This window comes from Gigantopelta aegis, chromosome 4, assembly GCF_016097555.1.
Source record: "Gigantopelta aegis isolate Gae_Host chromosome 4, Gae_host_genome, whole genome shotgun sequence".
Taxonomy (NCBI): Eukaryota; Metazoa; Mollusca; class Gastropoda; order Neomphalida; family Peltospiridae; genus Gigantopelta; species Gigantopelta aegis.
In genome coordinates, this window is record NC_054702.1 from 56,997,852 (window position 1) to 57,108,249 (window position 110,398).

At 35.4% G+C, this 110,398-nt stretch overlaps 4 protein-coding genes across 5 annotated transcripts in view; 3 read left to right on the plus strand and 1 right to left on the minus strand.

Annotated features, from left to right (window-relative positions):
* Positions 1 to 11,706: 11,706 nt before the first annotated feature.
* On the minus strand, positions 11,707 to 20,975 carry LOC121370803 (osteopetrosis-associated transmembrane protein 1-like). 2 transcript variants are annotated; one of them, XM_041496277.1, is made up of 6 exons: positions 20,356 to 20,975; positions 18,051 to 18,162; positions 17,566 to 17,690; positions 16,277 to 16,411; positions 12,853 to 13,018; positions 11,707 to 12,300 (listed from the first exon to the last, which is right to left on the minus strand). In XM_041496277.1, exons 1-6 carry the CDS (start codon positions 20,659 to 20,661, stop codon positions 12,209 to 12,211), a joined length of 936 nt encoding a protein of 311 aa, XP_041352211.1. In that variant the 5' UTR covers positions 20,662 to 20,975; the 3' UTR covers positions 11,707 to 12,208. The 2 variants fall into 2 exon arrangements, with proteins under 2 accessions (XP_041352211.1, XP_041352212.1); XM_041496278.1 differs by having other exon boundaries at positions 12,849 to 13,018.
* Positions 20,976 to 21,003: 28 nt separating this feature from the next.
* On the plus strand, positions 21,004 to 35,037 carry LOC121370801 (28S ribosomal protein S31, mitochondrial-like). The gene is made up of 8 exons (XM_041496276.1): positions 21,004 to 21,128; positions 26,653 to 26,766; positions 28,170 to 28,355; positions 29,758 to 29,816; positions 30,380 to 30,440; positions 31,375 to 31,445; positions 32,555 to 32,716; positions 34,592 to 35,037. Exons 1-8 carry the CDS (start codon positions 21,079 to 21,081, stop codon positions 34,855 to 34,857), a joined length of 969 nt encoding a protein of 322 aa, XP_041352210.1. The 5' UTR covers positions 21,004 to 21,078; the 3' UTR covers positions 34,858 to 35,037.
* A 5,815-nt stretch (positions 35,038 to 40,852) lies between these two features.
* On the plus strand, positions 40,853 to 101,517 carry LOC121370804 (tyrosine-protein phosphatase 10D-like). Its single transcript, XM_041496279.1, has 31 exons — positions 40,853 to 40,924; positions 42,275 to 42,323; positions 43,725 to 43,835; positions 45,385 to 45,510; positions 49,292 to 49,438; positions 51,213 to 51,359; positions 52,574 to 52,699; positions 53,856 to 54,131; positions 55,313 to 55,588; positions 56,447 to 56,616; positions 57,537 to 57,723; positions 60,230 to 60,412; positions 62,068 to 62,199; positions 63,916 to 64,064; positions 65,893 to 66,015; positions 66,405 to 66,474; positions 67,066 to 67,224; positions 67,965 to 68,087; positions 69,650 to 69,755; positions 71,363 to 71,433; positions 73,900 to 73,996; positions 86,275 to 86,352; positions 86,800 to 86,881; positions 88,635 to 88,725; positions 90,446 to 90,522; positions 90,914 to 91,048; positions 91,520 to 91,651; positions 92,570 to 92,724; positions 93,948 to 94,092; positions 94,871 to 95,078; positions 97,064 to 101,517. The coding sequence occupies exons 1-31, from the start codon at positions 40,868 to 40,870 to the stop codon at positions 97,156 to 97,158; spliced, it is 4,083 nt and encodes a 1,360-aa protein (XP_041352213.1). The 5' UTR covers positions 40,853 to 40,867; the 3' UTR covers positions 97,159 to 101,517.
* Positions 101,518 to 108,813: 7,296 nt separating this feature from the next.
* The window catches only part of LOC121370805 (mucin-2-like), a 9,950-nt gene continuing 8,365 nt past the window's right edge, over positions 108,814 to 110,398 (plus strand). The window contains exon 1 of the mRNA XM_041496281.1: positions 108,814 to 109,106. Within this exon, the coding sequence (XP_041352215.1) occupies positions 109,080 to 109,106 (27 nt within the window). The 5' untranslated portion in view covers positions 108,814 to 109,079. The remainder of the gene's footprint in view (positions 109,107 to 110,398) is intronic.

The following is a 110,398-nucleotide window of genomic DNA, read 5'->3' on the forward strand; positions in this document are numbered from 1 at the left end:
ACCTGTCTACATGTAGTTTTTTTTTTTTTTTTTAGTTTTTTTTTTTTATCCCAGTGCCGCCTTTCCTTTCTCTCCTTTCAATTCCATCTCATTTCTTCCCGATCTGGCAACTCCTATCTTTCAACTTCTTTCGCTGTCCATTTCCACATCCCAGTCTTTGTCTCTTGTGGCTATCTGTGCCACACACCTGTTCCCCATCAGCTTTTAGCTGTGGGCTTAGTCTGACCACTTCGGGGAGTGTTCAGTAGTTACTTCTGGCATTGTTAAGAGGCACTTGTAACCACCTACTACCGGCGGTCATTAGTTAGTGCCGTGGGTCAGACCAGCTTTATTAGCGGCAGAGGACGAGGATGCCAGGTGGGTGCAGGGGAGATTGCACCCGTGGAGGAAGTTGAGACAGGTAGGCGATGGCATGGACAGCTCAGAAGACCATGTCGGAGGAAATTGACAGAAAGGGTCGAAACAGATTGAAATCGTGGGAGAAATTGGAAATTTTTTATATTAAGATAATGAGAATGATAGGCAGAGGGTGATAGATGAGAAAGATGAATGAATGTGTGAGCCAGCTTTGACGGGATTTGAACCACTGTCGTCAGCTTGATTGTCCAGCAGCTTATCCACTAGACCACGGAGCTCACTGGTTCACAATTTTTTAGTGATATGTGTACATCTTGTTAAAGATGGATTCTATTTCCTCTGAAGTACATTATTTCACGCATTCATATTCAAACATTAAAAAAAAATATTTGCAATGTGTCCAACACATGTATACTTAATGATTGAGCTTTAACACAAGAAACTATTTCTCAGTTTCAAACTAAAAGTTGAAAATCACTGGATTAAGAATGTCATATATTCAGAATTTCTATATTAAGAAACCACATGTTTACTTAATTGTCCAATTGATTTTATGCCACCCTAAAAATAAAATCAACTCCAAAAAGAAAAAGATTAGATTTCTATAATAATAAAATGACAAAACAATGAATATACATGACACGGACATAACATTTGTTTACTTGTTACAAAATAAATGACAGCTTTAACATCCTGTCCAATGGATATAGATCATGTTTTGAAGTGAAGTCTATTGTCGTATTGTTGAGTTGTATTAATATCAATACACCTTAACTGTTGACCACACAATCTGGAAATTGACATTACTATACATACTGCATTTTGGAAATGAACTCTTCAAATGAAAACAAACAAAAATTGATCACAAAATATTAAACTTCAAATAATTACACAATTATGCTCAAAAGAGGAAGAAACATTGTTGTACATAATATATGTATATGTTACTATACATGTTTCATCCAGTGGAATGTTAGACTAAGTATAACAAAAATGTAATCACACTTATTACAAAATTTATCAAAATACAAGTCTGCCATCTCGCATACATTATAAATGGTTTTAAACATTTAGCCATTACAAACACTAAAAACCTTTTGGTCATTTCAAATACTAACAACTGACACATAGTATCTTATTGGCCATTACATAGAGAATAACTACCGGGTAGTTAATGATGTCGGATATCTGGTTTATCTTGTGATGGTAAGAATTGGAAATTCTGCTAGGCTCTGCCGATCGGAATTTCTCATTTGGCCTAAACAGGGTAAAGCAGATATCCGACGTCATTAACTAATTATTATCTTTATCCTGCTATAAAAATTAAGGCTATTATTTCTGTTATTGGAGCCACATTGTACGATGACCTTGAGGTGAAATGAACGATTTTGTAATGTAGTTATGCATTGACGTTACCTGCTAGTAGGATATGACTTTGCTTTATCCATCATCATATTCTGTCAATAGAAATGGTGGTTGCAGGATACAAATACTTATTAAAAACTGACACAGTTGTCAAGAACCACAATAAATGAATCATATCACAGACAAATGATATTTACTGCTTGCTTTAGTGCCCAGAGAAATCAAACATTTATCAAAATATCAAGAATGGTGTCCTGGACTCACTTCTTTCCAGGATGTACCCTACGACAGAGGTTGTTTAATTATAATTATAGAAGTGGGTGCAGTGATTTTAATTGGAACGTCTTCACTGGGCTTGTATATGCACATGTACTGTGTTAAAGTGGGTACTGGAACATGAACCTAGCACCTAACATAGCCTTAAAATTGATGCTCAACCCCAGTGATGTAGTGGTTAAGACAGGTAGTTACAGGTATTTTCATCCTCGGACCAGCTACTAACCAGAGCAAGTTTTAATGACTCATTGGGGAGGTGTAAAGCCACTACTAATAACTAAACACTAGGCATTAACCCACTTTCCTGGATAGATGCCCCAAATGGCTGAGCTGTATGCCCAGGACAAAACAAAAAATTAAATTTAACCTGCATTCACTTACATGTATATATACACAAGCGTAGGAAGGTGCCAAAACCCCTGTGTGTGTGTGTGTGGGGGGGGGGGGGGGGGGGGGGGGGGGGGGGGGGGGTGTCACACACACACACAATTAATACATGCATAAATATATTTTAAAAAACCATCACTGCTGCTACAAAATGGGGTGGGGAGCACATGACCATCCACCCACCGCTTCCTAAACCAGTGATATATCGTCGTGTGAGAGCCAGGACATAAGTGCATCAAAATTCATTTTTAAAAGGCCAACATGATGAAGAAAAACTGTTTTTCTTGATCAGTAGTTAAGATGTCAAATTTGTTTTAATGACAATGAAAGATGAAAATATTTACAATTTCTTTGTATATTTGCAGTATTTATAGCATATTAGGTGTTTTAGTCATTTGTTTAAATAGTTGTAGTTACAATTATTCATGATTAAATTAAATGCATCATTTATGACCAACAGTATATCAAGTAAATTTAAATATTTATTCTGAAATAACCATCATTTCTAAAATATTTCAGTTAACATTTTGACAAAATTAATTACTCTTATCATTACTGTATGATTTTCTTAATCCTAACCCTAAACTTAACCCATTTTCTTTCTGAGGGAGGACCCCCTATATCTGTTGACTGTAGTTGCATTCAATTCCATAGAGCCATACCCAAAAATTTCTATCTGGCAGAAACACTGTGGTGGTAGTGCTCCATGTTCGTTGTTTGATGATGGTTCATCCGAATCAGACGACTTGTCCATGCAAAACCTCTTTTTCTAGGCAAGTATTCGTTCCTGATGAGTCATCAGAAAAGCTGATGTCATGTTGTGTGCAGTGTTCTTTGCACCATGGGAGTCCTTTTGCAGATAGTTCCTGGTTCTGCTGCTTCAGGATGTACTTCACTAGTTTCAAGAATACCTGGTTTATCAGCTAGTGCAACAGACAAACCAGAATAGTTAAGCAAACTGAAACTGGTATCCTTTAATGAAAAAACTATGTTGAGCAGCTTATTGGTTTGGGATACACCGGGTTCAAGTGAAGCTCATTCAAAGGATGTAGGGTTTACATTTCCAATGAGAGTGTGTACTGAATATTAAATCCAGAAGTAGTGAACACTATACCATGTCCACCTGTTGAGTATGCAGAATTCTCTCCAGGTTATATTGAGTGAACAGTAACCCCTACAGCTTCTGCTGTGCGTTGGGTTTACTCTCCAGGTTCTGTTGTGTGTTTAGTGCACACTCCTGGTTTTGTTGTGTATTTGGTGATCTCGATCTCCAGGTTATATTGTGTGTTCAGTGATCTCTCCAGGTTCCGTTGTGTGTCCGGTGATCTCTCCAAGTTCTATTGCGTGTTCAGTGATCTCTCCAGGTTCTGTTGTGTGTCCAGTGATCTCTCCAGGTTCTATTGTGTGTCCAGTGATCTCTCCAGGTTCTGTTGTGAGTTCAGTGATCTCTCCAGGTTATGATGTGTGTCCAGTGATCTCTCCAGGTTCTGTTGTGTGTCTAGTGGTCTCTCCAGGTTCTATTGTGTGTTCAGTGATCTCTCCAGGTTATGTGTGTTCAGTGATCTCTCCAGGTTCTGTTGCGAGTCCAGTGATCTCTCCAGGTTATGATGCGTGTTCAGTGATCTCTCCAGGTCCTGTTGCGAGTCCAGTGATCTTTCCAGGTTCCATTGTGTGTTCAGTGATCTCTCCAGGTTATGATGTGTGTTCAGTGATCTCTCCAGGTTCTGTTACGAGTCCAGTGATCTTTCCAGATTCTGTTGTGTGTTCAGTGATCTCTCCAGGTTCTATTGTGTTCAGTAATCTCTTCAGGTTCTACTGTTTTCAGAGATCTCTCCAGGTTATGTATGATGTGTGTTCAGTGATATCTCCAGACTATGTTATGTGCAGTGTTCTCTCCGTGTTTTGTCGAGTGTTAAGTGATCAATCATCCGGTTTCTGTTGTGTGTGCTAAATTATTTTCTGCGTCTGTTGGGAGTGATACGTCATGTTCAAGTTCTCTTGTGTGTGGTACGTCATGATCATGGTATGTTGTATGTGTGTTCTGTCATGTTCTTCTTCAGGTTCTGTTGTGTGTACTATGTCACCTTCAGGTTCTGTTGTGTGTGCCATGTCATGTTCAGGTTTTATTGTGAGTGCTATGTCATGTTCAGGTTCTGTCACAAGTGACTGGATAAAGGTCATGATATATGCTGTCCTGTCTGTGGGGAAGTGCATATAAAAGATACCTTTCTGCATTAGGAAAAATGTAGCAGGTTTCCTCTGACGACTAGGAGTCATAATTACCAAATGTTTGACTTCCAATAGGCGATGATTAATTAATCAATGTGCCCTAGTGGTGTTGTTAAGAAAGACAAACAAATAAACTGTCGCAAGTGTGATGTCACGTTCATTTTCTATGGTGATTATTTTCTCATGTTCAGCTTAAAGCTATGTTATTTTCAGGTCTTGTTGTCATTGATGTGCCAAGTTCTGTCTACGTCATGTTTAGCTTCTGTTGTGCGTGCTATGTTGTGCTAATGTTTTGATGTGTGTGTTGTGTCATGTTCATGTTCAACATTCTGTTGCTTATCTTAGCTTAATAACTGGTTTACGTGTCCATAGTCCATATACCACTAGGGTTTCGAACACGCCTATCCAGAGTCTGACTCAGGACAGGGATATTCTGTTGCAAATATTTGTTAACTGTAAAGTTAATCAAAGTTCATAGAACTGTTTATGTTGAGGCCACATTAACTTTATTCGCCTTTTAACCTTACGTCCGATTACACACACTGTCTTTTGTTACTGGTCTTTCTCCTGGATAACTTACAATGACGTTTGTATATGTGCAATATTGTTAATCCACACTGCCTACATTAGGGCAATCCTGTAGGTCTTCAAAGGCAGCTGAAAGGTGGAACTTGATAACCGTAACATGTAATTAAATACATGTACATCCAAAATCAGTGTCATTATGCTTGGCATTTGCACTTTGGTCGTATATGCCACATACAATATTATTATGAATTAAACTTGTATCTACAGATACAAATTACATGTTTAAAATAGATATTTGTTTTTCACTAAAACATGTTTATTATTACAATTATGGTGCACATAAAATAGCAAACCATACAAACATTAATGTTACTGGGTGTATACTACCAAATCAAATCCCATAGACGACAATAGTAACATGTGGCTAAAACTCCTACCTGCAACGTATCAACCAACATAAACGCCACGGATATCAATACTACCATCCCTCACACTTAAAGTGAATCAGAAAAAAATGGGGGTCAAGCTGCTCGTTTCTGAGATAACGGGTAGCGTCTATGACTACCCTAGTTCCGCACAAAATTCGAGTATTTTTTTATACAGGTACCCCATACATGTTTCAAGCACAAGGCTACTTGACACATTGGTGCTAGATGAAATAAAATTGCATCTTTTTTTAACCCAGATAAAACTATTATTTTTTACAACCAACACACTCACATTTATAACCAATCACAGGACTTGTGGTGTTCACTTCTCTATCAAAAGTTCGATGCACCTCGAACTTTGACCCAGCCGGAAGTTATTTGGTCTAGTACTACCTACTGCAATTCCTATTTATATATAGGCCTACAGACACCATTCTTGTCTGTTGCCAAACGGTTCGTTGCATGCAGTACCAAATGTTTTTCATAAATAGACCGGGCTCTCACAAAGACAAAAGTCATATTGTTTTTAGGATTCAAGCACATACAAATATTAACATAATGTATGCTCTATTGTACTTTGCATTTGTAATTTCTATCACAGACCGATAACACAGAATACATACATGTATGTGTCGTATTTGGCACATACGACCTATGTCAGACATAATTATATAACGAACTGTATTTAAAAAGGGTGTGTTTACCACACACGACCAGTCATGTTCACATAATGGACAGCAAGCAAATCGGAGGAAAGTCTATGTGTTTTGTGACAATATGTAATCGGGGATGGGGATTCTGAATATGCAAAAAAGACATTTTAGGTCATATCTGCCACTTACGACCTTTTAGCTCTCACACGACGATATAATGGCATAAACCATAAGAATTTATAGTTTTTGTCATGTTGATTTTATAATCCCGGTTATACCACAGTAATCTGTAACCTTTGTTTTTTTCATTTGTGATTAACTGGCAAATATTTTAATCCAGTTGATATGTAAGTAAACTGAGCCAAATGAATCGTGAAGAAGTTATTGACAAAAATTTAATAAAAATAATACTGAGCAGAACATATCTTCATAACTACATGTATATTATGTAAAGATCTGCATGAATATAATTTTAAAAGAAAGACAGTGATCTGCAAAGTCAGATAATTTGGCCTTTCAAATTCACAATGCATAAAAGGAATATTTAATAATTAGATACATACTTGTAAGTCAGGGGTGGGGAAAAGCCTCTTTTTTTTCCCGGTCTGGGACCGATTCTCGATCTCCGAGACCGAAATAAAAAAAATTAAACGCGCGTTTGCCGGTCCGGTCCCACTTTTGTCATTCTTGTCGGTTCGAAGCACCTGTCCATGTCTATTTTTTGAACAAATTCCTATCGGTCAAGTGGACCGGCCAGCCCAGACATCGGTATCTCGTGCATGATTTAAAATAATAAATAAATAGTGGTCAATATGGCTGGTGTTTCAGACGTTTGTGATTTTAAAGTCTGCCTAAGTATATCGCCAGTCACTGAAGTCGGACCTACAGTAGTGTCAATCGACTGCCACTAGGCTAGACATTTGTTAAAGTCGCTGAGCCGGTCAAGAGATTACACAGACATTAACGATAGCACCATTCTTGGTTTAGAGAGCCATCAAGGTATTACACTCCAATTAAAACAAAGGACCCAGAATTTGCAACTGGTTACAATCAACACCTGTCAACACCTATGTACCGTAACAATGTACGGAGCTATGTCGGGTCGAGTGTCCTAGTCTGAAGCAAGAGGCTTTTGTGCAATACAAACTGCTTAAAATAGCATAAAATATAATGAAATAATCTATAAATGTATTTAATGCTGACTATTCAATGTAGTGTATCCAATAATTATAAAGTATTTTAAAATTAACAAAAGGTTTCCACCATTTTTTTTAACAAGTGGGAGCAAGCAGAACAGCTACATGTACTGTTATCTCAAGAGCCAGTAGAGGTCAAATTTCATCCAATCAGTGATGACGTTATTACTCTCTTTGTCTAAACATGTGCTAGCTCAGGCTGTCAAATGCTTTGAACAACGGTGCCATCTTTTATTAATTTTTAGGATACAGTACTGAATACTCGTACTTTTTATACATATATGGGAATTAAAATTCATAACTTTTATTCCTTTTTTATATTATTTATTCTATTATGTAAAATATATACAATTTGTGGGGGTTTTCACTGATCATCATCATATGTGATTAATTTTTAAAATTTTAAAATGTTTTCATGTTTATCGTTTCGCGTTCATGATTCAAGATAAAACTATACAAATATCACTATGATTTAAAAAAAAAAACTATTTGGCAAATATCGTTTTTCAAATGTTCTTTTTTTTTTAATTCCTTTCTCCCCCGCCGCCCCCCCGCCCCCGCAGTAACGACATCAAGTGGGACCGATTGACAATTTTATTTTCCCCCACCCCTGCTGTAAGTCCATTGTTTAATCAGTGACTAATATACATAACTGATGATCTAAGGTTGACAAGAGTCACTTTTCGCACGTTTGTTTTGGCTTCGTACACAATAAATATAACATATCCAACGGTAAATTTTTTACATGACGAGTCGCTTTTCGCACGTTTGTTTTGGCTTCGTACACAATAAATATAACATATCCAACGGTAAATTTTTTACATGATGTATTTGACAAAAGGTACTTTTTATTTCTTTCATCTTTTAAAACTTAAACTTAATATTTTATCAAGAATTATGAAAAATAAAAATATACCAACCTGTAAACAGTGTTGTCTGCTCGTTATAGAATTCTGACAGGGCTCAAAGTTAGTAGACCAGTTTTTATTTTAATGTGGCAAAGCATTGAAATAATATAGCTAATTTTGAATTAGAATGATGTCAGAATTCCAATGATGTTACTTTGCATCTTCTTACAATAACCATAAACGGTACATAGCATTTCCATTTTAAAAACACTGGGAAAATTACATTTGCCCATACTAAGCATACATGTATTTATTAAATGTGTACATTATTCTCTCCAAACTTCATGGAACCCAAAGTCCAGACTTAAAAAGTTTTATGAGCACAGCCCCTTCTAGTTCTTTCACTACACGAGCTGTAATATGCCTTCGAATTTATAGCATGGGAAATCCTATGTTTTCTGTGCGACAGTTCAGCATTTGTAGTCTGTTTGCGTCAAAAGAGAACTAATGAATTGGTATAATGAATAAAGTTAAAATTTATACAAAAACATGTTATAAGTTTTAAACTTATACCAACCTGCATATTTTTTGGAAAAAATCTCAGTATAAATAAATTTTTAAATTCCAAATACCATCAAATTACATAGAATAAATCTTTTTTTTTTTACATATACAAATATGAAGGCAACTGTCAAGGTAAAGTACATTTCTGTCTTTGCATTATCAGTTACTAATAACAATGCAGTTAAAACTGCATACCTAGGCAGTTTCAGCAATTTTTGTGTTCACCCCTGTATTAAAATTAGCTTTAATCTATACAATTTGATGGCAATTTGTTAAGGAACTCTTTTTTTTTTATTCACATGCAAATTTTTTTGTAAAAAAGGTTACGAGATTCAGTACGGGTTTAGAACTTGGTATGTTTTATAGGAATTTGAGCATTATTGCTTATATAGTTTTATGCCAATTCATTGGTTCTTTGACACAAATGGACTATACCACAGTCTTTAATATCAGAATTAGAATTTCACCACGGCACCGAAGGCAATAGCCGTAGGTGCCCTCCATACTTGCCGTTATGCCCCTAAAATCTTACAGAGTTCATGGCAAGAAAAATGCTACGCTGCCTTACCTGGTTTGCCACTGTACCCTTTGGAATAAAAAAAAAAGTAACACCCAGCATTTTATTGTTTAAAAATGACAGAAAATATAACATGAAAAATCACATCTAGCAAAGTCGGGTTGCTTGTTGACACATGAAGTGACAGGTCAGTTATACCAAGATGTAAAACCAAACCAATATATCTTTTCGACTTGTCAAGATGATTGGGACGTTGTGGTTACGAACAAGCTTCATTCTGTCAAGCCAGTCCTGAGAGTGGCAGTCCTTGTACAGGTGGTGCAGGAAGGATGAAGTAGTCTTGTGCCGTACCCGCATATTTGACACATTCATTTATTTTAACCCTCTAGTGCCCAAGTACTCAAAATAAATACCAAAAATTCTCATATTCATTCATCTTACAGGTGTTAGTGTACATTGAACACTTCCATGTTGATTTTTGATTTTTCATAAATTTGTATATATACTTTTAATAATGCAGCATATCTGCTACACTGAGCATTTATGTCATGTTACCTTGTAAAATACATTATGGCATATATATGTATCAAAAATAAACATTAGATTCCAAGACCATAAGGTGAAAAAATTTTTGTCTCAAAAACTTGATAGAAAGTAAGTTGCCTTGAATTCATATCCCTCTTTTAAAGGAAAAGTTTGCCTTCGTACCCCTTCAACTTGCCTTGGTGCTCTAATGTTTCTTATTAAACCAAAGGCAACACTTGCCGTGTGCCCCCCCCAAAATTTGAAATTCGAGAACTGGCTAAAATAGGAAACAACTAAATGGGTCTACAAAGAACAATTGATCCTACGACACAGTACAAATGAGGCAAGTGCACTGAGCTACACCATGCTTCCAGATAAATTAATGCAAACTCCCTCAGTCACAGCAAAAGAAATACATTTTGTTGAAAACCTCCAAAAGCATGTGCCATCAACAAACAAAAACTGATAATAAAGGCTTGGTCACAAGTATCTGTAAACTACATGAATTGGCAATAAATTATTACTAATACATTGTAGTAATAATTTTTTATTTTTGTTTAAACCCAATCAATTCTGTTATATGCATATTACCAGTACATGTATACTGCATACTTCACTAAATGATTAAAGAAAAGAGCCCCTAGCTTGAGCTGTATCTACTAATATTGTAAAACATTGCAACTAATAACATTTTAAAGACAGTGTACAAAACAGACCTGAGTGAAAGCAAGATGTATAAAATAATATCCAAACTTTAATAATAATAAAAAAGGCCAGTTATTAACACTAATTATTTATATATATTAAATTTCATATTCTCCTTATTGAATGCAAATAGCAATATATTATATAATATATAATTATAGTATTGCTACTTGGTTCTTGAAATTTAGGCAAGCTGTTAAGTGGTCCTTAAAGATTAGTGATGTCACAAGTGTGCCATATAGACAATACTAAACAAGGTCCTGTGTAAGACCATTTATATTACGAATGTGTTTTCAATCATACATTACGAGCAAAAGTGAGTGATGTACGATTTAAAACACACAAGTTGGAATATAAATGGTCTCACATGGTAACAAGTATATTATTTTATTTATTACATCATTCATCAATGAAAAACAATAGCACATAATGACTTCCAAATTACTAAAAAAAAGATATCAAAATGCACAGACTGGGGAATCAATGAAACTGCATTCCTATAGCTACACATGTATGCCACATATCTATCAATGAAGCTTACACAAACAATATTATAAACATATTCATTGCTAAACAAAATGATTAAAATATATATTTTGTCAAATTATGCTGCTAACATTAATTATAAAAAAAATTGACAGCAAGTATTTCCCCCCCCCCCCCCCCCCCGATATAAAAATATGAATCGAAAGAACAATGGGCACACTTTTTGCAGGAAGATCTACGCAGAGTTGTACTGTGTGACACAGTCGATTGCTTGATCAGAGGTCATGACCTCTCAAAAGACGTATTCCACAATGTGAAGAGATGATAAATATCACATGGGTACCGTATCTCTTCTACAGTGGTGTAATAAAACAAGATTAGTGGTATCACAAAGACTTAGTGTGCCACAACAATATTATTAGTGCACATACCATACAGATGACATGGGGCAGGATGTAGCTCAGTGGTAAAGCACATGCCTGATGCACAGTCGGTCAAGGATCAATCCCCATCGGTGGGCCCATTGGGCTATTTCTCGTTCCAGCCAGTACACCAAGACTGGTATATCAATGGCCATGGTGTGTGCTATCCTGTCTGGGATGGTGCATAATAAAGATCCCTTGCTATTAATGGAAAAATGTAGTGGGTTTCCTCTAAGATAATGTCAGAATTAAAAAATATTTGACATCCAATAGCCGATGATTAATAAATCAATGTGCTCTAGTGGTGGTGTTAAACAAAACAAACTTTAAACTTTTACAGATGACATCTAATAATACAATCTGTTCATTCAGAGAGAATGCTTCACAGGTGACTGATAAAATATTATTTATGTTACAAATTGTTTCAAAACTACCTGCTAGTGTACGTACTTGCAGACTTGTCTGAATCTGGATAATGTTTATTCATATTAGCATTACAACCAAATGGTAACATAGAGCTTCGTATGAATCACTGTCCATTTTTACATGGATTACAACTAATGCGAGCAGCAATAAACCTGATACGTAATTAGCACAATTTAAACAATTTTTTTAATTTTATATCTACTGACAAGAGGTAGTTTGGCTCGAACATTTCTTTAAAATAATGAGAAGTTGCAGATCATACAAATAATACATTTAATGATAGGATCTAACTATCATCAACTGCTAGTATTAGAACTTCTGGAATCTATGCTGCAGGAATTGGCTGTACTTCCATACAGTGATTCGGCAGGTCGATGCATTCTTTTTTCTAAAACAAAAATAACAAACATGTATTTATGATGGTATTAAACTAGAACTCAAAATTATATAGAGTTAGTTAAGCAGTGAAATTTCTGAGCAATAATTTTTTTTATTGGAAATCAACATATGCTTTATTTCATAGATGACAAGTGTTGTAAAATGTGTACTCCCTCTCCAAATGCAAACCTTTGTAATATAGTAACAGTAATTTCAACCCACCCACCACCAAACAATAAAATGGAACTCCTTTACTCATCCACCCAAAACATAAAAATCCTGTTTATTTGATAATATACTATTCAACTTTCGCTAGGGATATTTGAAAAAGAATGTGTCAATTAAAGCAACAGCATATATTTTGTTCAATGGATGACATGTCTAATTGTAGTTGTGCATTACTATGGTGATGTTTGGAACATCCAAAACTGCATAATCTCATTGATCATGATGCACTACTCAACTTTTCCTTGGGATATACCAAATATATGTCATGATAAACAATTTATGCATATCTTAAATTGCATTGTTCAAATAAGAATTTTGACACAACCAAACTTACGTTGAACAATTTGTTTCGGGTATCTGTTACCATACACTCGATGACAAACATAGAAAACTATTGGCAGTAGGCATATGACAATGGCAACTCCCAACACGGGCCCATCATCTCCTTTCCGGTGAGTGCAATTGTATCGATCACTCCATATTAATCGTGTGTAGTTCATCTGAAATAGAATACACAGCTGATAAACAATGTTACCAAACATCTAAATTAATAAGAAAGCAAAAAACGGCATAGTGTAAAAAAAATAGTGGTACGGCTCAAGATTTCCAGACTCTCCTTTCACATTCACCTGTGAAGGACATTTTCAGTTACAACATAAAACCCCATTTCATTTCATTAAAAAAAAACAGTCGTACAACTACTAATCAATGTTACATGTCTATCCACAAATTATTTATTTATGTATTTATTTATTTACTTATTTATTTATCTTATTTATTATTTTATTTTATTTTATTTTCACTATCATTTATATCAGATACATGTATACAACTTCACTTGAAATAACATTTGATATTTATGAAGTTTTAAAACATATATGAGCCATCACACGCAAAAACCTACAACTTAGCATGGCGCCAGAAACCGAGTAAACGCGGCTCAAAGTTTGACGTCACATGTAAACGCGGAAGTAAAAGTTGACATGCTGTTTGCGTTGTTTGTTTTGAAGAATTTAGAAGATGACATCTTCTTCTTTACACGAAGATCAGTTTGAAGTAAACATATATCTGTATGTACAATAGTGTTTGGTTACTATTTTGTATTTTGTACCTGAGAACATTGGTCGAGATCGTTAGCGATACTATCAGTACTTTGATACACATTTACAAGCATAGGGAGAAGTCCTATATATCAATATGGTATGCAAGTATGACACGCTTTTATAACCTACATGATTATACATAACATAAGTTCAGCAACTTTTTCAGAGTGGTAGACCCATGCAACCCGATACGATCCTAATTTGATATTTGGTCTAACTTATGAATATTGTATATAACTTCAGGCCCGTAGCCAGCATGATTAGCGGGGGGGGGGGGGGGGGGGGGGGGGGGGGGTTTAGGAGGTCGAAATTTCATGCAAATGCGAGCGCCAAAGGCTCGGAGCCATAGATGGGGGAGTCCCCAGATTCACACACACAACACACACACATACATACATATATATATATTCATATAACCCCTTGTCAAACAATGAGATGACACCGGTTACACTCGAGAATAATACACAAACTTTTGTTGCGAAATATACATTAACAAGTTGCATTAAATTGTGGTATGCATGCAAAATGGCCTGGTCACAGAGCCACGACAAGAAACCGTTTGTTTTCAGTAGTACCAATGTATTTATAATAAATGATACATGGCATACTTCTCACATCCCACAAACAGGATAGCATACACGACATCCTTTGATGGATCATTAATTGGGATGGGAAATAATCAAACGGGCCCACTGAGGAGGATCGAATCTGCAGCAAATGGAACCTCAGACAGACGTTCTTGCTACGTTATCCTGGTCATTTGGGGACAAGGACTTTTATATGTAAAATCCGATTGTTTTAAAATTTGAGCAGAACTCTCAATCCTGCGTGGGGGACCCCCCCCCCCGGCTACGGGCCTGACATGGTACTTAATATGTTTGCTTCAAACATTCAAACGAAGTACCTTATGACTGCACATAATAAACCCTCATGAGTTTATAATAAAGAGACCATCCTGAGTTTGTCGCTATATTATCAAGCTGTCGGCTAGTCTAATCTGTTATAAATAACAGATTAAATAATCTTGTTTCGAATTTAAATAGCTGTATATGCAATACAATTACATTTCTGACCATTCTAAGGTCGGTAGCAACTGAGAAGTTGGAGGACGGACTATAGCCCCACTTTTATAAACCCCTGTTTAAAATATGCAAGCCTTGAAATAAGCGGCCGGTCACTTGTCAGTAACAATGTCGATTGCGCCAGTCACCATGTCCGAAGCTCGCGTTGTAGTAAAAGCTGCTGTTTTGGAGTTGAATACACTTAATGCACTGATTAAATTTTTTTTTATTATGAATGAAAAAAAAAAAATGTGTACCAGTGAGATTTGAACCGGTTCGCGGAGCACTCGACAGTCCAACACGAAGTTCATCTACAGTCCGCATATCTATTTAGTAAGATTTTTCATAGTCTCGATTTTGCGGGAACTTACATTGTAAAAAGTGATGTCACGCATATTAGTAATTGACTTTTCGTACTTAGCGTATACTTCCTGTGGCGTTTTCGTTTAAAGTTTGCAATTCAAATTGCCTCGTGGTTAACAATTAAAGGATGTTGAACAAAATAACTTCAGTCTTTGCTGTAAAAGAACAGACAGGTACCGATAATGACAAATCAACTGTCCCTGTTCCCAGTATCCGCGGCGGGTATCCCGCAGAGTAGTATCTTAAAATCTAGCACTGAATAAAAAAGTAAAAAGGAGGATTTAGTTAATACAAATGCCTCTTTGTGGCTACAGTTTGAAGAAAACACCAAAGGCAAGGTTACACTTATGACGTGATCTCTCTGTAAAACATTTAAAAAAGAAATGCAGTATAATCACGATTTTTCGGATGCATGGATCAAAGGGTCCACAAATCTGCGTGTGTCAAATGCTAAAGATCACTCGGCAACCAAAAATATAGAATATTACCACAAACAAGACGCTGATGACATTGAAGAAAATGGATGAGTCTGAGTCAGATCATCATGAATGATTATTTTAGAAATCATTGATTTCAATTTATACCTTGCATATACATGCATACAGGACCATCAAACCTCACATGTAGGACAAACGGACGGACAACACCATACCATAACACGACCCATAGATGGGCGTATAAAAAGACTACATGTATTAGGTTTGTTGATTGATAATTTATAATGAATCGCTCTTGGCCTAAGCCTTATTACTGTGAAAGATCAGACTGAATACAATAATTCCTATGACAGTTGTTACAACATTAATGGAAAAAACCTTAATTGTATGTAAGCACCACATTGTCAGCTTCAGAATGTTGGTCCAGACAATCCACATCAAAAGCACACCCAAAACCACAGCTGACTGTATAAAGTGCAATGTCAGGATAGCAATAGTCTGTGATTTAATGTTTGCTTCAGGACTTACAGTGACTTGGAATTCTTACACATATAAGTCTTGACCTGGAGTTCATTAAGTGACTTAAATTGACAATTTACAACTGGTAAATAAGTCTACTAATTAGTAGTAGTAATGGATTTATTTTGAAACAGAAGCAATAATGCTACACATACCTGGCTTGGTCTAACCTGGTACACAGGAGCCTGAAGATGGTTACTTTTGTACACAAGATGTTGTTTAATGGATAAAATAAAAAGTATGACAATAAATAGCCTATTATGGCAGTTACATACCATATCCACTACATCCATACAGGCATGATTCATTGTTGCATCCTGGATAGATTCAAAGTGTTTGTTCAGAGATCGATAGTCTACTCGACATTTCGTACACACTGTAACATTGGTGGGTCCATTCTCATCTGGATTCTAATGGTAAAAATTATACAGAATATATATTTTTTTAATTATTAATAAGTATACATGAATGTGTGCATTAAATATACATGGTAATGTAATGTACAGTGTCTAATTATGCAAATGATTTATGATGAAATTTTATTTGCCAAGTTGCCAACAATTTTTGCAATAGTTATATCTGCATTTTTTTCTTTCTTTCTGCATTTAATTCTACAAATTCATATTTGTTGTAAACTTATGTTTTCATGTCTTGAAACAATGGAAAGTATATTTTTGGCAACTATGATCCAAGTTTGTAAACAATTTTATAAATGAGTCAAGCATGAACATGCATTTGTTTACAATTTTTTTTTTCTGTTGTAGTTAAATAAGCAATAAAAATAATCATTGTTTTGTTCAGTATAGAATTAAACCAAAGGAAAAAAAAATATTTGAAAATGTTTTCTTCCTTTGGTTGATCAAATTAATTCAACTTAAAACACCAGTTTTTACATAATGTGAGGTCCACTGACATATATTCAAAGGCTATTAAAATCTGATCCCTTCAGCACTAGTACATGTATTATATAACATATAAATCCAGGCCTGTAGGAACGACTTTGTGAGTGGGGGGCACTGACAGATATTGGACTGATGAAGAATTATTTTTAAAAAAGGATCACAAGTGTGTGTGTGTGTGGGGGGGGGGGGGGGGAGCACCCTTCCTACTGACCTGAAATCTCATTTACATACAACAGTGTTGTTACATTACGTTATACCATGTCATATTTATTACATGTATATTTACGGGCATGCAGGATCTAGCTCAGTCGGTAAATTGAAGGATAGAATTTCCTCCGTGAACCCATTCTCTAATTGGGATTTTTCCCTGTCCAACCAGTACCCAGCACCTGGTATATCAAAGGTCATGGTATGTGCAGTCCTGTCTATGGGAAAATGCAGAAGAAAAAAATTCCTTGTTCCTAATAGAAAAATGTAGCGGGTTTTCAGTGTGTGTCACAATTACTAAATGTAAACTGAACATCCAAATTAATGTGCTGTTGTGGGTCGTTAGACAAAACTTGCATCTATATATTAAAATCATTTCCATTATGAATTGCTTTGCCCACTGTTTCTTTCTGTCCTCATTTGTTTATACACATTTTAAATCATGGTAGTTTTACCTCTATGGTGTCATTCATGCACTTTCCAAGTGTATGAAACAGTTGCTGGAATTCCTCTGTGCTGTTACTCACAGTAACATTGACTGTTCCATTATTAGGATCCTCTGTGACAGATGAAAAACAGTCTGGAAAAAAAAAAAGTATTGATAAAATTACTGTACCATAATATATTTAAAAAATCCCTGTCATGGACAAAACACACTCTGGCGAAGTCGGATGTTGTACCCATGACTGACCTGCTTGAACAGTTCTCTGATGGAAGCATGCCAAAAATTACCCACACCCACACCCACACAATATACTTTATTCATAAAATCAAAGAGTGCATTGTTACAAGGGTCATTCCATGTCACTTTCTCAGACCACAGAACTGAAAATTGTAAGAATGATAATTTCATTTGCATGTCACTCGCAAAATTCTAGTTTTTGAAACGTATTACCTACAGACACATTTTTGAGTACCGTACACCATAAATCTTAATTACTTTTACAGTCTGCCATTTTCCACATTGACTGCATGTTATTGTTGAGCAGTCGAATCACTTGTACTCTGTCAGCTCCAAGCAGGCGTTTGAAGCAAGGGTTGGATTCATCATTCTAAAAGTAAATATTGCATACATTAGTGATATAAAATCACCTCTTTAATATGACTGCAATTGAGAAATACATCCAACTTTTATAAAAAGTACAATAAAATCTAAGTGGCCATTCAAATATTACGTAACACTTAGGGGGATGGGGGTATAAGTCCAAGCATTATGTGGCATTACAAGGGGTGGGGGGTGTACTGAACAGTGTTACGTAACCCAATTTTGTTTTCTCTTAAATGTGTCATGCCATGACAACAATATATAATGTATGTTTTTAGAGGTAAATGTAAACCCAAAACAATTATAAATCAAGCTGAAATGCTTTAATACATCAGACATTTTAATATTGTATTTACATGTTTCTCGGGATTCAGGTGAAAGCAGAGGTGTGCCATCTTACAGCAATACGTCACTTTAATGACGTCATCATAGTATACATGGGTATAAATAAACATTGCCATGTTGTTTTGTTTGTGTGTTAGGGGGGTATCTCCGAGCGTTACGTAATATTTGGTGTATGGTCTAGCGTTACGGGGCTTTACAAGGGTGTGGGTGGGTGTCTAATTTTGACCAAAATAGTGTTATGTAATATTTGAATGGCCCCTAAGAACATTTGAACAATTAAAATCCTAAAACACATAAAACAATTAGTTAGTTAAAAATAGTTCAAACTTCAGTCAAAGGAAAAATGTTCATGCAGGTGTGTGTGCTGGAATTTTAGCAGGGGGTCTAGACTGTGGTGAGCAAAGTCCATAGGGTGTCGAGACATGCTCAGTAGGAATATGTATTGAAAACTTTTTTTTAATTTGCTTGGGGGGGGGGGGGGGGGGGGGGGGGGGGGGGGGTTCGTCCCTCTGCACACGCACATGTCATGACACCATTACTGATTATAGATTTATTTAGGTTTTGCAATGCGTAACTGCACATCAAAAGGTAAGTGGTTACATGTATATATATATATATATACTTAATTAACCCCCTCTCCAAAAAACAATCAATTTTTTTTTTTCCTCATAAAGCATCTTTTTTTACTGTATCATGTACATTGTATGTATGCCAGCTTATTTTAACAATATCAGTAATATATAATCAGGGAACATTTCATTTAGTATCGCCTTGCGATTTGCTACGCTAGTTTTAGAGATCGCTACACAATTCTACAACATTAAACAGTAGTTGCTAATAAATTTTCAATTGACTAGAAGTATCGCTAATAAAGATTTTGAAAACAAAATGTTCCCTGATATTACAGTTATAGTAACTTACACATAATGCCATGCCTGTGCCATCAAAGTAGAGCATAAAAAGAAAACAAAATTCTGGGTCGAAAGTGGAGGGGAATGCAGCCTTTCCCCTTCTCTATGGGTTTCTATACATGTTTGGAAGAACATTGTTTAATATTAGTTATATAATAATAAAGTTTATATATATATCTGGCATTGTCCTGACATGAAACTGTGTTTTTGGTGCATCTGATCATCTCAACAAAATTGAGTTACAATTAACTTCGATAAAACTTCACACATGATTCTGGGACCTCTAAAATGTTTGGAATAATTTTTTAGAAACATGCATAATAATTGTTCATGCAAATTAGATTACAGCACCTTTAAAAAAAAAAGAAGAGAAAATAGGCAGGTAATTTGGTTAATTTATGTTGCATTCATTATATATATATGCAATCACAGGCATCGAAATAAGTCGAGAACGGTCGTTCGGGTTACCGGGAGGTTACCACATGTAAGAAAAGTTGAGAACCGTGTTTTGTTCTCGACAAAAATTTCAACGTAGTTTTGTTTCCGAATGTAAACCAGGTAATTATTATTTCAGACTTCAGCGTTTCATTTTTTCGTAAGGAACTGCACTGATGTTTGCGCGCAGCGTTTTGTTTTCTTGTACAAAATTGCACCGATGTTTGTGCACATTTGTGCAACTGCAAAGCAATTTCGGCAATCCGCTATTTCATTTACTTCCAGATTTCGTTTCTCGTACCGAAGTTCACACGCACTGATACAATTAAAAGTAGTAGTAACAGGAATTAAATTCTAACTTTCATATAGTTGTGGTAACCTATAGGTTACCAGGCTATATTTTGTGGTAACCTGTAAATGGGTTACCAGACACAATGCTTATTTTGATGCCTGGATACACATGTATATGGATTCAGATGTTTCTGATAATACTGTGATGTAATTCATACCATATCCTCAAATACTGTTATGGCTTTCTTGAATGGCTTTACACATGTTTCACAAAGTCGAAATGGACGAGCATTTTCCACTAAACACTTGGTAAAAACTGATGTATGTTCTGCATATGACTTAAGAAAGGCTGCACATGGCTTAGTAATTGTTGAATTGGGATACCAACTGTCGTTTCCCTTAAAACCATATGCAGTCATAAAATCGTGGTCTAAATCTTCAAGAAAATAGGTATAGGTATCAAACTGCTGAGAAGTCACTTGGCACACGGAACACAACACATAAAAAGAGTTAATCCAAGACATTTTCACACAGTTACTGATAAGTTATCACAAGCAACTGATATTATCATAAAACAAAAATCCAGGAAATATTTGAAATTTGGTCTTCCACCTGATATCAAATATGAAACCTTCCTCGTCACATGGTTTGTAACAAGTCGAGTGAAGTTGTTTTTGACATAATTATTTTGAGGTTCTACAACTGTCCTAAAAAACACAAGTACATAATTTGTACAGAACATGTATACGGTTGTGAATTAAGATACCCTGACGTATAGTTGGCGACTACCATACCATACAAAGTGCTACAAAACTAAACGGAAAACGTCAACACAAAATTTCCGGAAGTAAAATGAAAGTAGGAAAGTCACGTGTAGTCTTGTTTTCAAATTACTTTGTGTGATCGAGACTATATGAGATGCTTTTGATCTTGTTGTCAAAATGAGTTTAAAATGTGTTTGTTTTCTTCGAATGATTTCAAAATATGCGAGGTATGGAAGTCTTAAGGGGCGTTAATTTGTCACCATATTTGCTTTACTAAAATGTTTGTCAGATATTTTGTATTCAAGTGCAAATGCAGTTATCTGCTTTAGTATGTAGCCATTTGTAGGCTGACGTTACGTCATCTGAACGGGAACCACAGGGGAGTAGTGCTCATTACGGGTTATAGCGAAAACGGAACCGTGCCAAAACGGCCCCAGGCGAAAACGGAACCAAATTGGACAAAACGGAACCTGTGTTGGCTAAAACGGTACCAAAATCTGTGGACAAAACGGAACCTGTGTTGGCTAAAACGGCACCAAAATCGATGGCTAAAACGGCACCGAAATCAAAACCTATTTATCTCGCATTCCCAATGAGAAAACAATATCCGCTATTGGAAAACTATCCACCCGGTACCCCCTTCCACTAACCCTAACCCTAACCTTAACTCCAACCCTAACCCCAACCCTAGCCCTAACCCCAGCCCTAACCCCAGCCCTAACCCAAACCCTAACCGTAACCCTAACCCTAACCCTCAACCCTAACTAAAAATAATAATGGAGGGGACCGGGCGGATATTATACTAGTGCTGCAACGATAAACCGGTGTACCGGTATACCGCGATAATTGATCAGCTCGATACGAACCGCGGTACAGTTTTGCGTATCGCGATTTTTATACGCTATTTTTTGTCCTTATCTTATTTGTCTTGAAATAGGCAAACAAACAAACAAACAAAAAACACATCATTTTATTAATTGGTGATGACAGGAAATGTAACAATCACGTCAAGAGTAGTCGGCTTACTTGTTGGCATACGAAGTGATAGGTCGGTTATACTTGGTTCTAACTTCTAAACAAAACGTGTTAAAAGTCCAATGATAATAACCAGTTAACGATAATTACAAATAAATGTTTTGTTACTTACACATTATCATTCATTGTTCATTTACGTTGGAATATGACTACGGCTATCATCTTCAAAGAAATAAACCAACAAATGAGAATCACACTTCGCTGTTTTTCACTGAACTCGGAATACTTCGGTCGATCGTTCAAAATACCTCGGCTCTGTTTCGGTCGATCTGCTGAAATATTGCGACTCAATACGTACATTTCCGTGTCAAGCGAGCAGCAACGGAAAAGTCCGATAGTAAGGATTTCCGAATGTGACAATTTATAAATAGTTTGACACCGTCACACCAGTGTTCTAGTAGACTAGTATTGTGTTAAAAAATAAAAATATGACCTAAAACATTTAGCCTGACAACTGAAACTAATAAAGATCATTAAAACGTTAATGCCTTCTGTTTTCATTAAAAAAAAAAAAACCCATAAATATTAAATTTAAATAATATCAACTGTATTGCAATACATATTGCAATACAGTTTCTTATATCGCAATATATCGCAATACGGTTTTGACCGTATCGTTGCACCCCTATATTATACCGTGTTGTTATTTTTGGGCTACATAGTAAGGGCCTCCATTAGTGATGTCAAGCATCATCTTAGGCTTAGCACGTGCTCAAGCTAAAAATAACAGTTGTACTGAAGGCACTAATTTACTCTATTACCTTTTTAAACACAGCAACAACTAACAGATCTCATGAAGGAAGTCAGACGTAATAAAGTAAAATGATGTTTATTTATTTACAAAACAAGCAATCGATTGTTGTGTACTTAACCAAGCAAGCCCTGCAAGGCTGTGCAGTGAACATCGTGAGCTTTGATGTTTTGTCTGCGACACTCCGGCTAGACGGAATCGGTGATGGGGATTAACAATTAGCAATACAGGTGTAATTTTAATAACTTAAATGCTTGATAATCAACAGTCTACAGTAATAACAACTCAAAAGATTTGGTAAGTGTTAATTCCTATCGTAGCACAATCCACGGTTTCACATGTTGAATAATACGATTTTGACCGGCTTTATTCGGCAATAAACCTAAGTCATGATTTTTCATTTTTCTCTCTCTCTCTCTCTATTATGTGTGGTTCCGTTTTAGCCAATACAGTGAGGTGCCGTTATAGCCACAATCAGTTCCGTTTTGGTAGTGGTTCCGTTTTAGCCTGATCCCCTCATTATGGCAGTTTAGCAAGTCTATCGGCATGTATACACTATATAAATTATGAAATTATGTAGTGTTCATATAACTTATTGTAATACTTTTTAAAAGCTTGCGGAAAAGACTTTCCTTTGGCACTGTCACTAACCCTAACCCTAACTATTTATGGTAAGTATTAAAATTTTATAATGTTCTTTATACATGACAGTGTCAAAGGAAAGTCCTACCAGCTTGCAATTTTGTGTTTATTCGTGTGCATTTTATTTTAAAAAGCTCCTGCTTTTTGACAACATCTGCTTGTTAACACACCTGTTTACTGTTTTCTCTTGACTAGATGTTGACAGGTCGGGGGGGAGGTAGGGCCTCCGTCAGTCCAAAATATTGGACTCGAATACTCGAAAATCAAACTCGACCCGGACCCGAGTACTTGACACTTACACTAGATGATAATGAGACTAAGGAATAAAGTAAAATAGCATTATGCATCTTAGTAAGTTAATTCCAGTGCTGAACGTGGATGGCAAATCATGCCATTGTATTAAATTCCATAGTCTCATAGCCATGCAATGTAACCGGCTGCAAGCATATGGCAAAATGATGTAATAAATATTATTAAATGAGAAGGCTGTTCCTTACACAGTGCTTGAACCTAAATTGGATATAGCCACGTTAATGTTATCCTATCCTATCCTACATCCTGCACAGGTACTCGAGTCCTTTGAACGGACTAGAGTCTTGCTAGACTCTGCCCGTGCTCGAGTACTCGTGGAGACCCTGGGGGGGGGTGGGTGGGAGGGGGAGGGTCGAACTGACTCTGTGGCAAACAGGTTTAGGGGCATAACAAGCATTTGTTCCCATCACAGGTAAATGTAGCAATCTTTATTGAAGTCTGAGTACTCTGCAGTTCGAGGGCTAGACGGACATTTGGACAGTTGTGATTGCTCTCTAGCTCAGCCAAAGATAACTCTGTATCAAAAACACAGAATTGCTGCTTACCACCGAGTAGGCAAAGATTCCTGCTCTAAGAACAAATATAACTATGTTTAACACTAAATACCATAACATGGATAATTTTTTAGTTCACACTCCTTTTCAATAATGTAGGTGCTGTCAAATTTTTGTTATCAGCGAACTTGAAAATGATTCATTTAATGGTATAACATGGATAATTTTTTTAGTTCACACTCCTTTTCAATAATGTAGGTGCTGTCAAATATTTGTTATCAGCGAACTTAAAAATTATTCTTTTAATGGTATTTAATGTCAGACATACCTGGTTATTGTTGTATGTATATTAGAGCGGGAATCATTGCCTACATGCCAAATAGCAATTTCGTGTTTCGCTATATAGATAATAGTTATCTCTTGCTGAAAGTGATCATAACCGTCCAAATGTCCATCAAGCTCTCAAACGGCAGAGTACTTGGGCTGTCTTTATGGCAGTTCATGCCATGGTAGCTTGAAATGTTTTTTTGCTGAGAAAATAAGGATTTTCTGGGATAAAGTTTTTTCCTGCGGGAGACTTGATAAAAAAACCAGGAATCTCATGCAGAACCCAAGAGGGTCTGCTCCCCCCCCCCCCCCCAAAAAAAAAAACCCATACCAAAAACAAATGTCGTTTCGCTCCCAGTATTAGTAATACAGATTTTAATGAGTTGAAATGAGAGATTGACTACCACATCTGTGGCATGACAGGTGTTATTAAAGTCGAAAGTTATTTGATGTATAGTGCTATAACCAAACTGCTGTAAAGAAACTCAAAGGAATTAATAAGTAATTTCATTAACTTCTGACTTTGCCTCTGAATAAAATATAAAATAGCAATTAAAATGAATTTAAGTCTGTGTTTTGTAGAAAGTTATTTCAATGTATTTTATATCAGTTATGTACAACTACTGAAGAAATACTTCAATGGATTAGCAACAAAGTGTGGATCCACTAGTCTTCCTGTTCAGTATCTATAATGTAATACTATAGTCCATCCCATCCTCCTACAAAAATGTTTTTTGTATAAATAATTTCAGTTTGGTTTGACGTAAGAAGAAAAGGAAAAGGTTTTTTTTTTTAACTATTTTTGTTCGCAATTTAGAAAACAGTCGGCTCAGAAATAAATAACTTGTAGTAAATTCCATACTATGAAAAAAGGTATTCCCTGTAGGGACCGACCTCGGTGGCGTCGTGGCAGGCCATCGGTCTACAGGCTGGTAGGTACTGGGTTCGGATCCCAGTCGAGGCATGGAATTTTTAATCCAGATACCGACTCCAAACCATGAGTGAGTGCTCCGCAAGGCTCAATGGGTAGCTCAGCAAATAACTGGTTCAACAAAGGCCATGGTTTGTGCTAATTCGCATAGTATGTAAAAAGTAGGCCTATGTGGCGACAGCGGGTTTCCCCTGTAGTCCTTAAAAAGACGCCATATAACCGAAATTAAAATGTGTTGAGTGAACTAAATAGCAATTCTTTCTTTCCCTGTAGGGAGGACTATAGATAGAAATTCTGTTGTTAAAGAAATGATAGCAATGACCATATGCCTGTAGGAACGATTCTGAAGCAGGGAACACAATCTTTAGTGTTAGAGCACAAGCTAGATTTTTACCTTTATTTATACAGAATAGAAAAAAAAAACCCAAACTCCCATACCTATGTCTCCTATCCCCCACCCAGGGCGGTATGTAGTCCAGTGGTACAGCGCTCGCTCCATGCACAGTTGGTGTGGGATCGATCTCCATCGGTGGGCCCATTGGGCTATTTCTTGTTCCAGCCAGTGCACCACGACTGGTATATCAAAGGCTGTGGTATGTTCTACCCTGTCTGTGGGATGGTGCATATAAAAGATCCCTTGCTGTTAACCGAGGGTAGGCTCATGAAGTGGCAACAGCAGGTTTCCTCCCTCAATATCTGTGTGGTCCTTAACCATATGTCTGACGCCATATATCCGTAAATAAAATGTGTTGAGTGCATTGTTAAATAAAACATTTCTATTCTATTCCTATCCCCCACCCAGTCTATACGAGCCTGATGACTGGCTGCATTTTACTTTATAAACATATAAATGAGACATTTGTTTTGAAAATATTACATAACGCTTGACAAACACCCCTCCATTCCCCATAATGTTTCTTAATATATCTCAATGATACCTGCTATCCCCGAAGACCGTCACATAATTGTTGAATGGCCCCCATTCCTGGTCCAGACTTTTGGACCAGTTTAATAGTTCTGTTGATCCTAGAGTTTTCACTTTTCATATGGCCTAGTGTATACATTCTTATATTATTACTACGGACTCTGTAATGCCCAAGCCATAGGTCTTAGATTCTCCTCACTATAATGATCAATGATCTATCTCAGATCATAAAAATACATTTCTTTTTATTGTAATTTTTACAATATTTCATGACAAACATTTTAAAATAATTATTATTACAATAAATGTTTGTATAGTTTATTTTTATTTTCAGATTACATGGAGGATCATTACCTAGCAACCCACATGCAATTGTGCGTCAGATAGCATCATCTCCAAATGTCTGGAAGTCTGAGGCATCAAAGAAGGATAAATCAGCAACTCCAAGGTAAGTCTTCATAACTTGTATTCTTTTAGGTCATGCAATTTTAAATACGGTGCAGTTTTTCAATGACTATCTTAAAATATTTTTCATCATCTAATAACAAATACCATGCAGTGCCTTAAACATTATATATACCCTGCTTGGATGTTTTACATGTTGATGTATGTGTGCAATAGGCAGGACTTGAACTTAATGGTGGCACCAGTGGTAATTGCTGTAACTGCAATATGAATTCACAGTCAGTAGCTTTTTATCGCTGGATAAAAATTCACAGTATGTAGCTATTTGTCACTAGATAACAATTCACAATCAGTAGGTTTTTGTCACTGGATAACCATTCACAGTCAGTAGGTTTTTGTCACTGGATAACCATTCACAGTCAGTAGGTTTTTGTCACTGGATAAATATTCACAGTCAGTAGGTTTTTGTCACTGGATAAACATTCACACTCAGTAGGTTTTTGTCACTGGATAAACATTCACAGTCAGTAGGTTTTTGTCACTGGATAAACATTCACACTCAGTAGGTTTTTGTCACTGGATAAACATTCACAGTCAGTAGGTTTTTGTCACTGGATAACCATTCACAGTCAGTAGGTTTTTGTCACTGGATAAACATTCACAGTCAGTAGGTTTTGTCACTGGATAACCATTCAGTCAGTAGCTTTTTGCCACTGGATAAAAATTCACAGTCGGTAGCTTTTTGCCACTGGATAAAAATTATTGCCATCAGTTGAAGGGATGGTTTTTGGTTTATTTTATGTTTATTTGTTACAAAAGGTTACTGGGGTAAAACTGCTGTAGGCAGGCTCAAAATTGTTGTAGGTGATGGGCTTTCTGCCAGAAAATAACATGAGTGTACGTAATAAAAATAAAACAGATCATAAGTACCCTTATTAGGTGGTTATGGATTAGAAAAAATCTTTTAAAATTGGACACTGAATTTCATGTACTGGTACTTTCAAAATTTTTAAATACATGTAGCAGTACTCTTACTATAAAAATTTTTTTTATTATTATAAAAATTTATCCATTAATTTCCAAGATTTTAGGATGTAATTTTACCCTTCATATTCTCTTGCAGGGCTAGTTTTGGCACTTGCCAAATTCGCCAATTGCAAATTTCTAAAAACAACTGGCGAATTTTATTTTAATTTGGCGAAATAATTTCATTAAATACTAGATATTGTGGTAGAAAATAACTGGTTTTGTGCAATTTTTTTAATTTAGTAGATAATTTGGGGAAATTTTCTGCTGACCCAGAGCTACACATGTAGCCCTGCAGTCTTGGCAGAAACCCTGGGTGAACATTTTGGCTGTGGTAAAAACCTTTCAAAATTGCTGTATATAGGCAACAAATTCTTAAATTCAAGCTCTGGCAACAGGTTTCAATTGTTTAATTCACAGCACGGATGAGCTTGATCCTGAGATGAAGGCTGCTGTCAAGTCTGTGGCAGAGAACCTGAAAGGAGAATCTGCACAGGCTGAGTCAGACATTTTGCAGCAGCTGAGATCACATGCTAAAAATACACTGAGCCAAAAGGATGGGTCCGAATCGCCCAATCTAGAAGCCACATCCAGCAATTCGATGAGGTTAGCATAATATTTATTTTACAACTGTATCCAATACCAGAATTGCATTAAAAGTTTTTTTCGTTAATAATTTTAGTGTGGCTTTTAAGTTTTAAGCCTTAAACATTTTTTTTTTTGGTTTAAGTGTTTTAGAAATAACAAAGATTCGATATTTAGGTATAGTTTTCAAAACCATTGGTCAAGATATAAATAAAACAGCAATACTTAACCACAGTGAAGAATGTTGTCTCTTCCATAAAATTTGAAATTATATATTGCTTCATTGTTTTATCCAAGTACTAAACTCTATACATTTTTCTTTTGTTAATTCAGTCTCTTCTAGTTAAGAGATCTGTTTTATATGTACATGTGTGTAAGATGAAACAGTTCATATAATTTCAACATTTTTCAGTATTTTAACTATTGCTCTTTTATTTATATCTTAACTAATATTTTTACAAATTGCACATATATTATATTGTAACGGGTGTTATTTAAAAACATTTTCGTTTTGGTTTTTACTTAGACCTAATTGAAATTATTCACAAATACGCACTAAATGGAAGCTGGTTCATGGTAGCATATACAGTTTATGTAGGTTAGGGATTGGAAAGCCTCATTAAAGAGAATCATACCAAGTTGTAAATATGCAAGTCTAATTATAGTCCCCTACCAGTCCAGCTGAAGGGGACTATATAGGTTTTGTTTCCATCAGTCTGTCCGTCTTTCTGTCTATCTGTCTGTTCTACATATAGTTTTTTTTTACTCTTTTTTTTTTTGGCAATGCCTCTAGATATTGAGTTGCAATTTTGTTTATATCTTTATCATATAGAGTTATTAATCTAACTTTCCTCAAGAACACTTTTATTAAAAATATGTTTTTATTTATTGACCATGAACTTGTTGCTAAATTAAATCTGTATATATTTGTATGACTTCTTTTAAGCCATCTTTGATCTCAGTCATGCATATATGGGTCCGGTGGGTAAAGGATCATATGATGGAAAAGTCTTATTCCATAGGCTGTGGAAGTCCTTGTGTGCTCCTCCGGCAATGGAATCATGAGCTGGCTATGTCAGTACTTGAATCCATGGCTGGCGTGCCTGAACCGCAAGGATATGGGCACGTTAAAATAGTTCCTTCCTTCCTTGTGTGCATGAAAGGTCCACAAAGTTACATACTGCTGTTTTCTTTGTCATAAATATTCATGATTAGTTGTAATCTGGTTATTTGTATTGCTTACTTTTCAATGTAATGAATCTTGAAAATTGAATATTGTTATGACTACACATTTAACTAGATCTTAGTAGAACATTACAACATATATTTGTACAGAGAAGACTAGTCATACATGTACCTCATACTTGTACAACACTTGTAAAGCTGTTTGTTGTAATTAGCATAACTGTGGTCTTTGTTAAAGCGACTTACTGTCCCAGATGCGTATCACGAAACAAGAATCAGAAAGTACCAGACAGTCAGGTATGCTGGTGTTTATTTTCTTATGTTTGTTGTGTCTATGTTTGTGAAATGATGTGTATAATATTGCTCTTCTCTCTCTTTCACTCTGTCTGTCTCTCTCTGTGTGTATTTGTCTGTCTATTTGTCTGTCAATCTCTCTCTCTCGCTCTCTCTCGCTCTCTCTCTCTCTCTCTCTCTCTGTCAGTGTCTCTGTCTCTCTCTTTATCTCTATCTATGTCTCTCTCTCTCTCTCTCTCTCTCTCTCTCTCTCTCTCTCTCTCTCTGTCAGTCAGTGTCTCTGTCTCTCTCTTTATCTCTCTCTCTCTCTATCTCTCTCTCTCTCTCTCTCTCTCTCTCTCTCTCTCTCTCTCTCTCTCTCTCTCTCTCTCTCTCTCTCTCTCTCTCTCTCTCACACCTCAAATTCAATTAACCATTTCTCTTTAAACATCCAATATATTTACTAAGAGAGACTGTGCTCTTGTTTACAGGTAGCTGCTCAATCCAGTTCATTTTGTTTTCATTAGTTGTTTATAATCATTTTAAGTGCATTATTATTATAATATACGTATTTTGTTCATCAACAGAAAAGAAATTTACAAAAGGTCCAGTACTGAGAAAGATTCCCAAAGACTATACCAACATAAGGTATGTTTGTTTCTGGTATTGTTTATATTAGCATTGTTTTGTCTTATAATAAAACATTGGTTTGTTTCTCATATTGTTTAATAGTTAACATTATTTTGTGCTGTAAGAAAGCATTTAACAAGCCCTTAGCACTTTTTTAAACTATGGCAATTTGGGGTCTTAACATATGGGTTTTTTCTCACTTGGTCAAGAGAAAGGCTGCCGCTACAAAGGCTACTCTATCTTTTGTATGAACTTTCTAATACATGTAATAGGACAGTACATACCACAGCCTTTGATACACCACTCATGGGTTACTAATTGGGATGGGGGGAGAACCTGAATCCATAGAGGTTGGTCAAGTCTGCAACCAATTGCACCTCAGGTGAGTGCTGTACCTCTGAGCGACATCTGCCCCATGACCTATTTCAAACAAAGCAACTCTTATTACAATTTCTGTAAATTTTTCATTATGAATCAGGAAAATAATGTGTCATAATACACACTACAATTGTCAGAATTGATGCATTTTTCTATTGATGCATCTGGCAAATAAGCCTATATTCGCACCTTCCACCACAGCTGTGGATAATTGAATATAAAGTAATCATTTACGATACAAAATTGACTGCAGATTACAGAGAAACAGAAAACAGAAGGCTCTGTTCATTTTGCTTGTCCAGAAATGATTTCTTTTACATTTGTGTTATCATGTAAAAGATTACTTTTCTAATGACATAAAATAACACTTTTTTGGTGTGGTTTTTTTTCCTTGGTGATGACATACATGTGTATGGGTTAAAAAGGTAACATGTCAAGTAATTATTGCACCGATACACGAGACACATTTTTCACATTAATTTCATAATTTACAGTTGGTTTTAACTTTATATTTATTCTGGTGAAATGTCTAGATTTAAAATGCTTTTGAAATTTTATGCTCTGTATTATTCAGTGACTCCTACAAACTGTTCGATGGACCTGGTCTTGGCATATTTACAGATCTAAAAACTCAAAAATCAGAAAGTAAGTAATTTATAATTATGAATAATTTGTTTGTGAGTGTACATTTATACATGTATTATCTAATATTACATTTTTTGTTTATTAAATTACCTTCAATGGAAGAAACAATTTCATGAATGTATCCAGCTCATATTGTAAAGTACTTCGGTTATAGTAAGGCATTGAAATCTACCAAACAATAAAGAAAATCATGAATATTTTTAAAAAAAACTTTCATGATAAAATAATTAAATTTCTGTTATATTCATTAATATATAACGTCATCCCATTGGTCCAGACGTAGCATCGTGAGTTTGTTCAATTCTCATTGAACGAAAAAATTACGTCGTTAGGGAACATCATATCTGATGACATTATTTTATATGGGCAAGTTATCTTACTGAGCATTATTGTTTATGGACCAAAAATAATTCAGAATAAAGTATGCACTTTTAGTGTTATTATTAGCAAGTATGATTCAAATTTAATTATAAGTATTGTCTGTTATTTCTTTTACTTTCATCTGGGTATGAAAAAATAATAATCTGCAAACCTATGTCAAAACTAAATTAATAGTCACTTTTTTTTCGTTTTGTTGTTCAGGATGTATAAATGCATATCTTTTGCAGCATTTCAAAATGTACCTCTCTAAGCATGTTAAAAGTTTGTTTTGTTTAACAACACCATTAGAGCACATTAATTAATCATCGACTATTGGATATCAAGCATTTGGTAATTTTAACTCATAGTCATCATAGGATCCCACTACATTTTTCGTAATGCAACAAGGGATCTTTTATATGCACTTTCCCACAGACAGGAAAGCACATACCACAGCCTTTGACCAGTTACGGTACACTAGTTGGAACGAGAAAAACTCCAATCACTTGAATGGATCCACCAAGGTGGTTTGATCCTGAGACGTAAGCACCTCAAGTGAGCACTCAACCGACTGAGCTAAATCCCGCCCCTTTTATATAAGAAAGACATATTTTCACCAGGGAAAATTATCACATTTATTTTCTTTCTTTTGGTGTATAACATCTTTTGTGCAGTTTTGTGTTTAAACAAATAATAACTTACACATATGTAGCATTGCAAGTTTGTAAACTAGAGATGTGTTGTTTCAGAACGAATGGTTGCCACAGACACGAGTGAAAGTTTGTTTGATGAGATCACCAAAGAGGAGTTTGAGAAATATATAGAAGCACCACCGCGGAATGCTTTTGAAGAAATGATACAGTGGACCAAAGAAGGAAAACTCTGGACATTTCCTATTAATAATGAAGCTGGTAATAAAACTTATTATATTGTCAGTGTGGTAATGTTTAAAACTCTTCTCACCAACAGTCCTTAGTTCTAAACTAAGACACTTTGATTTATTACAGACCTGTTCAATCTTACTATAGTGATAAAGACATTTTGAAACCGTGTGATAAATTTATTTTGTATCGCACATATGTGCAATCTGGACCGGAACTCTTAAATGGGGAATTCCCTTTTTCTTTTTACTGCAGTTAGCACCTTTTATTTACCGACGTCATATATGATTTACAAATGACGTCACATCGTATTTGAAACATTACACAAGGCTGCTGCAGAGTATGATTCTAAACCTTAAGCAAATCCATGAAAGGACTTTTGATTATAGATTTAACAAAGTGTTGTTATGACATTAAATTAAAAACCATTTTTGTAAAACGTTAAAGAAGGTACGTAATAAATACAGAACTTCACATGCATTGTTTTCGCTTCCTATTTATTGCACTCGTTCATTTTGCGAAAGAACATACCACTTGACCGCTACTTGGTCTCGTGGTATATATTCTTGCGCAAAATAAACTTGTGCAATAAATAGAAAGCGATAACAATGTATGTGAAGTTCTGTATATTTATTAACTGTTTTTGTTTAACAGTGTATTAAAAAGAAAATGGTGACTGGTGTGTTTGTCTTAACTTGAAAGCAGATACCAGCGCCTCATTTTATGAAGCACTGTTAGAACAGAAATCACCTCAAGTGCATTTATGTGAATTTAGCACTAAGATCGCACCCTGTTCATGAAAACTGGAATAGGGAAGCCTACTTGTAGTTTTTAAGTCCATCTGTTCTAGTAATCATTTTGATATGATTTATCTTACAACGCTCGTTGGATACGTTTTTAGACAACTTGTAAGATAAATGGGATCAAACGGACACGAATGTAGTATTCTATTTCTTACATACCTCGAAACAATGAAAATGTAAACAATATAATGAACTAAATTATGTTTTTACAGAATGTAGCCTAACTGAGTCATGGCGTATGAATACTTGGCTTTAAGCATACATACCACGTCCTAAACAAATAACTACTGTACTAACAGATCCGTTTTCCTTAAAAAATAGAGCACTCTAAAACATTTGCCAACCACTCGGAAAATGAAATTGATGAAAAGCGATGTATCCAGGGACAAATGTTCTGCCTTTGTGATTTGCATTGTTAAGGGGTACTTGCAGAGGTTATAATAATACCAGTGTTTTAGCTAGCAACAGACAGAGTAGCATGCATGCCAACCTTGTTTTCTACTACATTGCCATGAACTTTTGCCTGCATTTAAGTTATCTTCCCTGAAAAGATGTGTTGATCACCAACAAATAAATATTAAAAGTGACTTCTTAATTTGAAGGTAACTAATATCCTTTATTACATACCTATTCAATTTTACTATAGTGATAAAGGCATTTTTAAACCATGTGATACATTTATCTTGTATCACACATATGTGCGATCTGGACCGGAACTTGTTAATGGGGAATTTTGTTGGCCCCTCCGTCCAGGACAGGAAATAATTTTTTACTGGAGTTGGTGCCTTTTCACTACTGACTGATTTACAAATTATGATTCTTAACATTAAGTAAATCCATGAAAGGAGGATTGATTAATAGATTTAAGAAAGTGTAGTTATGATGTTAAATTAAAAAACGTTTTTATAAAAATTAAAAGAAGGTATGTAATAAATACAGAACTTCACATACATTGTTTTCGCTTCATATTAATTGCAGAGTTTATTTTGCGCAAGAATATATAACATGAGACCCTATTTTACGGAAAACAGGCTTCATTAATTTGGCACAATATGTTTTAAGCTTTTATCATTTTCTTTCTTTTTTTTAAATTTCTTTTCAGGCATGCATGAAGAAAGGAAAGTCGAATTTCATGAACACATTTTTCTAGATCATCTGATTTCTGATTTCCCCAAAAAGGGTCCCATAAGACATTTTATGGAGCTGGTTACAGTGGGTCTGTCAAAAAACCCTTACCTGACCGTGCAGCAGAAGAGAGAACACATTGAGTGGTTCCGAGACTACTTCAAGGAGAAGCAGGCAATACTAGAGGAAACGCTCGGTTCAGAAGGTGTCATCGGTGAAAGCAAAAAAATGGCTGAACAGTGACCTTCTGGTTCTCAGTGGTGTGCTGCAGGACAGATTACACTGTGTTGTAATTAATGTTGGTTCAAGTAAGCTTGTCATGAGCACAGTATTCAGTGTACGTGGCATTATGAGACAAGAGATTTTGTGTGTGTAACAATTAACATCTGTGTTAATAAGATCAATACTAATTTTTGTTATGTGCGTTGTCTTGTTTTGTTTTTTTATACCCCACAGCATGATTTGCAGGGGATGGTAAAATGGGCATCGTCTGTCTGTGTGTTTGGTACTTACTTACTTACTTAATCCTCTTTGTGTGCAGTCACACATAAGGCCGACACCAAAGAACACCAATGTTGTCTGTCCATTGCAAGCTTCGTCACCTAGCCCCAATTCCACTCAAGAGCCTTCATCTCCTGCTCCACCGATCTTTTCCAGGTCTCCTTGGGTCTCCCCCTCACTCTCTTGCCACCAGGGGTCCAGCGCATAGCCACTCTTGGATGTCAGTGGCATTCTACAGACATGTCCAATCGCTTTCCATCTGCAGCGTTTAACCTCGAGTTTGGTATCTATCCAGTAATGTTTCTGGAGCACCACTTCCACTATTCAAGATAACTTCAGGAAACATTATATACATATTAATTCTGTGGTTTAGTAGTGTTGTTTGCTATGAGGAAATTTTTATTTTTAATATTTAATCTGTTGCCATGCAAAACAAATAAGCAGAGTGACCAAATTCACAAAACAAATAACCAGAATGACCAAGTTCATTGTTGCCAGAACACAACTTCAAAACTGTTTAAGGTAACTTCCCAGAGCTTTGTACACATATCGGTCTAGCGCTGTATTATTGCATTTTGCTACAAGAGAGTTTTTATTTTCAATATTTGTTCTGTTATGGACACAAAGGGGGCTTGAAGTTGTATGGATATTTTTAAAACTATTAATGCTTATGGATAGCCTTGTAAACACAGTGAACCTAGAATACTAAGGCTTGATTATACAGTGCTGAATTTTTTTTAAAAAGGAAACCATCATTATTGGTGGTGGTCATGGGTCACAACAAGAGATAGCCAGTTTGCCTCAAAGCATCTAGCCTCCGTATACATAAAAAACATGTCCGTCATATGTACAGTGTTCACATAAGCTACACATGTCCCTCGCGTGTACACTGTTTACATAAACTACATGTGCTCACGTACACTGTTTACATAAACTACATATGTCCCTCATATGTACACTACATAAACTACACATGTTGCTCATGTGTACACTGTGTTTACATAAGCTACACATGTCCATCATGTGTTCACTTTACATAAACTACACGTTACTCATGTATACACTGTTTACATAAACTACATGTCTTTCATGTGTACACAGTTTACATAAACTAAACATGTCCCTCATATGTACTCTTTACATAATCAACACATGCCCATGAGTATATTGTGTTTAAATAAACTACATATGTTCCTTATGTGTACACTGTGTACATAAATTACACGTCCCTATATGTACACTGTTTACATAAACTAGACATGTCTCTCATATGTACACTATCGATATAAGCTACACATATCCCTCATGTGTACACTGTTTACATAAACTGCATATCTCTTGTGTATACTGTTTACATAAACTACATGTCTCATGTGTACAGTGTTTACATAAGCTACACATCTCTCGTGTGTACACTGTTTACATAAACTACATATGTCCCTCACGTGTACACTGGTTACATAAACTAAAATGATCAACAAAATTTAATGTCCCTCATGAGTACACTGTTTACATAAACTACATGTTTGTCATGTCTACACTGTTTACATAAACTAAACATGTCCCTAATATGTACACTGTTTACATGATCATGCAACAAATGTTACATCATGAGTATACTGTTGTTTACATAAACAACATGTTTCTCATGTGTACACTGTTTACATATAAACTACACATCCCTCATGTGTACACTGTGTTTACATAAATTACACATGTCCCTCGTGTGTACACTGTGTTTACATAAATTACACATGTCCCCCCATATGTACACTGTTTACATAAACTACACATCCCTCATATGTACACTGTTTACATAAATTACACGTCCCCCATATGTATACTGTTTACATAAACTACATGTCCCTTGTGTGTACACTGTGTTTACATAAATTACACATGTCCCCCATATGTATACTATTTACATAAACTACATATGTCCCTCATGCGTACACTGTGTACATAAGCTACACATGTTTAACAGGAGAAAATACACACATTGATTAAGTCATTAATCACAAGAACAGTCCTTGAATAGCTCATGGAAAATTGTTTGAAATCCATGGAATTTGCTTGATAATTATGGTGTTGTACCAACCCTGCTTGACATAACTGCATACTTTTAATAAGCAGTCACCTACTTTGATGAAACTTAATGAATACCTTAACGAATGAAATACATGTTATCCTCAGTTTATTTAGTAAATTAGTCAATAACAAAAATTATGAGGTCATGCTGACTCCTTTTGAATAAATTTTAATCTCGAATCCTGCATTTGTCAGATACACATGTAGCAGGAAATGCTGTGATTCTGATATGGAGTGTATGACACATGATTTAGTGAGACTATTTCCTTGTTCGTAGAAATAGAAACTTAATTTTGTAATACTCTGTTAACCTTTTATACATAAAGTTTAACATTTGTGTATCCCTCGTGGTTTGGGGTATTTTTGTTTGGCAAATGAATTACATGTACACAGTCTTATTTAATATATTACAACATTTGTTATGAATTTAAATGTCTTTTGTTTATTGTTATTCAATACTATAATCATCAAATAAAGTAACTGAAACAAAATTGTCAAGACGCTAGAAGCAAAAGTAACTTATCCAATTATTTTCATGTAAGGAAGATGTTCGATTTTTTAAATGTTCTTGTAAATCATTTAGTTATATCGTTGATTTTGGGAATATTGCTAATACTATAATATATAGACCATCTAGACATGTCTTGATGATGTAGTGTTTACGCCATTAAACTTCATCCATTGGGCTATTTCTCATTCCACCCAGTGCTTCACAAATGGTGTAATAAAGTTTGTGATATATACTATCCTGTGTGTGGGATGACACATATTAAAAAAAAACTTAATGCTAATCAAAAAGAATATCCCATTGAGTGGCAGCAGTAGGGTTCCTCTGTAATTATTTGTGTGGTCCTTATATTAACCATATGTCCGATACAATATAAGATACAATATAACCATAAAATCTCAATCTCAATATCTCTCTCTCTCTCTCTCTCTCTCTCTCTCTCTCTCTCTCTCTCTCTCTCTCTCTCTCTCGTAAAGTGCTCGCTTGACGTGCGGTCAGTCCCCATTGGGCTATTTCTCATTCCAAACAGTATACCTCGACTGGTATATCAAAGGTCGTGGTATGTGCAGTCCTGTCTGGGATGGTGCATACAAAAGATCCTTTGCTACTTATAGAACAGTGTAGCGGGTTTCCTCTCTGAGAGTATATGTTACAATTACCAAATGTTTGACACCCAATAGCTAATGATTAACAAATCAATGTGGTGTCATTAAACAAAACAGATTTTAACAAACTATGATATACCAGTTGTGGAGTACAAGGTGGAATGGAGAGAAACTAAGACCTATTCCAGCCCATCTTCTCAAAAGGAACTCATGAATCCTCCTCCAGTAGCCAATGATTAATAAATCAATGTGTTCTAGTGGAATCGTTAAACAAAACAAACTTTAACTTCCCTCCACTGAAAATATAGACAGCAGAAACAATGCTCATCAGGTATTGGTACAGTAGTAATTTCCATTTATTTATGTTATGATCTGGCTTACCTTTGTTTGACACAATAGCCAGCACTCGCTCAATGCCCGGTCAGTCTGGGATCGATCCCCGTCGCTGGGCCCATTGGGCTATTTCTTGTTCCAGCCAGTGCACCACAACTGGTATATCAACGGCCATGGTCTATGGGATGGTGCATATAAAAGATCCCTTGCTGTTAATCGAAAAGAGTAGTCCATGAAGTGGAGACAGCAGGTTTCCTCTCTTAATATCTATGTGGTCCTTAATCATATGTCTGATGCCATATAACCATAAATAAAATGTGTTGAGTGCGTCGTTAGTGTAGAAGGGGATGAGAACAAGTAGGCAACCCCCCACACACACACCCACCCACCCACTCAAGCAGTCATTTTTCTCAACCCTATTCCTTCATGATTGTAAACAGTAGGCTATTTGCCTACACCCAACACACCATCCCCAAGTCGGTCATTTTTCACAACCCCATTCCTTGATGATTGCAAAAAGTAGGCTATTTGCCTACATCTTACACCCCACCACCAGGCAGTAATTTTTCTCAACCCTATTCCTTCATGATTGTAAACAGTAAGCTATTTACCAACACCCTACCCCAAGGCAGTAATTTGTTCCAGCCCCTTTCCTTCATGAGTGTAAACAGTAAGCTATTTGCCTACACCCAACACCCAATCCAAGTCAATCATTTTTCTCAACCCCATTCCTTCATTATTGTAAATGGTAGGCTATTTGCCTACACCCAACGCACCAACCCAAAGTCAATCATTTTTTTCAACCCCATTCCTTCATGAGTGTAAACAGTAGGCTATTTACCAACACCCTACCCTCATGCAGTAATTTGTTCCAGTCCCATTCCTTCATGAGTGTAAACAGTAGGCTATTTACTAACATCCTACCCCCATGCAGTAATTTGTTCCAGTCCCATTCCTTCATGAGTGTAAACAGTAGGCTATTTACCAACACCCTACCCTCATGCAGTAATTTGTTCCAGTCCCATTCCTTCATGAGTGTAAACAGTAGGCTATTTACCAACACCCTACCCTCATGCAGTAATTTGTTCCAGTCCCATTCCTTCATGAGTGTAAACAGTAGGCTATTTACCAACACCCTACCCTCATGCAGTAATTTGTTCCAGTCCCATTCCTTCATGAGTGTAAACTTACACAGTAGGCTATTTACCAACACCCTACCCCCATGCAGTAATTTGTTCCAGTTCCATTCCTTCATGATTGTAATAAGCTAAGTTAACATAACATGTCAAAAGACATGTTGATACAACAGTTTTTTCCACAGATGTTGACAGTATTTGTCAGCTGAGTGTCATCAATAGTGTGATACTATCCCCTCCCCCCAACCCATGGCCTGGTAACAGTTTTGTGTTTATATTTAGTGTGCAGTAGAACTTGGTCAGCATAATATATACAGGTATGTGGTTACCACAAGTGCTACATTATTTTTTTCAAATGGGACTAAACGTATTTTTGGAACTAAAAGGTAAACATTATGAAATATTATTCAATATAAACAGTGGAACACAACTGGTCAAATGCTGTGGTATGTGCTTTTCTGTCTGTGGGAAAGTGCATATAAAAGATCCCTTTCTGCATTACGAAAAATGTAGTAAGTTTCTTATGATGACTACATGTCAGAATTACAAATGTTTGACATCCAGTAGCTGGTGATTAATTAATCGATATGCTCTAGTGGTGTTGTTAAACAAAACAAACTTTATAAACAATTTCTTGGTTCATTTACCATACTATTCATAAAAAGAAAAATTACAAATCAAAATAACTTTTAAATTAAATCATGAAATTACATCATTTTCAAAATGGATTTGGGTTAGGGTATTTAGCTTCTGATGTTTATTATTAAATTCAAAGTGATATTTTTGTAAAATATTTTATATATTATACCATTTTGATCAAGTAATCATTTACAAGTGATATTATTTACATTTCTTTTCAAAAATAAAAATTGTCTAACAAAATAGTTTTTAACAATTATTATCAGTTATTTTCATGGGTGGTGCAGTTAATGACTAATTACTGACAGTTAAACAAGCAGGATGGCCTCAGAGATATATATATATATACACACACAGAATGATGTGAATAATCAGGAAATGCTGACTGGATGCAGACAGGATACAGAGACTTCAAAAGATGTCTTTCCCTCACAAGATTCCACATGGCGGCCATGTTGACATCATCCAGCATGAAGGCGGCTTGGATTGCCTACATCTTGGTCAGTATTTACATTTCTTATTACAGTTAGTATTTACTTTTCATATTGAAATTACTTTAAGTAGGTTACATATGTTTCATTTTACAGTTATAAATTTACCTCGCTTATTACGGTTAGTACATTGAAACCTGTCTAAACCGGACCCTGTCAAAACCAGCCAAGTTTCATGGTCCTGAATTTTCTAAATTCTAAAATGCAATTCTCTTTACACTGGATCTTGTCCAAATCAGATAAATATTAGGTCCCCAATGTGATCTGGTTTAGACAGGTTTCACAGTATTTATTGTTCATATTACAATATAAGTACATTTGATATAACTAAAATTTACATTTCATATTGGTGTTTAAATTTCTTAATACAGTTAATGCTATGTATTTACATTTCATATTACAGTAATATTTTCATATGCTATAATATTATTATTCTTTAATAATACAATATCTAAATTTCATATTACAGTGATATTTTCATGTTATAATATTATTATACTTTAATAATATAATATCTACATTTCATATTTCAGTGCAATGTTTTTACATTTCATGTAATTGCAATACTATTGTTATTTCAAATTATGTATTTACATTTTATATTACAATAAATATCAACATTTCATATATTCAGTATCAGTATTTACATTACAAATTATGGTTGGAATTTACAGCTCGTTAGTTTTTACCCTTTGTATTACAGTTAGTATTTACACTTTTTTTTAAAATTACAATTGATAAGTATTTTCATCCTGTTGCAATCATCAGTTAAATTTCATATTAAAATTTAGTGGAATACATGTATTTGGGGTGAAGTTAATATTTACATTTCTTCATAAAACCATTAATTTAAGCCAAATGGAATTTTGTTTAGCTTGAAGCTTTACTGGGGCATTATGGCAACATACTGTATATGTTAACTAAAATTTATAGGTGCGCATATGATCTGACTCTTATGTGTGTTATATTTTAATGTTTGTGACAATAACCATTTACAACTTACTGGCCGTGGTATGTACTCTCCTGTCAATGGATGGTGCATATAAAAGATCCCTTGCTGTTAATCGAAAAGAGTAGCCCATGAAGTGGCGACAGCCTATTTCCTACTCTCTATAATTGTGTGGTCCTTAACCATATATGTCTGATGCTATATAACCTGTAAATAAAATTTGTTGAGTGCATCGTTAAATAAAACATTTCCTTCCTTTCCTCATGTACAACTTACTGAGCTTTCATCAAACATCGTTTCAGGTACCTGTCCACTTTTTGGTTTTTAATAGAACTTTAATTTTGATACTTGTTTATTTTTAATTTTTAAAGTTTTGTTCACTTTAATAAATATTTAATGTCTTGTTTAAGGCTGTGACTGCTTACCAGTGCAGAGGACAAGAATCCACAACAGTTTCAGGTAATTCTGTTTTAATTATATACAGGTACATACATTGTAATGCTTGTACATATTTTAATTCAGTTGGTAGTTTCATAATCTGTCCATCTGTAATGGAAAATCAGGCAAATTTTATACCACTTCCTATATGCTTTGTAGTGCTAAGACCACTCACTCATAATGTCATGAATGCGCTCCATCTTTACTATGACATAATTTGACCAACATTTATTAGTAATACGTACTAAATAAACATTTTAAATGATCTGTTAAAGAACAAAATGAATAATTATCTTGAGAATGTCTAAATTGTAATATGTTGCACTCAATATAAACTGGTTTCCTTGAGAATCCTTAAAGGGATGACCGGCCTCGGTGGCGTCGTGGTTAGGCCTTCAGTCTACAGGCTGGTAGGTACTGGGTTCAGATCCCAGTCGAGGCAGACTCCAAACCCTGAGTGAGTGCTCCGCAAGGCTCAATGGGTAGGTGTAAACCACTTGCACTGACCAGTGATCCATAACTGGTTCAACAAAGGCCATGGTTTGTACTATCCTGCCTGTGGGAAGCGCAAATAAAAGATCCCTTGCTGCTAATCGGAAAGAGTAGCCTATGTAGTGGCGACAGTGGGTTTCTCTCAAAATCTGTGTGGTCCTTAACCATACATGTATGTCTGACACCATATAACCATAAATAAAATGTGTTGAGTGCATTGTTAAACAAAACATTTCTTTCTTTCTTTCCTTAAAGGGATATTCCTGAGTTTGCTGCAGTTTTTAAGACGTTATTGACTAACAGAGACTTTTTAATGATTTTAATTACATATCAATTTTTTTTTGGGTGTATAAAATAGTAGTGGCTGTATATTAAACATGTTTCTGATTGTTCTAATATTTGTACTAGGTTAAATTTCATTTTATTTCCTAAAATAAATGTTTTCATAGGTACGAAAGTATTTGAAGACAAAATCCATTTTGGGCTTCTTACAAATATTATGATGACCAGAAACACATTGAATATACAGACACTGATGTTCTAAACAAGAAAATATATTTAATATGCAAGTTTAATTGTAGAAATCTTGTATTAGTCGGAAACAATTTACAATGCAGCAAACTCAGGAATGTCCCTTTAATGAACAAAATACATAATATGTTAATGCATAGAAAATATTTATTATACATTCAATAGCCAGTTCTTTATCGATATGAAAATGAAATTCGGAATCAAACCTGGCAACTTGTCAGTGAACCTTCTTCGATTTGGTAATAATATAAATGTAAAAAATTGTGGTAAATAAAATTATTTGAATTTAATTTTTTGTGGGCATGTAATTCAAGGTATAATTTTTTTAATTTTACAATTTTGTTTTTATAACAATGTAAGTTTGAGACGGCCCCTTTAACAGTTAACATCCTGTTGTAGGAAATTTGAAGTGTGTTGATGACGGAGACTGCAGTCAGAATGCTAACTGCAGAGAAGACTTATGTGAATGCAAAGATGGGTTTTACAGTGATGGTGCAAACTGTAAGAAAAGTAAGTTGACATTCCATTCCATTCAGCCTCATTAGTAGCATTCTTCTATGCACAACCCCATTATTAAAACTGTTTATTTATCCACACACAAACAATGAAAGTTAAAGATTGTTGTGTTTAATGACACCACTAGAGCACATTGATTATTGGATGTCAAACATTTGATATTACAGTAATTTTGACATATAGTCTTTGAGAGGAAACCCACTACATATTTTTTATGCACCATCCCACAGGCAGGATATCACATACCAAGGTCTTTGATGTACCAGTCATATGGTGCACAGGCTGAAATGAGAAATGGACCCACCGACTGATCTCAGATTGACAACACATCAAGCAAGCTCTTTATCATGGGACTATCTCCTCCCCCCCCCCCCACCCCCCGACCGAATATTTACAAAAGCCATTGAAGATAAGATATAAATATAAAATAGACAAATCATTAAAAAAAAAATATATAAAACATGAACTAAAGCTTTACAGTGTTTACACACACACACACACACACACACACACACACACACCAAATCACCCCCAGTATGATGACAGTTTTTGAAAACTTATTAATTTAAAATACACAATCAAATGTTGTTATCTCAACCTCTGTTATCACATCATCCCAGGGTATCTTATGTTTGAGAAATATCTATCGAGCTATTGGTTTGGTTTGGTCCCTTTAACATTAACATAATGCTATCCTATGGGGGGCGGAATGTAGCTCAGTGGTACAGAGCTCATCTAGGATCGATTCCCGTCGGTGGACCCATTGGGCTAATTCTTGTTCCAGCCAGTGCTCCACAACTGGTGTAATAAAGGCTGTGGTATGTACTATCCTGTCTGTGGGGTGGTGCATATAAAAGATCCCTTGCTGCTAATCGAAAAGAGTAGCCCATGAAGTGGTGACAGTGGGTTTCCTCTCTCAATATCTGTGTGTGGTCCTTAACCATATGTCCGACGCCATATAACTGTAAATAAAATGTGTTGAGTGTGTTGTTTAAATAAAACATTTCCTTCCATCCTATCCTATGACATGGCACCTAAGGTGATCGACCACTTTAGAAAGAAAGAAAGAAATGTTTTATTGAACAACGCACTCAACACATTTCATTTATGGTTATATGGTGTCAGACATATGGTTAAGGATCACACAGATATTGAGAGAGGAAACCCGCTGTCGCCACTTCATGGGCTACTATTTTCGATTAGCAGCAAAGGATCTTTTATATGCACCACCCCACAGACAGGATAGTAGATACCACAGCCTTTGTTACACCAGTTGTGGAGCACTGGCTGGAACGAGAAATAGCCCAATGGATCCACCGATGGGGATCAATCCTGGACCGACCGTGCATCAAGCGAACGCTTTACCACTGGGCTACGTCCCACCCTCAACCACTTTAGTGACTAAAGTAGATCCCACCCAATGTGGTCATACAAAAGTTTTGTGATGGAGGATGTGCTTTACCAGATACCAAAACATTTGGTTGCAGTGTGTATTGATCGTTGGATTATTTTATGTGTTTATTCACCCTGTCTAATATTATAGAACACTATCCTGGAACCACCTGTGATAATGATGAGCAGTGCGTGACAGATTCGAATTGCGAACCCAGTTCTAAGACGTGTCAGTGTAACAGAGACTTCTACAAGTCAGCACACAGGTGTTTTCCGAGTAAGTCATGAATACGGTAGATCAGGGGGCGGGGTTTAGCTCAGTCGGTTGAGTGCTCGCTTGAGGTGGTTGCATCGCACGATCAAATCATCTCGGTGGATCCATTCAACTGAATGGGTTTTTTTTCTCGTTCTAGCCAGTGCACCACAATGCATTAAACTAATTTCAATATAAAATGTTATATAAAATTTGTTTCAAGACGAAAAAAAAAAAATGTGATGGTATAGCCATAAAATCTGTTTGTACTAGTATACAATCCAGAGTTTATTACTAGGGGTGCAACGATACGGTCAAAACCGTATTGCAATATATTGCAATATAAGAAACTGTATTGCAATATGTATTGCAATATATTTGATATTATTTAAATTTAATATTTATGTGTTGGTTTTTTTTTTAATGAAAACAGAAGGCATAACTTTTTAATGATCTTTATTAGTTTCACCTGTCAGGCTAAATGATTTAGGCCATATTTTTAATTTTAACACAATACTAGTCTACTAGAACACTGGTGTGACTGTGTCAAACTATTTATAAATTGTCACATTCGGAATCCTTACTATCGGGCTTTTCCGTTGCTGCTCACTTGACACGGAAATGTACGTATTGAGTCGCAATATTTCGGCAGATCGACTGAACCAGAGCCGAGGTTATTAGCCGAGGTATTTTGAACAATCGACCGAAGTATTCCGAGTTCAGTGAAAAACAGCGAAGTGTGATTCTCATTTGTTGGTTTATTTCTTTGAAGATGATAGCCGTAGCCGTATTCCAACATAAATGAACAATGAATGATAATGTGTAAGTAATAAAACATTTATTTGTAATTATCGTTAACTGGTTATTTTCATTGTACTTTTAACACGTTTTGTTTAGACCAAATATAACCGACATATCACTTCGTATGCCAACAAGTAAGCCGACTACGCTTGACCAATTAATAAAATGATGTGGTTTTTGTTTGTTTGTTTGTTTGCCTATTTCAAGTCAAATAAGATACAAGGAAAATAAATAACGTATAAAAATCACGATACACAAAACTGTACCGCGGTTCGTATGAAGCTGATCAATTATCGCGGTGTAGACCGGTATACCGGTTTATCGTTGCAGCACTATTTATTACTGCATTTTTCCCCTTGTTTTTTAATGTTGAAATTGACCAACAAGTTCACCTACTGCATAAATAGTATCGCCTGATATTTTTAGAATTTGTATGCTCCCCAATAACGCTATAAAAGGTGAAGTGTAGTTGGTCGATATTTAAATTGTTATTTATATATGAAATGTCACCTGGACATGGGGAGTCCATGCAATGCTGTTAGATCTACTGGTAGACCAGTAGAGCAAATTTTAATCAGATTGACCACAATGGGTCAAAGGCTGTGGTATGTGCTTTCCTGTCTGTGGGAAAGTGCATATAAAAAGATCACATGCTGCATTAGAAAAAATGTAGCAGGTTTCCTCTGATGATTACAAGTCATATAATTACCAAATGTTTGACATACAATAGCCAATGATTAATTAATCAATGTGCTCTAGTGGTGTCATTAAACAAAACAAGCAAACATTAGATCAAATCTATGCTAGTTGTAATTCATCACTGCAAATGTACAGCAACCATTTGTTTTGTTCATTACCTCATATTCATTAATAATTAATAATTCTTAATTGAAGTGATAAAGCTATTTTTATGGACTGCGAAGGAGGATGTACATGTATGCTCCCATACAGAATGTTTATCTTAGGATGACCTCATTGTTGATTTCTTTTCACCTGGACAACAAAATAGCAAAGTTTTAAATGACACTTTCTCACTATTTTAAAGGCTTCTTTGTTTGGTTTTCTTTTTAAGGGGGGGGGGGTGAGGGGGGGGGGAGGGACAGAGTTTTCTTCTTCATACAAAAGTCCTCAAGTCCGGTAACCACACCAAACCCCATCCCCTTCACCATTTCCTAAAGGCATGTAGCTATAATTGCTGTGAAATGTGTAATTAGGATTGTAACACAAAAGCTGAACACCTGTATGAAGAAGAAGAAATGTTTTATTTAACGACGCACTCAACACATTTTATTTACAGTTATATGGCGTCAGACTGGGATCGATCGATCGATCCCCATCTGTGGGCTTATTCAGCTATTTCTTGTTCCAGCCAGTACATCACGACTGGTATATCAAAGTTTGTGGTATGTGCTATCCTGTCTGCGGGATGGTGCATATAAAAGATCTTGGGGTGGGGCATAGCCCAGTGGTATAGCACTCACTTGATGTGCAGTCAGTGTGGGATCGATCCCTTTTGGTGGGCCCATTGGGCTATTTCTCGTTCCAGCCAGTGCACCATGACTGGTATATCTAAGACTGTTGTATGTGTTATCCTGTCTGTGGGATGGTGCATATAAACGATCCCATGTTGCTAATCGAAAAGAGTAGCCCATGAAGTGGCAATAGCAAGTTTCCTTTCTCAATATATGTGTGGTCCTTAACCATATGTCCGACGCCATATAATTGTAAATAAAATGTGTTGAGTGTGTCATTAAATAAAACATTTCCTTCATAAAAGATCACTTGCTACTAATGAAAAAAATTAGCGGGTTTCCTCTCAAAGACTAAATGCCAAATTAGCAAATATGTGACATTCGATAGTCAATGATTAATAGATCAATGTGCTCTTGTGGTGTTGTTAAACAAAACAAATAAACAAACAAACAAACAAACAAACAAACTAATCTTCTGTAGCTGATATGTTACATACCATAATTAAGTCATTGCCAATTACTTGTAATGTGCCAGTGAACTGTAAACTCTTGTGTGGCGAACATCTCCCATACTGTTTGGTGCAAGATCATCAGACTTGATGCATACTATGACAGTGGGGTTGCTGCATGCCATAATTAGGACACTGTGACCCATTTTCCTTTTGCATGTTAATATAGCCTAGTTTGATGTACTCAAGAACAAGAAACTACACAAATACTCTTTTACAATGGTTTTCATTTGATTATTTTCATAGACGATAGCATATTATTCACACACAGAATTGCCTCTGAAACATGTATGAGTGTGCATACATGTATCAGGGCTCAAAATTAACATTGGAACCAATGACAATTACCATAGCTGAAAAATGAATTGCCATAAATGTAGGTATGGGACTGTATTAATGGCTTTTCTTTTCTCTTTTTTTGCCACTTAATAAAAAGTATTGCCATTGGTTAAAAGACTAATATTTGGTTTTTAATTTGTGTTTATTTTATTGTAAAGGAAAGAAGGAAATGTTTTATTTAATGACGCACTCACACATTTTATTTACGGTTATATGGCATCAGACATATGGTTAAGGACCACATAGATATAGAGAGAGGAAACCCGCTGTTGCCACTTCGTGGGCTACTCTTTGCTATTACATGTAGCAGTAAGGGATATTTTATATGCACCATCCGACAGACAGGATAGTACATACCACGGCCTTTGTTACACCAGTCATGGAGCACTAGTTGGAACAAGAAATAGCCTAATGGGGCCATTGACTTTATTGTAAAAGTTTCTTGTTTAAAATTACTATAGACAGAATAAAAATTGCCATGAGTGAGCATTTTGCATATGGCCAAAACCTTTCAAGATTGCCATAGGTAACAAACTCTTTAAGTTTAAATTTAAAAAAACAACAACCCCAAAACAAAACAAAACTAAACATTCTTAAGTTTAGACCTTGTGTAACATGTTCTCTTACTTGCATCAACAAAGCATTTAGAACTGATTGTAAGTGTTATTATTGTTATTATTTCAGGAATTGCTCTCCTAGGTTATTGTCCTACATTGACCTCCACAAACCAATGTGTTGAGAATGCATCATGTGTCAGCAGTTCAACAATGCCTTATTCAGTCTGCCAGTGTTATTCAGAGTATTACATGCACAACAACATGTGTCTTCCAAGTAGGTGAACATTATTAACTGGTACAGAGTTCAGCTTTTATCAGTTTCAGTTAAAAACTATGAGCCTGATTATGTGAGTTGAAACGGAAAATAATTAAAAATTGATAATTTCTAGGACTTGAAAATATTTTTATTTATAGAATTCCTGTTAAATGGTTTCTTGCCCAGATAACCAGTCATTTTTTAGTTTAATATATGTTTGAAAGTATTCATGTATTTATCATTTTAGCATGAAAGTAGGCTTTAAAAATTATGTGATATTTATTTATTTATTTATTTATTATTTTAATATACCCAGTAATACATTTAACATTCATTTATCATTTTAAAGGTGCATTGTCAAAGTTGCTTAATGGCTGCTTCCTGTAAATATAATTCAGTAATTTTTGCTTTAAAGTGCTTTTCCAGACCATATACTAACATTTCAAATTCCACAATTAAATGCTTTCTTAATTTTTCATTGCAATAATATTTTACACTGATATGTAAATCAATAATTACGAAAATGTCCCAGAAAAGTATTAAAACATCACTCCCATAGAACACTGCCAGAAACGACCGAGTAAAGTTCTCGGTAAAAACATTTGCCTGTAAATAGCCGTGACGTCATGAAGGGAACTTGCTTCACAGAAACCTACCACGAGATGACTTCCAGCGCAAGCGAAAGTGGGACCAACAGCGACTGCCAAGCTCAATTATCATGCGATTCTTCTTTCGATGATGAATAGTGTAGTAATGACAACTGGACTAATATTTGTGCAACATAACAAATAATGTCTTACCATGCTTACCATGCACTAATTTACAATTTTTATTCCTGTTTTGTTCTTTAGCTTTTCGTGCGAATTATTTTGCTACACTGTATGTTCTAATACTTGTGATGTAGTAGAAAAGACGATAAATAACTCTTGAATTCTACGAGTCAAGTAGACCCGATATCAGTAATTTTAAGAAATAAACAAAAATGACTTTTATTCCGTCCCATCCCTCTATAATGATGTTTTTTTGTGTGAATAATTTCAGTTTAGTTTGACGTAAAAAAAAGAAGAAGTAAAAGTGTTTTGGAAATAACAAAACAATACTATTTTTGTGTACAGTTGTGAAAACAGTAGGCTCAGAAATAAATAACTTATAGTACATTCCACAGCATGAAAAAAGGTGTTCTCTGTGGGAAGGTATAGTAAAATTAATTTAATGTATTTATAGTCCCACAGGGAATGCCATGGAATTTATAAGTTATTTATTTCTGAGCCGATTGTTTTCTAAGATGCATACAAAAATAGCTTCTGGGTTTTTTGGGTTTTTTTCTTTTTTTGTTATTTACAAAAAACATTTTTGTAGGATGGGAGGGACTAGGCTATAGATACTTACTTATTTAAACTTTAATGGACAAACAACGTGTTTAGTTGAGGCAAACATAGTGTATCGTTATGTCAGGTAGATGTTTCAGACAAGTTAGCTTTCTTTGTGCAACTCATCTGTCTCTGGTGGCCCTATCTAGCTGTCAACAGTCAACTTGTCAGATTTTGTAATGTTATAAGATAGGAATCCAGTCCTACTGAACAAAACTCTTTTTATATGACAGTCAAGCACATTACTAGATCAATATTCCTGAGTTAATTATGCAAAGATTATGTGTGGGATCAATTAATTTGTAGTTAATTATCAGAAATAAATGTAACAATAGTGGAATATGACACTTTTAACTATGATAAACATTGCACCTTTAACACGTAAATGTTGATATACACATGTATGCATTTAACCTGTACAGAAATAGCTCCACAAGAAGTTTGCAGTCAGTCTGGTCCTGTTGATCAGTGTGTTAAAGGCGCATCCTGTGTTTACATGGCTACACGTTCTACTAAAGTGTGTCAATGTGATACAGGATTTTACACATATGACCGCATGTGTATTCCAGGTAAAAAACAAACAAAAAACCCCACTTTTTTACAGTTTAACTTTTCATTAGTTTATTTCATTCCTGTCTTGGACAGAACTCTCTGGTGAAGTCATAAGTTGTGCCCACAACAGGTGTTCTTGGACAGTTTTCTGATGGAATCACTCCAAAAATGGTCCATGCCCATGCCCATGCCCATGCCCATGCCCATGCCCATACCTATACCCAAACCCTTCTATCATTTATGCAAGCATACAGAAACTGCACTGGGTATCATGGACAGTGAATGCTTTCAGAATGATTAATAATGGTCAGTGCAATGTACTAGAGTAAATGTAAAGGTCTTATTTATTCTATTTGTGTATCAGAAAATTATTTGTCCACTAAGTGTGTTAGGTATAACAACAACAGCCATTTTGTATGTTTACGTTTCCATTAGTTTCTTTCATTCCTGTCATCGATAGAACTCTATGGCAAAATCAGAGGTGAACCATATTTGTACTATTTGTAATAACTGTTACAGTAGTTTTTACTTCAGAAACTTCTTTTGTTCATACTGTGACCCATCTTCTATAGGGCCTACTGGCATAATTTTCTGCATGAAATAGATGCCAAATATTTCTAAGCATAACATTGCCAACCATAAACATAAATTGTTTCCATTAGCCAGTGATGTAAAAACATCACCTGTCTCATGGAATTCCTTCCTTTCTCAAAAGAGGTTGGGCACAGTACAATGTGATTTGTGTACTAGTATAACCATCGCAGACCAGATCCTAGGTCATAGAATTTCTTCTTTTGTTAGGCTGGGAGGTAGCCCAGTGGTAAAGTGCCGACTTGATGTACGATCAGTCTGAGATTGAGCCCTGTCGGTGGGCCCATTGAGCTATTTCTCATTCCAACTAGTGCACAACAACTGGTATATCACAGGCTGTGGTATGTGCTATCCTGTGTGTGAGATGGTGCATATAAAAGTTCCCCTGCTACTAATGGAAAAATGTAGCGGGTTTCCTCTCTAAGACTATATATCAAAATTACCAAATGTTTGACATCCAATATCACTAATAAATCACTGTGCTCTATAGTGGTGTCATTAAATGAAACAAACTTTTTAACTTTCTTCTTTTGTCAAATAGAGGTTGGCACAGTGTAGTATGATTTGAATATAAGTATGAAAATAGGTAATATCATCATTATCATCCATATTATCATTTTTAGTTTATGTTATATTCCAGAAATAATGCCTGGAAATAGTTGTGGACCTCCTGACCGATGTATTAAGAATGCTGAATGTGACCCGATTAAATCAACATGCAAATGTCTGCAGTCATTTTTCTTTTCAACTGATAAATGTATTCCCAGTAAGTGATTTCAGTAAGAAGTTAAAAGTCATATGTAATTTAATTTACCAATATTAGCATATAAGATGGAGTGAGGGAGTGTGTGGCAGGGGCAAAAATGGTGGTAACGTTTGGGGAAAATGAGCTGGCCTGAAACATTTTCACTATGTATTACTATTATTAATTCTGTTCACAACTATATTTTACTTGCATAATGATTCATTTCGAACCCTATATAAAGCTCTTTGGTCATAATCCAAATATGAATAATCCAGATTCAAGTATTTTCGTTTAATTTGGTAAAAAATCAGTCGGCCTTCTCACAAAAATGGGAGCCCATACACCTACAAGTTTACCAGTATATTAAAAGTTGTAATAATTGAAATTATTTTATACTGCATAATAACTAGGGTCAGTGCCTTTAATTCACAACATAAATGATTGTCCTATGTTTAGGAAGTGCAAAACTACAGGGTAAGTAGCCACGTCTGGTAATGGCATCTTTTCTTTTTTGAAGCTCCAAGTTAAAGACCTTTTTTGGAATTAAATTTATTTATTTTTACTTAAGGGAAAGTTGACACATTTTAATTAGATTTTATATTTATTGTGTCTAGAAAGAACTTTGAGGATGAGAGAGATGCATGTATATTATGTCAAAAAACCTTTTTAAAAATATTAATTTTTTAATAAAGTGCTTTTCTTTCTCTTAATATAAAACATATTTTCCTTTGCACAAATTAATACAAAATTGTAATTAAACCAGATATTAAGTTTTCTTAAAGGCATACTGTTACAGATTTAAGGACCTTATTTCTCTAAAAAATTGATAATAAATGATAATTACATTAATGTTTGGAAACCAAATCTAGCTTTCGCATCACCATAACTGAACCATGATGGTGTAAAATCCATGTCAACCCCCTTAGCAATATTAGCATTTGAATTATGGACCATTGCCATAATTCAATTATGGTTACAAAATATCATTAGTAAGTCGAGTATGGTGGTTACATAGATGGTTGAATAAAGTACATTTAGGGACAAATCAAATTTATATTTGTTTAGGTAATACTTTGTTAGGCCATTTAATAGGTCAGTGGTCTGTGACAGTATGCCTTTAAATATCAGCTAGCTTATGTTATTTTGTTTTCTTTTTACAAACTTTATTTTATTTCAGTTTCTTATTTAATCCCAAGAGATGCGACTGTTAGCGAAGTCGGTGCATTTAATGTAACCATCGAATGGATGCCCCCAGATGTCAGCGGTCCTTCATTTGAATACAAGATTGAGACTTCCCCATCCGACACACCTCCAGTTACCACTAATATGTCAATGTACACATTACAAAAGCTGATTCCAGGGGAATTGTACAACATCTCTCTGAGGACCATGATACTGGACACAGATTCAGTAAGAAAGGAATCTCCACCAGTTAATATTATACAGCAAACACGTACGTTTTAAGGATAATCTATATGACTTCACATTACACGTAACAGTACATGTACTATGTATAGTTCCAAAAGGATCAATCCTTTTTTTTCTACATTGATTAATCATTTATGAGTAATAAAAATTGTATTACACTTAATAGGGCTAGCTCTGCCACTCGCCAAATTCGCCAATTGAAAATTTTAAGAACAATTGGTGAATTTTATTTTAATTTGGCGAAAAATAATTGTTATAATTGATACTTTGTTCAAAAATAGTTTAGATTTTGCATTTTTGAAATAATTTGGCGAAAGTTTTTTATCACCCAGAGCTAGCCCTGCTTAAGATGTTTTTCCATTGACAAAAGTGTGCAATAAATCAGTATACCCGCACACTCAACTGCCGAGATGGTTGTGATTGGTCAGCATTTCTTTACACCAATTCTTAAACTTGCAGTAGAACAAAACATGGACATTCGTCAGATAATTAATACTGTTAATTAAAAGTAGTTTTATAATTACAAAAAAACCTCAATGTTTTTTCATTGACAAAAGTGTGCAATAAATCAGTATAACCGCACACTGCAAAGAGAGTTGTGATTGGTTGGTATTTCTTTTCTCCAATTCTTAAACTTCCAGTAAAAGAAAACTTGGACAATGGTCAGATAATTAATTCTGTTAAAGTAGTTTTCATTACAAAACCCCCAACATTGTTCCATTTCCAGACAATGTCTTAACCTGGCAAATAATGTATGGTAGAAGTCGGTTAATTACCTCATAAACTTACTCATGGTTTTACACATTTTTGATGTTTTGATTGACAGCAGATAGACCCTTGTGTTGTTTTACTCGGGGTTATCAGCTGCCAATCAAACAACAAAAATATTTAATAACCATGCATCTCACTTGTTCTTTTATGTGATAACTTTAACACAACCCACAGTTATAATTATGAATTTTTAGATAATACTGTAACTGAATTTCAAAAGACTTTGGTTGGACATTTTTGATTAAATAAAACAAATTTTGCATAAGATTGTATCATTTACCGGTATGTAATAAACATACTATGTAAAAGCGGTAATAATATTTGTATATTTGATGATGTAGCAGCAGTTGGATACAATTATTCTAGTTTTACAATAATCTTATTTCATTTCATTGTATATGTTTAACAGTTCTTTATATACTTTTAACATTTTAGGTCCTGATAAACCATGGATAACAGACAAAGATAGCAGTGTTCCCATGTCCTTGACATTTGCGTGGACAGTGAAAGGTTATTTCGACACATTCACTAGTACACTGTGTGAATGTGATAATTCCTGTAATAAACAATGTCAACATTTTACAACAAAGAGCAAATCTGAATCATTTAAGAACCTCAAAAGCTACACCAGATACAAGCTGAATGTTACTGCTAGACAGGGAAGTCTTACCGGAGAGACCACTGTTGTTTATAAGACAACGAAAAGTGATGGTGATTTTGCATTTCTTGTTTTTTTCTTTTTTTCAGCACTGGTAGGGGCAGGATGAAACCCATTGGTAGTAAAGCACTCACCTGATACGCGGTCTGTCTAACATTTATTCCTGTCGGTGGGCCCATTGGGCTATTTTTCATTCCAACCAATGCACCACAATTGGTATATATCAAAGACCATGGTACACATGTATGTGCTATCCTGTCTGTGGTATGATCCTTTACTACAAATGGTAAAATGTAGCAGGTTTTTTCTCTAAGACTCTTATGTCAAAATTATCAAAAGTTTGATATCCAATAACTGATGATTAATAAATCTAAGTGCTCTAATGGTGTCGTTTTACAAAACAAACTGTATTAACACTGGTAAGGTCTTACCAGAAATTATGTTGATACCAGAATTATTTTATTTTATTGTTTGAATACAGACTTATAATATTTTTAATTATTGTTTTTCCCAGTGGAATTGTGTTTGATTTGCTTAATACTGTGTGTGCATTAAAAAATAAAAATAAACACTAATTCTTGTTATAACTTAACAGTAGGTTTTTGTGTGTTGCTTGTTTTGTTTGGATTTTTTTGTAAATAGTTTATTGCCTCCAAAATGTCAATTTAGTGGTGTTAATTAACACCAAAATTAATTAAGTTTTGTTGTTTTTTCAAGTTATAATTCTTATGTTTAGCTGAATCAGTGTTGTAAAAATACTGATACCTATATGGAATACAGTTTGTGGGTAATGCGATGACATCTTAAACAAAATGAAAACTTAATTTTACATTTGTTGTCCATGTAAAAACAATGTTTTGTTTTAATATATTAATATCCTCATTTAAATTTAGTTTTTTATAATTGTCTAGCTCCTGATAGTGTGATGGACCTGCAAATGGTAGACATAGAAGCTACAAGTTTTTCTGTGATGTTTTCCAACTCTACTAATGTGGTTGCCTATCAGATTGCCATTAACAACACAGCCAGGAAATCTTCTGATTGTGTTATGCTTAGAATCAATGGAACAACATGTAGTAAGGTATGCCAAATGTTTAATCATGCTTAGCTGTCTGCCTGGATCTAAAACAAACAAAGTGTCATAGATTTGAAAATGAAATTTTAATAGAAATTATATATTCAAAAATTACATGTAATTAGCTTATTTGTAATTAGTGGTTAATATAACTTTTTGCAAACAAAATACTGAATTAAAATAAATCATATTTGAATAAATATGTTTTAAAACATAATTTGGAACAACCTAAGGTAACCACATACAATCAACTCCAAACTGTAATATGTTTTTATGAACAAGAAAAATATTATACTAACCATGTTTTCAACAATTTACCCAAATTTGCTACCATGGCTAATTTTAGCCCTGACTATCAGGTTTTCAACTCAGAAATGGTATGGTTTATCTTTATTCATTATGAAGATACTGTATGGAGTGGAAGAGTTCAGGCACAAAATGCTATATAAACCATTTTTTTTCTAGTTTTTAGTTAAAGCCATTATTGTATGTCAGTAAGGTCTAATCGTAGGCCCGCTGATTTGCTGCAAAAAGTGATTGATCCTTATGAAATTGTATTGGGTAAATCCTGGGGTTTTTTTTTATCAAAACGCGATATACGCCAATTAAAAAAAACATTTTTACTGAAAATGAAAAATGGATATATCGCATTTTGTGTCTGAACTCTTCATATACCCTCGACCTTTAGGCCACTGGTTAAGCACATTGATGCGTGTTTTGATGATGATCTTTTTATAATATATACTAACATATTATATCATACTTCAAGGTCAAGAACAGTACGTTATGTGTAATATGTGTATCATATCCTTTTTCACAAGACTGATACAATGTTTGAATATAACACTACATGCTTAGAGAGGTACATTATGAAATGCTGCAATAAGTAATATTTTTATTTATTTATTTATCTTGTTTTTTTGTAGCTGACCAACTGGGTAAGCTGTAACTCAACCTCCAACTTCTCTGTGAACAGTTCTTCAGTTTTGTATTCAGGTTTTGTCGATGCTATGCCTGATTCTGAGTACTCTGTTACTGTGTGGGCCTGGAAATGCTATGCTGTTCATAGGAGAAGCCCACCTACCATTGTTTACAACAAAACAAAAATTGCAGGTTGGTGAAATTATGATTAGTTCATTGGGGATCACCATAATCTCCAGTAGTCAAAAGTACTCGGCTATATGTATGTACATTTAAATTTAGAAGGTGTGAGTTCTGTTTGAAATAATGCTATAATCTCTGTAAACATGCTTCTAAATATTTGTAGCAGTTTTGCTACAAAATAAATTGGAAAATTAATTTGCTGTTAGTATGTTTAGTTCTTTTTAAATTCATGTTTACTTATACATTTTTATAATAATTCTCTGCAATTTAATTTTTGTCTCACCTTTACAAAGTTAAAAGGCAAGATATACTATAGGTATTACTTTTCCAGCAGTGGTGATGGCGTAAAGTTTTGCATTTCTAGAAGTATTTCAATACAAATATGTTTTCTTTTTCGAAATTAAAGCATTTAATTCACTCTTTCTTTCCTTCTTCCTTCCTTACCTACTTTTTTCTCCCTTTACCATTTCCTTTAAATCTTTCCTCTATCTCTATCTTCACTGTTAACCCCACATATTAGTGAACTCCATATTTTCGTGTATTCGTGCTTATTAATATTATTATATTGATTCTAATTACACTATATTATATATATAATTAATGTTCATATGTACTTATAACATGGATGTAAGGTGGTGAAATCAGGGCCCCAACCCTGACACTACCATACTTGTGTCTGGAGTCAATAAACTTCTTTAAAAACAACAAGAAACTAACAAACAAATAAACCAAAAAAAAGTTTAGTATTTAGCTCCATTTCTCAGAAACCACTGATCGATTAAACTTGACTTATAGTTGCACCCATGGATGTTCAGTTTAATTAATATATTTTAATTGAATTGGGTTTTTTTACTATTCTTTTTTTTTTTAATTTTAACTTGCATTAAGTTAAACATCTATTGATGCAACTGACAGCAGCATAAAATAATTTATTGGTTGGATATATATATATATATATATATATATATATATATACACATACACATACACATACACATACACATACACATACACATATATATATATATTAATATACATATATATATATATATATATATACAGTGTACCCTCGATTTATTGCCCCCCGATTTAACGCCAACCTCACAGACCGCCAATTTCTTTAAAGTACCATTTTCATTCATGTTTATTTCCCTCGATATAACGCCACCCTCGGTATCCGCCATCCGCCAACGACGTTTTTGAACCGAACTCCATTTAGCCATTATAATTCCCTCGATTTTGCTGCCAATGGTCTGGTCACAAAGTTGATTATAGTGACATAATTACTAGCGATCTGTTGAATGGGGAAATCCTAACTCCGTTGTACTCTGGCAGTACACACTGAATCTGTTTTTGTTTATTGTCTAGCAATTAATGGATGTAAGTGCTAGAATTGTTTAGGCAGGTGCGGTGTTTGTGTCCAATCAACACTCGGTATAAAAAGAACAGCCGGTATAGTGATCACGTGACAGAGGGTTGCATTAGATTCATTATTTTAATCGCAGATTGTTCTGTCGGGTCTTTGAAGTGCTGACAACAACGACTCAAGTTTAATTAATAAACAAACTTTAGGTAGGTTTTATTATGCTCAAGCATATTTCGACCATGGCCTCATGTTAAGTTGCATTTTATTACAGCAGAATGGATTTAAAGCGAAAACGTATCGTATTAGACGCGGTTAAAAAAAAACAAATTGTTCAGTATTCGAAGATAAATTCAACTAAAAGTCAACAAGATATAGCCAATCACTTTTCAGCGTTGTGACGGCATTCGTTTTGTGAAACATGCTTGGGATATCGTCAGTGCCACCACCATAAAAAATTGGTGGATTCACACAGGGGTCGTTCCTCGGGACCCTCATTTCCGACTTGCACCAAGCACCAGCCAATGAAACGACAGTGTTGCGAGATCTGGTTGGTGACGTCACGGGCCGGCTTTCAATCGACGAACAGCTGAGAATGGATGTTGATGAGTTTGTCAACATTGACAACGAAGCAGAGACATTTGCTAATATCAGCGACGAGCAGATACTTGAAAGTGTTGAACAGATTCACGACGAAACGACTGATGACCAGGAAGAAGAGTCCGACGCTGATCCGGAGCCCATATATGTCATATTCTTGGCAGTCAGCAATTTAAAAAAAAAATTAAGTTTGGTAGTAAACCCAACTCGATATAACGCCAAAATTATTTTGGAACATTGGTTGGCGTTAAATCGAGGTTATACTGTATATATATATATACATATTGTTGTGGCCTATAACTGGAAGTACCATTACTCATATTGAAATCCAAATGCTACTTAGGAAACCTCACTCTGGGCCTAATCCACGAAGGCCATACATTCCTTCTTTCATAATTAGTGTGTTGGACGGGCATCATTAACATGTGTAGTACTAACAATATGAGTGACCCTTCAAAAGTGACGCTGAGTATATATAGACAACACAACAATATATTAAATTTACTTTAAAACCATTCTTCATCTCTTGTTCAATTAATCATTTCTTTTCAGTTCCCGGTGTTATTTCCAGCCCAGTTGTAAGTGTAATTACACCCATTCCAAACCAAAGTGCACTTGTTACTGTGAACGTTACCTGGCTGCCCCCTCAACCTCGGCCTGGTCCCACCAACTACATCGTCAACGTCTGGGATGCTGTCGACAATGTCACCTTCTATTATGGATGCTCAAGTCATGGTACATATATACTGCATTTCATAGCTGAATCCCATTCATGTTTCACCTTGATTTTATTTTTTATTTTTTAATTTTTTATTTTTAGTCCCCTACCAGTCCAACAAGAGGGAACTATAGGTTTTTTCTTTGTCCTTCTGTAGGTCCGTCTGTCATTTAATTTCAACTTAGTTTCGTGCTTATATCCAATTAAGGTTCAAGCACGCTGTCCTGGACACACACCTCAGCTATCTGGGCTCTGTCCAGGACAGTGGGTTAGTCGTTAGTTGTTAGTGAGAGAGAATAGGGTGTAGTGGTCTTACACCTACCCATTGAGTCGTTAAAACTTGCTGTGGGTGGGAGCCGATACCAGGCTGCGAACCCAGTATGTCGGTGTCCATTTGTCTGTCTGTCCCATTTTTGACAGAGCTATGGCTCTTGAACTTGGGAGACACATAAATTTGTTTTCCAGACTTTTTTTTATTAATGCCTCGAGATATTGAGCTGAAATTGTGTGTGTAGCTCTTATCATATTCTGTTATGATCAAGTTTGACTTTCATGGCAAATTACCCATTTACAGAGTTATAGCCCTTGAATGTAGGAGATATAAAAATTTGTTATTCAGACTTTTTGTTTTGCAATGCCTTTTGATATTGATCTGAAATTGTGTGTACATCTTTATAATGTACTGTTACAGATAAAGTTTGACTTTCATTGCGATTTACCCATTTTTGACAAAGTTATGGCCCTTCAATTTATGAGATAAGAAAATTTGTTGGGGTTGGTAGGGGACATGTATTGCTTTAGCAGTACTCTCAGAATGCTTGTTATTTCTGGTTGTTGTTATTTTTTGTATTGTAGGCTATGTATGAAATTTGTGACACCAGTTTGTAAATGTAATTATTATACAATTCTAAACTACTATAAACCAGATTAATATTGCAACATGTTTGTGGAGGGTTTTAATGAATCTTGGCGCATGTTTGCAGTATATAAATTTCATTAACAACCTGTTATTATCTGCGATGAAAATAATGCATGCTTATTAATTTTGCAAGTTCAGGCAGGCCACAAATGACACAAAATTTATAGGAACACATTTTTTCCCCCTGGTTTACAGACACTTAAAAAATAAAATGGTAAACATATGTTATTTATTTATTAACAGAACATGTATGAGTGTAAAAAAAACCCCAACAAAATAATGATTTTTTAACAAACGTACATTGTCCATACTCATAAATGCTTAAAAGTCCAGACTTTAGCAAAATCTTCAGACTTTTAGCTTCATTTTACCTTAAAGTTTATAGACAAGACTGCATTACAGCCTTAAGTTTAGATTTTAAAATTTTATAACTATGTTGCCTGATGTGAGTGTCATACAAACATGTCATATGACAGTTGTATGTGAAAACAATATGACAAGTAATAGGTGCAGCAGCAGTAAAAAAAAAAGAGTTAAAGTTTGTTTTGTTTAACGACACCACTGGAGCACATCGATTGATTAATCATCAGCTATTGGATGTCAAACATTTGGTAATTCCGACTCGTAGTCATCAGAGGAAATCCACTACATGTTTTTCAAATGCAGCAAGGGATGTTTTATTTGCACTTTCCCACAGACAGGAAAACACATAGCACAGCCTTTGACCAGTAACATACTTAATATTTCTTTCAGATTATGAGAACACCAGCTGTCTGATAGAAGTTCTTCAGCCGTTCTGGGAATACTATTTTACCATTTATGCTGAGACTTCGGCTGGGAGGAGTTCTGAAGTCACGTCAGTGTTGATTGTTACACCTGAATCAGGTATGTGTGTGTATGTGTGTGTGTGTGTGTGGTAACAAAATAATAGGCTAATGGTTACCTGTTACTGTGTTATATGTTAGTGGGGGAGAAGTTATTGTAGGTAGCCATACACCGAATAGTATTTGAGTGAGTCAAAGTTGGAAGTGCACCCAACTTTTCATCCCACAGTTGAGGGTACCAGTCATGCCATTGGTGATAAAGGTGAGAGTATTTGTTTGTGATAAAATGTTTTTTCTTGTAATTTAATTTGAACTAGTGTCAATATACCAACTACCATGATTGTGCTTGAAACATGGGCAGAGACCTACTAAATATAGCATGTCAGTTTTTGTGCGGAACAAGGGTAGTCATAGAGGCTACCCATTATGTCTGAAATTAGCAGCTTTACTCCCAGTTTTTTCTCATTCACTTTAAGGCTGAGGGGTGGTAGTATTTATATATCCTTGATGTGTACACGTATGTCGATTGATACGCTGCAAGTAGGAAGAAGAAGAAAGAAATGTTTTATTTAACGATGCACTCAACACATTTTATTTACGGTTATATGGCGTCAGACATGTGGTTAAGGACCACACATATATAGAGAGAGGAAACCCACTGTCGCCACTCCATGGGCTATTCTGTTTGATAAGCAGCAGGGGATCTTTTATATGCCCCATCCCACAGACAGGGTAGTACATACCACAGCCTTTGATATACCAGTCATGGTGCATTGGCTGGAACAAGAAATAGTCCAATGGGCCCACTGGCGGGGATCGATCCCACACCGACCGTGCCTCAAGCGAGCTCTTTACAACTGGGCCTGCAGGTAGGAGTTTTAGCCATATATGTTACTATTGTCATGTATGGGATTTGATTTGGTGGTATGCACCCTGTAGTGGCCTCACAGCTGGACACTGAATCATGAAAACTCACTCTTTAAGTGAACTCACTCTTAGAGGGAGCCAGTGTCAGGGTTCAAACCCAGTACCTACCAACCTTAGATATTTGTGTTCTGCTTCCAGTGCCAGTATTACAAAGGCTTTATGTGCTGTCTTGGTTTTTTGGTAAAATATGAAACCAAAAACAAAGCAACACATGAACGACATACAGATTGCTTAACTAAAGGTTTTTATTGTATCCACACTGTGTCACAGACAAGACAGCACGTACCATTCTGGCTGTTAATATTTCAGTCACATGGTATTGGTCGGTATAAGGTCTTTTAAAATTGATCCTCCATGATTGAATTCATAAACCTCAAATGGAGTTAATATCACTGTACTAAATTCAATTTCCTTTTAAAGGGACATTCCTGAGTTTGCTGCAATTTTTAAGATGTTATCGACTAACAGAGACTTTTTAATGAATACCAAATATATTTTTATGCATAAAATATTAGTGGCTGTATATTAAACGTGTTTCGGATTGTTCTAATATTTGTACTAGGTTAAATTTCATTTTATTTCCTAAAATATAAAAAAACAATAATGTACAAAATTATTTGAAGACAAAATCCAGTTTGGGCTTCTCACAAATATTAAGACGACCAGAAAAACATTGAATATACAGACACTGATATTCTAAACAAGAAAATATATTTAATATGTAAGCTTAATTGTAGAAATATTTTATTAGTCGGAAACATCTTACAATGCAATAAACTCAGGAATGTCTCTTTAAATGAATCATGAAGAGGTCACTTGCTTCAACAATATTTGATTCTTTCATTACTAGATCCAGGATTACCAAAATCAGTCAAAGTTTTCAAGGATCCGGGTAGTTACCACCTTGGTCAGTTGACTATGGAGGATCCAGAGCCAAAGGATAGAAATACATTTATTACTGGATATAACTTAATTGTCGTCAACAGTTCATCACAACAGGTAAAACAATTTTTTTTCAATTATTTTCTCATTCTTTTTTGCTGTGCTCTCATAACACTAGAAGACTAAAGAATTATTCATTAACATTATAAAGTTTAATTTAGAGACTTTTTAAAAATTATTAATTAACATTTGTTATATATTGCTTAATAAATATGGTGGAATCTTATCCCACTCAGAATTGATTTTATATATTTTAACTGTTTAGTTAATTCTAAAAGTTTTTAGACAAATTATTTGTGATGTTTGTATTTTTCATAGCTCTTTATACTATGTCTTAATAGTAACTGATGAATGTTTATATTGATATACATGTAACAGTGCTCATCTATTTTTCATATATTGACCTTTGTTTTAAAGACAATTATTATAGCCAATATACATGTTTTTCTCATGCTGAGATGTCATGCGTTCATCTTGAAATATGTAGATATTTTTATCATCATTGAAGGTTTACAGATGTGGGAAATTCTGTTTTCTTTTAGCACATACTGTATTTTGTAGCAGGACAAATGTCATTCCAGCCAACCCGGCGAGCTCATTTCGGTGGGAATTTTCTCCAAATAAGAACATTACACATATTAAATTGAAAAATGGCCGTTTATTTTTAAACAACATTATATTGATACACAAGATTGCAAAATTAACTAATTAAACAAAATTCCCATCAAAGGTGGGCATTAAATAACTGCCATACATAAAACACATAATAGGCATGCATATTCAACCTGATAAAATATATATCTATGTATGCATATATACAATACAACAAAAGTACATAGCATGATGTATCTTATGATTTATGTTCAAGGGGAGGTGGGTGGGTGTTTTCTCAACTAATATTTCTTGCGACTTGTGTTTGGCGAAATGGCACACCATGTGCAAATGTAACTCCAGTTTCATTGGTCAGCGGACCGGTGCTTCATAGAAATTTAGAAATGGTACCGATTAATAGCTATTTAAAGTTTGGAATTATAAACCGAACGGTGATCAATTTAATCCATTTGCCTACAACAAAATAATAAAAGTGTTTATTTTTATCTATTAAATTTTAATATTGTTCAGCAGGCCTCTGAACATTGCAAGAACGATCATTTCATTCATGCATTGCTCGCACAAATCTAATTTTAGGTAACCTATATTTTGTTCGTGCAAAATTTAGATCACCATTTACTTGGATATAACAGGTTACGCAAAAATAAATGGGTTACCTGGATTTATTTCTGTGTAACCGATAAATGAGTGACGCAGATTTTTAATTCTCAGAGGTCAGGTCTGTCTATCTTTTGGTTGTTTTTACAGACATTTGTTTAATAGAGGATAGTCCCTGAGTGTCTTTTGATATCATAATTTATCAGCACGAGTTTTATAAAAGTATGAAATCCAAGGATTTTTATACTTTTATCAACGAGTGCTGATAAATTATGATATCACAAGACACGAGGGGGATATTCTTTTTATCATCCATTATCATTCTTTTCATTTCCGACAGTTGTAAACAATGTCAGTAATGTGGTTTGAATGTCACTATATTTGGCAGCGGCAGACTCGTTAACTAGCAGAACGGCAGTGACGTGACATCACTAATGATAGGTTTAGCACTGAAACAAACACAGTAACGTAACAAAATATTGTCTTGTGATTAAAATTTGACCAATCAAGATTATAAGAAGGGATATCTCCTGTGGAGAATATCGCAAGAGATATTGCAAATTATAGTGCCAGCAATATTTCCTATAAAAGCCTTTAATGGATGATCAAAAACTGTGTGCCTTTGGCTATTTAAACTTATAAGCTATCTCAGCTATATTATTGTTTTGTTTTCCAGAATTTCACTAGATCTAGTTTTTTTGTACTTGGAAATTTAAGTGATGCTGATTACAGAAGAAGTGATAGCATGCGTTATTTGTTCCGTTTTGATGTGATCCCAGGCATTTCCTACAAGCTATGGGTTTGTACTTACACGTTTAAAATAAATCATCAATGTTTTTCTTCTTGTGTTGTATCGTTCTCCTATTTCTGATGCCAGTTACACGAAACCATGGCCAAATGTAAAGTTAAATTGTCTGCCATATCAGCATTTCTGGGCATAATGCATGTATATCTCATTTGTTTAGTTCAACAATGTATTACAAATAGCAAATGTATCATGGAAAATGAAAATGAAAATTTGCTTAACATTTCTAATATTTTTAGTAATTAATGTACAAACAAGTACTTATTTCAAATGTGGAATATGTTCTTTCATTTAAACATTGTAGTTTACGAGTATCTAATTAATTAAATACATGTAGATAATTAATTAGTTGTGGGATTTATATATAATGTTTTTAATTTTAGCTTTATGCACTGGGTCGAAACAACAGAACTAGTGGTACAGTGATGAAAAACTATGATGCTGTTGTGGGAAGTATGTATATAAGTTTGGGTTTTTTTTTATTTATCGTATTATCCAATCTATTGTGTGCACATTTCTATGAAAAGAAAAATAAATTCAAATATGTACATGTAAATTGTGTATCACAACAACACATCTGGTAAAAGATCTTTGGGAATCTATAGTCAAGCACACCAACAATTGATAGTCTATGGTAATTTGTTTGTTCATTGATTCATTCATTCGGTGATTCATTCATTCATTTGTTTATTCATTCATTCATTCATTCATTCATTCATTCATTCATTCATTCATTCATTCATCCATTCATCCATCCATCCATCCATCCATCCATCCATCCCATCCATCCCATCCATCAATCCATTCATTCGTTATTCATTATTCAATCATTCAGTATTTCTTTATTTGTTTTTTTTCATTCATCCAAGGGAGACAATGTAGCTAATAAATAATTTTATAATGTTATATTAAAAAAATATTAGTACTAAACATTAAAAACAAAAACAGTGTAAACATTTCTATACATGTATATATATATATATATATATATATATATATATATATATATGAATTAATGTGTTAGCATTACTACTTTCTCTCCAGGACCCCCTGCATGGACGGGCAGTCAAGTTGCCGGGCCTGCTTTGGAAACGTCCACCACTTCTTTTGTGGTGGAATTCGCCGATGCTTCATTTTTCAATGACGGTACAAATGGACAAATTCAACGCCGCGGCTTGATCATTTCAAACTTCGACTGGGAACGTAAGCTCATCTATATTCAGTTTTTAAGTAATTATATATTTCCTATACATAGTATCAAATAACTTATACTCTAAAATAAGCATTCAGTTTTTAAGTAATTATATATTTCCTATACATAGTATCAAATAACTTATACTCTCAAATAAGCATTCTTATACCTTCTTTTCATTTCAGTTCAACTTATTTTTCATCCTTATATCCAATTAAGGTTCAAGCATGCTGTCCTGGGTACATACACCTCAACTATCTGGGCTGTCTGTCCAGGACAGTGGGTTAGTTGTTAGTTGTTAGTGAGAGAAAAAGAGGGTGTAGTGGTCTTGCTCCTACCCATTGAGTCATTAAAACTCGCTCTGGGTGGGAGCTGATACCATATGGGCTATCTGTCCAGGACAGTGGGTTAGTTGTTAGTTGTTAGTGAGAGAAAAAGAGGGTGTGGTGGTCTTGCTCCTACCCACTGAGTCGTTAAAACTCGCTCTGGGTGGGAGCTGATACCGAGAGGCGAACCCAATACCTACCAGCCTTATGTCCGATGGCTTAACCACACCACCACAGAGACCTTCTAAGATGGATGTTACTTAGTGTAAAACAATTAATTGCTTTATTTTCAGACATACGTCTTACATAATACATCATCCAAATAAGGAGAATCCATTGACAATGGATTACAGATTTGCAAAAAAAATTTGCATTATTGTGAATGTTTATATATTTATTTGTATAATTTTATATTCTTGTCACAGCTTCGTTGCAGCACTTTAACTTCAGTGGAAGTTCACTTGACACCCGTACATGGCAAGATGCACAGAAATACATAAGCGAAGGTCTCCCATATTTTTACCAAGTTGTCTTCAGTGAGCTCAAAGGTATTTCTATTTTCACAAGAGTATCCTGGTAAAAAAGAATAGATCCTGTTATCATGTAGGGTTACAAATAACTTGACCCGTTAGCTGTGTTTGCATTGAGACAAAAAGAGTATACAACACCATAGTAGATGGACTTTTTAAAAAAGGGCAAGACGTAGCCCATTGGTAAAACATTAGGCTAATGCACAATCAGTTTAGGGTCGATTCCCATCGGTGGGCCCAATGGGCTATGTTTTTTATTCTAGCCAGTGCACCATGACTGTCTGTGGGATAGTGCATATTAAAGATTCCTTGCTACTAATGGAAAAATGTAGCATGTTTCCTCTCTAAGACTGTATGTCAGAATTACCAAATGTTTGCCTATGATTAATAAATCAGTGTGCACTTGTAGTGTCGTTCAACAAAACAAACTTTAACTTTAAATGTAAAATAATAATTACAACTGACAAAATGCCTAACAACCCTCGTCAAATCCAAAACCTTTGTGCTACTCACTTTACTACTACACACTCAGCCCTAGGGTCTCCTTGAGTCCAAAATATTGGACTCGAGTACTCGAGGGTCAAACTCAGCCTGGACCCGAGTACCCGACACTTACACTAGATGATAATGACACTATATACACTAAGACTAATGAATAAAGTAAACTACATGTAGCATTAAGCATGTTAATTCCAGCACTGAAAATGGATGTGAAATCTTGCTATTGTATTGCATTCCACACATTCAGGGGTGAGACTTAGCCCAGTGGTAAAGCATTTGCTTGATGTGTGGTCAGTTTGGGATCGATCCCCGTCAGTGGGCCCATTTTGCTATTTCTCACTCCAGTCAGTGCACCACGACTGGTACATCAAAGGCTGTGGTATGTGCTATTCTGTCTATGGGATGGTGCATATAAAAGATCCCTTGCTGCTAATTGAAAAGAGTAGCCCATGAAGTGGCGACAGTGGGTTTTCTCTCTCAATATCTGTGTGGTCCTTAACCATATGTTCGACGCCATATAACCGTAAATAAAATGTGTTCTGTGCGTCGTTCAATAAAACATTTCCTTCCTCCTTCCTTCCTTCCTTCCTTCCTTCCTTCCTTCCTTCCTTCCTTCCACACATTCAACTTTTGTTTTCCCCTGCATGTCCCTACAACCCTATACTGTAACCGGAGGCAAGCATATGGCAAAATTACGTTATTTGTTTTAATAATTAAATGAGAGTGCTCTTCCTTGCTCGGATACTTTGAGTCCAGTGAACGGACTCGAGTCATGCTAGACTTGGCCTGTGCCCAAGTAGTTGAATACTTGGAGAGATCCTACTCACCCCCACAGAAAATCTTTCATGTGTGCCTGATTCAGTTTCATAAAAAACAAAAACTATTGATGGTAACTGTTACATCAACAATCATTTAATTTTACACATGTACATAAAGAATAGCAAAACATAGTTATCATGTATGCTAGACACAAAATGTATGTGACTATAATTGCATGAGAAGTTTGATTTCTATTATTCCTAAATGTAAATTGTATATTAAATATGCTTTGCTATTTATATATTTGAAATATTTTGCAGCTCAGCAAAGCGGTAAACTGCAGATTCAGATTGGTCATGATGTTGATTGTACTGTTAAATCTAGCGTGTATTGTAATGGAAAACTCCAGGAAGAGACAGTTTACTTGTGAGTATGTCGGTGTTAGAGTGTATATGTTAAAGGCATGACACATGACACAAAGTTCCACGTACAAGTCTGGGGTTGAAACTGGCGGAAATTCCTGCCAAACATTCAGGACCAAACATGGTCATAAAGTATAAATGCAAAATAATTACTGCTGGTCGAACACGATGGCAGGCAAAAATATCTCCTGACCCATGGTGATGTTGACCAACAAAATCATGTCGGGATGGCAATATCTCGACCCCTGCAAGTATAGCCAATTACATTGTAAACAAGGAAGTAATAATGCCATTCGAGTATCATTTACGAGATAGTTGTATGATATCAAATTTAGAATGTGTCCTAAATTAGTTTTGATACTGTCGGACAAACTAAGATTTTGACAAGGAAAAGTGAATGGCCTAGACCTCTTGAGTGAAAATGGGGGGAAAATTCTACTGCTACCTAAGTCAAACTGCTCATTGACTTCTAGCAAGGGCCCGATTGCCTATGGATTGTGACTAACCAACATAATAAAAAAAAAAAAAAATTGTCCAATAAAGTGCTTTCGTTTTGATACATTTAGTGTTTCATAAAGCAACCAATATCATATCAAGTTAGTTAACTGTTTACGGTAGAAATTACCACAAGTGGATCAAGTGATGAAATGGCTAGGGAGGAAGACGGTGGATATCACAAGGTTTAACATACATGTAGCAGCTGTTAAACACTATTATAATAAAATATGAAAACAGATTGTCCAATAAAGAAAGGCATGCACGTTTACTACTGACTCATTAGTTTTTGTAATGTCTGTTGTGCAATGCAATTAATCCAATCAACAATTAATTGTGTTTACTCATCGTAAGTTCCAACCCCAAATTTTGTCATGTTGACTGGATGATTACATCATATCATGTAGCCTCACCTTACCCACAGTTATTAGGTAGTATGAAATTGTTTTGGTTATTACAGCCTATATAGCATTAAATTATACATATCTTACAAATTCCGTCTTAAATCATCAATTTTGGATAATCTAATGTGATTTTTAGGTAGTTCTGATGGCCCAAAATACTTTCTTTTGGAAGTCAAAAAAGGTTATGTAGTTTTACAGTTTCTCTTGTGATTTGACAACTAAGTGACATCAGTGTTTGTAGATGTGATTTTTGGTAAATGATTCCAATTAGGAGATAACCATATGGAGTTTTTAGATTTGCGGGTGTTATTGTCTATTTGGTCCCGCAAATATCATTTTTTATCGAAGGCATTAGCCTGAGGTAAAAATTAAACATTTGTGGGCATCAAATAGACAATAACACCCGCAAATCTAAAAACTCCATATGGTTATGTCCATTGTAAACTGAATTGTATTTCTACAGAACTAACTATATATTTGGTATTTCTTGAAAAAAATGCCTGGCTACAATCTAACTGTAGACCCATAAATCGTCAACTTCGCCTGTTCCAATTGCTAATGACGTCACTTTCTAATGACATCATTAGCTTTCCGGGTGTTATTTTCATTTGATCCCAGAAAAAGAAAGTAATTAACCAATCACAATAAAGAACACACTCGCAGACAGTTTACAATGTCTTATTATTATGTTTGTTGTTTCCACTGTTTTCAGTGTTAGAGGTTTCGCCTGTACAGTGGCTGGATGCACGCTATCCCCTTCAGCTGGACCTTATGAGACTGCAGGTTTGTCTTTTATCTTCAGTTCAGGGGATGGTGCTGGATTCTTTAGAGCCCTTGACAAAAGAGTCATTGGAAACCTTGGGCAAGTAAGTGATTGGATACTTTTGGCAAGAAAGCCATGCAGAATTTTGACATGAAAACCATTGAAGACTTCTTGGCAATAGATCCATTGGAGAATTTTGGAAAGAGAGCTATTGAAGACCTTTTGGCAAGATAGCCATTGGAGACCTTTAGGCAAGAGAGCCACTGGTGACCTTTTAGAAAGAGAGACACTGGTGACCTTTTGGCAGGAGAGTCATTGGTGACCTTTTGGGAGGAGAGTCATTGGTGACCTTTTTGGTAAGAGAGCCATTGGTGACCGTTTGGCAGGAGAGCCATTGGTGACCTTTTTAGCAGGAGAACCACTGGTGACCTTTTTGGCAGGAGAGCCATTGGTGACCTTTTGGCAAGGGCATCACTGGATCCTTTCAAGTTTTGTTTCTCATATGGATTTGCCAGATGAACCACTCATCCTGGTATTTGGTTGTTGTGATCCCTTTTATCCCTACAAGGATTTTTTTATGTTGAACAAAAATAATAACAAAATACAGCAATTATTGAAGTGAGTGTCTTTTATGCATGTTTGTTAATGGTTAGAAATGGCTAACTGAGTATGTAGTGGCCCATACACCTCAACACTTGAGTTATACACTTTATCTTGGATGAAAGAAAGAAAGAAATGTTTTATTTAAAGACGCACTCAACACATTTTATTTACGGTTATACGGCATCAGACATATGGTTAAGGACCACACAGATTTTGAGAGGAAACCCGCTGTTGCCACTACGTGGGCTACTTTTTCCGATTAGCAGCAAGGGATCTTTTATTTGCACCTCCCACAGGCAGGATAGCACAAACCATGGCCTTTGTTGAACCAGTTATGGATCACTGGTCGGTGCAAGTGGTTTACACCTACCCATTGAGCCTTTGCGGAGCACTCACTCAGGGTTTGGAGTCAGTATCTGGATATAAAATCCCATGCCTCGACTGGAATCCGAACCCAGTACCTACCAGCCTGTAGACCGATGAAGTCGGTATTCATAAAACATACTATCTGATGTCTTAACCACAATGCCACTGATGCACTATGTTAACACTCTTTATTGATACAAGTGTTGAGACTAACTGGTGGTAGGAAGGAAATGTTTTTCTTAATGATGCACTCAACACATTTTATTTACGGTTATATGGCATCGGACATATGGTTAAGAACTACGCAGATATTGAGAGAGAAAATCTGCTGTCATCACTTCATGGGCTACTCTTTTCAATTAGCAGCAAGAGATCTTTTATATGCACCATCCCACAGACAGGATAACACATACCACAGCCTTTGATATACCAGTCATGGAGCGAGAAATAGCCCAATGGGCCCACCGACGGGGATCAATCCCAGACCGGCTGCGCATCAAGCAAATATTTATCATGTTAAACCTGTGTATTTTGATACAGGTGATGAGAGTAGCTTTACTGGTGTGTATACTATGTTAACACTATGTATTTTGATACAGGTGATGAGAGTAGCTCTGGTGGAGTGTATGCTATGTTAACACTATGTATTATATGCAGGTGATGAGAATGTATGCTATGTTAACACTGTATTTTATACAAGTGTTGAGAGCATATGCCACGTTAACACTATGTATATCGATACAGGTGATGAGAGTAGCTCTGGTGGAGTGTATGCTACGTTAACACTATGTATATCGATACAGGTGATGAGAGTAGCTCTGGTGGTGTGTATACTATGTTAACACTATGTATATCGATACAGGTGATGAGAGTAGCTCTAGTGGAGTGTATGCTTTGTTAACACTATGTATTTTGATACAGGTGATGAGAGTAGCTCTGGTGGAGTGTATGCTATGCTAACACTATGTATATCGATACAGGTGATGAGAATAGCTCTGGTGGAGTATATGCTATGCTAACACTATGTATATCGATACAGGTGATGAGAGTAGCTCTGGAGGAGTATATGCTATGCTAACACTATGTATATCGATACAGGTGATGAGAGTAGCTCTGGTGGAGTGTATGCTATGCTAACACTATGTATATCGATACAGGTTATGAGAGTAGCTCTGGTGGAGTGTATGCTATGCTAACACTGTGTATATCGATACAGGTGATGAAAGTAGCTCTGGAGGAGTGTATGCTATGCTAACACTGTGTATATCGATACAGGTGATGAAAGTAGCTCTGGTGGAGTGTATGCTATGCTAACACTGTGTATTTTGATACAGGTGATGATGAGAGTAGCTCTGCTGGAGTGTATGCTATGCTAACACTGTGTATATCGATACAGGTGATGAAAGTAGCTCTGGTGGAGTGTATGCTATGCTAACACTGTGTATTTTGATACAGGTGATGATGAGAGTAGCTCTGCTGGAGTGTATGCTATGCTAACACTGTGTATTTTGATACAGGTGATGATGAGAGTAGCTCTGCTGGAATGTATGCAGGAATCTTTGTCCCACTTATCCTCATCCTGTTCCTTGCTCCACTTCTAATCTGGCTTAAAAGGTAAGAATTTGTCTTCTTGAGTCCATGTATTCATACACCCTAGATCATGAAGTTAACATGTCCCTAAATTAATATGAGTGATGACAGTAAAACTAATGCCTACTGCACATGAGAGCTATCAGCTGAGCAAAATGTTAACCCTTATAAGGCTGCATTGTTTTTAGACATACCGGCCTCGGTGGCGTCGTGGTAGGCCATCGGTCTACAGGCTGGTAGGTACTGGGTTCGGATCCCAGTCGAGGCATGGGATTTTTAATCCAGATACCGACTCCAAACCCTGAGTGAGTGCTCCGCAAGGCTCAATGGGTAGGTGTAAACCACTTGCACGATCCCTTGCTGCCTGTCGTAAAAGAGTAGCCTATGTGGCGACAGCGGGTTTCCTCTCAAAATCTGTGTGGTCCTTAACCATATGTCTGATGCCATATAACCGTAAATAAAATGTGTTGAGTGCGTCGTTAAATAAAACATTTCTTTCATTTCTTTCTTTGTTTTTAGACATCTTCAAGAATGTGACCTGTCATATATTTTTGATGATATCTCTCTTAATTGTTGGTATACTGAAATGAAATTATACACACACATTGTGTGATGGACTGGCTACTTTATTACCATATTTTAAAATAAAATATGTTATTTATGTTACCATGGCAACAGGTACAAAGTTCAAAAGATTTGTTCTCCGATAATACTTAATAAAAAAAATTATTTTTTAAATTAACTAAATTCTTGTAATAAAAGAATATATCTTGATTTATTAACTATAATTTTGATTTGAATTGATAAAAAAATGGCGTGAAATGATCAGTACCATCAGATTTGTTTCATCATAATGTTCGGCATTAACTAGTTTTAAAGTGTTACTTTATATATTGCTACATTTTTTGTTAATTATTCTTCAAATTACATATAATTTTTATAAATTTAAAAATATGTTACCATGGTAACCACTGCAAATTAGGTAAGTGCCAAAAAACGTGATATTAAACCAGGTTTACTTTTACCAAAATCATTAAATAGTGTTATTATAATCCTATGTCTGTTAAACAGACCTTTATATACAACAAGAATGCATCTGATTAATATTAAGGTCATGAGGTCAAAGGTCATGTACATAGTTAATAATAAAAACAGTATTTTTCCATGGCTTACATACCAAATCATTTAAGAAATTTACTTCAAACATCTACCTTATGAACTTTAAACTAGGAAACTAACTACTACATAAGAGAGTTAAACAGTATCAAGAGTAATACAGTTCACTTTTATTAGAAGCACCAAATTTAAAATAAAACAAAATTAGGCAATTCATCACTGAATAATATTATAGGCTTACACTGCTTTGCCGTACCACAGGTTTTGTGAATTTATTTATGAAGTAGTCCTACAAATTTACAACTTTTGGCAATGGTTGTCAACTTGCTGGATGACTGATTCAGTAAGTATATACTTTATCCTATAACTTACCAATGATATCCATGTCATAAACCCACATGATAATTTAGTATATTGACCCGGTTAATAATGGTATGCAAATTTGAAGGTATATGGAAATAAAGGTTATAACGTTTTGCTGTGAATGGGTCATTTGTTTACAAGATAACAAAACCTGTATATTGGAGCATAACGTTTTCATAAGATTAGTTAAAACTACATTCCCTGGAATATTTTTATTATTTAAGCACATAGAACAGAAAATCCAATTACGTTTGGTGCATATTGACGCCGCACTCCGCATTGGTTTCACTACGCTGGCTTATCCAGGTCAAAAACAAAGCCAGCATTTTAAAAGTGGGACACTTTTGACGGGCTCTTACTGATCTCGGTTTTCATTGGCTTATCACAAGTATAGAATTCTCCAACAAGAGATCACATGAGATTTTGCAATTTTTGAACAAATTTAACTGTCTTGATTGAGGGGTCGTCTCATATCTCCAAAACATATTTATATCCATAGAGGTATGGTACAAGGCCTTACCAGGGGTCGGTGAGTGGGGGATTTGCCTTGAAATTTTGACAGTGGCTAGCCATACGCATTACATGTAAGGGGGTGTTACTAATTACGTAACGCTCTAGGGGTAGAGAAAGAGGGTACTGTGTTCGATTTACGTAACATTTTTCAAGACTATATGTTATTTTTATTCATTACTTAGACCTAAAAAGGTGTTTTTTGGAAATGCGTGGTCAGTCTAGGGTCGATCCCCATCGGCGGGTATACAAAAAGACCATGGTATGTGATATCCTGTCTGTGGGATGGTACATATAAACGATCCCTTGCTAAAAACAAAATGTAGTGGGTTTCCAAGGCGCGTGTGCAGGGAGTTCAGCTGGGTTGGGGTTATAGACTGTGTTGAGCGAAGTTTATATGGGGCCATGCTCCCCCAAAAAATACATTTCAATTTTTTTTAAGCTTGAGCAAGTAAGGGTTTCGACCTCCAATACCCTCCCCCTGCACATGCACCCGATTCCTTTCTAAGATTATATGTCAAAATTACCAAATGTTAGACATCCAACAGCAGATGGAAGGAAGGATAGGATATGTTTTATTTAACGACGCACTCAAAACATTTTATTTACGGTTGTATGGGGTCGGTTGATTATTAAATCAATATGCTTTATCTTTGAGGTCGTTAAACACACATACACACACCCAACTTTACTCTTTCCAAATGAAATAATATTTATTTGAATTTGTCGATTTTAACACGTAAAATTAAGAAGTGAAAACGTTCATTGTCTACTTTAGTTAGAGCTGGATGGTATACCGTATATACCGTTCGGTATCGGTATTATGTCAATACCGATTTACCGTACCGAACAAATTTCAAAATACCGAAATTTCGGTATTGAAAAATATTTCTCGGAAAGTACTAATAATATATCTGACGAATGAAAACTGGGTTGGCATAAATCAGACGAGAGCCTTGTGTATGGAGTTTAATTGTATTTAGATGAAATTTGCGGGTGAGCCATAACACAGGCATGCATTTAAAGCCGAGTATACCGAAAATAGCGCTGGATATCGGTATCGTGTCAATACCGAATACCGTACCGATACCGAAGTAAATCAACCCAAAATTACCGATATCGATACCGAACCTCAAATTTCAATACCGCCCAGCTCTAACTTTAGTATATTTTATTTTAAAAATATATACATGATTAATGTGTTACTAGTATACAAACTAAACTTTGAGTTCTACTAACACTTTATAAAATAGCAATTCTGAAATAGGAAGGTACGACTGTCGATAATACGTTGTCAAGGTCAAACCGGTTTTAGCTAAAGTCTCTAGTACCGTATTCTCAACCGAACGTTCTTCGTACAGCACAAGATTTCTCTTTTAATTTTTTGAGACGAACCCTACAATTTGAAATCGGCAAATGCACGTGTTAACTAAAACTGACAACAGGCTGTCGTTTGTGCTTTGCCGAGCTATGGCGGCACAGGCGACAAATCAAGTGTATACGTTTGATGATATCCGTTCATAGCGAACACTCACGACTTTTTTAAAAGTGCATTTGAGCTTGTATTTCACATTTGTACATGATGTTATAATATAGTAACCAGAGAATGTAACTTTAAAATGTGTGAGCTAATCGTTATGACATCATTTTACTGAGAGTCGACTTTAGTACTAAAAATCGAATTAAAATGTTATTTTAGAAGTGTTATAAGATAAATAGAATTTGCTACTTGTGTTTTTGAATGTGTAAAATATCAACTTTGTCTAGTTAATATGGTATTCCTCTCGGCAGAGCCTCAACAAATACTGATTAACATAGACTTGGTTGATATTTTCATTATTAAAAAACACTTGTGACAAATCCTCTTTTTATTACATACCAAGACGTTTTTAAAACAAAATACACAAGTATTTGAAAAATCTGTAATACAGAGAAAAGTATAAGAAATAAATGTGTCAGTTTATTAATGCTAGTAAAATAAGCTTGCATCACATCAATTTCAACATCCACAGTAACGGCTCTGCTTTTCTAATAAAGGGAGAGCATTCATCATGCCTTATCAGCATCTGTTAATTTACAGCTATGGACTCACTAAACAGTTCATTTCCAGGTATGAGTTTGTTCATCACAGACAGTCATAGTTTCTCATTGTACAAGAGGTCTGCTGTCTATATCCACTCTAATAATTGCAGAAGATTTCAAAATATCCAGATGTATTACTAATAGCTGTGCTCTCTGACTGAAATATACTCGTGATATTTTGTCCTACACATATACTAGAACCTGGCAAAACTGGATCTCCTTGAGACCATAATATTTATCTGGTTTAGACAGGATTCAGTATTTAGAATGTGACCGCATGGTATCATTTTATACCATAAAATATATTTAAGTTGTTAACAGATCAACTTGGATTGTGTTAATATATACATATATTTTTGTATTTAATTGTTGTTGAAATAAACAAATTTTATGCAATGTATACTAAGATACTACATACTATATCATAGTTTTCTTGGCTTCAAGGCATTTATCTGTCAGTCAGTTAAAAGTTTGTTTTATTTATTGACACCACTAGAGCACATTTATTGATTAATCATCGGCGGTTTGATGTCAACCATTTGGTAATTCCGGTAGGGGACATGTATTAACAGTACTCTCAGAATGCTTGTTGATTATCCTGTCACCTTTACAGACATGCTGGATTACAGTAATAATCATACATTTGTATGTAATCAAGTACAATCAAATTTGCTATGCTCACCTTGAAGGTGAATCTCATTAATAAATACTAGTGTCTAACTGCATACATGTAAATGGCAAAATTCTGTAGCATAGCCCTGTAATTAATTGAATGGCCTAACCCCCATTCCCTTCCCACCCATAGATATCATCCAGTCCTCCCTTCCCACCCATAGATATCATCCAGTCCTCCCTTCCCACCTATATATATCATCCAGTCCTTCCTCCCCACCTATAGATATCATCCAGTCCTCCCTCCCCACCTATAGATATAATCCAGTCCTCCTTCCCCACCCATAGATATCATCCAGTTGTCCCTCCCCACCCATATATTTATATCATCCAGTCCTACCTTCCTACGCATATATACTATCCAGTTCTCCCTTCCCAACTAGCTATAATCCAGTCCACTCACCATCCTTAGGTATCATCCAGTCCTCCCTCCCCACCTATAGATATAATCCAGTCCTCCTTCCCCACCCATAGATATCATCCAGTCCTCCCCCTCACAAACTAACAATTTTGTCAATTGATATTAAAGCTAGCAGCTACCAGTCCTCATCCACTATACCTATAACAGAAACCTCTATATGCCACCCTTCTTAAAGTTTAAATCTAATACATGCTTTTTTCTCTCATAAACAGGTGGCAAATAATATATGTCATTTTGGTTACGTTTGTTCTTAAAATAGCTCATCCTGTGTAGAGTGCTGTGCCAGATATCTTGGCAAGTGCCTCTGGTCTATTTTTAGCATCTTGTGGAGCTAATGTTTCAATGTTTGCACATATACACACATTGCAGAATGTGTGGGTGTATAACCTGGTTTCAGGTGTAGTTCTATTTCAGCCATAAATCAGCTGTTTGGAAAAGAGATGTTCTCAGATGGTGGTGGCAAGTCAAGATGTGGATATCATTGTGTTGATTAGGATTATTATTACGTGGATCAAAGTGTTAATGTTGGATGGTTATGATTAAAGTGTAAAGTTGGATTATTATGATGGATAAAGTGTTAAAGTTGGTTGTTATTACCGGTATAGATCAAAGCTAAGATTACTTTAACTCTTATGCAGTACCGGCAGTACATATGTTACATATCCTTGGAAATCAGTAATTCAGTTTGATTAGTTCTGACTTACTTCAACTGATAGGTGGATTTAAGAAAACAAAGCACTATATTTTTGTTTGAACTGAAGTACTAGTACATGTGAATTATTTGTGACTGACTTTGGAAATCGTGTTTTATAAATAATAATCACCATTAATTAGTTAAGGATGAATTAATATAAGAATTGGAAAATAAATTATTTTTAGAATGTTGGAATGTAACAAGGCTGTTACTTACAAGTACTTTCTTTAAGGAAATAAGTAACATACACGTAGACATGAATTCTATTTGGAATTTTGACCATACAAACATGTAATGCAGCATTGATGTGAATAAAAACTAGCTGTTATTTCAGCATCGTAATGTAGATACATTTCATGGAACAAAACATCTAAAACTTTTAATTAGATTTCTTTCAAAACATTATATTTAATATTAAAACCACTTTCTCAAACAGGTACATTTTTATAGTACCTTTGAGTGGTATTATAGACAGGCTTCACAGAACAATATATGAGCTATATTATCAGTATTCATATCTAGAGACTTGTGTTGGCAATTTATACCAGGACTTTAGTTCAGAAAAGTGTTTGTGTGTTTATACAAGTATGTGGCACCCATCTTAAACTGTGACTATTCATGCACGGACTACAACAGCAGTATGTTGTGGTTGTGGAGGTGTAGACGTAGCTGCCACGTCGTTGATGTGGCATGCAGACGTCTGGGAGGTTGTGGATGTACGGGCAAGCTGAGGTTACCCAGTCTATGAAGAGGTTGTCATAATCCACTGTTCTCACATGGTGGACCGAGTCATTCAGTCAAGAATCCTCAATCTTTATGGAAGGAGCTGGGTTTAGATTAATCAATCTCTATGGAAGGAGGTGGGTTTAGATTTATCAATCCTCAATCTCTATGGAAGGAGGTGGGTTTAGATTAATCAATCTCTATGGAAGGAGGTGGGTTTAGATTTATCAATCCTCAATGTCTATGGAAGGAGGTGGGTTTAGATTAATCAGTTATCAATCTATGGAAGGAGGTGGGTTTAGATTAATCAATCTCTATGGAAGGAGGTGGATTTAGATTAATCAATCCTCAATCTCTATGGAAGGAGGTGGGTTTAGATTTATCAACCCTCAGTCTCTATGGAAGGAGGTGGGTTTAGATTTATCAATTCTCAATCTCTATGGAAGGAGGTGGGTTTAGATTTATCAGTCCTGAATCTCTATGGAAGGAGGTGGGTTTAGATTTATCAGTCCTCAATCTCTGTGGAAGGAGGTGGGTTTAGATTTATCAATCCTCAATCTCTATGGAAGGAGGTGTGTTTAGATTAATCAGTCGTCAATCTCTGTGGAAGGAGGTGGGTTTAGATTTATCAATCCTCAATCTCTATGGAAGGAGGTGTGTTTAGATTAATCAGTCGTCAATCTCTATGGAAGGGGGTGGCTTTAGATTTATCAGTCCTCAATCTCTATGGAAGAAGATGGCTTTAGATTTATCAATCCTCAGTCTCTATGGAAGGAGGTGGGTTTAGATTTATCAGTCAATCTCTATGGAAGGAGGTGGATTTAGATTAATCAATCGTCAATCTCTATGGAAGGAGGTGGGTTTAGATTAATCACTCATCAATTTCTATGAAAGGAGGTGGGTTTAGATTAATCACTCATCAATCTCTATGGAAGGAGGTGGGTTTAGATTAATCAATCTACAATCTCTATGAAAGGAGGTGGCTTTAGATTAATCAGCAATAATAAATTCTGTCACAGTTGTGAAGTACATAAAGAATACTGCATGAGTGGCCATTGGGTACTATTTATGAGTTGTTTGAAAAATATATCTAATGAGCAAAAATGAGTTGGATACATTTGTAAACAATATGTTGTAAAATAAATTTATCTAACAAGACAAGAATGTAGTACCGGTATTATATTTCTTACATATCCTCAAAAAGTTTAAAATACATTTAATCTTCTTTTTTTTTCAATTAAAACTTATTTACAGCATTCTCAAAGTAGTCAACTTATGCATCACTGGGCAATCAAAACAAAAAGAAGTTTGTTTGAGATATGTGGTACTTTTTTATGGCAGTTACTAAGTTTAGCTTTGTTTCTCACAGAGTTTAAGTTTGGACAGAGTCCACTGTATATTTTATTAATTTTATGTTTAAGGTGGGGGTTGGGGGCAGGGGGGGGGGGGGGGGGTAAATTTAATTTAATTTTTTTGTTTAATTATTTTTTTTGTTTTTTTAGATGAACTAGATTAATAATTTATTTACATTACAAATATTGTATAAGATTAATTAAAAGTGTTAGTTAATTAATTTTCTTAACATACATTGAGAGAACATTGGTGTACAGGTGACACCAAATTAATTTATGGTATGTGAGATATTTTATTCTATGTAATTCTTATTGTTGTAGTATACATGTACATTGTAGTTTTACAACAATGTGTACATTTTTTTTTAGATGTTATTATTTTTATTTATTTTTGGTCTTTTTGTTGTTTGTTTTGTTCTGTGGTGTGTGTGTGTGTGTGTGTGTGTGCAGATGTGTGTGTGTGCAGGTGTGTGTATGTATGCAGGTGTGTGTGTGTGTGTGTGTGTGCGTGCGTGCAGAGACAGTTTATCCTAGTAGCACATATAGCATGTGCTACAGGCCCTGCCCTTCAGGGGGCCCCACAGTAATGTGTACATTTATTTTCCCCACTCTCTGAGGGGGAGGCCATCGGTCTACAGGCTGGTAGGTACTGGGTTCGGATCCCAGTCGAGGCATGGGATTTTTAATCGAGATACCGACTCCAAACCTGAGTGAGTGCTCCGCAAGGCTCAATGGGTAGGTGTAAACCACTTACACCGACCAGTGATCCATAACTGGTTCAACAAAGGCCATGGTTTGTGCTATCCTGCCTGTGGGAGGTGCAAATAAAAGATCCCTTGCTGCTAATCGGAAAAAGTAGCCCACGTAGTGGCAACAGCGGGTTTCCTCTAAAAACAGTGTCAGAATGACCATATGTTTGACGTCCAATAGCCGATGATAAGATAAAAAATCAATGTGCTCTAGCAGCGTCGTTAAATAAAACAAACTTTACTTTTACTGTGAGGGGGTTGCAAAATATATATCCTGGGAAGGGTCCCCCACTGTTATTTGTGCTACAGGCCCCTCGGATCCTTAAATCGGCTCTGTGTATGTTTATTTATTATTACCATTATTATCATCATCTTTATTTTTATTTTGGCAGTTTGCCAGCAATATGTTATTTTTATAGTGTAGTCACTAATTTCATAACAAAGTGTAATTTTCAGTTGTGTTATTTCACAATAATGTTTTTATTTTCATAATATAGTCCAACAGCAATGTTAATTTAGTGTATATTATAGTTCTACAGTAGCTGTTGTGTCAGTGATGTGCATGTACTTCTGTACAGCAATGTTAATTACAATCACATCTTGTATTGATCATATAACACTGGAACAATGTGGTTAGTTATTCAGCTAGTCTCAATAGTCTGTTAGATATCAGATCTATCATTACTGTTGTTTTCAGATAATGTTATGATGATGTTATAGAAACCTATCATGAGTCAGCTGTCATTGTAAGATGTTTGTGATTAATAAAATATTCATGTTCGTAGCAACGATATCTGGAATGGTGGACACAACCTCTAGTGGGGGGTTACAGCTTCTATAGTGGGAGGCACAAGTCATACATGTATTTTACCTTTATTTATATATAGATAGACACATTTTGTTTATATTTTACTTACAACTTACAAGAAAAAACCCCAAGGTCACCTTGGTTCCTACGGGCTTGATATTTTAACGCCTAAAATTGCATACTGATAGAGTTTCTTATTTTCTTATTTAGAATGTCTGCATGTTAAATATGTTTTTGGTCATCCTAATGTTTTTAAATAGCCCAAACTGGATTTGGTTTCCCAATAATTTTGTATGTACCAAAAAACCCATATATTTGGGAACAAAATGAAGTTTAATCTAATACAAACAATAGGATGATCAAAACCACATTTAATATACATCTACTGATATTTTATGCACATTTGTTTTAATTTAATATGCAATTTTAGTCATTAAAATGGCTCTGTTACATGTAGGCCTGCAACATGTAGCTATGATAACAAACTGAGAACTGTCGTTTTAACATGGTACTCTACAAATGTGTACTAAATTATATAGAGATTATTATACAAGCTTGTGTGTCATATAGTGATTTTATGAAATGAGTGACATGAGTTTTGTATTGCCCGAGCGAGACTGACATGAGTTTCATAAAATCACTACAACACATAAGCGAGTAATAATTTCTTTATTATCGATGGTATTATTGTAAAAAATGTTATAAATAACAAGGACCGTCTCAAAATATTTCAATCACTACTAGAAGGATATGACAAAATGATGTCATAATTCACATTTACAGTCGGAACTAGGATTGAGGAAACAACGTCATTTTATGCCTTCACATTCCACAATTATGTCATTACACATGTGTGTTTCATATGATTATGTTGAACCATATGGATAATAAATTGCAATATACCCACAAAGTAAATGTATGCCATTCACATGATAGCCTATAAATGGCATTAATGGTATTGTTTCAAAACAGTACATTAATGTTGTCTTCCTAGAAAATAATTGTCTCCCAATATAATACTGAATCTTTTTTCATTATTTTTTATTTTTTTATTATTATTATTTTTTTTTTTATCCCACTGCCCCCTTTCCTTTCTCTCCTTTGAATTCCATCTCATTTCTTCCAGATGAGGCAACTCCTCCTATCTTTCAACTTCTTTCGCTGTCCACCTCCACATCCCAGTCCTTGTCTCTCCAACTGTGACAGGTGCTTGTCTCTTGTGGCTATATGTGCCACACACCTGCCATTCCCCATCAGCTTTTAGCTGTGAATCTTTTAATAGTACAGTGAAACCCCTCTAAACCAGACACCCACAGGACCAAGTAAAAGGTTTGGTATTAAGGGGGTCTGGTTTAGAGAGGTTGTGTTTTGTACTAATATTTAAAAAGGGACAATGAACAACATCTTGTTTTGAGAGAAGTCTGGTTTACAGAGGGTCAGGTTTTGAGAGGTTTCACTATATCTCAGGGGGGCTATACCTAGTCGAAATAATGGACCCCCCCCCCCCCCAAATAAATATTAAAACATATCCTTTTGTCTAGACCCTGTAGTATTGACAGTATGCTAGCAGTGCATAATCATTTTTTGTGTTCTCTCATATAACTTAAGTAGTGTATTCAAATGACAATTTCAATAATTGTGTCACAATATTATATAGAACACATACATGCAATTAAACCATAGAATTAATTTATTAATATTAATAATCAGACAACAATGTTAATAGTTTGTCTTACAATATATTAATGCATTCATTTTTATTTTCTAAAATTAAATACAAACACTGTGTTATTGTAATCATTTGGTTCGTAGCAATATGTTAATAATTTTGTCTCACAATATACAAGTATATGATATCACTTTATCACTGCAATGTTAGTAGTTTGCCCTACAACAACAACAATACAATCATATTATTAGAAATACTTACATCTCAACTATAATATTTTACTATTTGGTGGTCAGTAATTAACAACCTAGGAAAATATAGATATTTTTTTAATCAGTTAAGGACTTTATTGTAAGTGACCGGCCTCTGTGGCATTGTGGTTAGGCCATCGGTCTACAGGCTGGTAGGTACTGGGTTCGGATCCCAGTCGAGGCATGGCATTTTTAATCCAGATACCGACTCCAAACCCTGAGTGAGTGCTCCGCAAGGCTCAATGGGTAGGTGTAAACCACTTGCACCGACCAGTGATCCATAACTGGTTCAAAAAAGGCCATGGTTTGTGCTATCCTGCCTGTGGGAAGCGCAAATAAAAGATCCTTTGCTGCTAATCGGAAGAGTAGCCCATGTAGTGGCGACAGCGGGTCCTTAACCATATGTCTGACGCCATATAACCGTAAATAAAATGTGTTGAGTGCATCGTTAAATAAAACATTTCTTTTTTATTGTAAGTGGTAAATGTTTTGTAACCCTTTGTACATCTGGTTTCTTTCTCCTTTTTCATGGCTCTCCCTCTTTTTTATTTCTTTGTTTTGTTTGTCTTTAATCTGCAGTCAGTTTTGTATCATAACTGATTACTATAATATGTATACGTGTATGTTGTTGTTACTACTTCTATCAGTTATGTATATGCTGCTACTGCCTGTCATCTTGTTTACAAGAATGAATCTGTTCTAAATTTGTGAGGAAAGATCCTTATATAGGACCAATGCCTACTGCCATGAAAAAGACACAATAAATATTATTTAAAACAAACATATTATCTGAAAATATTGTTAGTACTGAAATCTCACTCATTGTGTTAGTACTTCCGTCTTGAAAATGTATTTACTAAGTGCTAATTCATGTTTTACTTTTATGTTGTAGGCATAGACGTGTTGTCAGCAAGCGGTCATCTAGTCTGTCGCTGGTTCATATCAACATGCCCTGTGCCTCACGTACCAGGTACATTTGTCAAAGCATGGCTATAATTATTATAATCACACATAAGTGTAAATTGTACAGATATATATATTTTTAAAGGTATTTGACATATTTTTTACTTTTAATATTATTTATTATTTTTTTATTTTAATTGCAGCCTTAAATCCATGTACGTGTATTTGTCCACTGATAACTTATTTATCAACTTATTTTTAAAATAGGATAATTGTAATTAAACTGTTGTGGGGATGCAATTTCCATGATTTCATTTTGGCCTTTTTCAAATAAAAGTGTATGTTCAATGAGTTGAGAGATAAAATCTTACTTACTTTATAGTAAATATGTGTATCAATATTTATTTTTTGTTTGATTATAAATTATTGTATGCACTGATAACAATTATCAGCATCAAATTCATTTTGTCACTTTTTTATTTATTCATCTTTTATCTATTCATTCACATTTCAGACCTGTAAAGTTATCAGAATTGAAGGCAAAGGTGGCAGACATGCACAAAAATTCTAATCTTCATTTTGCATCAGAATATTGTGTAAGTATAATACATTGTGTGAAAAACTAATACTGGTAATAATAAAGTATTCCTTCAGTTAATTAATATTGAATTTTTAACAATGCAGGTCATGTTAACTTTTATTTCTTGTAAGCAAGACTTTGTCATGATTATATTTAGGTATTTGATTACTTGAAAAGGGAAAAGGGCTTTGGGTAGGTATTCCATCTTTTTTTTTTTTTTTTTTTTTTTTTTTTGTCTCTTTTTTAAAAACTAATTTGGTATTAATAAAAGTACATAACTCTGGGCTTCACATAATGAAAATTTTAACTATAATTTATTGTCAAAACTTTATAATATTGTAAATGATGTACTGTCAGTTTCCTAAACATTTTTACTGCAATCCTCTGGTCAGTTTTGTTTGTGAAGCATAATTATGTGACTTGACCAGTAACTAGTGTCCAATATAAGCCTCCAGCAGATAGTTAGCTTGACCGGCCTCAGTGATGTATTGGTTAATCTATCAGACATAAGGCTGGTAGGTACTGGGTTTGGTGGTGTATTGGTTAATCTATCAGACATACGGCTGGTAGGTACTGGGTTCGGTGGTGTATTGGTTAATCTGTCAGACATACGGCTGGTAGGTACTGGGTTCGGTGGTGTATTGGTTAATCTGTCAGACATACGGCTGGTAGGTACTGGGTTCGGTGGTGTATTGGTTAATCTATCAGACATACGGCTGGTAGGTACTGGGTTCGGTGGTGTATTGGTTAATCTATCAGACATAAGGCTGGTAGGTACTGGGTTCGGTGGTGTATTGGTTAATCTATCAGACATAAGGCTACTGGGTTTGGTGGTGTATTGGTTAATCTATCAGACATAAGGCTGGTAGGTACTGGGTTTGGTGGTGTATTGGTTAATCTATCAGACATAAGGCTGGTAGGTACTGGGTTCGGTGGTGTATTGGTTAATCTATCAGACATAAGGCTACTGGGTTTGGTGGTGTATTGGTTAATCTATCAGACATAAGGCTACTGGGTTTGGTGGTGTATTGGTTAATCTATCAGACATAAGGCTGGTAGGTACTGGGTTTGGTGGTATATTGGTTAATCTATCAGACAAGGCTGGTAGGTACTGGGTTCGGTGGTGTATTGGTTAATCTATCAGACATAAGGCTACTGGGTTTGGTGGTGTATTGGTTAATCTATCAGACATAAGGCTGGTAGGTACTGGGTTTGGTGGTGTATTGGTTAATCTATCAGACACAAGGCTGGTAGGTACTGGGTTTGGTGGTGTATGGTTAATATATCAGACACAAGGCTACTGGGTTTGGTGGTGTATTGGTTAATCTATCGGACACAAGGCTGGTAGGTACTGGGTTCGGTGGTGTATTGGTTAATCTATCGGACATAAGGCTACTGGGTTTGGTGGTGTATTGGTTAATCTATCGGACATAAGGCTGGTAGGTACTGGGTCCACAGGCTCCTACCGAGAGTGAGTTTAATGACTCGGTGAGTAGGTATAAGGCTACTACACCAACTTCTCTCTCATTAACAACTATATGTAACAACTAACCACTAACCCACTGTCCTGGACAAACCATCCAGATAGCAGAGAATTGCCCAGGACAGCATGCTTGAACGTAATTGGATATATGTCTGAAATAAGAAAAAAGATAAAGAAAGTTAGCTTGGTCAAACCTCAGAAACATAAAACAATGGTAAAAAATGCACTAATTGAAATACACATGTAGTTGGAACATTGATTTTTTTTTTTTTTTTTTTGTATTCAGGATATTAACAGTCTGAGTCCATTCCATCCAACAAATGTATCACAGCTGGATGAAAATAAACAGAAAAACAGATTTACAAATGTTATTCCTTGTAAGTACCAGTATCAGCAGTTGTTCACAGTATCTAGATTTCCACCATTATCATTATACTTTTTACAGATTAGTTTTGTTTATTTTACATAATTATATTATTGAAATCAGTAATGCAGTGATCTCAACATTTGTATGACATTGTAAACTGATGGCGAGTGTGTTCTGTATTGTGATTGGTTAATTACATTCTTTTTCGGGGATCAAATGAAAATAACACCCGGAAAGCTAATGATGTCATTAGAAAGTGACGTCATTAGCAATTTGAACTGACCAAGTTGATGGTTCAAGGGTCTACAGTTAGATTGTAGCCAGGTATTTTTTTCAAGAAATAGCAAATATACAGTTAGTTCTGTGGAAAAATTATTCCATTTTCAATGGACATAACCATATGGAGTTTTTAAATTTGCGGGTGTTATTGTCTATTTGATGCCTGCAAATGTTTAATTTTTAACCTCAGGCTAACACCTTCGGTCAAAAATGACATTTGCGGGATCAAACAGCCAATAACACCCGCAAATCTAAAACCTCCATATGGTTATCTCCTAATTAACTTCCTGTTGTATCTAATCTTACTTGAAATGCCTACCTGGCCTCAGAGGGGTCAAAATATATTTTTCTGAAATTTGTTTCCATATAATAAATTATAATGTAAATTGCTTGAGTTACAAAGGCAATGCACACATTACGTCCATTTTATTTGGTCCATCATTATAATTCCTGTTGAAACTAAAAAGCTGAGAACTAATTCTCTTAAGCTTTCTTTCACATCTTCTCTGCAAGTATGCTTGCATTGTACTGCGTGATCGCAAAGTTGTGAGACTTTAGTGAATTAGGCCCGTGGGCCCTGTTCCACGAAATAATCATAGCTAAGGTTAATTGTAGTGACTTACGGTGAGTTTTACGACTGGCACACGTAAACTTACAGCCATTCCACGAAATAATCATAGCTAAGGTTAACTGTAGTGACTTACGGTGAGTTTTACGACTGGCACACATAAACTTACAGCCATTCCACAAAGCAACCTTATGGTAGTCGTAAGTGCCCCTTTACTGATTAAGATCTTCTTTGTGAAGAAGTGCGTATTAGTTAAATAATATATTGGTTTCTGACTGTTTGGAAAAAATTTGATGTATTCAGTGGTATCGGACATCCATAAAGTAACTTTGTCAGTGTATTTTCTAGGCAGTAATTGTCAAATGTTTAAGACATGGGAGTTATATCCCAGATTTTCATTTGAAGGTCGTATGGCCTAAAATGTTTTTCATTGAACACGGAGTTTCATAAAAGGTATTATGTGTGTATTAGATCTATTATTACACAAATAGTTTGTATTCTTCTTAGAAAATCACCAAATCATCATCTAACTCATTTGATATAAACATTAATGGCTTACAACTGCCTTGTACCAATTGTAAATTTTCACCGTAATTTATGACAACAGTAAGGTAAGCTGCGTTATGGAACATGTTGGCAATCAAAGAAAAAAGTTATGGTCATGATGGTAGGTATTTACAACGATAGTAGTGCTAACTTTGCTTAGTGGAACGAGGCCCTGGTAAGTAAAAATACAATGCAGATGGCTCTTACTCAAATATTCGTAAACAATTTTTTAATTGTTTAATTTTGACATTTGATATTGCACATCATTAAATATAACACACATGTACCGGTAATTATTGATGTATAACTTGTTTTGATATTCAATTTATTGTTGCAGATGATCATAGTCGAGTGTGTCTGAAACAAATTGACGATGATGAAACTTCTGATTACATCAATGCTAGTTATATTGATGTAAGTTGAATCTTATATTGGAAAGTTTCTACACAACATTAGTCTTACATATAATGTCACTATTAATCTTCCACCTTATAGTGTAACAATAATATAATCCTGCTGGAAAAAGAAAGAGTCCCATTCTTTGACTGATATGAAGAGAATGCTTATCTAGTTCTGTTATTGTTTTATTTTGTTAATATTTTGGCTGATGACATTAAAACTGACATAGTAAATACTTTAGACATATTTTTCAACAAACATTTCTTTAGTGTTTATTTTTTTGATTGCCACTGCACTATTTTGTTGTTTGAATATTATGCCATAATGTTTTTTTCCCCAGGTTTTTTTTTCATTGCTAAAACTTAGTTTATGTTAGATTTTTATAGTTCTCGACTGATGTTTTTAGGGTTACAACAAAGAAAATGAATACATTGCCGCCCAGGGCCCTCTGCCTTCAACTGTTGATGACTTCTGGAGAATGATCTGGGAACAGGATGTTGCTATTATTGTCATGGTTACACCTCTCAAGGAAGGTGGAAAAGTAATGTAACATAATTATATAATCTACTGTACAACAAATCTTGTATATCACCTCCTTCCTGTAAAGGAAATTAACTTGCCCATCCTCATGAATGTCAAATAGTTTAACTCAAATATATAACATACAACCTGCATATGGTGGCCATAGTTGTTATAATTTCTAATTGTTAATGTGATTTTTGTAGACAGCTTTTACTATAATATTGTTTTCTTCAAGTCAGTATAAAATATATCGAACAGTCATGATGTTCATGATTTCTCTTTAAATAAAAACTGTCAACGTTAAACAAGGTCAATCTTAAACCAATGCCCAATTTTATTTATTCACATTTTTCAGATTTTATTGTATTAAAAAAATAATTTAAAAAAGAAGAAAAGTTATACATCCTCTGACATGTAGTTTATATTTTGACAGTATGTGTATAAAATTAAAAAGATGTTTTTTTTGTTTTTTTTGTTTTTTTTTCTTCAGATAAAATGTGAACAGTATTGGCCTGAAGATGTTTTTGATCCCCGGCAGTACGGTGAAGTGATTGTGGAGAACACGTCTTCTTCAACAGTGAACATATACAACCTGTCCGTCTTTAGAATAAAGCACACACAGGTATAGTCACTGTGTGTTCTCTGGTAAACAATATACTGGCACATCAGTTGCATAGCATGTGTTGCTAGTACTGGTTATATTCCAGAATGAGATGTTATGATTCAGGGATGTGATTTCTCAGCTTTTTGTTTGATTGAAGTATTTTTGTTTAAAATGATTTTCACATATTAGATTGATCTGAAATGTTAAAAAATTACCTTTTAATAATTAAGAATGGTATATATATATACATATATATATACATACATATATATATATATATATATATATATATATATATATATATATATATATATATATATATATATATATATATATATATATATATATATATATACATACATACATACATAGTTATATATGTGTATATGTTCAGAATAGCATGCTTGGACCGTAACTGGCTACAGCATGAAAATACACTGTAATGAATTAATGGACACTGAAAGTAATACATCACTCACATTAAAACAGTAATGTACAGTCATTTCTTTTGATTTTCCTCTATACGTGAAGTACATGTAGGATTTTACTTCAGTGATTGGTGGGGAATCATCTGCATAAGACATTACAAACCCTATTGAGGTTTTCCAATTGCAGTCAATATGCTCCATAACTGGATATATGTCCCGGGACAGACCCCTGGCTATCCAGAGATCGGCCCCAGGACAGACATGTTCGAAACCTTAGTGGTATATGAGCATGTTTAAAAATTACCTGACCTGACCATAACTGGTATTGGCTGTTTTGTTTGTGATAAAAAACATACAAAATATCTGTTACCATTAAAAATATATATCTCCGACATCATTTCGATAATGCTATGCTAAACCAATGCCAATTACTTTAAAATTTAAAGTATTTTTTACTTAGATTTGAAATTTTTACTTTTTGACATATTGAAGTTATTTGTATTTGTAGAATGCTGATGAAGTTCATACAGTCTACCATTTCCACTTTCTCAACTGGCGTGACATGACTGCTGACCTTGAAGCTCACAATCTGCTGAAGTTCGTCAAGACAGTCCGGTCGTATGTCCGCGGGGACATGAAGGGACCCATTTTGGTGCACTGCAGGTTTGGCATACACTTTCCACTCTGTGCATGTTTGTATGAGATTTAAAGTAGCTCTGTACCAAGTAGCATATCACCTGGTCAAACTTTGAAGCATCATCAAATATAAATAGAACACTGAATACTGCCACACCTGCCATTGTTGTGGTGGTTGACAGTGACAGACCTTATTGCCATAAAGTGTTGTAAATTCCTCTAATTTAATTTGAATTAGTGTCAGTATTATTGTAAACAACTACCATTGTTATTTTAATTGTACAATTTCCTTAAGCAAATATTGAGATAAGAGAGAGAGGGGAGTGGTTTTCATATTTTTGCTTTCCTACAGTGAAAAATATGCATTCCATTTTTTGCTTTCAGTCTCACTTCTCTCTGTCCTTTGAATTCCATTTCATTTTGGGTGGGATTTATCTCGGTCAGTAGATTGCATGCCTGATGTGTGATGAGTTGAAAAATCAATCACTTTCTTTGGATTCCGATTTTCCCCCCATCTCAGTGCCCAATGACTGGTATATCAGAGACCATGGGATGTACTGTACTCTCTGTGGGAAAGGGGTGGGATGTAGCTTAGTGGTACAGCAATCGCCTGATGTGCTATCGAGCTAAGATCGATTCCCATCGGTGGGCTCATTGGGCTATTTGTTGTTCCAGCCAGTGCTCCACAACTGGTGTAACAAAAGCTGTGGTATGTACTATTCTGTCCGTGGAATAGTGCATATAAAAGATCCCTTGCTGCTAATTGAAAAAGAGTAGCCCATGAAGTGGCAACAGCGGGTTTCCTCTTACAATATCTGTGTGGTCCTTAACCATATGTCTGACACCATATAACCATAAATAAAATGTGTTGAGTGCATTGTTAAATAAAACATTTCCTTCCTTTCTCTATGGGAAAGTGCATATAAAAGATTCCTTGCTGCTTTTTCAGTAGGATTAGCATTTTAGAAACAGTGGGTTTCTTCTCTCTCTTTTGACAAAGTATAAAAATAACGATATGTTAGACACCAAATAACCTTAATTTAAAATGTGCTGAGGTGTCATTAAACAAACATTCCCTTCCTTTTCCATTTCATTTCTTGCTCTGGCTATTCCTGTCTTTCAACCTCTATCTTCCAGTTCTCATCTTTCTAACCATGACATTTGCTTGTCTCTTGTGTCCATCTGTGCCACAAATCTGGTATTTCCCCATGAGCTTTATAACTGCCAGCTTCTCATTTGTTTTCCCTCAGTGCTGGTGTTGGCAGAACTGGGACGTTCATCACCATTGACTACTTGTGTCAGTTCATCAAAGAACATGAACTCGAAGATGAAGTGGACATCTTTGGCTTTGTTTTAAAGATGAGAGATCGAAGAGTCATCATGGTTCAAGCTGAGGCAAGTTTTTCTTTCCTAACAGTAATGATGAACATAAAGTAAACTCAAAGATAAAAATCCTACCAATTATGAGGGAATTCCAGACATTAGTCCTACTTCAATACTGTTCCAGTTCTTGCAAAGTTTTCCAGAGCTTTTGTCAAATTAAATGCCCTTTCCATCTCTATGTATCAGGGGTGGGAATTGGTGAACTATAACAAAGAGGAAATCTAGAGAGGTCTGGGGTGGTGAACTGTAAAAAAGAGGAAATCTAGAGGGGTCCGGGGGCAATGATGATTAAAATGCAAGAAAACGCAATGTTCCATGAGAGGAAAATGCAGATCCGAGGAGAATTCCCACCCCTGATGTATAAATGGGGTTTTTTGTGGATTTTTTTTTTTTTTCACTATATGAGATTCAATACATATTTATCCATACTGATATGCAATATCATTTGTCTCTGTCTATGGATATTTTGGGGGTGGGGTGGGGGTTACCATTTCAGTTACAATTCATATAAATGTATTTATGGATAATGTTGCAGTGCCATTTTAATTTCTGTGTATTGATTGTTTGAGTATTTTCTTTTTCAATCACACTATATTTTTATCCACGGTGCTGCAATGTCATTTTCATGTCTGTTTTTAGATGTGGTTTTAAAAAACGTTTTAGACACAGTATAATTTTATCCATGATGTTGCAATATTTTGTTGTTTTTTTTCACTTTTTCAGTCACAGTATTTTTTTCATCCATGATACCACTGTATCTTTATTCATGGTTTTTTTTCCACTATTTCAGTCACAGTATAGCTTTATCCATGATGCTGCCATGGAATTGATAGATGAGAAGCAGAATGTGGTGGAGTTGTCGGACAGCCAGGATCTGAACGTGAACTCACCTGACAAACTGTACGTCAACGTCACGGACCAGTCCTCCAGTCCTCAGACTACATACAGCAACGTGGACGAGCTGGCTTCTTCTGAGACCACGTGCATCAATGCTAGGGGTGGGTGCCGCTGTTGATTTAACACCTCCAGATATCTGACGGTTAGTCCAGAACTTACATGTCGGGCAGATCATGGGGAGGCTACTGCTGTTGATTTAACCCCTCCAGGTATCTGACAGTTAGTCCAGAACTTACATGTCAGGGCAGATCTAGGGGAGGGTGCTGCTGTTGAATTTAATCCCTCCATGTATCCGACGGTTAGTCCAGAATTTACATGTCAGGGGCAGATCTAGGGGAGGGTGCTGCTGTTAATTTAACCCCTCCAGGTATCTGACAGTTAGTCCAGAACTTACATGTCAGGGGCAGATCTAGGGGAGGGTGCTACTGTTGATTTAACCCCTCCAAGTATCTGATGGTTAGTCCAGAACTTACATGTCAGGGGCAGATCTAAGGGAGGGTGCTGTTGTTGATTTAACCCCACCAGGTATCTGACTGTTAGTCCATAACTTACATGTCAGGGGCAGATCTAGGGGAGGGTGCTGCTGTTAATTTAACCCCTCCAGGTATCCGACGGTTTGTCTAGAACTTACATGTCGGGGCGGATCTAGGGGAGGGTGCTGCTGTTGATTTAACCCCTCCAGGCATCTGACTGTTACTCCATAATTTACATGTCAGGAGCGGATCTAGGGGAAGGTGCTGCTGTTGATTTAACCCCTCCAGGTATCTGACTGTTAGTCCATAACTTACATGTCAGGGGCAGATCTAGGGGAGGGTGCTGCTGTTGATTTAACCCCTCCAGGTATCCGACGGTTTGTCTAGAGCTTACATGTCAGGGGCAGATCTAGGGGAGGGTGCTGCTATTGATTTAACCCCTCCAGGTATCTGACAGTTAGTCCAGAGCTTACATGTCAGGGGCAGATCTAGGGGAGGGTGCTGTTGTTGATTTAACCCCTCCAGGTATCTGACAGTTAGTCCAGAGCTTACATGTCAAGGGCAGATCTAGGGGAGGGTACTGCTGTTGATTTAACCCCTCCAGGTATCTGGCAGTCCAGAGCTTACATGTCAGGGGCAGATCTAGGGGTGGCTGACATGAAGGACCTGGTTTTTTCCTAGTTTATTTTCATTAAAGTGCTGTTCCAAATGTATGGTGTATTGGGCTATATCAATCAACATGTTATTTAATATGATTAGAAAATTATAAAAAAAAATTATTAAAAAATTATGTACTGGTATATTTTCCATTTTAAAATATTCCCCTGAAAAACAGAACCAGCTGAATTCGTTTCGGTAATTTCCATAAGATTTGATCCGTGACGTCACGAAGGGAACTCCTTTCAATAGTCAGCGCCATTGTTCATTGCTTTTTGTGTATTTATTATGGTTAAACGGTGTGTTGTTGGCAGCTGTAGCAATACAAGAGCCGATAAATTTAGTCTTCACGCATTTCCTAGTAATGTCGCTGTGAGAAAGCTGTGTGTGAATTTGATTAAAACAACGTGGAAAGACAATGAAATTTTTAAACAATGTTTTCATATTGTATAAACACCAGGATGATTTAAGATTATAGGGATGAAATGGTCTTCAATTAATTAAGTGGATCTTAGGGTTCAAGAGGTTCCTTTTTAATACCTTAAAATACATTGCTGCCAGAAACCCTACCAGCTGGTACCCAGTAAGAATATGGTGGAGACACTCTGCTTCTTGGCATATGTGATTAAACAATATAATAAACGAGACCACACATTTACGTACCCATTTGTGATATAGTATTTGTTACTTGGTACGTCTTAACTATTATTGTTTTCCAGTAATGTTTTGTAAATTTTACATGTAAGCTTAGTGGACTCTGTCTACACAGGATTCAAGGGGGAATGGTGAAATGACACAGAATGTTGGATTAGACAGGTGCCAGTTTGGACAAAGTCACCAAATGTTTTGTTAGTAGACAGGGCTTTGAGATCCTACCAGCTTACATAGAAATCTCGATTTAATACAGATGCCATTTGATGATCAATATAAAGCAATGTTGACACCTTTGTTTTCAGAGAATGGTGGTTCCCCGACTTCTGATAATAGTCCGATCACCAATAGCTTGTTGACATCATCCAGCACCACTAAGCTGATAACTACTGAACTGTGATGTGTCATGTACATGATACTGGAATGTCTGTTGTTGATACTGAAATGAGATGTGTCATGTACATGATACTGGAATGTCTCTTGTTGATACTGAACTGTGATGTATCATGTACATGATACTGGAATGTCTCTTGTTGATACTGAACTGTGATGTATCATGTACATGATACTGGAATGTCTCTTGTTGATACTGAACTGTGATGTATTATGTACATGATACTGGAATGTCTCTTGTTGATACTGAACTGTGATGTGTCATGTACATGATACTGGAATGTCTCTTGTTGATACTGAACTGTGATGTGTCATGTACATGATACTGGAATGTCTCTTGTTGATACTGAACTGTGATGTATGATGTACATGATACTGGAATGTCTCTTGTTGATACTGAACTGTGATGTGTCATGTACATGATATTGGAATGTCTGTTGTTGATACTGAAATGTGATGTGTGATGTACATGATACTGGAAATGTCTGTTGTTGATACTGAAATGAGATGTGTTATGTACATGATACTGGATTGTCTGTTGTTAATACTGAAATGAGATGTGTTATGTACATGATACTGGATTGTCTGTTGTTGATACTGAAATGAGATGTGTTATGTACATGATACTGGATTGTCTGTTGTTGATACTGAAATAAGATGTGTTATGTACATGATACTGGATTGTCTGTTGTTGATACTGAAATGTGATGTGTTATGCACATGATGCTGGTGTGTCTGATGTTGATACTGAACTGTGATGTATTATGTACATGATACTGGAATGTCTGTTGTTGATACTGAACTGTGATGTGTTATGTACATGATACTGGAATATCTGTTGTTGATATTGAACTGTGATGTGTTATGTACATGATACTGAACTGTGATGTATTATGTACATGATACTGGAATGTCTGTTGTCAATACTCAACTGTGATGTGTTCTGTGTGTTAATGTCATATGTGCCAATGTATCCAAGATGGGTTGCTGTGTTTGAGATCTAGTCAAGAAAACAGTATTGGATCAGTTATTTTAAGTCTTTTTTTTTTGCTATACGGAATAATGTTTTACTTGTGTGCACTACATACATGTATATATAACAAATGTGTTTTGGATACCAGAATATGAATTATTTGTTCCATGACAACAAGAGGAAACATGGAAAACCATGTGTTTTATATAATTTTTTATGTAAAAGTGTAATATTTTATCGAATAAGTGCCAAAACTGCCCACCACCCCTTGCAGTGTTGTTAAGTGCTGATTTCCCACCCAGAACCCAAACATACCCCACCCATTGGATTTGTTAATGATTTTATTGATCAACCAGGTCAAGTGATGACATGATTGATATTTGTTAAGATTAATGTACTCCACCTGTTTGATAAACATTTTACTGTAATTGAACGACAGAAGAAATAATAAATACTAGTATCTTTGACAAAATTTACATTATATGCTGTGCATATATTGTTACATAGTTAATGTTTTTATTTCATTCCATAGTACTGTTCTTCATAACAATTAAAACTTAGTCATCCATTCTTTGTGTATTGATTGTGCATAACAGATTGTTATATTTTTGTTACTGATGTAGTGTGTGCAGAGTTATGCCCCTTGTTTACCAGATAATAATCAACCACAGAAAGGTTGATTGACCAGTCTTCGCTCTGAATAAACTCAAATATAGCTGAAGATCACTGTCATGAAATAGTGCTAAGCGAGCAGTCACATGAAGTTTAAAATAAAATGTATTAAAAGCTTTAAAGACAATTAATCTGCTACTTTCCTTAAATGTTTCAGCCAAGTGTAGAGGTAGCGTAAGTGATCACTCGCTTGTTCTGGCAAAGACTGATAGGTGGCATTGCTGCGCATATCCTGTACATTTTTAAAATTGCCTGAACAATAGTTACTTGCATTAATTACCATAAATGTATAACCTAATCAGGGTTCATAATTATGTGACTTTTATATCAAGTATTAAATTGTATACTAGAAGTTGTGTTCCATATTTGCCATTTGATAATTCCCAAATAGCTTCTGTATCCAGTATTTTTTTAGGTTGCTTAAACTGACATTGGGCTTGCATAAATATTTATTTTGGATATACACTCAGACCTTGTTACAACGACCATCGGTACTACGACATTTACACCATCCGACCATAAATTGTCAAGAATGAACGTACACCAATATTGTTCTGTTCATTACACTGGAATTCACACTTTCCGACACCGACAGAGTAAATTAGGAACAAATGTGCACCCGACATCTAAAAGCACCTCTTTACAATGACATTACAGAATCACAGATGCCGTAGCACGTTGGTAGTATACAGCCATTTGGCATACTTGATCTCATCGCAAGCCAAGAGTGTCTGAGTTACTGATGACAGAACAGAACTTTATTTTGCTCAGACAATGGCAATATAGGGTTTACAGTAGACAATAGTATTAATACAAATGCAATAAAGTAATAAAGACAATTGTATAACACAAATAAAATACAATAATAAAGACAATAATATAGTACATATGGAATAAAGTAATGTAACATTATTGTCATTAATACTAAATGTACTAATCAGATGCACACACATATACATATATAACTCTGTAGACGTGTATTGCTTTTGAAAATAAGCCTTTAGTCTCATTCAAACAATTAAGTCTACTAGTTTTATGACATTTTGTCAATAAAGTAGGCACCAATCAATTAAATTGACTGACTGCGCTTTGATTAAGAATAGTATTGTATTTAATGATGGTCCATGATCCATCCCCGTCATCGGACCATTGGGCTATTTTTCATTCCAGCCAGTGCACCACGACTGGTATATAAATGCCTAGATATGTGCTATCCTGTTTCTGGGATGGTGCATATAACTGATACCTTGCTACTATTGACAACCAATAACCGATGATTAATACAAATTTTTATAATGACAATTTCGATAACAACAAAATGACTCAGGGATGAACATGGTCATTGTAATGAGGTCTGACTGTATTTGGAAATTTAAAATGTAATAATAATAAATTAAAAAGAAAATATAGAAATAATTTTAGAAATAATATAATAATTTTTTATTTTTTTTGGCCCAAACCGCTGGACACATTTGAACAACTGGTCCTGAAATGTCAATATATTTGTAATTGTATATTTTGTGTTTGATTTCAACTTCCAGTATATTGCATGACAACTGTACCCTAAAAAAAAGTGTATTTGTTTACTGGGAATATAAATAGTATTAAATTTTGTACTATTAAACATTCTCAAATGTTACATCCAATCAGAGTTGCAGTTGCATTTAGTTCCCAAATACTTGAACCTCTATAACATTGAAGTCCCAGATAATATTACCGGTATAGTGTGAAGCAACCTGATACTGTTTATATATGTTCTAAATGAACAAAATTACACAGTTTGTTAACTATTTTTGTATATATATATATATTAGATTTAATAAAAGATCCCACATTACATTTTCATGTGACCTTTGAAGGAGAATTAATTGTAAATTAAATACATGCTAAAAAAAAATCTTGCATATATTTTGTTTATATACAATGCAGTGAGTTCTGATGATAAAATGTTTGTAAATAGTGTATTGTTTTATAGATATGTAATACATGTTATAATTGTTAATGTACCGTCAAACGTCATCATCTCCAGTGGTTCAAGGGATTGAACCAAACTGTAAAGATGATGATAGCTCCAGATAAATATAGCACTTTTGGCTAAAAAATTATGCCATAGGGGAATTTCTTGTCCTCAAGATTTCCTCGGCTAAAGTCTATTTTCCATGAATGTGATTCTGTGTTTATCGATACAGTTCATATATACACAGTGTGTTTCCCATATACATGATTCTGCATGCTGTCATTCAGTGCACTAAGAATTTTTTTTTTACCAATGAGTGATTTTTCCATGCATGTATTTTTCGGAGCGGTAACGTCGAATTTTGTATAGTCATCCACTTGCGAAATCAAAGATATGGAAAAAAAAAATTCCACGTGTGGAAACATACAGGCTAAATCACTTGCAGAATTGCATTAATGGAATGTGCACTTAATGCCCAGTGAGATAACAGGTGGAGATAATGAGGTTTGACCATACATGTATGTACTATAAATAGTATAATATACTGATCTCAGCTATAGAAAATATACCATATTGGTAATGGATATTGGGGTGATCGTCGCGTGTGTCTTACTGCATTATTTCTGAACATACTTCATTTATTGGGATGTATTTTATATGTTACTTTATTTTTATATATTACTCTCTGTAGATTTACTGCTAATGGTAAACAAAAGAAAATACTCGGCTAAATACTTAATAAATTCTATTGCATACAAAACTGACTTGTGGGGTTTGTTTTTACTGTTCATCCCCCAACCCCACACTACCCTGCCCCAATCTCTTTTTCTGGTATCATTGTTAATCTATTGGTTTCTGTCAATCATTTATGGAACATCAGTCAAACCTTCTCTAGTGGCCACCTGTATTAAGCAGCCACCTATGATAAGTTGCCACATTTTCATTCTCACAAATCATCTAATATAATATGGGGGGGGGGGGCAGGATTTAGCTCAGTTGGTTGAGTGCTCACTTGATGTGCTTGCGTCGCAGGATCGAATCACCTTGGTGTATCCATTCAACTGATTGTTTTTTTCTCGTTCAAACCAGTTCACCACAAATGGACAAAGGCCATAGTATGTGCTTTTCTGTCTGTGGGAAAGTGCATATAAAAGATCCTTTACTGCATTAGGAAAAATGTAGCGGGTTTCCTCTGATGACTACATTTCAGAATTACCAAATGTTTGACATCTAATGGTTGATGATTAATTAAACATTATTTTATCTAATATAGTATACACTGACCTGTATTACCAGTAAGCAGCCACCTGTATTAAAAGACCACCTTTTGACATTTACATTGTTGGAAGCACAACACAGGTTTGACTGTATTAAATGGATCAATTTTGTCATTCTCTGTTCTGATAGCACTGGAGATGCATTGTAAAATAAAATAAAAGATTTATTATTTAAACAGGGTGACCTGAATGCACCTATTGACCTCACAATTACAGGGTTTCTGCCAGAGGGTAAAACTGGTATTGGTGCCATACCCAAATTGTTTTGCAGATTTTTTTTCTTTTTCTTTAAGCTGACATTTTGACAATATTAATTACTCTTATCATTATCATTATCATTACTTTTCTTTCTATGGGAGGCGTTCAGCACAAACATTGTAAATATTCAATTTCATAACATCATACTCAATTTTTTTGTTTTGCAGAAACTCTAACTGGTCTCCACCCAATACTGGGGCGGGACGTAGCCTAGTGGTAAAGTGTTCGTTTCATGTGCAGTCGGTCTAGGATCGATCCCCATCAGTGGACACATTGGGCTATTTCTCATTCCAGCCAGTGCTTCACAACTGGTGTAACAAAGGCTGTGGTATGTACTATCCTGTCTGTGAGATGGTGCATATAAAAGATCCCTTGCTGCTAATGGAAAAGAGTAGCCCATGAAGTGGCGACAGCAGGTTTCCTCTCTCAATATCTGTGTGGTTCTTAACCATATGTCTAACACCATATAACTGTAAATAAAATGTATTGAGTGTGTCGTTAAATAAAAGAAAAAAGAAAGAAAAGACCACCCAATACTATAAAAATGTTCATACTGTTGGGGGAGGCGTCTTTAAATGACAAGGTGATCTTGGTACACTCATAAATGACATCAAAATGACAATGCTGAAGTCTGTGAATGAGTAAAACTGGTAGGCTACACCCAAAAACAAGTATGCTGAAACAGTGTAACATTAATTTAAGAAATGTTGGTGTTTGCCTTGAATTTAATGACATACTTAAAAGTTGTATACGACAATGAAACACACACGTAGGCCTACATAATAAATGTTTATTAAAGCAATTAATAATGATTTAAGAAATGTTGATATATACATGTATGTATGTATGTATGTATGTATATGTATATATATATATATATATATATATATATATATATTGTGTGTGTGTGTGTGTATGGTAGTAGTAGTAGTAGTAGTAGTAGTAGTAGTAGTAGTAGTAGTAGTAGTAGTAGTAGTAGTCAAATCAGGGATATAATTAAATTGAAATATTATTGTAATTTGTTTCCGTTCAATGCTTCATTTTTCATTGACTGTCTTGACTATACTTTGCCCTAACTGACATTTGATCTCTATGCGACCTTGTTCACAACCAGCCAATCTAATCGATTGACTTTCTTAATAGTTCAGGGTATTGCCTTTTCAAAAATATCCAACACTTGGTCATTTCAAATAAATATTACTTCTAGTTTTGAGGGAATCTCTGGATACTCACTGCCCTGACACTGTTAACACCAGGGCTGTATGTAGCCCAGTGGTAGAGCGCTCGCTTGATGCGTAGTCAGTTTGGGATCGATCCCCGTCAGTGGGCCCATTGGGCTATTTCTCGCTCTAGCCAGTGCACCACAAGTAGTACATCAAAGGCAGTGGTATGTGCTATCCTGTCTATGGGATGGTGCATATAAAAGATCCCTTGCTGCTAATCGAAAAGAGTAGCCCTTGAAGTGGCGACAGCGGGTTTCCTCTCTCTTTATCTGTGTGGTCATTAACCATATGTCTGACGCCATATAACTGTAAATAAAATGTGTTGAGTGCGTCGTTAAATAAAACATTTCTTCTTCCTTCTATTAACACCGTTTACTATCTACTGTTCAACAATCTCCATTGTTTCTGGTATCATGAACGTTAGAAGCTGGGGCCCAGGGGACCAGAGACTGCAGGGCAAAGTCCTGGTCATAAGGTCCATGGGGGGGGGGGGGGGGTGGCGAAGCACCAGAAACCCTCTTCTTTTTTTTTGGGGGGGGGGGGGGGGGGGGGTGCCGAGAGAGTTCAAGCCCAAAATGCTGTCGGAACAAGAAGAATGAAGGAATTTACTTAGTTTAATAGATAATCCTCTCACTTAGTGAAGAATGATTCTGACTACAAGGTTATTTGGAAGTACTTTCATCTTTTCGTGAACATCTAATATAATTACTGTTTTGACAGTGATTTAATGAGTGCCGTCACCTACCCCCCCCCCTCTCTCTCTCTCCTCTCTCTCTCTCTCTCTCTCTCTCTCTCTCTCTCTGTCTACTATTTTTAGGCAGGCGCAATTTGAGAATACAGAGTTTACTACCAAATCAAATCCCATAGACGACGATTTGTGGAAACAACAGTAATACGATTTGATAATAGTATGGCTAAAACTCCTAGTAATTTGAGAATATAGAGCGTATCAAAATCGACAACGTAACATAACGCTAAAACTCCACGCGTATATAAACGCCACGGATATACCTACCACCCCTCACCCTTAAAGTGAATCAGAAAAAAATTGGGGATCAAGCTGCTCATTTCTGAGATAACGAGTAGCGTCTATGACTACCCTAGTTCTGCACAAAATTCGATTTTTTTTTTTTTACAGGTACCCCATACATGTTTCAAGCACAAGGCTACTTGATACAGTGGTACCAGATGAAATAAGATTGCATACATTGTTTGCCCAGATGAAACTCTTGTTTTTTTACAACCAGCACACTCACATTTATCACCAATTACAGGACTTGTGGTGTTCACTTCTCTATCAAAAGTTGGACGCACCTCTATCTTTGACCTAGCCGGAAGTTATTTGGTTTAGTATTACCTACAATTATTAACTCAAATGATGAAATGATGTTTACTTTCTATGTAGCATATTATAATTCATGGTGGTATTTTTTACAGCTACTCCTATTTGTAGCACAGTGTTTGAGATTCCGGATTGGCCATTTTAATAGTGTTCAAATATGTTAAAGTGCCTGCATAATCAGAATATAATTCCATTCAGCTCTAAAATACAAACCACGATTATAAAATATGTTTATTTTTAAAAAGCTTGAGAGTATAGTATTAGGCTTGGGCATTTAAATACTTTTTTCTACATTAAATAACTATGCCTTGACATTTCTATTGCCATTTAGGTCATTGAAAACGAATCTAGTGGAATATTTGGTCTAGGACCCACTTTTTATATCCGAAACTTTAATTTATTCAAAATGGTGGCCAAATTTAATTTAATTTCGTATATTTTGTAACTTTTAGATCCTATGCCCTATATGATATAATATATGAGTTTTATTGGCCAAAGAACACAAAAAATTACACATTCAGATAGCATAGACTTCATATAGAGATTTCCCCTGCCTTTTTGCACTAAATATATCACTTTTTCTACAGGCTATCATGGACTTTTACAATTTTGTTAGCAGCTTGAGTGAACAATTTATACGTGGGTCATGTGTTTGGCATATTTAATACCAAAACATGGGTCTGCCATTGTTGAAAAGGGATGGCATAATTATCTGAACCACCCTGTTCTGTCTGTATATTTAAGAATTGACCGCAATTAATTTTTGGTTCATGCAAGTATGAACCGAAAAAACGATGTGCACACTGTATGACCCCGCGTAGCATTGTGATATTTTATTTTGGAGTGTGTAGGCTAACCACCTGCAAGATTGTTTAGCAATTCACAATACTAGCCTTTAAATCGTATCTGGAGAGCCGACTTGGCTAAAAACTTAATTTCATGATCATTTGAAGTGTTTTAATGTTTTGAATTGTCATAAACAAAAATCTAAACAAGCATTTAGAGATTACTGCTAAAGCAATACACGTCCCCTAGGCCTACCTGACCCAACAGTTTTTTCGTATCTCCTAAATTCAAGGGCCAAATATTTGTGAAAAGTGGGTAAATCACCATGAAAGTTATACTTGATCAGTAACAGTACATGATAAAGCTATATACAAAATTTTATCTCAATATTTTCAGGTATTTCAAAACAAAAGTCCGGAAAGTTTTTTCATATCTTCTAAGTTCAAGGACTATAACTTTGTCAAAAACGGGTAAATTGCCATGAAAGTTAAACTTCATCTGTAACAGTACATGATAAAGCTATATTCAAAATTTCAGTTCCATATCTCAAGGCCTTCTAAAAAAGATGTCCGGAAAACCAATTTTCACATAACACCGTCAAAAAATGGGTAAATCGTCATGAAAGTCAAACTTGATCTGTAACAGCACATGATAAAGTTATACACAAAATTTCAGGTGAATATCTCAAGGCCTTCTGGAAAAAACATCCGGAAAACATATGTGGGGCAGATGACGGACAGACGAACGGACAGACAGACAGACAGACAGAAGGACGCTGATGAAACCTATAGTCCCCTCCGGTTGGACCGGTAGGGGAGTAAAAACCAGTAATCCTCTTGAATATGGAATAGTACCAAAGCAAAAACAAATATGGGGACTGTAACTTTGATATTTCATAATCATTACTGTATGGATATTTGCAGGTGGCAAATATTCATATAGTAATGGTGTGAAATATCAAAAGTACAGTCCAAATACTTTTTAAATAATTCTATATTCAGGCTGGAACGTTTCAAAAGGTTTCCGAACATTAAGCCAACTCAAACAGATACCGGGTGTTCAGAGAAATTAATACTCTATCCAAGAAACTGTCATTTTAAACCAGAAACTAGAAGTACCGTGCATTATTTTGAGATCGGGGCGGGACGTAGCCCAGTGGTAAAGCGCCCGCTCGATGCGCGGTCGGTCTGGGATCGATCCCCGTCGGTGGACCCATTGGGCTATTTCTCGTTCCAGTCAGTGCACCACGACTGGTATATCAAAGGCCGTGGTATGTGTTATCATATCTGTGGGATGGTGCATATAAAAGATCCCTCATCCTCCAGCTCTCGTGCTCTCATGCAGTCCAATCAGCCTCTCTCTCTCTCCCTCCCACGTCGGTTGGCGCATCGGGCTATTTCTCACTCCAGCCAGCCAGTGCACCACGACTAGTATATCAAAGGCCGTGGTATGTGTTATCATATCTGTGGGATGGTGCATATAAAAGATCCCTTGCTGCTAATTGAAAAGAGTAGCCCATGAAGTGGCGACAGCGGGTTTCCTCTCTCGACATCTTTGTGGTCCTTAACCATATGTCTGACGCCATATAACCGTAAAATAAAATGTATTGAGTACGTCGTTAAATAAAAAAAATTCTTTCTTTCTTTTTTTTGAGAAGATCCTGTTGTTTCAAAATATTAGCCTGGCGTAATTGCCAGACGATTGACCTGTATTTGACCAACAGGCTTGATAAATGTGTTATTGTTATAACATGCGATTATTTGGATGTCTCAAACACGGAACTCCCACGCTTGATCTTGGATCAGCATATCATTCCCTGACGCACACAACAATAGCTCGGTCATCAGACCCATTTCATAACATTAATAAAACAAACTTTACTTTAAAACAAATAAAACTGGATGAATATGATAAAGGTAAGTATTGCATTTTGTTTCTAAGATCTTAATAGCAATTCCCAAACAACAAATTAATAAATTTGGAATAGATTTTTATGAATAAAAACTTGAACTTATAGCATGACCTCGTTGCGTCAGTTACCTTTTGAAGCTTAATTGTAATATTGCCCCCTACAGTGCTACCATGTGTTATATTTTTTTATATTCTCTTAGTTGTGCCATGGTTACATAACATGGCAACATAATAATCTAAGTGTTATATTTCTTGGAGGCATAATGTAAGATTGTGAAATGTGTTAATTCCCAAACTAGAGTGAGTGCTATAAAACAATTTAACAATAAGTTTCAGAATTTTCTTGACCTTTGCACTTGTAAGTTTTATAATTTCTGTATTATCACATCTGTGTAAAACTATGGAAAAAATAGTTTTCAAGAACTGCATATACTGTCACTCCTTAGAAGTTAATCTAAAGATGTCTATTTCACTAAAATAAAATAATCATGACTCTGTTAACACTGTTTTAAATAGATACATGTATGTAGATGATATCAGTTTCACAAGAATCAATGCATATACCCTAATACTTCAAGATATATATTGTATAGCTTTTGACGTCAGATGCACATATAATTTGTTTCATTAGATATATATCAAAGACCCTGGTATACACTATCCTGTCTGTGGGATGGTGCATATAAAAGAGCCCTTGCTACTAATGGAAAAAATGTAGCGGGTTTCCTCTCTAAGACTATATATCACAATTACCAACTGTTTGACATCCAATAACCGATTATTAATAAATCAATGTGCTCTAGTGGTGTCGTTAAACAAAACAAACTTTTAACTTTGAAGATGCCCTCAGTTTTCAATTCTTTCCGACGGCCTGCAATACCGTTAAATCGTTATTACAATTACCGTTAGAACCATAGGCGTCGGAAACTTTGGGACCTGGGGACACTGCCACACCCAACTGATAATAATCCATTGTCTCCAGGTTGAATTTTTTTTTTTAATATATTGCTACACCCCCGCCCTCTTTAGCTGCCCCCTGCGCGTGCTGTAACCTCACCGTGGTGCAGGGGTGTAACATTCTCTTTGAGAATGGCCAATACAGCACAAATTGAAATTTTGAGTAAAACTCAGTATCTATCTGTGATATTTGTATTTTTGCACAGTTCTTTACACTGTTTTCATTTAAATCTTGAATTTTTATATTGATGTTGATCATCACCTTATTTGTTTGCATTACCATAGTTTGACAACCAATAGTCGATGTATTTTTCGTGCTGGGGTGTCGTTAAACATTCATTCATTCATTCATTCATTCTTTAGTTGCTGTCATCTTCTGACGCTTATGAGAACGAACTATTATAGTACGTCACTTCTATAGTTATAATATCGGGTACTTTATCATGGTGAGTGATGCCTTGTGACGGTAGCTGTCAGTGTAATCTGTTACTCCGCTATGGCGGGTCTAATAGTCTACACGTTCAGTTCCCCGTCATTCTAGATTTTGACAACGACAGAGCGTGGAGGTCAACATGCGGCTGGTGTCTTCTGTAATTCTGGTATGTAGAAATCTGTGTTTTAACGCAGTCATATGTCCCAGTTGTAACATTTTAAAGGGATATTCCTGAGTTTGCTGCATTGTAAGATGTTTCCGACTAATACAATATTTCTACGATTAAACTTACATGATAAATGTATTTTCTTGTTTAGAATAGCAGTGTCTGTATATTCAATGTGTTTCTGGTCGTCTTAATATTTGTAAGATCCCCAAACTGGATTTTGTCTTCAAATAATTTCGTACGTACGAAAAAAAAAAAAAATGAAATTTAACCTAGTACAAATATCAGAACGATCAGAAACACATTTAATATACAGCCACTAATATTTTATGCAGAAAAATATATTTGATATGTAATTAAAATCGTTAAAAAGACTGTTAGTCGATCATATCTTAAAAATTGCAGCAGGAATGTCCCTTTAAATATATTCATGATTGCCAATCATTTCACTGCGTGTTCCACACATCATAAAAACAATGCAATCCATAGACATAATTACATGATAATTAATTAAAGGGACTGTCCTCAGTTTGCAGTCATTGTAAGATGTTTGTGATAACAGAGCCTTGTTGTCGACTACTAGTTCATACTAAATACATTTTCTTGTTTAGAATACCAGTGTCTGTATATCGAATGTGTTTACGGTCGTATACTAATGTTTGTAGCACTCAGTTTTTACTTTAATTCGTGATATCTATTTTTTTTACTTTTACGAAATTATTGGGAGGCAAAGTCCGGTCTGGGCTACTACAAGCATTAGGACAACAACAAACACCTTGTAAATAGAGACACTAATATTCTAAATAAGAAAATTTATTTAATTTGTATGTTACGTCATCGAATAGGCTCTATTGGTCGGAAACATTTTACAATGGTTGTAAACTCAGGACTGTCCCATTAAGATTTATGTTATAAGTTAATATAAAATTAATTTGTACAAAATAAATGACAAATGTCAAATTCAGTATGTAGACTATTTTGTCTTACTATTTGAGCCTTGATTATAAACGTACTTATGTTAGTACAATCGTGTATATTTAAAGGAGTTACCATTAATAGATATAATTTAAGTTCATCTTGGATGGCTATCGTTTGTGTACGGTTATTTTTAAAGGGATAGACCCTAGTTTCAACCTGTGAAAATGAACACTAAGTTTAGTTAATCTACAAACCTGTAACACATTTGGATAAAGTTACAATTGAGGAAAACATGAGTCTGTGACTTTTAAGTGGTGAAATACCCTCTGAAAATAGACTAAAACTCGAATCCATAACTGTTACTTCTCAGACAC

Coding starts and splice junctions, on each gene's coding strand:
- LOC121370801 (XM_041496276.1), top strand. CDS start 21,079: ATGAGTTTAAAATGTGTTTGTTTTCTTCGAATGATTTCAAAATATGCG. Junction 28,356..29,757: donor ACATCCAGCAATTCGATGAG/GTTAGCATAATA, acceptor TCTTTGTTAAAG/CGACTTACTGTCCCAGATGC. Junction 31,446..32,554: donor AAAAACTCAAAAATCAGAAA/GTAAGTAATTTA, acceptor GTGTTGTTTCAG/AACGAATGGTTGCCACAGAC.
- LOC121370803 (XM_041496277.1), bottom strand. CDS start 20,661: ATGTCTTGGATTAACTCTTTTTATGTGTTGTGTTCCGTGTGCCAAGTG. Junction 13,019..16,276: donor GTATGGATGTAGTGGATATG/GTATGTAACTGC, acceptor ATTCTATTTCAG/ATGAACTACACACGATTAAT. Junction 12,301..12,852: donor CCCGAAACAAATTGTTCAAC/GTAAGTTTGGTT, acceptor TTTTTGTTTTAG/AAAAAAGAATGCATCGACCT.
- LOC121370804 (XM_041496279.1), top strand. CDS start 40,868: ATGGCGGCCATGTTGACATCATCCAGCATGAAGGCGGCTTGGATTGCC. Junction 49,439..51,212: donor CAACAACATGTGTCTTCCAA/GTAGGTGAACAT, acceptor TAACCTGTACAG/AAATAGCTCCACAAGAAGTT. Junction 90,523..90,913: donor TCAATGCTAGTTATATTGAT/GTAAGTTGAATC, acceptor TGATGTTTTTAG/GGTTACAACAAAGAAAATGA.